The 142079-nt window shown below is 37.8% G+C and overlaps 3 protein-coding genes across 9 annotated transcripts; all 3 read right to left on the bottom strand.

The window, feature by feature from the left end:
• Nucleotides 1–335: 335 nt before the first annotated feature.
• LOC127656645 (frizzled-3-like) lies at nucleotides 336–40600 on the bottom strand. 2 transcript variants are annotated; one of them, XM_052145056.1, is made up of 7 exons: nucleotides 40340–40600; nucleotides 36949–37554; nucleotides 17057–17253; nucleotides 15726–16743; nucleotides 7482–7630; nucleotides 7130–7369; nucleotides 336–5151 (listed from the first exon to the last, which is right to left on the bottom strand). In XM_052145056.1, the coding sequence occupies exons 2-7, from the start codon at nucleotides 37201–37203 to the stop codon at nucleotides 4935–4937; spliced, it is 2076 nt and encodes a 691-aa protein (XP_052001016.1). In that variant the 5' UTR covers nucleotides 37204–37554; nucleotides 40340–40600; the 3' UTR covers nucleotides 336–4934. The 2 variants fall into 2 exon arrangements, with proteins under 2 accessions (XP_052001016.1, XP_052001017.1); XM_052145057.1 differs by having other exon boundaries at nucleotides 7130–7366.
• A 5495-nt stretch (nucleotides 40601–46095) lies between these two features.
• Nucleotides 46096–51093, bottom strand: LOC127657311 (keratinocyte-associated protein 3-like). Its single transcript, XM_052146043.1, has 6 exons — nucleotides 51037–51093; nucleotides 50431–50615; nucleotides 49754–49813; nucleotides 49417–49614; nucleotides 47341–47487; nucleotides 46096–46586 (listed from the first exon to the last, which is right to left on the bottom strand). The coding sequence occupies exons 1-6, from the start codon at nucleotides 51047–51049 to the stop codon at nucleotides 46470–46472; spliced, it is 720 nt and encodes a 239-aa protein (XP_052002003.1). The 5' UTR covers nucleotides 51050–51093; the 3' UTR covers nucleotides 46096–46469.
• Nucleotides 51094–53823: 2730 nt separating this feature from the next.
• On the bottom strand, nucleotides 53824–135280 carry LOC127656978 (C-terminal-binding protein 2-like). 6 transcript variants are annotated; one of them, XM_052145579.1, is made up of 10 exons: nucleotides 135094–135280; nucleotides 116155–116302; nucleotides 75718–75872; nucleotides 72910–73054; nucleotides 66650–66856; nucleotides 65102–65316; nucleotides 64878–65008; nucleotides 64662–64789; nucleotides 60439–60553; nucleotides 53829–56568 (listed from the first exon to the last, which is right to left on the bottom strand). In XM_052145579.1, the coding sequence occupies exons 2-10, from the start codon at nucleotides 116210–116212 to the stop codon at nucleotides 56388–56390; spliced, it is 1335 nt and encodes a 444-aa protein (XP_052001539.1). In that variant the 5' UTR covers nucleotides 116213–116302; nucleotides 135094–135280; the 3' UTR covers nucleotides 53829–56387. The 6 variants fall into 6 exon arrangements, with proteins under 6 accessions (XP_052001537.1, XP_052001538.1, XP_052001539.1 ...); XM_052145576.1 differs by lacking the exons at nucleotides 116155–116302; nucleotides 135094–135280 and adding exons at nucleotides 59586–59656; nucleotides 105021–107287 and having other exon boundaries at nucleotides 56423–56568; XM_052145577.1 differs by lacking the exons at nucleotides 116155–116302; nucleotides 135094–135280 and adding an exon at nucleotides 105021–106372 and having other exon boundaries at nucleotides 53824–56568.
• Between the last annotated feature and the right edge of the window lie 6799 nt (nucleotides 135281–142079).

The following is a 142079-nucleotide window of genomic DNA, read 5'->3' as shown; positions in this document are numbered from 1 at the left end:
TCTTAGTGTCATTTAAGCTGTAACAGGTTAGAATGAATTTGACAGGGTTATGGTATTAACATGAACAGGGAACCTGTTTGAAATGTTTCTCAGGTATGTCAGAACCAATGATTATTTTATTGAATGGAGGAATTGCAAAAAAAAAAGTAGAAGTGACATTTGAGGATATATATTTGATGTATTGATATCCAAGTCTGTTTTTTTTATCTTTACGACTGTTACATGGCAATGGATATAGATCAGTTGACTAGAGAGGGAGGTGCCTTAGTTTTTTAGGTCAGTGTAGGTAGAACTGACTAGAATGAGAGAAGACAATTGGGGGGAGATTTTGTTAAAAAGACACAGATACACGCTTGCATTTCACGTGAGGATTTTGTTTGCCTTGTTGGTGAATTGCTCTTTTATATCGTTCTGTGTCACTTGATTTTGTTATTTGTTAGACTATGTACAGATTTGCATGTCATTGGTGTAATCACTCATTTTGAAGATTTTAAGGCTGGATTTATTTTATATTTTTCAGTTGTTTTTATTGTATTTTATTGAGCTGTGTGGCGTGAGTGGTTGGAATGTAAAAAAAGGAATTACCCCATACTACAATTTAGACAATTGTTATTTTTTGTCGCACAGACATATTTAAGGTGAAATACTGTGGAGTTTATTTGTAATGTTTTGGACACCACTTCTCTCACACAGAGTGCATTACCTGACTGATGTATATCAATAAAATGGGGAGCTTTTCTGAAAATTCGAAGAATTTGTTTTATACAAAAGCTTTATTTGAATTCTTGCATAATGCTATAACTGGATTTAATGTCTTTACAGATTCAACATTCAACAGATAGCCATGGTTAAAGTGCTGTATTGTTCCTCGAAATTCTGCAATCTGTACAAAGTGGACAGAGGAATTCAGCATTATCCATTGTACTTGTGATACCAAAGGCAAAGGTACAGCAAAGCAGAAATAGCATAAAAAAAAGCTTAACAAAGTTCAGGTCCAAGTCACATATTCAGGCACTATGTACCACAAAAATATTTTCCAACAAGTAAACAAAAACACTCAGGACTTAACGTTTAAAGCTTGTACATAAGTTGCTCTTCCACGTTCAGGCTTTACTACGGTTTAACATTAAATGTGTAGCGATGCCACCACCTATTTGTATCAAAACATTTGAAAACGCGTCTTCTGTTACATATACGTATTTCTGATAAATGTGAAGGACCTCATTTATTAAACGCAAGCAGAACGAATATCTGATAAGTAGTTTGTAAAACTATTCTTAGCAAAATTTTTAGTGCCCGCCCACGTTTTCATCCATCTCGTTTACGGAAGTATTTTTCCCATAGGGATTTCGTAAAATCCCTCATGAAAGAGTATTTGAATATCTGACAAAAAGCCATTTTTTTTAAATGAGGAATTTAGGATCGTGGGTAGTGTAGTAACTTAACTAAAAATATTTTTTTTATTTACTTGAAATAATGTGGATTGATGGCTTCAACAGAAGCATGTACAATTGATTAACAACTTGTAAATCACAGTAGGTCTGTTTGTACATTTTTATAAATTATTATTAAAAATCAGTTCTCCTATGGAAAACAATCAGGGCTGGATTGGTAATCTGGCATACCGGAAATTTTCCCGGTGGGCTGACGCACTTTGGGGCCGATCAGGTGGCTGACTGGCCATCGGGAGAACTGGGCAGGCCAGCAGTGAAATGGGTCGAATGGGCCGCGATAAGCTGAAATGAGCCAGTGCGATATGCCGAAAGGGGGCAGTCCACCCCTGGGAACAATTAATATGATTTTTACTTAACCCTTGTGCATCCTTGTGGACATTTTTGGCTTTTTCAGTTTTGTTTTTTTGATAACTTTGTCTGTGTTAATGCTAACTGCATAAAATTTTCCACAGGTGTGAATTTTTATTGGAATTTTAATATTTCACCCTATTTTCTTTAAAAAAATATTTTTTGCACTAGTTACACAAAATACTCCCTCTTAGCGTCGTTTTGGACAAAAATGGCACATTGAAACCCATTAAAACTGCGATTTTTAATCCCAGTGCCATTTAACTATAAAATTATGCAATCTTGTTTAACATGCTTTCATTATGTTGGCAAGGCTTCAAAATTTACATTTTAAATATTTTTTACCAGATCGTGCCATTTTTTCAGGTTTGGCATATCATCGCTTTCTGCTGTTTTCTGCTGTTTTTGGCTTATGCATATTATAGAGCCAATTAGATACATTATGAATATATAATTGTGTGAGTGTGTTGGTATGGATTTCAGAGTGTGGTTTGTATGTGTCTGAGGCTCTAATAATAAAAATAAAAAAAATTCTGTTTAGCATTTATTAAATTGAAAATAATTATAATTATTATATTTTTTATAAAAAACAACAGTGGCATTATGTAAACAAACCGGCGTTTAAAGTGTTAAAATTCTGAAAATAAATGAATGTTTGGTAATTATGATTAGAACTGATGCTGGTTAAAATATAAGTCAGTGAAAGTAGAAAAAAATATTATTCTATAATATTTTTATGACACTTTTTTGACATGGCCATTTTTGTCCATTATGGACCTAAGTGGTAGCTTTTTTTTAAATCTGATACTGCATAAAAAATATGAAAGCATCAAAATGAATGTTGTTGTTAATCATTGACATATCCGAGGCTCTAATAATCAAAGAAAAAAAATTCTGCTTAGCATCTATTAAATTGAAAATAATTACTATTTTTCATTTTTTCCTAAAAAAACAACAGTGGCATTATGTAAACAAACCAGCGTTTAAAGGGTTAAAATTCTAAAAATGAATGAATGTTTGGTCATTATGATTAGAGCTGATGCTGGTTAAAAAAATTATGTCAGTGAAAGTGGAAAAAAATATAAATATATAATATTTTTATGACAGTTTTTGGACATGGCCATTTTTGTCCATAATGAACCTATGTGTACCTGTTTTTAATTGATGCACAAGGGTTAAGGAACCAGATTGTTGCGTTATAATGCGAACGTTTTCACGAAATTTTGTCCTCTTTCATCTGAATTGGACTTCGCTACTTTACGGTTATATTTTTTGCTGGATTTTGGTCAAATAGACATTATTGTGTGCAATGGTAATCAATCTCTTTATTATGATAAATATCTATGTGGATAATATACTTAAAAATACAGATTCTTGGCATGAAAAAAATCAATACAGTAAAGCAAGATAAAATGTTGAAATATTTTAAGTTATCTATATTATTTTCCTTCCACCCCCGATTTACACACATTCGTTCTGCACATGTTTCATGAATGAGGCCCATATTGTTGAAGCAAGTTTTATGCATTTTCATGAACTAACAGAAATAATTGTGGAGCAGCAACAGACAAAGCACCATTTAGAAAGCTTTTTGAGCAAGACTCCTGTACATATGGTAGCTAATCTATATCAATGTTCTTAAGTGTGTGTTTAGGCAAGGTGAGGAAATGCAGGCATGAGGGTTCTGATCTGATGAGTTAGGCAGCCATCCAAAGTCTTAAAGCACATCAGGTGTTGGTGAGGATTCAGAAACATCATTTCTGAGAGCCATTCCTCTATGGAACCACTCCAAAGTATGTCTGATTGTTCAACATTTGCCCAAAGTCTATGGTTTTTGACGAAACATTTAAGACACGGCGAGAGTCATGTAACCGCTAAGAATTTTAGGGTTGTAAATCAGGGTCATTCCGTGTCAACTCAACCAAAAATAGAAAGAAATTAGTACAAATAGTATACAGCTTCAGCACCTTTAGTGTTGGAACCCCTAATGGTGCATTCCAGAATTTTGCAGATATACAGATCTAAAATCCAAAAATCTGAAGAGCCACGTGTGTCGTTTATTCTTGATAATAGTGTATTTTTGGACTCTAGAAAATTGAAATTTTGACATTGTTTTTATATGAATAAGTAAAGGTACATTTCTAGTTTTACTGCATACCTTTGTTTTGTTGGATGAGAAAAGCTAGCTTGAGACCATGTGACCCACATTTGGTTTTCAACCATTAAAAATGTATAATAGTTTGCAATTTACGCATGGAGCCACATTGAGAGCCTCATATCTCAGGGATTTAACCATATAGAGTCTAAAATATGTAGATGCTAAAAAAAGCTTTTTTCTTTACTAGAATCTAAAGATATCTTTATTTCTGATTTTTACATTTGTGGACACCGTTTTTCACCTTCAGGTTTGCTCCAAAATTATAGGTGGAAATTAACATTTTGACACCCTTCTACAAAACAATGGATTACTCCGCAAGTATTGATCCATAACATTTAATATTTTGGATTTCATTGTTATCATTTATCTTTATCTTTCTTCAGGAAAAGTACTAACAAAATAAAAAATTTCAGCAGGGGAAGTTTTTGAAATTTGGTTGATTTGACATGGAAAAACACATCAGTCTTCAAGATACAACGATCCGTAACAGGTTAAACAGGGTTCTGCTAAATTGTACGATGGATGTAATGGGACAGGTCTATGATCGGCGAGTAAGACATTACGAACAGCTGTGGCCATTCCTGTTTAATCCTCCTCTTCTCCAAGACACTGTTCTGACACAGCTACCACAGGAGCAGAGGCCAAGCAGTGCTACTGTATCACTTTACATGAAGTAAACTTTACCCACCACCAGTCAGTCTGAATTCACAGTATCAAAGAAAACATATCGTGTTACTCAGGTGTTAGGTGCACCGCTAACGGGCCAAATCCTGAAGAGAGCTCTGTCAACACACATGCATCAAGTCTCTGGTTTCTCTGCTGCTGCCAAACCGCCCCTCTGTCGTGTGAGGATTTGAAAAATCTTCTGTTCAATGCCTTCTTGGGCCTCCAAGGCAGGGACTCTCCCATGCCAACAGATTAGCCTCAGTCACACAGGACAGTGACCAAGATAGAGTTCCTTGCATCTCTCATATTTACGCACTGGCACCGTCCTCCTCCACCACACGGTTCATACTGGATCCATGTGTGATGTTAGTGGGCAGGGCATTGCTCAAGTCCCGCACACTGCTGTGTCGTGATTGGCTGTCGAGTCGATGAAGGCTTCCGTGACGGGACAGCTGCTCATTGAGTCGTGGCATGCTCCCGTAAGCAGGATGTTCTTCCAAGCCTCTGTGACTAGAGGGTGTGCACCTGTGTTTGGAGGGGAAATTAGTAGGTTATTTCAGTTCAAGGCGTCTCTTAACCACGTAGTTGAACATGTCTGTACATGCAAAATTATTATGTAGTATCTTGGAATAAGCTCAACTGACATGTTTGCATTTAATGTTGGGAACCGGTTTCATTTTTTTAAACAAATACCAGAACCGAATGATTTTCAGTTGTGTGAACGGTGCTTAAAAGTGCATTCTTCCACCATACACCCAGTGTAATCTGATTCCTGAACGAATGACTCTTATGAGCCAGTTACAGTATTTTAAGAGAATCAAAAGCAAGCAGTGCACCTAATTTAATCTGATTCCCGAATGAATGACTTAAAAGAGCCGCTTCCTTTAAGTGAATCAATAAAATACAGTGGCACCTGTACAGTGTAATGTAATTGCTGATCAAACTAATCTTATGAGCCACAGCGCTAGTTCTTTTAAGTTAATCAAAAAGTGTGTCCAGTGTAATCTGATTCCTGAACAAATTACTCTTATGAGCTGGTTATTTTAACTTAGTGAGACCCCCGCGTACACGTGCGTGGACGTAGTATTGTGGCTATACGCAAAGCATAATTTAAACTTTCGACTCACGGAGTCATGTGACAAAACTACATCTGGTAAAAAAAAAAGGTTTTACATTGAAACCTGTTTGAGTCAAAAGATTAAAGTTTCTAATTTCAGTTTCGAGATGCCATTTATTGCAAAAGCCTTGCTGTTAAACAATGTACACTAATATGTACTTAGCGCATTTATCCTTAGAAATCCTATATTTACTGTGCATTATCACATTGAGAGTCAATAGGTTCATTCTTAAGATTAAAACTTTTGCTTTCAGAGTCTTTATAAGGATGAAAATAAGGTGCACTTCGAACTGTTCTGAGACCAGTGCAGTCAGACAGCACACTGAAGGTTAAGTCATTCACTAAATAGGGAGTAAGGGAGCATCCTATAGCTTTCTATGCAATTAAGTAAATGCATTCACTCCTAAAATCCGACCAAAAGTTCAATTTCAGGCTGCAGATGATGTTTGAACCTCTCAACATGTTTGGCAGACATGGTACGATGATGATCAGTACATAGATTCAGAATTTGAACATGGTTGGCATTGATTGGATAATGCTAACCATTACTTTGAATCATGATTAATTATGCTAATTTCTGATGTAATGCCTGTAACATCTCATAAACACTCCTGGAAACATACATTTAATAAAAATGTTTTACTTATTTTGACATCAATTTCTAAGAAAACTATTTGCCCTAAAAAGTCTTTTTTGTTGTTGTTGTTTTTTGCACATTTATGAGGTGCTTCTAGTTACAAATCAAAAAGGGAATTGGAAAATGCACGCAACAATCACGTTCGGTCTTAGGAGGTTAAGTGAATAAAAAACAGTGTACCTAATGTAATCTGATTACCGAATGAATGACTCTGAACCAGTTCTTTTAAGTGAATCAAAAACGTACGAATCAGTCAGAATGTTACTGATTTAATATGACTCCCTTACTGAACTGCAAATGATTAATTAATTTCATGTTCCTGTGTTGTGTGTTCTTATGGCTTGTGAGATTTAAATTATTGCAGTTAATGACTGGTTGTTCATATGAAAACGTGTAGTCAACATCGTTGTAATAAAAAAATACACTAAATAAAATATGAACAAAATATGTTACAATTCTAATGTTTAGAATGATTAATGTAGTTAGGACCAATTATTGGATTGCATTTATGCTGCCTCTTAGCCACATAAAAAATTCTGTGTAAACATCTTTAGCAAGAATTAGCATTACATCAAATTTATTTCTTATGTCCTATCTGTTGAAATCTGAAATGATCTCATCTTTTAGCTATTTATTTCCAAATATTGTTCTACAAAAGTAATAAAAGTATTGTTAATGGAACTTTTAAGGAACCGGAACCATTAAAAGGAATCGGAACATAAAATTGCTTTTTAATATGTTCAACTCACCTGCCGTCTTTCGAGCGGTGCAGGCTGCCATGATAGCTGCTCATTTTGCTGTGGACGCTGCTGGCTTTACTGCGCACGTCATCCAGCATGGCCAGGTGTGTGGATGAGGCGTGGGTAGACGTACCCTGGGTGGAGGTACCACGAGACTTCCGGATGATAGGTGTGTTGGGGTCACGCAGCAGAGACTGAGCGAAGTCTGGCTCTTGAAGTACCTGACGGCTTTCATTCACTGCACCACTGCTAGATACATCGAAGACAAGACTTGAGGACATTACAAGGAGGAAAGCACGAATATACCATCTAGCTAACTTTGAATTCAGCTGTAAACACAAAGAATAATGATGCTACTCACTCTTTACGCCTGCGACCGTGGAAGAAGCTGGCCCACTCGAAACAGGTCTTCTTACTGCCCACCCAGAACACAGATGGGATCCCAACCACAAGCACCATGAGATACTTCATCAGAAAGAGGACCAGGTCAGGCCGACTGGTTTGCTCCACCTACACACAGAAAATATGAACAAAGATTAATTAGTACTCTTGTAAGAGCATGTCTCTCTCAGAGTGCTTCTACTGCATGGATCACTGATCTCCTTCATCCCCTCCAGGCTCTCAGAACCTCTACAGTTTGGCTGCATTATTTGTTTTACCCAGTGTTAGCCAGGCTACCGAGCACTGCTTTGAATAAGGTGCGGCTGAATATGGTTGTCACTCTTTGGAGTTCATTCTGTACAAAATAATGGCCTTCTACAACCAATTTAATTCGGAAAAAATTCAAGGTAATAACTGCATTTACAGTTAATTTATGTATTAGGGATAGTGTGCATCCTATAGATCAGGGGTGCCCAATACGTCGATCGCGACCTACCAGTCGATCGCAAAGGCAATGCTGGTAGATCGCACAAAATGTAAATGTACCTTCGTTAAATTTTAATAAAAATAAATATGTCCTTCTTTTAGGTTCTGTCTGACTTGCACTTGACGAGTAAGTATTGACCAGGCAAGAATTTTGTTTATTCAGTTGCCATGACAACTAGGTTTGCGCATACGCGCCTTCCAAGGGCTTCTGAGAACAGAGCGCGAAATTGCGATGCTAGCAGTGTTTGAGACCTGCTACCAGCAGCTACTGCCCGGATTATGCTAAACTGTCTGATTCCATTCAGTTTAAGTCATCAGAATAAGGTAAAAGTAGATCATCACACAAAAAAGTGTGGGCACCCCTGTTATAAATGATGGGGCCAGATTCAAGAAAATCTTAAGGACATTAATTTATTTTTTTTAAATTGCAAAAGCTATCTTGCTAAATAACGTATAAATGTAACAAGCTTTTCAGGAATACAATACATATTCATACTTTTTTTTTCTCAAGTTAGAAAATAAGGTGAAAATAGTAGTTGAGGATGTTTCGTGAATTCATCCCCTGGTCACCATTTAAAAAAAATAAATAAATGTTTGCCTTCGCTGGTTATTTTTAAACTGTCATGTGATAGAAAGTACAAATATTCCATGTAGTCTCAATAAATATGTGGACATAAATGATGCATGCACACAGTAGACACAAACATCTTCTGTCAATGGCGATTTACTAAGCATTGTTGGCCATTTATGCATCTTCAGTTACTAATATTTGTATAATCAAATATAGCTAATACCTCTGGATTAGAAGACAGGGAAGAAATGTAATTTACGAAATAGCCTAGTTTTGTGTTCTCTCGCAGTACATTTTGTATTAGCTTTATCCATCCCTTATGAAAATTAACAATGATTTAACGGTAAACAAAGTTAAATTATGGTATGTGTAGTTATACCATAGCCACTACAAAAAGTATAATGGTTTTATTACAGTAACCATATTAATCAAGATATTGTAAAACCTTAGTAATAATAATACAGAAGAATCAGAATCATTCTGCCAAAAAATGGCATGGTTACAACAGTGCTATTGTAACGGCATGGGTAATTTGTGGTACAAGTACAATGGTTTTTAAAACAATAGTTTCCACCAAATTGCATGCACTTGCGAAATGAAACATGGTTTCAATATAGTAAAACTACAGTAACCATGATTTTAAAAACTTTGTGGTAAGAACAATGGTTTTAAAACCTGAGGTACATGTAACCCAAATTAACGATGGTGTTACTATTGTAAAATTAACTGGGATTTTTCTTCCCAGAATGATTATGATTTGTATAACCATAGGTTTGGTTTTCCTGTATTATTACGAGGGCTGGATTGGTAATCTAGCATACTGGGCATTTTCCCGCGGGCTGATGCACTTTGGGGCCGATCAGGGGCGGACTGGCCATCGGGAGAACCGAACCGGCCGGTGGGTCAGCCGCAAAACGTGCCGAATGGGCCATGATAAGCTAAAATGTCCCGCCACGTTATGCAGAACATACCACAAAACGGCACTGCGATATGCATTAAAAGGACAGCAACATTTTGACCAATTTTTGGGCCAGTTGCCATATAAATTCCCGTGCTGATTTCTCTTCACAGTCCAGCCCTGATTATTACTATGTTTTTACCAATATGGTTACTCTAGTAAAACCATGGTTAATTTTTGTAATGGCTGGATAAAGCCATTGCAAGGGAATGCAAAATTGTTATGAGACAACTGAGAACTTTTTGTGAGGTAACTCAAAACTATTCCAGAAAATAAATTCCCACACTGTCCTCCGCAAATACCAAACAATTAAAACGGTTGGCACCGATGTTTTTCGTTTATAGCTGTGAGGTGCAAAAACAATGCTATTATGACCCTCAACCATCACAATATTGTGAGTATATTTTCATACATTTCATAAATGTGGTTGTCAACACTGTGGGAGGGCGGGGCCGTGATTCCGCACACCCGGCCCCTAATTGGGCTGATTAGCCCGAGAGGGATAAGGGCCGACTGGAGACGGCAGTGCGACAAAGAGAGAGATTTACAGACAGCTCTCTGACACCTGTCTGTGTGTGTGTGTGTGTGTGTATTTGTCTTTTTGGTTCAGTTTTATATGAAACTATTATTTATATTATCAAGCCGTTTCTCACCTCCTTTCCCATGAACCCCTTTACACACACCCAAAACTTTGCAGTGTGTACATGGCCATATTAAATCTGTTCATGGTATTTTATTTTTTGTTAGTTTTACAGACTAGCTTCCAGCTTCTGTGCGTTTAAATGTGCACTAACTCAAGTGTGTATCCATTGGCTTTTTCAGACTGCACAGCTCACTGCTCGCAGACAATACCGCTTTCTCTACGGAGTACAAATGCAGCACAAGCCGTAATAATGACCTCTTCTCCATCTCTTCCTCTCTGCCAGGGGCCTGTGATAAAAGTATCTGGACACTCAACTAGTCATGCGAATGTGACACTGTCACAGCAAACGCACACAGGAAGGAACTTCTACTGGTGTAGAATCCTTAGAGGGTTTTGTAAGATTACACGGGATGAAATTGTTAGTCCTTTGGGCTTTTAGACAAATTAACATTTTAAAATTGCACTGATACATATTCAATGAAAAGTGCAAACATATTATACTGCCTCAAGTCATGTCGCAATGATCATATTTATGAGATGAGCACATGAGTTGCAGTGATGGTGGGGCATGTTAATTAAGGAAATCATGGCGTAAGCTATGGGTACACTATTGTTGACCGTAAATTGGTATTGGTCATAATTTACATTTAACTATGAATGCTGACTGTAAAATTTCATTCGTAAAGCATTTTATGTACTGTTGATGAAGAATAGCTATAACACTTGATGGAAAATACTACACACTTAGCCTGACGTCACGCATTCAAGTCGGACACTAAATACGCAAGAAGCCAAACTAAAAGAAATACTTGATGAACAATGGTAAAAGCTCTTTTTTTTTTCCTGTTGTACCAGTGAATAATTTCCTTTACATTTAATGCATGATATTTAGCAAATTATTAATTTGCATAAAACAAATCACGAGTAATTAGCTTTACATTAAAGGAATATTCCAGGTTCAATACAAGTTGAGCTCAATGGACGGCATTTGTGGTGTAATGTTGATGACACAACAAAAAAAAATATTTTGGCTCATACCTACTTTTCTTTGAGAAAAAAAAAAGCAAAAATAAATCTTATCCCTTTAAGCTCTGAAGGTGCTTTTAAAGATTTCCTGTTTCAGTGGCATACCCAAAATTAAAGGCTTATAACTCAACCCCATTTATCATAAATAAATTATGATAAATTCTGAGATTCTCAGCCTAAAAAACTGCCAAAAATTAAAATCAATAAGGTGATTCTGAAAAACTGCTTTGGTTTTGTTCCCAATTATGTCAACAGTAAATGAGAAATATTTTATGTTGATGCGACAAAGCAATCAAAAGTTATAGCATTATATATATTATAAATATAATTAATCCTAGTGTCAACGTTTACACATTGGCCCCATTTCCTGTAACCCAGTGCCCTTTTTTTATTTAAATTTTATAAAAAACAATAATAATAATTTGTGGTAATAAACATTATGCCAAATATTCTTGTGCAAATATTATTTCAATAAAGCACTGAAATGAAAATGATTGCTTTCATCATCTTTCATGTCAACATGCCCCTTTCAACAGCCAAACTCTTCTCTTCTCAGAGTTTCCCCACTTGTACATATGACATTGCTTGGTCATTCAAGTGCTTGAATCTCATAATTACGTTATTTCCGACTCCACTTATAGGTCGATATCTACCGTCACTAGATAAATAAAAGAGAAAAACAGAAAGAAATATGAAATTGCTCAGCGGATCTATTTTGTTCTGAACAGAACTGATTGCGTTGGGCAATAATGTAATTAAGACTTCCAAACTCAAGAATTTCCCAGGAGAAATTAAAGCTAGTGTTGATTCAGCCTAATGCCACATATTTTAATTACTAAATATCGTAAACAGTCACACATTTACCAGTTTGAGAGTTCATTAGCCTTTCCATTATGTGGAAAAAACGATGCAATGGAAGTGAATGGTGACTGAAGATAATATTAACCCCAACATCTCCCTTTTTGTTCCACAGAAGAAAGTCCTATGGATTTGTAACAAGAAGGTGAGTAAATGATGACAGAATTTTCATTGTTTTGGCTGAACTGTCCCTTTAAGTGCTTACCTCACTCCCCTGAAATTAGAAAGCACATACTGCAATACAGCCCTGTTTCTCATGAAGACCCAATGAAAGCTCTGATACTGCGGCAGACCAGCCACTGAGCTTTTACGACTCTGTATCTATACCTCCTTTAATCACCATCAGGAGGGGATCTCTCCATCGTAATGGGACACAGTTGAAAGCCCAGCATCAAACAGCTCTCCCTCTCGCTATTTATTGTTCTGCAAAACGCTACAAGGGCTGACCACAATACAGACAGCAAACCGTGACTTAACAAGCACGATGATGAAAGGGACCAAGAGAAGTAAATATAGAAAGAGCAGAATGACATCCTTAGTGACCACTCACTTTCAATTGTATGGAGAAAAAGACGTGTGCAATGAAAGTGAATGGTGACTGAGGCTAGCATGCTGTCTAACATCAACTTTTTGGTTGCAGAGAAGAAAGTCATATAGGTTTGGAACAACATAAGGGGGAGTAAATGATGACAGAATTTACATTTTTGGGTGAACTATCCCTTTAAATGCAGAAGATCAGTGTAAGCACACACAAAAAACAGCATGTGGAGATGAAGACAGGGAGGTGTATGCTGGAGGGGAGAGTATTACTACGTCACGTGACACTCAGATCCATTTATTATTGTGTGGAGGGAGAGGCCGAGCATCTACTGTTACACTGTAATAAAAATGCCTAATGCATCACTGTTGGATCGTAACTCACCATCCATTCACTCCCCAACACAAAAGAGCTGTTAATATTTTTAACAAATGTTGGTCTTGCAGCAGCTTGCGATTACTCAACACTCTTCTTCTTTCAAGTCAAATTAATTGTACAGTAATCACAATTTGACCTGGTGAAAAGACTTGAAATATACTGTGAAAATGATCAATCATTTGACCTACCATGAGCTTTGAGGTGGTTAATTGATGGTATATGCTTTTGTTGAAGCCTTCATTTCAATTTATTTTTAAATTATGTTTAACACTTTAAGCTCGGACTGGGCCACTGGTGGCCCCGTGAGAAAAAAGAAAAAAAAAGAAGTCAAAATATGAACTAAAGTCTACCAACACAAAATAGGTATGGGTTGAATTCTTAGAAGCTCAAGTTCTTTGAAATTTGCAGACAAATCAAAAGTGTTCCTCTTTGATAACTTGTATTAAAATAAAATTGCACTGTACATATTATTGCAATCAGTAAAAACATAAAACTGATCAAATAGCATGTGTTATATGTTGTTGGAAAGCTCGCAAAGAGTAGAATACAACCAGCCTCTCTATTAGTGTTACTCAATATGATGTATGTGCATGTGAACAGGTGTTGCTTATAACTTGACATAAAATAGCACATAGTATTACTTAGAGGTGATTATCTGTCAAAGGAGCACACATATATACACACACACACACACACACACACACACACACAGACAGAGTAATCAGATGCATAGATCATTAGATAATTGACATGAAGCACAATGTTACATATGGCCACCAGGAGATGGCGCCAAATAAATGACACATACTCAATGAAATTCAAAATTACTAAAATCATGTCTGCATGCTATGCAAATGTTTAGTCATTGTTGTGTTAGCATGTGTATTTAGATGTATTATGTCAAATCAGAAAAATAAGACTCCTTTTTTTCAGGAGTTTCTTAGGCTGAGAGTCTCAGAATTGATCATAATTTATCCCATTAAAAAAAATCGGAAATATTTTCTTTACAATAATACCAAACACGTGACCCTCCTTGCTTTTTTTTTTTTTTTGTCAAGTTAGAAGACTTTCACTTTGGGGGATGCCACTGACACAGAAATAATTAAAACACCCTCAAAGCTTAGAGGATGAATCAAGGAATTTCTGGTTAAGAACTACACTACCCATAATCCTGAAGAGAAAGATCCAAACAGAATCTCGGCCAACAAAGCGCAATCAAGTTGGTCTCCCTACACTCTCAAACAACAGTACTTGTATATATTTCCAAATATCTTGCAATAAAAATACATTGTTTCTGTACTCATAAATCAACTTTAAATCAATAATTGTTTCTAATTAGATGACGTCATTCGCAATGCTTTATGGGATTGTTAAATGCTTAATTTCCTCATTAAAGACATTCACATTACACATTCAATTTCACCTGGGAAGCTGCTACGTTTGAGTTGGCATTGGTTATAATGATGTGTCATGCATTCAAGTCGGAAACAAAAAACTCAAAAAGCCAAACTAAAGCAAACACAATATACGACAGCAAAAGCTCTTTTTTTTCTATTGTACCAGTGAATACGCAGTAGTGAATACACCTGCATCACTTTCATATGACTTAATAATTAATTTGCATAAAACTAATTGTGAAGGGTGAGTCTTTAGCTTTATATTAGTTGACTGTCATGTATATCAAATTCATATTATTGAAATGAAGTAAAAAAAATAAAAAATAAATCATTGCTTTCAAACCTCTAGAATTATGAGTTTCCCACTGGTAAATACGACTTGGTCATTCATGTGCTCGGAACTCACAATTACGATATTTCCAACTCAAGACCGTTTCGGCCTTCTATTTTTGTATGTTTTTTGTTCGATTATTTTGCTTCAAAACCAAGTTTGTAATGTTGTGATTCACCTCAGAGCTGGTTGGTTTGGTTCATGGCTTAGATCACTTTTATGAAGGACTTTATGAAATCCCATGGGAGAAAAAGTGGGTAGGCACTGTTGTGCTGATTAGTGATTTAGAAATGACAAAGTAGATATAATGGTTGTTATGCCCATTATCATTTACTCTTACCATCATGTTGCTCCAAACTTGTATGACTTTCCATTGCAGAACACAAAAGGAAGTAAATATTTTGGTCCATCTTTTCAACTCAATAAAGTGGATAGTAGGGCGTAATGTATAATGTAAAAAATTATCGAAATTACAACTGTTGCAATTAATTGTGAAAAGTGTTAATTACATCCTTCAATTTAGATCTATTCCCCTAGTGTCAAAAATGTTTTGGTCCATTGTGCGCATGAATGCAGTAGACAATTGCAGTTTAAATGAGTCTATTTGCATATAAAAAAAACCAACAACCTAGTATTCTAGTATTGTTGTGTTGCACACTTTCTGTGTATAATTTATTCAAAATGTGAAAGCACTTGTTTTTTATGCAATGAAGCAATTCAGGAACAATTCTTAGCTTGTTTTGGATGTGCCTACATAAAGAATATGGCATGCAGTTGCCCCACAAAAAGTATTTTCACACGATGTCATAATTGTGCAGCCTTACGTCAAAGCTCAAACAAGAACCCAAAAGTATCATAAAGAAGTCCACATGGCTCCCAAATGCATACATTTGTTTTTGCATTGTAAATACAACACAAGGTTGGAACAACATCAGGGTGAGTAAACTATGACAGAACTTTCATTTTTGAGTAAACTGTCCCTTTACGAAAAAGAAAGGGCTGTAACTTCAGAGAAGAGTGTTACTGTGGTCATTTTACCTTGAAAGGGCAGGGGATGTGGTACTCTCTACAGCGCTCCTGTACCCAGGTAGTTTCCCAGATTGAGCGGTAGTTCTGTTCATACAGGTAACACCCCACAACGGTGAGCAGCGGAACCAGGTACAGCACTGAGAACACTCCGATCCGGATCATAAATTTCACCAGCTTTTCTTGATTCTCCTTCTCCAACGGAATCTCCATTCGGACTCTGTTGAGGGCCACAATCCCTGCGAGAAGCAGCGACACACCGACCAGAACATCCAAACACAGCGGTGCCAACACGAACCAGCGAAGAGTGTGAACATCGTAGAGTCCCACGAAACACACACCGCTGATGTTATCACCCTCGATTTTATTCAGAGCCAGCAGGGTTACGGTAAGCATGCCAGGTATTCCCCATGCGCTGGCATGGAAGAGTAGCGCCTTCTTCTCAATAGCTTCACTGCCCCATTTGGGCACTGCAGCCAGAAACCAGGTGATGGTAAGAATGACCCACCAGACGCTACCTGCCATGGTGAAGAAGTAGAGGACCATAAAAAGCAATGTACAGGCCTTGTTATGAGAGCCTTGAGTCACCGTCGAAGTTTTGAACTGAGAGGTGTTCTCTGCATTACAAGCCACACGGTCTTCCAGCAGGAAACCTAGGAAGAAGACAAGCGACACCATCATGTAGCAGACGGCGTAGAAGATGATGGGCCGCTCTGGGTAGCGGAAGCGGGTGACGTTGATGAGGAAGGTGAGAAAGGTGAAGAGTGTGGCGGAGAGGCAAACGATGGAAACGATGCCAATGAAGTAGCGGGCGAAGGTGAGCTCCTCGCGGCGGAAGTACATGTTGGGGCAGGGAGCGGAGCAGTCGCGCACGCCCAGGAAGGTGTAGCCGAGCTCGGGTTCGACTTTGAGCTCACGGGGGCACCAGAAACCGTAGTCGCGCTGCACTGACATGGGTGACTGGTCGGTGGGGTCTTCGTTCATGAGCAGATCTTCAGCGCGAGGGTACGACTCATCGCAGTCTGGGAACCTGCAGTGGGGAGTCAAACAAAGACATTACAACTAGCAGAAATATGATAATCATAAATTTACAAAGTTCTAGGCTGGTTTTACTTGGGGTTTTTTGTATGTTTTTTTTGGCGATTAACATCTTTTGTTCTACCATTTTAGTCTGAAAGTCTTAAAAAATATCTATTAAAAACAAGCTCGACCATCATGGTGCAATTGGAATGCAAAGCAATTCTGTCGCAATTATATCTGCCACCTAGCAAAATGTACTCCTCGTAAATCTCCCAACAATTTCCATAACTTTAAAAACAATTAATTCAAGCTTGAGTCATTACTTGCTGCACTCCATCTCCTCCGGCCAGGTGACTCCAAACATATCCATAAGCTTCTGACAGTCTCTTTTGGCATGGGTACAGAGGCTCCGGCAGGGCAGTGTCACACGGCCGTATTCCATACATACAGGAGCATACAGGGCACACAGGAAGGGCCTGAGGTCTGCAGAGCACTGCAGGTTCACCATGGGGTGGAAGGGCTGTTGGAAAATGGAGATTGGAGTGTTAGTTTATGCCAAGTGCTTGGAGAGTTTATGACAGGTCTTGTAAAATCCCAGTAGCTCAGCTTTGGCAGCAGTTTAACAGAACTGACTCCAGTGGTCTGCTTGGCAAGTGTTAAGATTATGCACTTAATGGGATTTTGGTAGAAGTGTGCAATGGTGCAACAAAACTTCTCAGCTGTGACTAATGAAAGTTGTATGCTTGAAGACAGCATTCAATCCATAGACTTTCTTTAAAGGATAGTTCACCCAAAAATGGAAATTTTCATCATCTACCCATATGAATTTCTTTAGTGGAACACAAAGGGTGATATTAAGCAGAATGGTAGCCTCAGTCACCATTCACTTACGTTGTATGGAAAAAGGATGCAATGAATGTGAATGGTGACTGAGGCGGTCATTCTGATTAACATTTTCCTTTTTTGTGTTCCAAAAGTGAGACAGACATGAATGAGGGTGAGAAACAACATGAGGGTGAGTAAATGATGATAGGATTTTTTTTTTTGGGTGGACTATACCTTGAATACAGATTTCTTTAATACAAGTCTCGATGTAAAAGATGAATCTGTGCATGTTATTTTGAAAAAGTCACACCCTACATTTTTGTTGTTGTTGAATACACCGATCAACCACCTGCCAAATATTGTTTACGTCCAACTTGTACCGCCAAAACAGCACCAACCCACATCTCAGCATAGCATTCAGAGATGATAGTCTTTTCGTGTACAATTGTACAGAGCGGTTATCTGAGTTACCGTAGACTTTGTCCATTTGAACCAGTCTGGCCATTCTCTGTTGACCTCTCTAGTCAACAAGACATTTCCGTCCACAGAACTGACGCTCACTGGATGTTTTTTGTTTTTGGCACCATTCTGAGTAAATTCTAGAGACTGTTGTGCGTGAAAATCCCAGGAAATCATCAGTTACAGAAAAAATTATTCACATCAACCATCAAAATGGGGAAAAATGTGATCTCAGTGATTTGGACCGTGGCATGATTGTTGGTGCCAGACGTGTTGGTTTGAGTATTTCTGTAACTGTTGATCTTCTGGGATTTTCACGCACAACAGTCTCATGAGTTTACTCAGAATGGTGCCAAAAACAAAAGACATCCAGTGAGCAGTCAGTTCTGTGGATGGAAACTTGTTGGTGAGAGAGGTCAACAGAGAATGGCCAGACTGGTTAGAACTGACCAAGTCTAAAATAACCCAGATTAGGGATGCACCGATACCACTTTTTCTCTTCCGATTCCGATATCGGGAATCTCAGTATCGGCCAATACCGGTCCCAAGCCAATAGTGTTGTTTTTTTCCGCATAATCAGTATAGAATATCTTTACATTATTGTGTGGATCTAATTGGGACTCTTTCATATGTAAAGAAACACAAACCTCAAACTACACATTATTTCAATATAAATGTATATCTTATTAAGAAACACTTTATTATTAACTAGTATACTGAATAATGTAGCAGCAACATTAACAGGAATTCCAGTCTTCAGTAGAAAATAATTTTTCTTTCTTTTTTCCCCCCCAAAAATGTTTCAACTTACATCTGGAATTCTTTGGATCTCTTTTTTTGTTCAATTTAGTTGTAAGACATCAGTTCACGTTTCATTCACAGTTATTTTGAGGAACCCATTCGACTTAAATATTGTTATAAATTGTAAACAAATACTAATGATGATAATAATAATAAATTGTTGTTATTATTATTATTATTGACTTTTAAATCGGGCACTTTTTAAATCCTCATGCTTTTATTTTGACATTCTGAAGTCTCCAGGAAGTCCTGTAATTGTGTCTGTTTGTAGCCCAAGTTCACAGTAGTTTAATTCACTTCTTATTCAAATTATGGTAAAAATGCACCTCTGGTACTGTTCTAAATGCATATAATAAGTGAACCTAACTATTGCGCATCTACATCTGAGATGTTCGTGAGTGCATCGCCAGCCTGTGTGTGAGTTTGTGTCAACAGAGCAGCACCCTTCACTAACATGCTGGTACTGTACATCCTATATGTTTCTTATTAAACAGCCTTTTGTGATTCACAGAGCTATCGCACATCTTTTAGTGGCTCTGAATAAAACGCATGAACTGCTTTAATGGTGTTTTTATGGTTCTTTAGTGTCATTTTTGGAGCTTGACAGTAACGAACATGACTAGCACACATATCGGAGTTCTCATCTGGTAATTACAGCATCTCCAACATGATGTGAATGCAGCATTATTTCCAAGACTATGTGCTTCAAGTTCAGTTAGAAAACAGCACCATGCCTCCCAAAACCCCAAGGTGCAAAAAGACAAGCAGGAAGTTGTGTGGGTACAGTAACCTGATGCCCTTCAACAGGATAACAGGCCAGTTTGGCAGCTCCAAGTGCGCTTTTGTGCCCTGAAAGGGCCTTGCGCATAGTAGAAGAGAGACCAGCTGCAGAGACGGGTTTTTAAATTCAAATTTTTGGAGGACAGACAATGAGCCTCCACCTGGGCCAGCCAATACATATGCTCTTGCTGCTGGGGTCTGGTCCTTTGTGACTGCTGTGTTTCAGAGAAGTGGGAAATTCCTTCATGGAATGAGCTGCTTGCTAAACTTAATCCCCAAGTAGGACAATATTTACAGATAATTTGCATGAATTACATTAAAGTTTCCCACCAATAAAAAGACACTAGCTTACCTTTAGGAAAATCGAAAAGCTACAGCCAATCTCAAAGGAACAGTTCAATCAAAAATTGAAATTTGGTCATTATTTACTTCATGCAGTTATTTTGTCCATGGAACACAAAAGAAGACATTTTGAAGAATGTTCACACAGCTCCTTTACATATAACAACAGTTCACAGGGACCATAGCTAAATAAATGCTAAAATACACCGTTTCAAAAGTACAGCCACAAGACGTAAACATGTAAAAACCCTCCTAATTTGTTCCTCGTTATTAAAAAGAAGATTAAATCGAGGTTACAGTAAGGCACATACAATGCAAGTCAATGGGGCCAGTCCATAAACACTAAAATACACACTGATTAAAAAGTGTAGCCACAGGATGTTACCATGTTAACAACATACATGTTAACATGGTTTTAATGCAATAAAATCACTTCCTAAACTTATCTGTGTAAGGGGTTTCACTCTCATTGCAACAAAGTTGTAGCTTAATAATGGATGTGACTTGACAAATATTGGATTTATCTTGACACTTAATAAGGTTAATAAGTGATTTTTATCATGCTAAAATCATGTTAACTTGTATGTTGTTTACATCCTGTGGCTACACTTTTGAATCAGTGTGTATTTTAGTGTTTATGGACTGGCCCCATTGACTTGCATTGTATGTGCCTTACTGTAACCTCGATTTTATCTTCTTTTTTAATAAGGAGGGTCAGAATTTTTTTTGGTGGAAATCAACATTATGCTACAAAAGCTGTTCATTGAGCTTAACTTGTAATGAACCCGAAATATTCCTTTAAGCACCCAAAAGGGAAAAAAATAAAAAACACAATAAAAGTAGTCAGTATAACTTGCACTATATTTTAAGTCTTCTAAAGCCTTATGATAGCTTTATGTGAGGTACAGAACAAAATTTACATCACTTTTTATTTAAAAAAAATCTCAATTCAATATTTCACCTTCCATGACACTTCTAACGTTTTCAGTGAATAACGACTGAAATTTGTTGGAATACTTTAGTGATAGTTTTAAGGCATTTTTTGGAGCTTGACAAATAACTGTGAACCATCATGTTATGCAAAAGTTGTTGCGTATCGATTCCTCACAAATTCTCCTTTTGTGTTCCACAGACAAAATAAGTCGAGTAAATTGCAGAGCTATTCCATTAAAAGCTTTCAAAATAACTTCTAAATTCACAGGATGCAAATGAGGCATGAATAAAAGCTTTATCAATATTTAATAAAGGTTATGAAATATTTACTCAGTCTCTGGAGCGGGTGAATTAAAGTCACATCAAAAGAAACATGAGCAGCTTATATTGGCCTCCCGTATGGAAACCACAGACAGCTTCGGTAATGGAGCTGTATGAGCAGAATTTGAATCGTGCTGACATGTTTCCCCCATGTAGATGCCAAGCCAAAAGCTCTATTGATTTTGAGTGTCCTCTCCATCACTCTCTGCTCTACTGTTACATGTTACAGGAGGAGAGAACAGGCCCGTCTTATGGGTTCAGGGCTTTAAAGAGGAACTGAAGTACAACTGCAGTCTTCATTATTTACAGTTGGAGTCAGAAGTTTACATACACTTGTGGGGTAACCTCCTCGTGGTCCCTATAATGTGGTTAATTCTCGGTTGAGCACACAGAGTTGAGCGTGGATGCCGTGGTGGACGGCATAAATCCTCCACACCCACTAGGTCTCCACGGTAACGCGCTCAACAACCCACATGATGATGCGTGGATTGATGGTCTCAGACGCGGAGGCAACTGGGATTCATCCTCCGCCACCCGGATTGATTCACTACGTGACCACGAGGACTTAAAAATTAATCATAAAAAAAAAAAAGCAAAATAGAAGCATTTAAATAAAAAAATTAATTACAAAAAAACAAAGTTAATGCATATTTTTCATATCTATTGGCTATACTTTTAAAATAGTAATTTAACATTTACTGATTGGCCCAATTCACTTCCATTGTAAGTTTTGACTTTTTTTTTGAAGAAAGTAAATTTTTTGTGGTAATCAATCATATGACAAAAATGCTGTTGACTGAGCTCAACTTATATTGAACCTGTAATATTCCTTTCAGTTATTAAAAAATGCATAAAAAATGCAATTCACGCAAATCAATTTGCTTTAATACACCCCTAAAGTAATTTTGTTATTTTTGGGGAGGTTAAAGTCTCAGTAAAAATGTTTGCGCATGCTAAGTGACTCCAGCCATGTCTCCTAAACAACGAATTGGCCCGGTTGCTAGGGAGGGTAGAGTCACATGGGGTAACCTCCTCGTGGTCGCTATAATGTGGTTCTCGCTCTCGGTGGGGCGTGTGGTGAGTTGTGTGTGGATGCCGCGGAGAATAGCATGAAGCCTCCACATGCGCTACGTCTCCGCGGTAACACGCTCAACAAGCCACGTGATGAGATGCGTGGATTGACTGTCGCAGACGCGGAGTCAAATGAGATCCTCCGCCACTCAGATTGAGTCACTACGCCACCATGGACTTGGAGCGTGTTGGGAATTGGCCATTCCAAATTGGGGAGAAAAAATTGTGTTTGCATAAGTAGTTTGGAATAATCTTTTATGATTATTCCTTTTTTTTTTTATTAAAATAAGCAGTGAAACTATTTTGTTATAAAATAGTATTAATATCTGGAAAACGTTTGTCCTCCAAACAGAAAACCCCCTATATTGGCCCTGAAGTCTGGGTGTGAATTTATACTAATTTATTTATTTTCTATTTGTATTTTTTTCAAGATATATTCAAGATGCAAGGAAACAATTTTAATGCCATTTATTCAATAATTTTTCAAAGAACAACATGGATGCAAATATTTCGTTTCTACAAACTTGATACATTTGTTTTACATTAAGATTTCTCATCTTTATCATTCCGGACAACCTCATTTGTCAACGATCCAAAGGCATGTGAATGACAGAATTTCAGAGGTAAAATAATAGATTGTACAGTTCAGACCGTCTAAACAACACAAAACACCACAATCTCCAGAGCTGCCAGACAGATAGAGTCGCCACTACAACGGCATGAATCTTCTCCTTGTCGGAGCGTGAAATGCCATTTTGCAGCCTTACTCTGAAGACCAGACGCGAGATCACAGCCTTTTATTTCGTGAGTAAGATTTAAAGGCCCTGAAGAATGCACACTGACAAAAAAAAGTTGCATTGCCAAATTTAGACAGACGAGCTAGAGGGTGGATGCGCTCTCAAGTAAAGAATTAAAGCATTAAAAGAGCGTTACACATCCATCAAGTGAGAGACATTTGGGAGACAATGAACTACTTTAAAATGAATAGAGAGTGATCTAGATTAAATGCCACACGGCTCGGGGAGATTTTATAAAGTGAATTTTTCAGTTCAGTTTTATAATGGCAGGTGATATATTGCATATTTATTTGCAAAGATTGCTTGAAATATAAATTTAAGCAACATGAATATCGCAAAGATTTGAACCCACGGTTTATTTGGCCATTAAGTTCCCTAAATAACATTTTAATAGACTAACGTGATCCTTCCTCATGACTCGTCAGTGTGAAAGTATTAAATCATGTTTTAATGGCATCACCAATTAAACTTTAGAAGCAAAAACAGCATTAGAGTTCGATTCATTCCCGTCAATCAGTTCAAACTGACTGTTTCCATTAATTGTTTCAAAACTTATAGAAACTTAAAGTTTTGTCATTACTCAAATGTTCACAGATATTTGCACATTTTTCATGCATGTTATATTTTTGCATATACATAAAATGGATTAAATAGTATTTTAGTTAGTGAAACATGCTTGTGGTAAACATGTTTTGATTACATTAAACTAGGCCTGTCAAACCATTAAAATGTTTAATCAAATTAATTACACAATGTCCCGATTAATTAATCACGATTAATCGCATATACAAATATTTGCTGAGAAAGCCCCTCATATAAAAATGACTCAATATATAATGATTATACATATTTAAATCAATATATAATTATACATAGTTATCTTTAAATATTTAAAATTATATATATATATATATATATATATATATATATATATATATATATATATATATATATATATATATATATATATATATATTCAGATAATTAAAATGCATTACATTCCTGTAGCAGAAGAGTTCATCATTGATAAGAAAATACAAAAAGCAGCTTTAGAATACAATGTATTGTTTACTACCATATTATTGATCATAAGTCAATCATTGACACACAGTTCACAGTAATCCATTTCACAAGTGAATTTGTCAATCAGTTAGAAATGTATTATGAGGGCTTGTTTAAGGACCCGTCAATCTACACCTGCGTCAGTCATGCTTGTCGTGTCTCGGGTGCGTTGCGTCATAAACATAAAATGTTTAGGTCACTGTGTCAAGTTAAATATAGTTTAATATCTTTAAACACATCTTGAGATCACATTTGCGCTCCTTAAAGTGTTTTGAATGCAAGAACATTACGCATGTTTTTGTTGTTCTGCCTACTGAAGTGTTTCTTCACTGTGTAAACTGTGCGTTGCTCACACAGCTGAAGTTTCACTTACTGCCCTCTGGAGTAAACAGGTGGTACTACACGCTTGCATTTCTCAGGAATCTTCCTTACTATGGTCTGGTGGCATTGTGATTAATTGCGTACATTTTTTGTAAAATCAACAGCCCTACTTTAAGCTATTAATTTATGTATTTATGTTCTGATTAAAGGAAATAAAGCCTACATTTAGGACGTTTTGGATTGTGACATTATTTTCAGGACACTTAAGAACATTTTATCCCCAGTTATCATTACCGTAACTCGTCTGGAAATTTAACTTTTACTATTCCCATTGAATGATCATTTTCATTACCAAAATTTGTATTACAGTAAAAAGATGCTGTTTGACAATAAGTTTTTTCATTAAAATCAACAAAAATGAAAAGCAGTACCAAGAGAGTACTACTATCGTATATAAATAGTAGTTAACACTAATATTTTTTTTTTTGCATTGCGGTAATGAGAATGGTGGGTACAATGTGCGTAACTGTCATGAAAATATTGTCAAAATTGTAAAAAATGTACTTTCTCTAAACGTAGGCTTCATTTTCTATATGCAAAATATTATTTTGTTTGTGTTCTCATTTTGGAGTAAAACAGGAGGTTTCATGAGAATCACCCATTTATTTATTTACTATATTTTACTTCCTGTATTAATCATTTTTAATCTACGTGGCAACAATGGCTTTTTGGTTCAAATGATGCTTCCACCACTTTTAAGCCATTTCAGAGCAAAAACATGAATATCACGATTTATTGAATATTGTCAAAAGGATTAAAAATAGAGGTTCTATCCCGTTCCACCTACATAAACTTCACTGAAGCGTGCTCAGCCCCCACATTGACGTTGCTTTTAAAAGGCACGATCGCTCAATATTTCAATAGGCGTGCACATATGTACGTTAACACGCATGTGTTGTCAACACTTAGATAGTGTGTGTTTTCAAGCGAGTGCACTTAGAATCGAGGGCCAAAGCTTGCAGCGGAGGATGCCGAATGTAAACCACACCAGTGGGAAGAGCATTTGGGTCTCTCTCTATCTCTCTCTCTCCCGGAGGGTCTCGACCTCTCTGACCTCACTCTCAGAGATGATTCCTCCTATAACAGCCTCTCGTAGGTTTCCACACTACAACGATCGCAATATAAGTGCTGCAGGGCACACTTAACTAATCAGCTTCCCCTTCACTTCCATCCTATATCGCTGTCTTAAAATAGACATCACATTCTGCACAAACAGGCAAAAAAAATTCAGCTCATCAGAGTATATAACTTATTCTGCATGACAGTGTTTTGAAATATGTAAATCATGCTGCATAACTGTATTGGGTCATATTTTGCTTGTATAGATGTAGAGCACTCCATCACAACATTAATAAAAAATAAATAAATAAATAAATAAATAAATAAATAAATATATATATATATATATATATAAATATATATATATATAAAGCCTGTTTATATATATGCATGTACATGTATACACCTAACATATTTTGTCATCAGATCACTGTTTTACTTAAGTATGCTTAAACATTTTACAAAGAGCTACAAAAGCTCTTTACTGTTCTAACAATAAATCATTTCTATTGAACATGGATTGGATCTGTTGAACACAAGACAGGCCAAAATTTTAAAGAGAGCCACAGTGAACGATACATACAAGATAAAAAAAAATAAAACATTACTAAATATGATGATATGATAATTGCTATGAAAAAAGGTTATATTGTACTTCTGTTTTTTTAAAAAGCAACCTTTTAAGGTTTAGTAATCGTGCAAGGTGATGTTGCAATTTCAATCTTCATTCAATCAATCGTGCAGCATTAATGATATCATAACGATGTCTCAGAAGCTCTGCTGGTTTCAAAGCGTTTTAATGGTTTTCCTCATCATGTAGCCCATAGGCAAGTGCCGCTTTCACAACTGTCACGTCCGTTTATGGTAGTTTTTCCGCATTAACGTGAGAACAAGACAGAATAAAAATTTAATATTACATGTTATGTAATGTGTTATACAGGTGAAACTCGAAAAATCTGAATATCGTGCAAAGGTTCATTAATTTCAGTAATTCAACTTAAAAGGTGAAACTAATATATTATATAGACTCATTACAAGCAAAGTAAGATATTTCAAGCCTTTATTTGATATAATTTTGATGATTATGGCTTACAGCTTATGAAAACCCCAAATTCAGAATCTCAGAAAATTATAATGCATTATTATACATGGTCAGCATTCATTTTCATGTGTTGTTATAAAGCATTTTTTATCCCTTTTATCTCCCAATTTGGATTGCCCAATTCCCACTACTTAGTAGGTCCTAATGGTGGCGTAGTGACTCGCCTCAATCCGTGTGGCAGAGAACAAGTCTCAGTTGCATCCTCTTCTGAGACCGTCAATCCGTGCATCTTATCACGTGGCTCATTGTGCATGACACCGCGGAGACTCACAGCATGTGGAGGCTCATGCTACTCTCCGTGATCCATGCACAGCGTACCTTATGCATGAAGGCATTTCAACGGCATTAATCTGCCAGCGTTATTGACGCTCACGCGCGATAGATTAAAGCCACGCAAGGAAAAAGGAAGAACTCGCACGCATTATTGGCACTTGCGCACGAGGAAACGGGAAGATCCCACGCACGTATGACATCTCCTGTGTGCGCAATACAAGATCTTGCACGCGAGGACATGCCTGACAGCATGTGCAAGACAATTCCCTAAAGTCTCCAGCTCTATCCAATCTCATCTGCTGCTTTTGCTCGCTCAAACACTTTGATTTTTGGTAGTCGTGGGGTGGGCTTTGCTCTTTTGATTGTAAACTAAATTGTCATTGTTTACGTATCCTTTTCCAGAAGTGTTTTTTTAATTTTTTATCATTTTGTTTTATTCTTACCTGATTTACAAAGCTCACCCCACGACTGCCAAAAATAAAAGTGTTTGAGAATGGCATTAATGGCATTGAAATGTCTTAATAATATGCCCCATTTAGAGCAAGAAACCCTAATCATGACCACGAGGAGGTTACCCCATGTGACTCTAACCTCCCTAGCAACCAGTACAATTTGGTTGCTTAGGAGACCTGGCTGGAGTCCCTCAGCACACCCTGGATTCAAACGTGTGACTCCAGGGGTGGTCGCTGAGCCATTCAGGCCTCCCAAAAGCATTGCACTTCTTAAAGGTGCAAGCGTTATAATGTAATAGAACTGTAGTTAAATGCATTTCTATGAGTATTATTATTATTATTAAGTATTAAGACTGATCAATGGCTTTTTTTTTGTTTTGATTTTGGGGTGAAATATAACCTGTGCATTTCTGTTAGATTCACCCTATAATGTATTAAGAATCATAGATATGGGTCAGGAGCTTCAGTTAACGTTCACATTGACCATCATGTGATTTGGACTATGGTCTGCACTTATATAGCGCTTTTTTTTAACCTTAGAGGTTACCAAAGCGCTATTTCACCCATTCGCACACACATTCACACACCAATGGCAGCAGAGCTGCCATGCAAGGTGCTAACCAGCCATTTGGAGCAACTTGGGGTTCAGTGTCATGCCCAAGGACACTTCGGCATGTGGAGTCGTGTGGGCCGGGAATCGAACCGCCAACCCTGCAATTAGCAGCCGACCAGCTCTACCACCTGAGCCACAGCCGCCCCATGGCATGATTGTTGGTGCCAGACGGGCTGGTTTGAGTATTTCTGTAACTGCTGATCTTCTGGGATTTTCACACAACAGTCTCTAGAGTTCCTCAGAATGGTGCCAAAAACAAAAAACATCCAGTGAACGGCAGTTCTGTGGACGGAAACGCCTTGTTGATGAGAGAGGTCAACAGAGAATAGCCAGACTGGTTCAAACGGACCAAGTCTACGATAACTCAGATAACCGCTCTGCAATTAATTTTCCCATGAAGAAACTGTTAATATATTAACATTCAAAAAACAAAACATCCAAACAGCCGATAATGGAAAAAAGTCAGAATATCAGCCAATTTATCGGCCTCTGCGATATGTATGTCGACCACTATTAAGTATACGTGTTTAATGCAATATGCTGAATGTAGGCTTTAAGAAAAATCTGTATTTCATTCCAAACCTTTCCAATTCATTTGAAAGAAATACGACAAAAAATAAAGCAAGTCTAAATGAAACGAGAATAGAATTTTCTGCAAAAAGACGTTTAGTTCAGTGAGATGTGAAGGTGTCATTAATCACGGCCGCTCACACATTCTCCTGAAAGGCAAATTCATACATATTATTTAGCTTAATCTCCATGTCTAAGACTGTAATGGGTAATTAAAACATGGCGCGGTTGATGTGAATGCCATGCTGCTGTGCCAGCGATGCCAGACTGTGAAGGAGGAGCCACCCGAGGAACGGGGAGGGTTTCTGGCAGTGTTGCAAAAGAATACATTTGTCTCTCACAGTTGCCAAGTGCCACTCCTCCAACACTTCAATGGACGGATTAAGTTTCTGCCTGTTTTTCTTTTGTCGAACTCATGATTCATTTAAAGAATCGATGAATAGAGGTTACCTTTGAAAGACTGCAAGCTTTCAGAGCATGGCTGCATGCTTTTACAGCTTCCTGGGCTACCGAAGACGTTTTCGGTGAGAAAAATAACACATAAAGACGTCTACTTACTGTATGTCACTGTGGATTAGATTGAAAAGGGGGCACGATGTCTAGAAAAGGGGTTGGCACAATTTTAAGACTTGCATTAAGAAAGTGTGATTCAGAGAGGGAAAAAATGTAACGAATGTGGTGGGATAAGATGGTAATACCCTTCTATTCTGATACACCTCCATGATATTTACATGGTACTACCATGATACATGTAGTATCATGGTAGTACCCCTCCTTCCCACTGAGCAGGTGGAATCGCCTGAGCAAACAGAGCTTCTTATAGTGGAAAATTCAGTTAGCCCACTCTATAGAGTCTTAGTTTGTGGAAGAAATGCAGGATTAGCAAGTCAGAGGACTGGAGTGTTTATAATGTTAGAATTAATCACCTTTTTCCTACTAGGCCGTGTGCATGCCATGCAGTCATTTTGAATGACTGCATTATACTCAATACTCTTCCTAAAACTATCATTAGCCATTTAATTACCTCCAAGCTTACTTTACACTTACCTTCCCTTAAGCACCAAAGCCAGGTCAGATGACAGATGTTATATTCATTTAATCCGTGGTCTTAGACGATGGTATACACCATTGTGCAAAATAATTTCAGGATTTAGCAGTAGTTATTAGGGCATCAGAACTCAAGGGTTTGAGATGAAATTGGCTTTTGCACAATGTATAATTTTGTTCTAATGTTGAAATTAAGAGCAGTCAAAATTAACTTGTTAATGCATGTGATAAATTTAAAAGGTTTAGCGCATAAATTCTTCTTAAATGCGATTAACGCATTTACAGTTACGGTAAATGGCCTGCACTTATATAGCGCTTTTTTTTTTTAACCTTCGAGGTTACCAAAGCACTTTACACTGTCACCCATTCACACACACATTCATACACCAATGGCGGCAGAGTTGCCATGCAAGGCGCAAGTCTGCCATTGGGAACAACTTGGGGTTCAGTGTCTTGCCCAAGGACACTCTGGCATGTGGAGTCGTGTGGCCCGGGAATCAAACCGCCAACCCTGCAATTGGCAGCCGATTACTCTACCACCAGAGCCACAGCCGACCCAGTTAATACAGCATTGGAAGGGAGGAATCTTTGTAATGTGTCGATGTGTCCAGCACAAACAAACACAACAGCCATGTCAGTGATCAATTGATGGAGAAAGGAGCTTTTGATGCCATTTGTTGTGCAAAACTACTCCAGATAGGACTAATGATCGAAATTAAGTATTTTTGAGCCTATGTACGTAAGGCACATTTTAATTACCACAAAAGCACGCCAAGTCTTAACTATCACCAAAACGCAGAATGAGACGTTTGCTGTAGCAATGTGGATACCCAGAGTCCACCGTCTGATTAATATTGTGGAGGATGAAAGATAAAGAGATTTAATGTCCATTGCAATCAATATGCAACCTATGTGGGGACTAGTTCTTTCAATTAGTCAAACTCCCATTTTGAATTGGTGCTATTTTGGTGCATTTTTATCTTTATACCGTGAAAGGCTTTGTTTGGCAAATGTTAATAAAGCATTATATTGTTATATATTGTTTTGTTTTGTTTCCTAAGGAAATAAATGCATTTTGATTAATCTGCGATTAAGATTTTTTTTTTATCATCTGACAGCACTTGTTGAAATATAATTCGAAGTAAAAACTAATCATTTTAAGATTTACGCATTTCAATTTCATAACAAAATTACATTGAGTAAACTTTAACAAAAAAAATAAACATTTTAAAAAAATCTATTTTAATTTTGTTAAAAATTTAAAAGTTAAAATTGATGAAATTGAAATGTGTAAAAAATAAAAAATAAAGAAGGCTGAAATTACGAAAGCACAGTTTTGACATCATTTTCTCCACACTAAACAATTTTACCCCTTAATTGTTTTTTTTTTTGTTTTGTTTTTTTGCAAAATTTTGTGTACTTATTAACCAACTGTGAGGATCATGCTTGAGATGAAATATGAGACAAGTGACATTTGAAGAAAACAGAACATTCAAGGTAAATATCACCTAAATATTTGTATTGGCCGTCATTGTCAAGATGTAATTTTGAAATAAAAAGTGTAAATATATTATTTAATTGTGTGTATTTAGGATCCATAAAATTGTAGCTATGGAATTAACCATAGGAAGACAAAAGAGCCATTTTATTTAAAGAATGTAAGTTCCATCAGCATCATTTCCAGTACTGAAATCTATTCAACACAATACAGAATTTGAGATGCGCTGGAAATGACACTGATGGGAATTTTTATGAATTCCGGAGAAAACAAAAGACAAAAATCACCCAAGTTGCAAGTACATACACTGTTGGACATTATTAGTAGACAAATATTTAAAAAGTCCACAGTGCCAAATGCCTGAAGTTGACGAAAAACCAAATTGTGCACAGAAAAATACCCCTCACATTTTAGTAAACATAAAAAAATTATAATAATAAAAAAACAGATTGTAGTGTGTCAATAAAATCTTCTGAAAACCATCGTTTGCCACACATATATTGTATGATGACCCAAATGCATTCAAAATATTTTCCAGTCTGTACTTGGCTGTATTTTTTCAGGAATTATTTGCAGAAACGCTGATGGAGTGATTCTTAAGGAGGCCACTGAACAAGGAGTGAATCATCCATGTGAGTGACACGGCAACATGCTGGTCGCTCTGAACGGGGTAAATAAGATGTGGCCTGCAGGGACACACACAGAATAAAACACATCCTGTCTCCCCATAAAACAACAACTAAGATAAACTCCTTCTGCCGGCACCAATTGGCTCCAGCCTGCCCTCCATTTTCACACAGACGTGAAAGATTCAGTGGCCCTGAATGGGAAAAACTGGCCAAATGCAAAGTTATTCCCTTAATCTTGGGGGGAAAAAAAAGAAAGGACAGCGCGCTCCCACACTACTTCTTTCCTGTCATTCAACCATCCTTGAATCGAGATCAGTCACTTGTCGTCCTGGCTGCGTCTTTGCCAATATTACGTTCTTTCCCGTCGCTTTTAATGGCAGTGCCATAGTAACCCTGATGCAGAAACAGGCCCATCTAAAAAGAGGAGGGCTTTGACAACTCTTCATCCTCAGAGGTCAAAGGTCAGTGAAAAAGACTGCCTCTTGGGAACACTAAAGCTTGTCCTTTTGAGGCCATACAATTAATGTTGTTACCATGGTTACACCTCTACCCACTTAAGGAGGGCAAGACTTGGAAGAGAATTGGAGAAGGTAAAAAAAAAAAAGAGTCCATCTAAAAGAGCATTTCTGTAGGACTACACGCAATTATTCCACTTTGAATGGACTCAGAAACCTACAGAATTATACCTGCCTTTGAAATCTTTTGTCAGCATGCATCGCACTAGTGGAAAAACAATACTTATAAAAAGAGCTAGATACTTGATTTCTTTCCCAGAATCATGTTTTTCTACCTAACTGTGGAAAATGTTTCAGGCTGTGTTCAATATGCCATACTACTTGTACTATTTTTGCACTATGCAGTATGTTTAGGGATGTCCCGATACCATTTTTTTTTACCTACTTTTCCATAATTGTTGATACCAAGTGCGATGCCCTTTTTTGTTTGATTTTTTCTTAAATTCCATCATCAAAATGGTGTTTAAATAAATACATTGATAAAAATATATACATAATTTTTATTATCAAATTAAGTGCTTTTATACAGAACCTCATTGGAGTCAAAAAAGTGCTGCATAACAGAGCATCACAGATGTGAGATATTGCTTAAATATAACAAAATTAATATTGATTTATGATTATTATTATTATTAGTACTATAACAGTGAATGTCACATAACTATACAGTAGTGACATATTTCTGTTGTATTTGTTTCCCATTTAAATTGAGCTTTTATTTTGGCTGAGCTTTTATTTTTATGATTTTGTGTGTTATGACGGTAGCTTCTCAATCTGGAAAAGCGGGTCTCTACATAACTTAAAGTGATTATTAATCTGCAAAAGGCTTCCATTTAATTAAATAAATATGTAGTCTGCATGTGCCTCGCGCTACAAAGTGAATTATCGCACTGCCTGCTGTCATCTGCTACAAAAAGAGCATGCCATGTTAATGATGGTGTTTTCCGTGTATGAGTCAAGGATCTCTTAAAGGTATGGGCACTTTGTGTCATCATGTCAGCACATCATCGGCTCCGTACTTTCAAAATCACTCACATTTAAAGCACGCAGCACATGCAAACTACATATTTATCTAAATAAATCGTAGCTTTTGCGGTTAAATAATCGCATAATGTGATTTTAATTAGTGCACTCAATGTTTTCGTCATGACATTCGTATGTGAGATGGTATCGTTTTTTTGTATCCAAGCATTTTTACAAGCACGAGTACAAGCGTGGCAGTTCTACGGATGGAAACACCTTGTTGATGAAAGAGGTCAACTGATAACGGCCAGACTGGTTCGAGCTGACAGAATGGCTACAGTAACTCGGATAACCACTCTGTACAAATGTGGTGAGCAGAACAGCATCTCAAAAACATGAATGAAACTCAGAGGGAAGGCTGAAAGATACGGTACAGCTTAATAAAATGTGTCAACTCTCATCTAATCGCCCAAGCACTGCACGCACACACCAAGTGTCAATCGCACTTCCAGTCTATTCTCGCCAATCCGTATAGCCATAAAGTTACGTTTTAAAGTATTATTGCAAGTTATTGCGATAGGCATATCACAATATGCAAATCTGTGGTATTTCGATAAATGCGATATATCGTGCATTCAGGCACGATATTCAGGCTGTAGGATAAGCAATGTGGTACACTACAAAACGTTTAGCATTGTTTTTATTTAAGAAAGAAATAGCAGGCAGTATGCAGCAAGCAGTACACTAACATTCCATTCTGAAATTGGGAATAGCATACTACTCTGGAATAGTATTACTCTTACTGCAGTAGGACTGTGCATAGTATTCATATTTTCTGGTATGCAAAACAGTGAACCATATCCTTAAATATGTGCAGTATGCATTGTGCAGTGTGCTAGAACTCCGTTGTAGACAAAGCGCCAGTCTTTCATTTGAGACAAGGGCTGATGACCTGTCATTGCCGTCCAGTCAGAACACATCACAGACTGACTGCTCGCATCACACAGAGGGCGTCTAGACCCCAAAATGAACCAGACAGTCAACTCCCCATGCAATCTTTAATCAGCAGAGGGCAGAATGGTTGAGTGGTTTTGGTACAACATCAGAGAAATCCTTGCTTTAAAGTACTCCCAAAATGAACTCTCACTTTATGTTCTGGTTAATTTGTAATTACTCAGTCACTCAATGGTTGGAGTAGTTGAATGGTTGGGTTAAGAGTTAAAGGATGAAATTATTTCAGAGGTTCAAAACATTTTTAGTAACCCCTTTTAAGGTCAAATAAAGCTAATGTCAGTGTTGACTGTAAAAAGAGTAATGTTTTGATGTCAAGAGCAGAAAATAAACCGATGATGTCAAATCGTATGTTAACATGATTCTTACGTTGCCGTTTTATTAATAAGCTGATTTTGATGGTAAACGGCATATTGCTGAGCATGTTCACGGACTCACTGACTACCGATATCTGATTTGCTAATGATTTGTGCTTTTTTTTACTGATTCAAAAAGTGTTTGTAGTGATGAATATTAGAAGTTTTAAAACTGTGAAGTTGGAACAATATTGTTAATAGTATTGGAACAGGACTCGAGTGGGGCGTTGGATAACTAATTCCCAAAGTTTTATCTGAAGGCCACACAACTCAGATACGGAGGGGGACAAGGGTTGTTTTCACCATCTCAAGCTCTGGTTCACTTACAGGGAATCTGTGGGTGATGTACTACACATTCACAGGGGATACTGCACACCCCTAACAGATGGACCAGTAAGCACCTCACTGCTTCAACACTGCAGCCCGGGTCAAGTGACCCCTGGGATCTACAGCACGCATCTGACACTGGCTGCTCTGTTGTGATGGCAGAGAGTAGTAACGCTTATGCTCCTTACTGGGTTTAATCGACTGAAACAATGAGAGAGAGAGAGAGCGCATTAGTTCAGCTTCAAATCAATCCATTTATTGTGGGTCTCGGCAGAGATCATGAGACCATTAGCACTGGGTTGGCACCATTAATGCCCTCGACAAATGGAACGGACATTCCATTCTTGAGTCGGCCTAGAGTGCAGTTTGTAAGATATGTAAGGCTGTTTGACATTCCTTGGAAAGATTAAAGCGACAGATTAACTTTTACAGAAATATACGTGTGGCACATTCTCAATTAAAAAAGAATTAACAACAATATATAATCATATATACTTAACAGTTAGGTTTTTCTAGTACTGCATCAACTAATCGCTAAAATCGATAATGAAAATCATTGACAATGAACTTCATTATCGACATCACTTTACAGTAGTGAAAAATGCATTAGCATGAAAAAGGACAGCGGCAAGAATATTTATATAAGGATGAGATTTTTTATTATTTCTCATGATTTAATATAATTATTTGATTATATTAATATATAACATAAAATATCAATATTTAAAATAAAATGGGTTTGAATTCTCTATTGTTTTTGTAGATTTTTAGAGGTACAATGCATCATTTTAACTTGTATTTGACTTTTTTAAATGTTTCACAAAATTAAGTGAATAATATTAAATAAATTATGTTATTATTATGTTATTTTAATTATGTTTAATCGAATTTTAAAATGAAATACAGTAGCTTGTCTAGTTTAAATAGCAGTTTTTATACATTTATTTTTTAACAAATATCATTATTTTTCTTCTTTTTTTAATACATTTTTTCTTAGCAGCCCTCAACATGAATAATTTTGATGTTTATAATTATCTCATAATAAAATCAACCATCGTAAATAATGAATTATATAAATATTTATTTACATCAACTTTTTATTTCAATATTAATATTATATTCATAATTTTTTATAAATATTTATCAAATTGATTTTTATTCCTTCTAAAGACTTTGCCAACATACATAACTTAAATTTGTATAATTATTGTACCATTTAGCAATTCGTTTATTATTTTTTTTTTTCATAAAACTGGAGACAATATTTTACTATCCTTGTAAGCAGACATATCTTTGAAATGTTTTTCCCCAAATGATGAATAACGGATCCATTACACAAAAAACCCTGTGGGCATTTCATATGGACAGTGATTCATCAAAACGTCTATGGCAGCCATTAAAACTCTGAGAAAGTCCTGAGCAAGCACTGCCTGCATTACACAAATGTGCTTTCACGAAGGAAAAGAGATCATTAGTATATTTGGGTATTGAACGTAACTGTTATTGAATGTCTAAATTGAATGTCTAAATTATGGGAACTAAAAAAAGAAATGACAGAAATCCCATAAGCACAACTACTGCATTGAGGATATTATTATTAAGAATAAGCATATTCAGCATATCAACATACATATAAAATCTAGGGAGATCAATGGACACCACAGATGCAGATAAGATCAAGTTGTAGACACTAGGAAGGGCCGACATTATCTAGGAAAGCATCCATGTAGCATGCAACAACCCTGTGTCACAGACCATCAATACACCATAAACATACACATCACACCATGTTTCACTCATATAAACCCCAAAAATATCATCTATAATTCTGTAAATACAATAAATGATCAATAATTCTAAAAAGCTTTTTTAATCATCAACAGCCACATGCGGTCTAAATAATTCAAGCTTGTCTAAGTGGCAACCGCAAACCACAAGCTACCACGACAACAAGCTCCATGGCAACCGCGTTTCTCTTCCACATAATCCCAGCAGTATACTATAAGACATAAGGAAGGGTTTGGTTACCTCCATGGCCAGAGCGGCGGTCTGCTGGTCATAATGGTTGAGAAGGTTGGGCATGAAGGTGGTATTGTAGGACAGATCCTGGCACATTCGTAGGCCTATCGACTCACAGGTGAACGTACTGTGGCTGCTCACCGAGTCCATCTGGATGCCAAGGCTGGTGTTAAACACGGACAAGACCAGCAGCAAACCAAAGAGCCACATCCCTTGGAAGCGTACAGCTGCTCCAGGTAAAGGCAAATCCAGAGCGTGCCCCATGGTTGAATGGCAGAACACAAGAGGGGAAGATTGAGGGGTTGTACAACAAAATCAACGGTTTATTCTCTATGCAGATATCCTCCACACACCAATGTGTAAAGTATGCCGGTATGAATCGCTGGTCCCATCTCCTTCCTGTTTTTCAGATGGTCGTCATGAATACCCGTCTCTTCACCTGCGTCTTGGGTCAGTGAACGCTTTGATCAGACACCTCAACAGTCGTAGACATCGTCTCGTGGTTATACAAGACTACAGAATGAATGACAAATTGTGTTTCCTCAGGGTGGTGGTCTTCAATGGAGACTTTAAACACCGCTCTAGGAAGTGGCTCCATCAACTGATCCTGGATACCTGTGAAAACATGTCAATATCATATACATGTATATATTAAACAACATTCCTAACATCCACTTAAACTGGTTAACATCATTAGTTCTAATTCTCATTACTGCAATGCAAAAAGACATTTAGTTTGTAGAGTATTTAAACATCAAGGTAGTATTTGGGTCAATGACGTGATGCTCATTTTTTATCCCAATCTATTAAATTATTCAAAAACACATTAAAAATGCAATTCACACAAAACAAATACTTATAATGAATACACCTCTGCTATGATGAATATTTTTTCAAACACTGATTTCAAAGTCATTTTGCTACTCTTTATTTTTCTGGACATATCATCTCAAAATATCTTCCGTGCAACTGTCCATAGCAGTGGCGGAGCTGGGGGTGGCCGTGGCCACCATGCACCAAAGCCTGGCCACCCCACTTGCAATTGCTGTTTTAGTCATTTTTTTGCTAATTTTTTGGCACAATTTAGTTCTTAAGAGGTGAAATCATCTCTGTACGTAACATGTGTCAAGGTCACCAAACCTCTCCGTCCCGGGTGTCATTGCCTGCCCCCCCCCCCTGGATGATTGCTTGCCCCTGACTGGCCACCCCTTTGAAAAACTCCAGGCTCCACCCCTGGTCCATAGACGGTAAATACAATTCTTATTAAAAGCAGAACTTCTTGGGGAAAATATTCAGGTGGTGTAACCATGTAGGTAGCCATTTTGCTGTCATGAGACAAAAATAAATAAATAAAGATCTTTAGATCCTCAATCATTATTGTTTTGTCATATCATAAAATATTAATGCTTTGACATTTTTTATGAAAAGGCAGATTTTGTTCTGGTCATCTGGAATAACCCTGAGAAAACATCTTGGTCTTACTGATTTTAAGATTCATATTTGCAAAAAATATAAATATGCACCGATCAACCACAACATTAAAACCACCTGCCTAATATTGCGTAGGTCCCCCTCGTGCTGCCAAAACAGTGCCAACCCACATCTCATAATTATATTATAATTAAACAATATTATTCTTACCACAATTGTACAGAGCGGTTATCTGAGTTAATGTAGACTTTGTCAGTTCGAACCAGTCTGGCTATTCTCTGTTGACCTCTCTCACCAACAAGGCGTTTCCATTCACAGAACTGCCGTTCACTGGATGTTTTTGGCACCATTCGGAGTCAATTCTAGAGACTGTTGTGTGTGAAAATCCCAGGAGATCAGCAGTTACAGAAATACTCAAACCAGCCCATCTGACACCAACAATCATCCGGGCAATTATCTCATCAGCCAATCGTGTGGCAGCAGTGCAGTGCATAAAATCATTCAGATGCGGGTCAGGAGCTTCAGTTAATCAGAATGGGGAAAAATGTGATCTCTGTGATTTGGACCATGGCATTATTGTTGGTGCCAGACGGGCTGGTTTGAGTATTTCTGTAACTGCTGATCTTCTGGGATTTTCACACACAGTCTCTAGAATTTACTTACTTTGGTTAAATGTATAAACCCAAAGAGAAATATATTCATATTGCTCTTTTCACAATCAATATCAGTCCAAAGCAGCTATACACAGAATAGTGAAATACAACCCTTAAAATATATATATATATATATTTTATAATATAGCAAATATGATTGCAGATTTGTTTTTATTTCTTACAGTTGCCTGTCAAAAAAATTACAGTTGTCAGCAGAATAAAATAATATTGATTTGGTAATAATATCAAAACCTACACAGCCTTGTGCCCCCCGAACCCCAGTTTGAAAACCCCTGGGTCACACCACATGACAGTTTAAAAGTCAGTTGATCTATTTTTTTTTTAGAAAATGTTTATCTATAAATGTTTTTCTACAATTTGCGAAACCAGTGGACACAAAGACTTTAAAACGATTTCTCATTTTATCACCTCTGACAACCTTATTAGTTGTAGCTACTGATAAACAAACAAACAACAGAATTATTGATTTCCAGACAACACAATTTTGTCACTGATGAGAATTAGAATGTGTGTGTGTGTGTGTGTGTGTGTGTGTGTGTGTGTGTGTGTGTGTGTGTGTGTGTGTGTGTATTTATCACTTTGTGGGGACCAAATGTCCCCATAAGGATAGTAAAACCTGACATTTTTGATCTTGTGGGGACATTTTGTCGGTCCCCATGAGGAAAACAGCTTATAAATCACACTAAATTATGTTTTCTGAAAATGTAAAAATGCAGAATGTTTTCTGTGAGGGTTAGGTTTAGAGGTAGGGTTAGGTTTAAGGGATAGAATATAAAGTTTGTACAGTACAAAAACCATTATGTCTATGGAAAGTCCCCATAAAACATGGAAACACAACGTGTGTGTGTGTGTGTGTGTGTGTGTGTGTGTGTGTGTGTGCAATTGTAATTAACTGGAGCCAGTGTTAACACACACCCCTACACCATAACAACACATTTGTGTTGAGTCTAAATATACAACCTGCCCCAATCTAGGTAACACATTAACAGGCCACCAAAAATCTCAATAAAGTATAATTTCAGTAACATCAAAACATAACTCAGATCACTGTTTAATCATTCTAATGCATCTCCTCCACCAGACATGTCAAATGCATCCATATTCAGATTATTTCATTATAGGAGTAAGCAGATCTGTATTTTTATACTCATGTCTGAATATTAACCAATATGCATCCCCAGACAGAAACATTAACATTTTTGTTCATATAAAATATATAATCTAATCAAACCATAACTGTGTGCGGGCTAACACCCCTGAGTAGTGCATGCAAAATAATGCATATAAAACTTTACCTTTTCCTGGCACAGAGCCTCTGGTTTTTCTCCAAATGACACAATACAGCGTGTCTCTCGCTCTATCTCCCCGCGTAGATGGATCACGCAGCAGCAGTTTGATTTCAGCAGCGAGAATCATAAAACACACTGAAGTCCCTCCTTCAGTTATGTTAAAACACTCGCTCCGGCGGGTTTGAGGATCGAGACGCTGATGCATACAAATAATCGTAAACTACTCGAAACGTGCACATGTAGAGAGCGTCACGGACGGCTGGTGGCTTTGCATATTCACAGCGAAACTCACTCCCCCCCTCCCCAATACAGCAGCGTCTCGATTCGCCCCACCTTCAGCGGTTTTTGATGAGACGTTACAGCGTCTTCCGCCAGGGGGCGCTTGGAGGCTCAAAATCCGAATCTTCCATAGAGCCGCATTCAAATCTCATAACGTGTTTGTCTTATATGTTTTAATGTTCAAACATCTTCAATAATTATTTAATTATATTACTTTCAAGAATTTGGCTAATTAAGACATTATGCTTAAGGCATTTCTATAAAATAGCTTTAAAATGCCTTAGGGGCAGTGTTGGGTAAGTTACTCTAAAAAAGTAATTAATTACTAACTAATAATTAAATTTTCTACAGGGTAATTAGATTACTGTACTAATTACTCTTTCTGAAAAGTAACTGCATTACTTATTACTAATGACTTTTTAAACCCCTGATCAACCTCGACCAGATGAAAAATATAAGGATAGACATGAAACTGTTTTTCTTTCAAATAAATCCTAAAAATCAAATAATGTACATTTATGCATTTGGCAGACGCTTTTATCCAAAGCGACTTAAAGTGCAATTATTACAGGGACAATCCCCCCGGAGCAACCTGGAGTTAAGTGCCTTGCTCAAGGACACAATGGTGGTGGCTGTGGGGATTGAACCAGCAACCTTCTGATTGCCAGTTTATACCATAAATTATTAATGAACTGGCCAAAGAATTTTAGGGGGCTGCATTAATTTAGAAAACATACATTTTAACAATAGGCGTTACATTTTGATTTTAAATTCAAGAGTAATCCCTTACTTGAATTTTTTAATTGAAAAGGTATTTTAATTACAGTCATTAATTACTTTGTAATGCATTACACCCAGCGCTGCTTAGGGGTCGTTCAGACCGAAGACGTAGCGCAACAAAAATGATACTGAGAAACTTTAATAGGCATTTAAAAGTAAGAGTCAACATATGAGAATAATTATAGAGACTCATCATAACTGACCAATCAGAGACAACGCTCGGGCCACCAAATGCTGCCAAATGTGAGATCATGGTTCCTGTTAATTACATTCTACCCTCTACTATTTCTACTGTATGCCCAAGGGACTGTTCATGCCCAGGGGACCTTTACTGAACCCTAAAACGCAGAACAAGTCTGCATGTTTACTGAGTCAGTGTCAGAGGACTTATAAACAATATAGAAATGTCCTTGAAAATATATAACATTTCTAAATATGGTTGTGTATTTATATTATTATAAAGCTAATAGCTTATTATAAAACATACAGATTATTATATAGGCTTACAATGTTTTCTTATATAGCTTTTTTAATTGATTTATGTTGAAAAGAAACAGCCTCTTATATAATCTTTGTGAATGCAGTTGCTTCTATTGAGCATAAAAGCATCATTTAACAAAGGTACATTTCTCTCTGACCACCAATAAAATGGCTTGACGAATCCAGGTCATGGCAAAAAGTAATAAAACTTAATGTTTTTATATTATGGGGTCCCTGTGTTGGCTGGGTGACTGGGTGGAGATATCTCCACCTTAAAGGGATAGTTCACCCAAAAATGAAAATTCTCTCATCAATTTCTTCTGCTTGAGATTTTTAGAAGAATATCTCAGCTCTGTGGTTCCATACAATGCAAGTGAATGCTGGCCAGAACTTTGAAGGTCCAAAAAGCACATAAAGGCAGCATGAAAGTAATCCATACGACTCAAGTGCTTAAATCAATGTCTTCAAAAGCGATGTGAAAGCTGTGGGTGAGAAACAGGTCAATATTCAAGTACTGTTTTACAACAAATTTTTCTCCCTGCCTAGTGGGTGGCGATAGGCATAAAGAATGTGAATCACCAAAAAGACATGGATTAAACCACTGGAGTCGTATGGATTATTTTATGCTTTCTTTATATGCTTTTTTTGAGCTTCAAAAGGTCTGATATATTCTTCTAAAAATCTTAGTTTGTGTTCAGCAGAAGACAAAGTTATACACATCTGAAATGGCATGGGGGTGAGTAAATTACTTTTGGGTGAACTGTTGCTTTAAGGAACTGATCTTATGTCCATATCTTGATAAAATGATTATGCATTAGCAATAACCATATAGCTATGAGTTTGATAATCTAGGCTGTGGCTATCTAGGGTTTTATCATTGACGAATGCATTTAGTGAACAGCAGATGTAGCATCCAGCAATCCAACAGGTGCAGTGAAGTAAATCAGGTCATCTTTACAATAACACTGAGAACAGCATCTGCATACTGGGGCCTCAAGCAAACACACCATGACCTTACATATTAAACAGGGTCAGTGAGGAAACAATGGTACTCCACATATACTGTAGGGAACAACATAGCCTTGAAACTCATAAAACTCTTATAAACACATAAAACAAAAGGTCAGTGACAAGAGGTGCTTAACCTTCAGACAACGTTATTCGTCCAGATCAGGAGGTCAAACTACCTCTAATTTATGAGATTTGCCCATTTGGCATCAACATTTTGGACATGTCTGAATACTTTTTAAAACTCTGGTTTGACAGATTATGTTACTTCTAGCAATAAACATTAAAAGGAATATTCCGGATTCGACAGCATTGTGACTCATTCACCCATTCATTCATACACCAATGAGTACAGAGCGGCCATGCAAGGCGCTAGTCTGCCATTGGGAGCAACTTGGGGTTCAGTGTCTTGCCCAAGGACACTTCGGCATGTGGAGTCATGTGGGCCAGGATTCAAACCACCAACCCTACGATTAGTGGCCGACCCGCTCTACCACCTGAGCCACAGTGAGTAGCCACCGCCCATTTAGGCTTTTCTTTATATAAAAAAGAAAGAAATCTGGGTCACAGTGAGACACTTACAATGGAAGTGAATGGAGCAATACGGAAATGTTAAAATAGTCCCCGTGTCAGCCACAATATGTATGTTAACTTGATTTTAGGGTGATAAAATCGCATGCTAACCTTAAGAGTAAAAATGTCCAGTCTTACAACTTCGTTGCCATGGCGATGTAACGGCACAAACCCCGTAATCCCACAAAAATTATAGAAATTTTGCAACCCACCAAAAATTGGCCCCATTCATTTCCACTGTAACCTCAATTTTTGTCGAAAATGTATTTTTTGTGATGGTCAACATTATGCCACAAATGCTGTTGATTGATCTTTAACTTGTTAAACAATGTCTCACGACAGAGTGCTTCCAGGGTGGAGTATACATTTAAGGTGCTCTATAGTCAAGGGTTCATAATAGTCTGTATAACCATGGTGGCACTCTTATTAATTTAATAGCATTTATTATCACATGGCTTAATGCAAAAGGTAAATCAGGCTGTTTTATCTTTTGTATTAAACCATGTGACAATAAAGGCTTTTTAATTCATACGAGTGCCATTGTTAACTTGGAAAACTCCTTTCAGAAAATAAAAGTAGATCAGATTATTGTAATAAAAAGTATTTATTCAAATTAATTGCACATTGAGAACAATAACACAATCATAAAAATAGCATTAAAAAAGTAATACAATGAAATATAGACAGCAAAGATTCACTATTCAGCATTAAAAGGATGAAACAAAAAGACATCTCTCTATAAACAAACACACAGAGCATTGAAATTAAATATAATGTAATGATGAAATGCAATGAGAGAGAAATCCCACATTGTTTTGACAGTGTCAGTCACATCTCTCTGTCAATATTTATTTAAAACCTTTCATCACCCTGGATTATCTCCGAGTGTGAGCTTTACTCTGCATCGTTCATTCCAACCCAGATTAAATTCTCACTCGTCGCGCTCTGGCCTGCATACTGACACGCTGGAATTTTGATGGCTACAACTAGCTAAAGAGAATTTACTTCGGCACATATTAGGTAGTTCAAACAGTGCAAGCATTCCTTACAACAAAAACACATTCAATTTAGTGTTGTTTACATTTAGAGTCGCATACTATATTCAAAAAAGGATTTGAATGGTTGCTTTTGAAAAGTTGGCTCACTGGCTCACACAAGTTGTGAGCCAGTGGTTTAAAGTTATGATGTAAACAAGAGCTGCATATAGGAAACAACACAATCAGTATAGACTAGGATGATTTTTGGGTTGTTGTTCCAATGATTAGGGGTGCAAGTTCAAATATGCAGATTTAAATATATCAATACAAATGTCAAATTCCTGGAGTGCTTCAAATCATCTCCAAGCAAAGACTACTAATATCACCATCAGTTAATACAGCAAGTTTACAAATGATACACATTATTGAAAACTATCTGTATGATTACTTAGAACAAACTTGAATGCAATAGTGTCCAAAAAAACGTGTAAATGTTAATTTCATATATAAAATAAATATCAATAACACTGGCAGAATGGTGTCCAATGAGATGTTGGCCTTGTGTTGTTTCCTGTTGATGCCAATGCCACCTCTTCCAGCTGTTATGAAATAAAATGGCAATTTTAAAGAAATTTAAGTGGCGTAATTTCAAAAGTCATTTGACAAAATGCTGTCTTAAAGTCAAAACTCTCATTTGGGTGTTCTCACATCCATACTCCAAATGTTATTTTTAAGTTTTGTTTTGCCTTATATGGTAGCAAGTTCCATCGTTACAAACATCGTGCAATGTTTCCCGTAACCATCGCAAATAGCAATGCAAAGTCGTGTGGTTTGAACTACAGCTCTCCACCTGTGAACTAGATGCATAGTTTCTTGTTAGTTTGCGGTGTCTGCATCATTTGACATCTCTGATACCTCTTTACCGAATTATGTGTCAATGTAAATGTACAAGCGGTGTTCTTATAGGTTTTCGAAGAGAGCGCATGTGTGCTCATTTGCTCGGTGTATTACTCAAGAGGGAAACCACCACTGTTAAATACACAGTGCATGTAAACGTGAGCGGCAATACCGTGTCTTAAGTAGCTATCTTGCAATAAATGTATATTTAATGTCAAACGATAGCAGATTTTGCTGATACCGATAACTAAGCTGGTGAAAAGGGCCAATAACCAAATTATCAGCAGATAGTTTTAAAAATCGATTTATAGAATTATTACCTTACTATGACAGTCACAGACATAGTTAATGAACAAAATCCCAGATGCAGTTTAGTGTGCAAGCAAAATACCAATAATAACCACAATTATTATTTTGCATAACTATAAACACGCCCAGCATACACACTTCCTTATTTCAGAACTCTAATTTTGAAATGACAGAGACTATTACAATGCTCTATATTTACCGCATTAATCTTTTTTATGGCCTTTATGTACCAAATTAAGGATATATATATATATATATATAAACAGGGACATAGATTCCAGGGGGAGGTAACCCCCACAATAATCAACACAAGCTAGTACAAACCCCCCCATTTATACCATGATCAATGGAAACATGTAAATGCTTATCGCTGCAATTTTCAAGTCAAATCTACACCCTTGTGTGTGTGTGTATATATATATATATATATATATATATATATTTATATAACGACCCAAAACATTATGACCACTCATAGGTGAAGCGAATAACATTGATTATCTCCTAACAAGGCCACATGTTAAGGTCTGGGTTGATTAGATGCAAGTGAACGTCCAGTGTTGAATGCAGGAGAAATGGGCAGGAGTAGAGACCTGAGCAGCTTTGACAAGGGCCAGTTAGTTATGGCCAGTCGCCTTGGTCAGAGAATCTCTGAAACGGCAAGTGTGTCAGCAGTGGTGAGTACCTACCGACAGTGGTCCGATGAGGGACGCACCAGCGACAGGGTGTTGGGTGCCCAAAGCTCTTCGATGCACGAGGGCAATAAGGATATCCTGTCTGGTCCAAACTGACAGAAGGTCAACTGATTTAATGATGATTACAGGAGGAATGGGTCACAACACACAGTGCACCACATCCTGATGAGTATGGGGCTGCGTAGCCGCAGACCAGTCGGAGTGCCCAAGACGTCCCCTGTCCCCCATCGAAAGCAGCTTCATCTCTAGATGCCACTGTAAAGAACAAAAAGTTGTCCTAACTCATTGGTTCTCAAACGGCTCCTGGAGCCCTCCCCAACAGCACTGCACATTTTGCATGTTGCCCATTTCTGACACACCCAATTTAAGTCTTGGAGTCCCTACTAATGAGCTGATGAGTTGAATCAGGTGTGTTTGATAGGGGAGACATCCAAAATTTGTACTGTTGAGGGGCCTCCAGCACAGGTTTGAGAACTACCGTAAAAATCCTTCAGAGCCCACCACAGAGGAACAAAGAGGAATAAAAAAAAAAACGATTGCCAACCATCCCAAAAGGCAACTATCGGCACAGATGTATCAGTAAAACCAATATAGCTGTCTACCTCTAATCTATATAAATGAGCTATTAGAATTTGATATCTATTCATTCTCCGCAGAAGGGTGGTTGCTGCTAGACAGTTACTGTGGTGTTTTAGGGGGTTTGCAAGGAGTTAATAAACAGTTGCTAAGGTGTTCTAGGTAGTTGCTAGACATTACTAGGCAGTTGATAAGGTGTTCTGGGTGGTTGGTAGGCGGTTACTAGACAGTCAGAAAAATAAATAAAGATTTTGGGGACAGGCTGAAAGCCCGAATTCATTTTTGAAATAATTTTGCAATCTAAAAATCTAGTGTGACTCCCCATTTAGAGAGATTTGAGCTCAGAATTGTTTCCATAACCTGTTAGATCCACAGGAAAATCCTTGGCTATATGATTCAATAGGATCCTTTGCATGAATATTTAGCGTTTTACCTGATGTTTTACCTGCTCTCTGATGCAAGTATGCGCATAGGGTCCGATTCCTCTTAAAGCAAGACCCACAATAAAACACCACACAGACAGTGTGGCCTCTACGGCAGTAAACCCAGCACAGAAGAACCATAGCTCCAGAGTTGTGTCCTGAAGACAAAAAAAGGCAGTTCAGTTCATACTTTTTCATTTCACTGTACATTTTAAGTGCCAGTTCACAAACATATCATAAACACTCATCATATAATCAACGACTCATCATAAACAGTGGCAATAAAAAGTATGTGAACCCTTTGGAATTAGCTGGTTTTCTGCTTTTATTGGTCATAAAAATGTGATCTCATCTTTATCAGTCGCAAGTACAAACACAATGTGCTTAAGCTAACAACACACAAACAATTATAATCTTTCATTTATTTATTGAACACATACCATTAAACATTCATTGTGCATTGGAAAAGTAAGTGAACCCTTGGATTGAATAACTGGTTGATCCTCCTGGGCAGCAATAACCTCAACTAAGCCTTTAATGTAGCTGTGGATTAGACCTGCACAGTGTTCAGAAGGAATTTTGGACCATTCTTCCATACAGAACTGCTTCAGCTCAGCCATTTTCTTAGGCTGTCTGAGGTGAATGGCTCTCTTGAGGTCATTCCACATAATTTCTATTGGGTTAACGTCTAGTCTCTGAATTCCACTCCAAAAGGTGGATTTTCTTTTTTTTGAAGCCATTCTTTAGTGGATTTACTTTAATGTTTAGGGTCATTGTCCTGCTGCATCACCCAACTTCCACCGAGCTTCAGCTGGCGCACAGCCACCCTGATATTAGCCTGTAGGAAAGCTTCATTTTTCCCTCGATGATGGCAAGCAATCCAGACCCCAAATCAGCCCCAAATCATGATGCTCCCTCCATCGTTGAGATTACGTTTTCATGTTGTATGCGGTGCCCTTTTTATGCCATACTTTGTGCTGTGTATTCTTCCCAAACAATTCATCCTAAGTTGCATCAATCCACAAAACATTTTACCAGTAGCGTTGTGGTGTCAAGGTGGTCTTTGGCAAACGTAGCGCAAACATAGTGCGTAGCAATGCTTTTGTTGGAAAGCAACAGCTTTGTGGTGCCCTGGCATGAACAACATGTCTGTTTAATGTTTTCCGTATAGCAGACTCATAAACAGAGATGTTAACCAGTTCCAATGATTCCTTCAAGTCTTTAGCTGTCACTAAAGGGTTCTTACCTCATTGAGTATTCTGTGGTGTGCCCTTTGAATAGTCTCTGGTGGATGGCCACTTCTGGGGCGGCTGTGGCTCAAGTGGTAGAGCAGGGTTGGTGGTTCAATTCCTGGCCCACATGACTCCACATGCCGAAGTGTCCTTGGGCAAGACACTGCACCCCAAGTTGCTCCCAATGGCAGGCTAGCACCATTGGGACAGCTCTGCCATCATTGGTGTGTGAATGGGTGAATGAGTCACAGTGTAAAGCGCTTTGAATACATTACGGTTAAAAAGGTGCTATATAAGCGCAGACCATTTACCATTCTAGGGAAAGTAGCCACAGTCCTAAATCATCTCCATTTATAGACAAGTTATCTAACTGTGGACAGATGAATATCTAAGTTCTTCGAGATAACTTTGTAACCCTTTCCAGCTTTATGAAAAGCACCAATTCTTGATCGTAGGTCTTCTGAGATCTCTTTTTTGTGAGGCATGGACCAAGTCATGAGATGCTTATTGTGAATAGCAAACTCAAATGTTTGATTGCTTTTTATAAGTCAAAGTAGCTCTAACCCACACTTTCGTTTCATTAATTGGATGCCAGGTAAAAAAATTAAAAAAATTAAAAATATTGGATGCCAGGTTTGCCAACTCCTGACTCTAATTAGCTTTTGTTGATGTTATTAGCCCAGGGGTTCACATACTTTTTCCCAACCTACTCTGTGAATGTTTGAATGATGTATTTAATATGTACAAGAACAATACAATATTTTGTGTAATTAGTTAAAACAGATTGTGTTTGTTCATTATTGCAACTTAGACGAAGATCAAACCAGATTTTAAGACAAATACATTGAAACTCACATAGATGCGGGTGGCATCGAAAGGGCAGTCGACGATGATCGGAGAACGTGCATTCACGGGCATGTTAGTGGAATTGCATCCTTTCATGAGCATGGACCCGTTGTTTGAAATGGTGAGGCTGATTGCCAAAAGCAGCCCCACAAAACACGCTGACGAGAGCAGGGCATTCAGGCACGAGCTCACCAACAGACCAATGTGCTACAGGAAACAGAAGAACAGTGCTGTATTAAACACTACAGGAAAACAATACTGTATTTATTATAATCTTGAATCAGTTTAAGATAAGGCCTGAGTTATGATACTCAATCATAATACGCTAACAGAAACGGTTACTTACTAGCTTCAGGTTGGTAATATTCCTGGACACCAATATGGCGACAATTCCACTCGCGATGCTCTAAGAAAAAGATATTACATTTACATTTATTACATTTATGCATTTGGCAAGACGCTTTTATCCAAAGCGACTTACAGTGCACTTATTACAGGGACAATCCCCCCGGAGCAACCTGGAGTTAAGTGCCTTGCTCAAGGACACAATGGTGGTGACTGTGGGGCTCGAACCAGCGACCTTCTGATTACCAGATTACCAGTTATGTGCTTTAGCCCACTACACCACCACCACTCCCGAAGATATGTTTAATTTGGGGAGAAACACCATTTTAAATCATTTATAAGTTATCATTTATTCCTTAACGTGATAGTTCACAAAAAAATATTCTGTCCTCTTTTCCTCAACTGATGTTGTTCCAAACCTGCAAAACAAAAAAGAGACGTTATGCAGAATGTTGTACTCAGTCACCATTCACTTCCATCTCTTTTTCCATACAATGAAAGTGAGTGGTGACTGAGACTGCACATTCTACCCAACATCTCCTTTTGGTAACACATAAAGAAAGTCATATGGGTTTGAAACGACATGAGGCTGAGTAAATAATGACAGAACTTTCATTTATGGGAGAACTATCCCTTTAATGAAATGTAACACAATAAAAATTAAGCGCAATCACTCACCAGTAGTTCTGAGGTGACAGAGATGATGTTTGATATAGTGTACTCAGTTGTGATCTCATTGTTGGGTTTGGAAATGTGTCGTAACACACTGCCATGAACAATAGCACTCAGGATGAAATTAACATGACCAACTACAATGAGGGAGAGTCCTTTCTTCATCAGCCTACCAGGACCCTTCTGTTTGTCTGGAAAAAGGAAGATAAATGCCACATATTGATATATAAAAATAAGCAACTTTCATATATAATATATAGCCTACAGTGGTAATAAAAATATTTGGATACTTAAGACACTCTTAAAAAATGTATGAATGCTATTGCATTAAATAACAAAATATCAAGCCAAGTGGCATCATGGTGTAGTTCACCACATTAACTACTATGGATATGTTCCACTCTCTCTTGACAACCAGAAAGTGTAACAACATTTTTTGTCTTAATTTTTAACATTGTTCCTAGAAGTCTACACAGCTGCTTAACTACTGTTATACTGTATAGTTGTGCAGTGTCTGGACTGAAAAATATGTAAATATAACACACAACTATAAATGAACGGTAATTCTCATACCTGCAATAAAAAGAGGCAAATAATTAATTACATGCTTACCGAAGCCGCACATATTTGTAACCGTAATCACAGCTTTGAAGGAGAACTTGTATATCAAACGCACTACGCTGCCTTCATGCTCTATGACGTCACGCAGGGCTCACCTGTGCAGGAAGTGGGAGGGGCTAGCAAACAAACTCCATTCAATGCAAATGAAGAGGGACTACAATCTCGCATTTTTTTATTTAAGTGTGAAAAATAAAAAAAAGAGACAATGTGATTGAACAAATGTAATTCAATGCAGAAGTTAATAAAACTATGTGAAGCGGAAAAATAAAGAAAAGGAAAGTTTACAATATTTATCTATTATATTAAGCTTACATTGTTTAACAGACTGTTTCTCATTGCATTGTGTAGTAGTCTTTGTATTGCTTGCGACAAATTTGACTTTTTGCACTATTTATAGTTAAACTTATACCATTGTGTGTGTGTGTGTGTATATATATATATATATGGGGACTTACACAATATTAAGCAGGTGGTTTTAATGTTGTGACTGATCGGTGTATGTATATAAACTCAGCAAAAACGTCCTCTCACTTTCAACTTCTTTTATTTTCAGCAAACTTAACATGTGTAAATATTTGTATGAACATAAAACTAAGACATAAACTGAACAAGTTTCACAGACATGTGACTAACAGAAATGGAGGGGGGTCAAAATCAAAAGTAACATTCAGTATCTGGTGTGGCCACCAGCTGCATAAGTACTGCAGTGCATCTCCTCCTCATGGACGGCACCAGATTTGCCAGTTCTTGCTGTGAGATGTTACCCCACTCTTCCACCAAAGCACTTGCAAGTTCCCGGACATTTCTGGGGGGAATGGCCCTAGCCCTCACCCTCCGATCCAACAGGACCCAGACGTGCTGAATGGGATTGAGATCTGGGCTCTTCACTGGCCATGGCAGAACACTAACATTTCTGTCTTACAGGAAATCACACACAGAACGAGCAGTATGGCTGGTGGCATTGTAATGCTGTAGGATCATGTCAGGATGAGCCTGCAGGAAGGGTACCACATGAGGGAGGAGGACGTCTTCCCTGTAACGCACAGCATTGAGATTACCTGCAATGACAACAAGCTCAGTCTGACGATGCTGTGACCCACGACCCTCCATCTCCAAATCGATCCTGCTCCAGAGTACAGGCCTCGGTGTAACGCTCATTCTTTCGACAATAAACGCGAGCCTGACCATCACCCCTGGGGTGAGAAAACCACACAACTCGTCAGCGAAGAGTACTTTTTGCCAGTCTGGTCTTGGTCTTGTCCAACGAAGGTGGATTTGTGCCAATAGTCGACATTGGTGCCGGTGATGTCTGGTATGGACCTGCCTTACAACAGGCCAACAATCCCTCAGTCCAGGCTCTCTCAGCCTATTGCGGACAGTCTGAGCACTGATGGAGGGATTGTGCATTCCTGGTGTAACTCGGGCAGTTGTTGCCATCCTGTACCCGTCCCGCAGGTGTGATATTTGGATGTACCAATCCTGTGCAGATGTTGTTACACGTGGTCTGCCACTGCGAGGACGATCAGCTGTCCTTCCTGTCTCCCAGTAGAGCTGTCCAAGGCGTCTCACAGTACAGACACTGCAATGTATTGCCCTGGTCACATCTGCAGTCCTCATGCCTCCATACAGCATGCACAAGGCACGTTCACACAGATGAGCAGAGACCCAGGCCATCTTTCTTTTGGTGTATTTCAGAGTCAGTAGAAAGGTCTCTTTAGTGTCCAAAGTTTTTATAACTGTGACCTCAATTGCCTACCATCTGTAAGCTGTTAGTGTCTTAACAACTGTTCCACAGGAGCGTGTTCATTAATTGTATATGGGTCACTGAATGAGCATGGCAAACATTGTTTAAACCCTTTACAATAAAGATTTGTAAAGTTATTTGGATTTTTAAAAAATTATCTTTAAAATACAGTGTCCTGAAAAAGGGACATACATACATATATATATATATATATATATATATATATATATATATATATATATATATATATATATATACTGGTTGTGCATCCCCAATGCACTGCACTGTATTATTCCCTAATGCAAGAATATATATTTAGTTTCATGATGCCAACTATAGGGTTTAAACACTGTGTGGCATCCGTCTGTCCATGCTAACGATTCAAACAATGGCAGAGGTCTTGGTCAGAGCTAATCTACTGACACGCTTAAACAATGCCAGTGTCCAAAGTCCTATCTGTTTAAATGGCACACCTTCAATTTAAGAGCAAAGATTAGAATAAATAGCATGTAAGGATACAGCCAAAGTATATCAGCATATCAAGATAGTTAAAGATAAATCATAACTGAATATTGGAAAATTAGTTACTAGGCAAATGTTTTACAACGCATGCAAAACATAATGGGTTCAGTTACCATTTTTTAAGCCTTTGTTTTAAATTAAGTCAAAAGTAGATCAAACGACATTTACTTGGAAATAGGTTACTAAATTATACTTTGCTATGTTATACTTTATACTATATCATATTATAATGGAGCATGTTCAGCCAATTAAAAGCTGTAGCAATGAACAGTCTGTTCTAGATAGAAACAATGGATATTAAACTATAGTTTGAGGTTATAGAATATACGCTGACCCCAAACATATGTCTGAATGCCACTGCAACAGATAATAAAATATCAAACCAAGTGGCATTCATTTTAAAGATAGCTCAAGCTGTCAAGTCATTGCAAGAATGGCTCCTGAGAAAAGGCCTAGCATCGTCAAAATATGTGATGACAGAAAATATAATATCAAATATGCCTTTTTTATTTTAAGAAAGACCTGATCACTTTAAGTATTTCTGTACCAAAAACAAGCTTTCAAACAATAGCAAACCAGGTACATCCAATACAAACTCTTGGCCACAGCGACACCTGGTGGCCTCCAGAAACATCACGTGCAGATGTTGAAAATTCATTCATAAATATGTGTAAAATGCATTTAAATGAAAACAAAAACACATCCACAGTATAGTAAATCAGAATGGTATTTTTTTTATTTTATTTGAACTGTACTGTATGCTAAATGTTCACCTTGGTACAATAAACAAATACAAATACTCACACTAAAAACCAAACCTACAGTTCTGGAACCAACCTGACTGGAGTTCGCCGAGGACCTCAGAATACTGTATATAAACAACACAATGAGCTCCTAACTGTGCGTTCCACATAAAGAACCCAAAAATAGGGGAACGGGGAGAAGAACAGGAGAATATGGTTACAAAAACATTAAACAATACAATACAAATCTAATATAATTGCCATACATTCAACAGCAAAAAAACGCACTGGATGTCAGATCTATAAAAATACCTCAGGAGTGGACAGGCTGATGGAGAGGAGTGAATATATAGACTGGGTTGTCACTGTTTTGCTTGGTTCTAGACTCAAGTGGAGTAACCTGTGAATGTTCTTCCTGAGACGGGCGGTTTTCACTCCAGTCCCTTTTCTGCATGAGCTGCCATCTATCTTTGAGCTTTACAGCACTCATTTCAACATATACAAAATCAAAATAATGTTCTATGCGGAAAATTGATGATGGTTATTCAAATCCAAATTCCTGTTTTTTGGAAACTATCTCTTTATTTTAAACTAACAGAGAATTGTTCGTAAATTAAGTTGTTTACAAAAGAAAACTTATTTCTATATCAGTAAAATAGTGTGCTCTTGTGTCTTAAATAGGAGTGATTTTCCGAGCTGGTGGTTGTTCAATTTGTGCAATTCTGTAAACAAGAGGTCTGCTAGTCAGAACACTGGAAAAAAGAGCTTAGGGGTGAATCTCACGAAAACACATTTCACCACAAAATCAAAAGACATTTTCAAAAACATAATCAAGATTTTTTCATGGTAAAAATTGTTATTTTCATGCCAATTAAGCACATTTTTCTCCCAAATTCTCATTACCGTAATGCGTCCAGATGCTTTATGGGTTTTATTTGTAATTATTATACTGAATTGTGATTTCCGTTACTGTAATTATATAATTTGTTTATATAAAAATCACCAAAAATAAAAGTACAACAAATGCTACTATGATCCATAAATACTTTTTTTTTTTTTGCATTTTGGTAATGAAAATTGTGTGTGTGGTTGGTGTTTTATTGACTTCTTAATGGTCACAAAAATAGGCTTGTGTAAAATATAATTTCTTCTTTCTTTCTATTGATTTTAAAGTGAAATTTGACATGTTCTTTAAAGAGATTCACCCTAATAATTAATCTTCATTGGGTAAATCTCGTAAAAAAATATCCACATATTTCACTCCAAAAAAATTTAATAAACAGAATATTATATTTTACACAATTAAAATGCCCCCTCCCCTTTTTTAAACTTATTTTCATTTTTAAATGACCATCGAGAACATTTTCCTCCCAAATTCGCATCGCTTTTGAGTTATTACTTGTCTGAATGGTGATTATCATTACTGTAATAAATTATAATTTTTTATTTAAATCAACATATATTAAAAGGAGTATAACAAATAAAAAAAACTATGATGCATAAATACTTTTCAATTCAAATAATGTCTTTTATTTACTGTAATACAAATTTTGTGTTTTTGTGGTTTATCTTCATAAAAATAATCCCAATGCAAAAAAACGTAACGGTCCTAAAATTAGGCTTATGTATCTTATGATTTTGGGGTGAAATATGACCCGGACATGTTTGTGACAGGTTTTGTATGATTCACCCAAATAATTACACTACCATATTCATTTTTAATGAAAACAGGCATTACCTCACTGTTCTCTTAATAGATACACTGTATATATATTCTAATACATTTTTTCCATCAAACACTTTTAACACTGAAACAAAGGACAAGCACTAAATTTGTTGATGTAAAGAAAGAAACAATGTTGATAACGTATTAACATATAACTAACTAACTGCTAAGATGAAGTGAATTCTGTTACATGCCCATATAAGGCAAGAAGGAAGAAATGCATGACATGTCAACATTCCGAGCTCTGTGATTGGTGCGTGGGAAAAGAGGAGTGGCCATCCCATCTCGCCAGTCCTCCCAACAAGAAAGCACCATCCACCTGAATTAGAACAGGTAGAAATTATGTCCTCCCCCAAAATGAAAACAAAAACAAACAAAACAGAACCACCAAACATCCTGGGTTAAAAAAATAAAAGAACAATAGAACGGAAAAACACTTTAACTGATTTAGAAAACGAGATGTCCGTGAATCATGTCTCCGGCGCAGCTAGCGGTAGCTGATTGCTTGTTTACCCGTTCACTGTCTCTTAGTCTCTGATTTGCAGGTTAATTACTGAACGCTTCTGTCTATTGGTCAGTTTGTATTCTGCCCTTGGGGTCACCGTGGTTACGATTTGGCTAGGTGTTCTCTATGGTCGTTGTGTTTGAGAAGCTGGGTGGGGGAAGGTGCGAGGCTGGGCTGGGTGCCCCGCAGCAGAGGATAGGCACTGGGCACCCCGCCAGGCATCATGCCTTCTATTGGACCACCCATGCCACCCGGAGACACACCCACCACACCAGGAGGAAACCTAGAGCCAAGAAAAAAAATCAAATGGTCACAAGGAGGTCATAACATTTACATTCCACCCTTTTACAACTTAGTTTAATGTTTTGTATAGGGTCAGAATATAGCAACAAAATATGATTCACTAACACCTAACCAAATTTACACTGACAACATACAATTTACAAATGCAAATCAAGATTCAGAAATAGTATAGGACGGGGCAGTCATTTGTATAAAATGTATAAAAATGGAAACAATATTTTTTTTTATTAATGAATCTAACAGAAGGTTGATATGGTTAAATTTCATTAAAAATTCAGGGTCGTAAAGATGCTGACTACCACCCCTGGAGTCGTATCCAGGGTGTGCTGAGTGACTCCAGCAAGGTCTCGTAAACAACCAAATTTGCCCGGTTGCTAGGAAGGGTAGAGTCACATGGGGTAACTGCCTCGTGGTCGCCATAATGTGGTTCTCGCTCTCGGTGGGGCGTGTGGTGACTTGTGCGTGGATGCAGCGCAGAACAGCGTGAAGCCTCCACACGCACCATGTCTCCACGGTAACACGCTCAACAAGCCACGTGATAAGATGCGTGGATTGACGGTCTCAGACAAGGAGGCAACTGAGATTCGTTCTCCACCACCCAGATTGAGGAGAGTCACTACACCACCATGAGGACTTAGTGTGCATTGAGAATTAATTGGGCATTCCATATTGGGGAGAAAAGGAATATTCAGGGCCAACTGTTATAGGGCAAAATTTGTGAACTTATGCAAATACTTTTGAGACAGAAAGATGCTTTTTTTGAGAAACAAATTAAGATACATAACCACTTCAGAAAAGTATAAGTCAATGTGAACCCACTTTGAATATTCTTCATACCAATAATCTATTCCCCGTTTACACAAAAACACGTTTTTTTTTAACCCCTGCAACAAGGGGGCTTTTAACCCCAAATACTTTCACTTACTGGACTGTTATTAAAAAACTTTTGATTAAATCACATAGAACAAAATGTAAAATTATAAATAGGTATTTTGTCTCAAATTAAATACAATTTCAGGGATTTTCATTAGCTAAATCAATTTGTACAATTTTAAAAGTGATAAACTGTCAGATCAAATGATCTCAATATCAACCTTTAGACATTCCAAGCGATGACCTCATGGATCAGGACAATTTTGCTGTGTATATTGACAAGCAGGTGTTTAGGAAAGGTACTGGGGTAGATCTAGTTGCCATTTAGTGTTTTGGGAGAAAATTGAATCAAAAGTGCCTATCAGCGGCCTTTAGGCCCTTTGTACTCTATGAAAGTGTTCACAAATTATATGTTGAATCTGCATAATGGCCGTGTCTCGTTTGGAAGGCTGCGTCCTCCGGAGGTCGCATTTGTCGGCCACATACGTCATCGAGGCGGTCTCGTTTAATTTATTTTTAATACATTTTTTTTTATTGGGAATGCAAAAAAGGTTAACAATTGTATATATGCAAGTGCATATAAATAAAAGGTATTGACAATAGATACAAAAATAAGAAAAAGAAAGACCAAAAATGCGACCTTGGAGGACGCAACCTTCCAAACGAGACACTGCTATTGTTTTGAGACTTTTCTGACAGGTTTTGACTCCAATGCCAAACATTGAAAAAGTATGTTGTCTTTTGAGAATATTCTGTCCCCTTAATTTCAAATTTTGCTAATACAGCAAATGCACACACACACTCAAAATATTTTAGCCTATTTTTAAGATTTATGCATTTCAATTTCAAACAAAACTCCATCAAATTGAAATGTATAATGTTAACAAAATTGTATTAATAAAACTTATATTTAGTTTTGTATTTTATTTTATTAAAAATTATTCAATAAAATGTTATGGAATTCTGTTATGAAATTAAAATGCATAAATCCAAAAAAATGTTTTTACGTGGAAAAACACTATAAAAAAAGCATTTATATACTACAAATAACTATAAAAGTACAATTTTAATTAATTTAACATGACTGATCTCAATTCAGGAGACTCTGTGCTGTCAGTAAAGGGTTACATTTTCGATGAGTCATGTGACCAAATAACATGGTGCCAACCACAGCAGAGTTTGTCTTTGGGAGAAATGCCAACAAAACTACATCTGGTCAAAACCTAATTACATTTTTACATTGAAACCTGTTCAAAATATTTGAGTCACTAGTTTCATCCGACATGCCATTTTTAAAATCTGAGCGATTTATCACGAAACACCAGGCTGATAAACACAATGTACACTAATGTGTACTTCAGCACATATAAAAATCCTATATTTACTGTGCACTATCACACTGAGAATCAATGGGTTCATCCAAAATTAAGAGGCTTTATATGGAGGATGGATATAAGGTGCATTTCGAACTGTTCTAAGACCAGTGCAGACAGACAGCACACTGGAGGTTAAGTCTCTTTATGCATCCTGAAACTGAATGTTTGGACCACTCAACATGTTTGGCAGTCATGGGACAGTGATAATCAGTACATAGATTCAGAAGTAATAATGTATAATTTTATTTTAATGTGGTTGGCAGTGATTGGATGATGCTGACCGTTACTTTGAATCAGAATGAATTATGCTAATTTCTGATGATGATGTGTATGTCTGTAACGTCTTAATAACCAACACTCCTGGAATCATAACAAACAATTTGATTTAAAAAGATCAGACTTTCTTTAGTTTGGTATTAATTACAATTTCACAACTTAATCCCGCTGTCCACATATGTTGCCATCAATTTTTAGGAAACCGATTTGCTTGTTGTTTTTTTGAGCATGTTTATGAGGTGCTAATAGTTACAAGTCAAAAAGGGAAATGGAAAAAGCACACAACAGTCACGCTCAGGTCTCAGGAGGTTAACACTTAAATGTGACAGTTGCATGCTCTGTTGCACATGAGAATGACAAATGTGAAGTGATCTAAAAGCATGAGGTGACAATAAAGTGTGAGAGACTTGGTTTTCAGACATATCTGGACATTGTCTTTGTCTGGGGAATGCTGTATTCTCCGAGTATTTACCTGCCATTGTTTAGGTATACATTTTGTCGTGCAGGCCGCTGGGGGAAATGGCTGGTAGCGGTTGGGCCACTCTGCTGAGCGAGAGAAGCAATCAGACTGAGCAACACAATCAGTACCGGAGAGTGTGTTTACATGTGTGCATGTGTTCATATGTGTGGGTGGGAAAGTTGAAGGCACAGTACACCCAAAAGTGAAAATTCAGTGATTATTTATTCACCCTCATGTTATTCCAAAGTTTATTTTCTATGTAGAACACAGATGTGAATAAGGTTTCATAGCTTCGGCGGAGGTAAAGATTATCAGTGAACAACTACTGGAATATACTTTTTTCATGGCATGCTTATGTGTTTTTTGGAGCTTGACAGCCATTCTTCAAACACTCCCTTTTTTGTTCCACAGAATAAAATATAATTGCATGCCAGATTAGAATGATAAAGGAGAGCAAACAATGACAGAATTTTCATTTTGAGGTGATCTATTCTTTTTAATGTATAAAAATGAGATGGTAGTTCAGGGAAACATTCATAAGGGTTATACGGGTTTGTGTGTGTGTGTGTGTGTGTGTGTGGGGGGTAACATTTGTGTCTATTCCAGCTGTCTCTATTTGCATATTACACTCTGAAGAGATACTATTACACAGACATGCTCTAATGAAGCTTGTTTGCACAGAGCTGTACTGGTTGACTGTTCATACAGTGGAATTAATGAATTTGTCTCAAAGCAAAGGAAGGGGTGATATTGATGCTGGGGAAAAGTGAGTGATGATAAATTCAAGGATGAATGGCTGGATTAAGGGTTAGTTGGTGGCAAATGATTTGATAGCTCTGTGTGTGTTTAGAATGCCTTTTCTCACCTGTAGGCTCCGCCATTGAGTTCTGGATGTACCTGCTGCTCCATCACCCCCCACGGCGCCGTGTTAACAAAAAACTCTTTGTTTACACAGTTTCTGAGACTGTCTGGAATGCGACCTGAAAACCAGAACAAAGTATGAGATACAAGGAGATGTGTGTAATAGCAAAACACCAGAGAGAGTGATAAAAAGCAAGCCTGGCATTCCCTGAAGGTAATACTAGTGTATAGTTGCAAAGTAGTAAAATCACAAGGAGTGACGTTAATTTTCAACATGCGAATATTGCAATGATATCCCTGCTGGCACATTTTGAATGTCAAACTTTGTCTAATTTCTTAAAGGTATAATGTTAAAATACAAATTGTCGTCGACAAAGGGTTTTTTTAATTTGTCAATGGTAAGGAAGATGAGACGAAAAAGACGCATCATAACGAGAATTAAACACTAGTAGCAACAGTTCATCAAAACATTTAATTTCTCTCATCATTTATTCACTCTCATGCCATCCCAGATGTGCATGACTTTTGTCTCCAGAACACAAACTAATATTTGTAAAGGAATATCTCAGCTCTGTAGGTCTATACGATGCAAGTGAATGGTGGACAAAACTTTGAAGCTCCAAAAAGCACATAAAAGCAGCATAGAAGTAATCCATATCTGACTCCAGTGGTTTAATCCATGTCTCCTGAAGAAATCTAATCAATTTTATGAGAACAGACGAAAATATAACTCTTTTTCACTTTAAATCTTGACATCAGCAGAATACTTAGAGATTATGATTTCAAGCTCGATTACACTTCCTAATCTAGCGCTCTGTGCATTCGTCAAGCACTAGAAAGTGTAATTGATCTTAAAGCCATGACATGACAAGAGACTAAAATGGCAAGATGTACAGTGAAAAATTGCTATATTTTGGTCTGTTCTCACCCAAAATCTATTGGATCGCTTCAGAAGACAAGAATTAAACCACTGGAGTCATAAGGATTATTTATGTGCTTTTTGGAGCTTCAAGTGTTGGAACCCATTCAATTGCATTGTGTGGACCTACAGAGCTGAGATATTCCTTTACAAATATTAGTTTGTGTTCTGGAGAAAAAAGTCATACACATCTGAGATGGCATGAGAGTGAATAAATGATGAGAAATTAAATTTTTGGATGAACTGTTGCTACTATCGTTATGATGCGTCTTTTTTGTCTCATCTTCCTTCCCATTGACAAATTACTACAATCAGAATCTAGAGCTCATCACTTTACAAACAGAATCCAGAGCTGATCACTTTACAATCAGAATCCAGAGCTGATCACTTTACAAACAGAATCCAGAGCTCATCACTTTACAATCAGAATCCAGAGCTGATCACTTTACAAACAGAATCCAGAGCTGATCACTTTACAATCAGAATCCAGAGCTGATCACTTTACAAACAGAATCCAGAGCTCATCACTTTACAATCAGAATCCAGAGCTGATCACTTTACAAACAGAATCCAGAGCTCATCACTTTACAATCAGAATCCAGAGCTCATCACTTTACAATCAGAATCCAGAGCTGATCACTTTACAAACAGAATCCAGAGCTCATCACTTTACAATCAGAATCCAGAGCTGATCACTTTACAAACAGAATCCAGAGCTCATCACTTTACAATCAGAATCCAGAGCTGATCACTTTACAAACAGAATCCAGAGCTCATCACTTTACAATCAGAATCCAGAGCTGATCACTTTACAAACAGAATCCAGAGCTGATCACTTTACAATCAGAATCCAGAGCTCATCACTTTACAAACAGAATCCAGAGCTCATCACTTTACAATCAGAATCCAGAGCTCATCACTTTACAAACAGAATCCAGAGCTCATCACTTTACAAACAGAATCCAGAGCTCATCACTTTACAAACAGAATCCAGAGCTGATCACTTTACAAACAGAATCCAGAGCTCATCACTTTACAATCAGAATCCAGAGCTCATCACTTTACAAACAGAATCCAGAGCTGATCACTTTACAAACAGAATCCAGAGCTCATCACTTTACAATCAGAATCCAGAGCTCATCACTTTACAAACAGAATCCAGAGCTCATCACTTTACAATCAGAATCCAGAGCTCATCACTTTACAAACAGAATCCAGAGCTCATCACTTTACAAACAGAATCCAGAGCTCATCACTTTACAAACAGAATCCAGAGCTCATCACTTTACAAACAGAATCCAGAGCTCATCACTTTACAAACAGAATCCAGAGCTGAACACTTTACAAACAGAATCCAGAGCTGAACACTTTACAAACAGAATCCAGAGCTCATCACTTTACAAACAGAATCCAGAGCTCATCACTTTACAATCAGAATCCAGAGCTCATCACTTTACAATCAGAATCCAGAGCTCATCACTTTACAATCAGAATCCAGAGCTCATCACTTTACAAACAGAATCCAGAGCTCATCACTTTACAAACAGAATCAAGAGCTCATCACTTTACAAACAGAATCCAGAGCTCATCACTTTACAATCAGAATCCAGAGCTCATCACTTTACAAACAGAATCAAGAGCTCATCACTTTACAAACAGAATCAAGAGCTCATCACTTTACAAACAGAATCAAGAGCTCATCACTTTACAAACAGAATCCAGAGCTCATCACTTTACAAACAGAATCAAGAGCTCATCACTTTACAATCAGAATCCAGAGCTCATCACTTTACAATCAGAATCCAGAGCTGATCACTTTACAAACAGAATCCAGAGCTCATCACTTTACAATCAGAATCCAGAGCTCATCACTTTACAAACAGAATCCAGAGCTCATCACTTTACAATCAGAATCCAGAGCTCATCACTTTACAATCAGAATCCAGAGCTCATCACTTTACAATCAGAATCCAGAGCTCATCACTTTACAAACAGAATCCAGAGCTCATCACTTTACAATCAGAATCCAGAGCTCATCACTTTACAAACAGAATCCAGAGCTGATCACTTTACAATCAGAATCCAGAGCTGATCACTTTACAAACAGAATCCAGAGCTGTTCACTTTACAATCAGAATCCAGAGCTGATCACTTTACAATCAGAATCCAGAGCTGTTCACTTTACAAACAGAATCCAGAGCTGATCACTTTACAATCAGAATCTAGAGCTGTTCACTTTACAATCAGAATCCAGAGCTGATCACTTTACAATCAGAATCCAGAGCTGATCACTTTACAAACAGAATCTAGAGCTGATCACTTTACAAACAGAATCTAGAGCTGATCACTTTACAATCAGAATCCAGAGCTGATCACTTTACAATCAGAATCCAGAGCTCATCACTTTACAATCAGAATCTAGAGCTCATCACTTTACAAACAGAATCCAGAGCTGATCACTTTACAATCAGAATCCAGAGCTGTTCACTATACAAACAGAATCCAGAGCTGATCACTTTACAATCAGAATCTAGAGCTCATCACTTTACAAACAGAATCCAGAGCTGATCACTTTACAATCAGAATCCAGAGCTCATCACTTTACAAACAGAATCCAGAGCTGTTCACTATACAAACAGAATCCAGAGCTCATCACTTTACAATCAGAATCTAGAACTCATCACTTTACAAACCGAATCTAGAGCTGATCACTTTACAAACGGGTTAATTACCCCATTCAAATGCATTCTATTTATACATGAGATGAATCACTATATCCAAAACATATATTTATTACAACTTATCTGCACAGGCGATAAAGCGATTGAACAGGTGAACTTGAAATAAGTGACATGCAATGCAATATCCAAAACTGGCTAAAGAAATAAAAAATTTATATCAGTCTCTAAAGCATGAATAAATCAAAATACAGTCACTTTAAAAGTGGCTTATACTTAAGTATAACAATTTTTATGCTATCATTTTAGGAGATCAGATTTTCACAACAAGGACAGCTGTATTTTATATGTTTGATCCATTTGTTTTCTAAACGTTTGAATATATGATTCATGTTTGTTCTGTCACAATGTGTCATTTTGCACATTATCATAAACTAAAATGTTATTTTTGTTGACTAAAATTACACCCCATTTTAGTCAGAGCAAAACTGACTAAAATTAATTAATATGACATGATGGAATTTAACAAAAAACTGTAAAAATGAACACCGGCTGAATGCAGTTGGAGCTGAATAGTAGAAAAGTGTGAAGAGCAGTAAAAAGAGGTAGAAACTGAAAATAAGGTCATACCGGTAATGGCCCTTCGGATTTCAGTGGCGGCTGCCTCCCTCATCTCGAGCGATGCCTGTTCACTGTACCATGCTGTGTGTGGGGTGCAGATCAAATTGGGCGCGTCCTTCAGAGGACCCTGAGTAAAACTAGGAGAAAAACACAGTATAAGACAGAGAGAGAGAGAATGAGACTAAGGCTGCTTTCAAATTTGCATACTTCTACCACGCACATTACCTAAAGGGTTCAGACTCATGCACGTCCAAGGCGGCACCCCGTATCCTCCCCTCTTTGAGAGCCTGAGCCAGGGCTTTCTCATCAACCAGACCCCCTCGGGCTGTGTTCACTAGAAACGCTCCCTGACGCATCTACAAAACAGATATTCTGAGTGCAGTTTACACCATAGCCACTAGATGGCACTCATGGTAACAGAATGACAAAGAATTAAGTGCATATTTCACCTGTTTGATGGTAAAGTCATTAATGAGGTGGTGATTGTGTTCGTTCAGGTTACAGTGGAGAGACACACAGTCACTCTGGTAAAGAAGGTCCTGTAAGGTATAAACTCTCTGGACGCCAAGCGATCGCTCTAAACCGTCTTGCAGGTACGGGTCATAAAAGATCACGTTAAAGCCAAACACTTTCGCTCTCACAGTCACTGCCTGACCTGATCGACCTATAACAAACAAGAACATAAACATATACTGTATGACTTAAAACTGAACTCACAGTGTGATTCAAATGTAAAGTTGTTTTGTATATGCACATAAGAAAATGGGGTAACCCTTCATAATAACATTGTTTACAAAGTCATTAAAGGAACAGTTTCCCCAAAAATGAAAATACTTTCATCATTTACGCGCCTTCATGCCATCCTAGGTGTGTACATTTTGTTGTTCTTCTGCAGAGCACAAATTATGATTTTTCAAAGAATATCTCAGCTCTGTCATCCTTATGATGCAAGTGAATGGTGACCAAAACTTTGAAGTTCCAAAAAACACATAAAGGCAGCATAAAAGTAATCCATATGACTCCAGTGGTTTAATCCATATCTTCAGAAGTGATATGGTAGGTGTGGGTGAGAAACAGATTTATTTTTAAGTCCTATTTTTTACTATAAATCTCCACTTTCAAACAGCCCTCCTATGCACCCTTCTCTCCTTAGAGTTCTTTTGTTTTTGCCGATTCCCTTTACTCATGCATATCGCCAACTACTAGGCAGGGAGGTAAAGGTTTAAAGGACTAAAATATTGATCTGTTTCTCATGCACACCTATCATATCACTTCTGAAGACTTGGATTAAACCACTTGAGTTGTGTTAATTACTTTTATGCTGTATTTATGTGCTTTTTTGAGCTTTACATTTTTGGACCCTGTTGACTTGCATTGTATGGATGTACGGAGATATTCTTCTAAAAATCTTCATTTATGTTCTGGAGAAGAAAGTAAGTCATACATCTGAGATGGCATGAGGCTGAGTAAATAGTGAGAACATTTTACTTTTTGGGTGAACTATTGCTTCAACAAGCATTATTATGCATCACTTTGAAATACTTGATTCTGATTGGTCAATCACTGAATTCTACTAAAGAAAAAATATTTTAGTATAATGAACACTAAACTGTATATACAATCTGATTTGTCTACATAGCTGCTTTAGTTTCATGTCTCTCTTTCACTAAGTGGTCTCTTTCTTCTCCTATAATAAGATGATTTCAACTCCAAAATCAATATTTCATGTCCATTTATTAATTTATCTGGTAAGCATCTATGTAATGAGTGGGATAATGTACAGTCAGCTACTCATTATAGCAAAATAAACCCACAAGGCAGATACAAGTCCATGATGAGGTTTCTTTTTTGACTGTGCATTATCTCTGTTAAATAATATATATTAACTAATGATCTGTTCAGCATTATATAATATAATCATTTTTGTTAACATCATTAATAAGTCATAATAAATTGTTCTCGAAAATGGAAATGAATGGAAACGGTCTCTCTCTCACCAAAGCCAATCAGCCCCAGTGTTTCTCCTCTGATGCGGGCGGCCCCTGACGCCACTTCTCTGATCTGCTCCACGCTCTGCACCCGTGTGCCCTCACGCATGGCCTGATACAGCCATGTGTTCCTCCTGTACAAGTTCAGGATGTGGCAAAGCGTCGAATCTGCCGTCTCCTCCACTGCAGCTGACGGAATATTACACACTGCAATACCTCCACAAACACACAAAATGTGATTTTTATTTTGGTGAATTGTAGACTAAATTTTCACTATAGATGAGACAAGCGAACATAATCAGACCACACAGGCAAGGGTCAACTATATTACACAAGCACATTATTTACTGAAAGGCTTAAGGGCATTCACGTGTTTTAAATGTCATAAATGTATACAATTAATTAATGACAATATTAGTTGGTCAAAACAATGCTTTGATATTTTTGAATGCTACCTTTTCCATTTTTGTTGTTTCATGAATCGTTTTGTGCTTCATAATTGTATTACTCTTTAAATTTAGCTGAAAGTCCATAACAGCTTTAATGAAGGTATAGATTTAAAGAGGTTTAGATTTTGTTTTAATGGTTGTGATATTGGGGACACAATTCTCATGATAATGGCCTGGTCATATTTAGGCCAATATCAATACAAAAACAAAAAAATATGAAATTAGATTTTGCATAACGTAAATGAAGCCTACATCTACGACCATTAAGATTTTTTTTAATTGTGACATTATTTTCAGAACACGTTTGACACTTTTTGCTTTTTTTGCATTGCAGTATTGAGATTTGGGGGGGTAAAATGTGCACATCTGTCATTCAAATATTGTCAATAATATGTTTTGTGAGAATTACCCCATTACAAAAACTAAAAAAAAAAAAATTGGCATTTCGATTTGAGAAAGAAAAAAAAAATATTAAGAATCATTTCGAATACTTCTTAATAAATTGATAGCTTTGGCAAATTTAGCAATGCTGAAACTCTTCTCAAAATAATGTTATAATAATACATTTGAAGTGATAAGAAAAAAAGAGCTAATATGACTTTCATATTTAAAAAATGTGGGTTTATTATTTTAAGACATATGCAATATGATGCTGGTATGTAAATGTACTGCATAGTAGGGCGTGACCCAGATGCATTTACATTGATCCTCTAACCCCACAACCCCTCATTACAAAACAGACCAGAATAACCCATCATTTTTAAATGTATTAGAAATCTATAATTGCATATGTCTGGGCTGATGGAAGATGCGCTACCATGGGTGAAGATGAAAAATATCAATGCCGAGCACATACACCTATATTTACCAGCGATCCAGTACTTGAAGGAGAAATCGTGTTATTGATGAGAATTTGTCTCCTTGTGTCATATTGCAAACCAAGCGTGTTCCTACAATGCCGTGCAAGTCAGTTAGTCAATCTGTATCCCAGCAAAACAATTATCCCTTCTCTACCTCCTGCTGTCTCGTAGTGTTTTCTGTGCTGTTAAGCTTTCTGACTCGTCAAACTTTCAAATGTATTTTCCTCACAACATTCAGAGCACTTTGCTTTTCTGAACAAAGACTGAACCTAGCTTCTGAGCTGAATAGTATTTGATGTCAGTAATGTGTACTCTGTGAGGAGAGCATCTTGATGTGAATATCACATTGCATGAGCTCTCAAGAGCAAAACACACATTTCAACATCTTACTTGTTTTCCCCTACATATTTCAAGTCAAGTGTTCCTGAAAAGTTCACAATCATTTCTGTAGATTTATTTCAGTATTAATGGCTTGATAAGCAGTTTTTTAATTTTTTGCTGTATTGTTGCATTTTCTACTAAACATAAGTTTGGGTGTGACACATTGAAGGGCCTTTATTTATGTCACAGCCCTAAACTATGATTTTATTGGTTTAATTTACCAAAAAATTGGTATACTCCCCTGAGAGCAAGATCATATATATATATATATATATATATATATATATATATATATATATATATATATATTTTAGGGTTGTCAATCAATACAAAGTTTTAATAGAATTCATTACGGCATGCCAATTAATTAATAGAATTAATCATTTACATTTATGCATTTGGCAGACGCTTTTATCCAAAGTGACTTACAGAGCCCTTATTACAGGGACAATCCTCCTTGAGCAACCTGGAGTTAAGGGCCTTGCTCAAGGACACAATGGTGGTGGCTGTGGGGATCTAACCAGCAACCTTCTGATTACAAGTTTTGTGCTTTAGCCCAATACGCCACCACCACTCCTGTGGCTTAAAAAGCCCCTCAAATAACAATAATTCAATATGTAAATATGAAATAATTATAAATAGTTATATTAAAATTATAAAATAAAATTATATATATATATATATATGACAAAAAGTGGCTTTAGATTGCAATATATTGTTTATTTCCATATTACTGAACATAAGCCAATCATTGGCCAACAGTTCACAGCAATCCATTTTGAGATTTATTATAAGGGCTTGTTTAAGGACTCGTCAGTGTACACCTGCGTCAGACAGATGCTTTTGGAGCATCTCGGTTGTGTTGCATCTGTTATCAGTAAATGTGGTTTATTCTCTGTGTAAGCTCTGTGTTGCCTGTACAGCTGGAGTTTTGCTTACTGCCCCCTGGAGAAAACAGGTGGTGCTCAATGCTTGAATTGCTCATATAGAAGGAATATTCCTTATTACAGTCCAGGGACATGATTAAATGTGATACTTTTTTTTATAATTAATTGCAATGAATTAACGAAATCGACAGCCCTTATATACACAGATTAGCTCACTGGATGCTTTTTGTTTCTGGCACCATTCTGAGTAAACTCTAGAGACTGTTTTGCATGAAAGAAAATTGCAAGAAATCAGAAATACTCAAACCAGCCCGTCTGGCACCAACAATCATGGCACGGTCTAAATCACTGAGATCACATTTTCCCCCCGTTCTGATGGTTGATGTGAACATTAACTGAAGCTCCTGACACGTATCTGCATGATTTTATGCACTGCACTGCTGCCACATGATTGGCTGATTAGATAATCACACAGATGATTTTTGGTGCCAGATGGGCTGGTTTGAGTATTTCTGTAACTGTTGATCTCCTGGAATTTTCACAACAGTCTCTAGAATTTACTCCGAATGGTGAAAGAAACAAAAAACATCCAGTGAGCGTCAGTTCTGTGGACGGAAATGTCTTGTTGATGAGATAGGTCAACAGTGAATGGTCATACTGGTTTAAGCTGACAATGTCTACAGTAACTCGGATAACCGCTCTGTACAATTGTGGTGAGAAAATGTAATCTGAGAATGCTATTCTGAGATGCGGGTTGGCACTGTTTTGGCAGCACGAGGAGAACCTACACAATATTATACAGGTGGTTTTAAAGTGTATTTTTATTGTAGTTAACTTTGGCTGTTACGTTCTTTGGATATCGTTTCACATTGTGAAACTTCTCAATACAAACATTTACACACAAAACACAAATGTATATTTCAAGGAATTATTAAAAAAGCTTCATAATTAGATTAAGCATGTAGAATAGCAGTTAGCATGAAACAGGTGTATTAAAAAGAGTTGGAGTTTGCAGGCCCAGAAGTCTCTATTAGTCAGATGTGATGGATTTAAATAATAATTCTACTTTATTTATTTATTTATTTTTGTGCGTGGATTTTCACCCCTTTTCTCGCCAATATGGAATGCCCAATTCCCAATGCACTCTAGGTCCTCGTGGTGCCGTAGTGACTCACCCCAATCTGGGTGGAGGAGGACGAATCTTAGTTGCCACCGCGTCTGAGCTGTCAATCCGCGCATCTTATTACGTGGCTTGTTGAGCGTTTTACCGCAGAGACGTAGAGCATGTGGAGGCTCACGCTATTCTCCACAGCATTCACGCAGAATACACAACGTGTCCCACAAGAGCGAGAACCCCATTATAGAAACCACGAGGAGGTTAACCCAAAGTGACTCTCCCCACCATAGCAACCGGGCCAATTCGTTGCTTAGGAGACCTGACTGGAGTCACTCAGCACTCCCTGAATTCAAACTTGCGACTCCAGGTGTGGTAGTCATCGTCTTTACTTGCTGAGCTACCCAGGCCCCATAATTCTACTATTTCGCTTTTTCCAACTGAGTATTTAAGAAGGGACCGTCAGCGTCCTGCAAGACTACTACAAGGAACGTCCACTACAAGTTACACCCCTTCAAATAACCAGTGAAATCCTGAAGTCTTTCAACAGTTAGATGTCACATTCATACATAGTGTTTGTTGTCTTTATTTTGAGTCGCAGCAACCTTGCACCCCTAAACCTAATCCTAACCACAAAGATTAAAAAATGTAATGTTTGTAATATTATTAAATATACCGCAATGTAAAGGTTCAATTGAATACAATCATACCACCGTATCACTAGGTGGCGACAATGAGGAGAAACGTAATGAAAATGAAGAGAAGAATATAAGCTAATAGGCTAACCGGTTAGCTTGTAAGCAAACTGGGGAAAAAAGAACAGAGAAATGTTTAATTTCACCATATATATCTTTGGTTTAATAATACGATGTGACAATTTAAAAGTTATTCTTTGTCATATTTACACTGTCGGCCAACATTTTGGAATAATGTACAGATTTTGCTGTTTTGGAAGGAAATTGATTCTTTAATTCACCAAAGTGGCTTTCAACTGATCACAAAGTATAGTCAGGACAATACTGATGTAAAATCAGCACATCACTTTTTGAAAAAAGTCATTTTTTATCAAATCTAGATAGCAGCATCACTCCAACACCTTATCCTTGAGAAATCATGCAACATTGCTAATATGGCACTAGAAAAATCACTTGCCATTATATCAAACACAGTTGAAAGCTATTTGGTTTGTTAAATGAAGCTTAACATTGTCTTTGTGTTTGTTTTTGAGTTGCCACAGTATGTAATAGACTGGCAAGTCTTAAGGTCAACATTAGGTCAAAAATGGCAAAAAAGAAAGTTTTCTCTAGAAACTCATCAGTCAATCATTGTTTTGAGGAATGAAGGCGATACAATGCTTGAAATAGCCAAATTTTCATACAAATGTGTAACTACAGTCTTCAAAAGACAGAGCACGACTGGCTCCAACAACGACAGAAAGAGATGTGAAAGACCAGATGTACAACTAAACAAGAGGATAAGTACATCAGAGTCTCTAGTTTGAGAAATAGACGCCCTCACATGTCCTCCGCTGACAGCTTCATTGAATTCTACCCGCTCAACACCAGTTTCATGTACAACAGTAAAGAGAAGACTCTTGCAGGCTTATGGGAAGAATTGCAAAGAAAAAGACACTTTTGAAACAGAACAGAAAAATGAAAACGTTTGAGTGGGAAAAGAAACACAGACATTGGACATCAGATAATTGGAAAAGAGTGTTATGGATCTTAACCCCATTGAGCTTTTGTGGGATCAGCTAGACTGTAAGGTGCTTGAGATGTGTCCGACAAGACAGCCACATCTATGGCAAGTGAAACAGGAGGTGTGGGGTGAAATGTCACCGGAGTATCTGGACAAACTGACAGCTGGAACGTCAAGGATCTGCAAAGCTGTCATTGCTTCATGTGGAGTATTTTTGGATGAGAACTCTTTGAAGTAGTTTTAGAAGTTCTGAAATTTCTTTCAAATTGTAATAGTAATTTTTCACATTGCTAATGTCCTGACTTTACATTGTGATCAGTTGAATGCCACTTTGGTGAATAAAAGTACCAATTTCTTTCCATAAGCACAAAATCTGTACATTATTCTAAACTTTTGGCTGCCAGTGTACATAAATAAGACGACGTGTATCATACAACGATTCCACAGGATTTTAAAAGTTCTTTCAGTCAATAGAATAACTTTGTGATCCAAGGGGGGCGTTACTTGGAGTGGGAGTGTCGTGTACTGGGTGTTCCTTGTCATCTTGTGGGACGCAAACAGATACACTTGGAGAATTTAACAAATAAAGTTGGTCAGTGTCATTATTCAGGTGTAAATTATTGTCCAGCCCACTGCTGGAGTCGTAAACAGATGGCATTGTCACGTGGTACCCTTGTCTCAGCACTGGTCAGGATGGACCAATCACAGTTGCTTTCGATTACAAGATTTTAAAAATAGAATATTTTACATAAAAATCTTTCTTGATTTAAAAGATTTTAATTTTATCTTTTCAACCCAAAAATGTCCTTGCATTTAATTAGATCATTTTGTATCTCACCTGAAATAATTGTTAGCTAGCATTGCCGGCCAATGGTCTTACCCATATCTCCAGCTGCTTTGATGTCGATGTTGTCATACCCACTGCCAATGCGGATTATGATTCTGAGTGCTTTGAATTTCTCCAGATCTTCTCTGGTCAGAGTGATGGTGTGGTACATCATTGCCCCCACCGCCTCATTCAACACCTGCCCACATACACACACACACACACACACACACACACACACACACACACACACACACACACACACACACACACTTATATCACACTATACACATCAGCACATAAAACTGTGAAATATTTATTAAGGGACACATAAATCATTATTTTGTGCCATTGCAGGATGAGAATGTGGGTGTAATGCATTTTCTTATAATGTGTCCGTGTTTTATTGTGTTCTCATTACATTTCACAACATTCTCAGCATATATGCCATTTAAAGCATTTCTTATTATGGCCATAATTAATCTATAAATATTACACATAGCAAACACACAATCTGAGCAAACAGTAATATAAAATATGCTCTACACTGTGGATATCAAAGGCTGGTTTAGGGTTGAGTGCATCAGACAGATTCTTATAAATATACGGAGGCTAAATGCAGCCCTTTAAACGTGCACTCAGTATTTTTTTTCCTCATTAATAAAAAAGTTAAACTCTTAAAAGACATGAATTGTAATTTTGCAATATAAGTAGGAAATCATGAGCACTCACATTGAAATGAAGACTCCAGTCATATCAGTAACCTTATAAGAGCTATTTTATTCTACATGGAGGGTCCGCACATGGGGGCTGCCATGTTATAATCACATGACCATCTGAATACTTCTCGCTTAATCTCATTAATCTTGACACTTTCACTCATTGATTAAAGAAACCTGACGTGGAAGTGGCTGACAGCTACATTTCTACAATGGCATCTGAAACTGAAAACTATTTATTTTAAATTAAGCTACATCCAAGCCACTAGGTGTCAGTGTAAGTCCAAGATGACACAAAATTGACTGAGATCACCTTTAATAGTGTAATGGACAAATATTCAACAAATAAATAGGCTCCTTTATTGATAATTATAATCCTTTATTGCACAAAACTATCTTAATCCTTAAAAAAAAACGTATATATATATATATATATATATACATACACATACAGTATACATCAAACAGCCACAACATTAAAAGCACCTGCCTAATATTGCGTAGGTCCTCATCGTGCCGCCAATAGAGCGGCGATAATTCTCACCACAATTGTACAGAGCGGTTATCTGAGTTACCGTAGACTTTGTCAGTTCAATCCAGTCTGACCATTCACTGTTGACCTCTCTCATCAACAAGGTGTTTCCATCTACAGAACTGCCGTTCACTGGATGTTTTTTTAGTTTTTGGCACCATTCTGAGTAAATTCTACAGATTGATATGGTGAAAATCCCAGAAATACTCAAACAAGCCCACCTGGCACCAACAATCATCCGTGTGATTATCTAATCAGCCAATCATGTGGCAGCAGTGCAGTGCATAAAATCATGCAGATACGGGTCAGGAGCTTCTGCTTATGTTCACATCAACCATCAGAATTTGGAAAAATGTGATCTCAGTGATTTGGACCGTGGCATAATAGTTGGTTTGATTGATCTGATAAACATCTTAAAAAGATCAGATTTACAAACATTCTAAACGTCTCAAAGACATCTGCTGAATGTCTTACTGACATCTGAGAGGAAACACCTTACGTCTTCCAGATGTAAAAACACATTAAATAGATGTAAAACATTTTTATAATAATTCATATCCTCATGTCGGTCCAAATTTGTGATGTAGTTATTCTTTATGTTACACACAAATGTAGGTCTTTCTGCATGCGAGTTAAATGCAAAAACTTCAGTGGAGGGCAAGTTTATCGCTGAATAACAACCTAAATTTCAGTCTGCTCCTCACACAAAACTATTGAATGGCTTCAGAAGACTTGGAATGTAGTGCATCAGTCGTATGGACTAAAACATTTTTGTCCGTATTGGAAATTGATAGACATGTCTCTATGAACTCTTGTTCTGACAAGGCTCGCTTGAAAATTTTCAAAAACTTGCAACATATGGGTTTGGCATGGCATGAGGGAAAGTAAATAATGACAGAATTTGTATTTTTGGATGAACTACTCTTTTAAAAATGTCAACCTGGTCTCAGAGAATCATGTTACTATGCTTACATTTTTGCAAAGTTATTTTTACGTGGCTCGCTCCATGTATCACGGCAGTTTCTTAGTGAATTAAACACTAGAACGTCTGATACATCGCTACAGCTTTTATTCACTTTCACAGAAATCATGAGAAAAACTCAAAAGATTATCAGTTTATAAACACATACTTTTTGGCCTGTTCCTCACACAATGCTATCTTATGACATCAAAACAATTTGACTGTAGCACTTGACTTATGTAATGCATTTTAATGTTTGCAATACATAACCAAATACATTTCCAAGTTTATTCAAGTGTGATCAAATTTTGCGGTGGCTCAACTGATAGAGCATTGCACTTGCGATGTAAAGGATTGGGGTTACGAGTCATGAAGAGCACGTGAGCTGAAAGTGTCATTTAGAGAATATTTAACTCACTTTTAGCGCCACTCAGTGGACAATTCAACTCAGAACTTCTGCGACATGTGTAATGAACCACGTAATGTAATTTATTAATACATTTTCATAAGGTTAGGCAGAAAAATCTTAATAAACTCTCCAATCGATCATACTTTTCACAGTGCAAAATGATTTCACAAACAACATAAATATGCAGTGTTCAACAAATTGAATCACAACAGCTTGTGTGTGTGTATGTGTGCGAACAGACCTTCTCATGGATTTCTTGTGTAGACTGTGCATCACAGAAAGCCACAGTGGCCAAATCCTTCAGAATGGGCATCTCAACGGTGCAGTCCCTCCCATCCAATAGAGCGACCAGTGGCCGAGGATGCATCGGGCCATTCATGATCTGCGGCCTTATACCTGCAGTAAAAAGAGAGAGAGAGAAAAACATGAACTTCCTGTTCACACTCCTGCCATGTGTCTTGTTGTCATGGTGATAACAGCATTTAGGTAAATTTATGAATACATTTAATGCTGAAGTGCTTGCAAACGGAATTACAAAAATAATGAAAAATAATAATTGGATAAAACTGATAGTAACGCATGCTGTTGGTTGAGCCAACTTTGTTGTGTCAGGCTGGTCGGAATGCTCAAACAAAAAGAGCAATGTTTTGATAGCACCACAAACTGTTTACACTTTAGGGGGAAAATCAAACTGCAAATAACTTACTTATAGTTTACTGTGCATATTAAGATGAGATAGATGCATTTTAAAGAAATAGATCAACACAAAAATAAAATTCTGTCATTATTTACTCGCCCTCATGTCGTTCCAAACCCTTAGCAACTTAAATTACAGTCTTACACAAATCATATGGCTTCATGGAACTTGACTTTGTATACAGCACATTAGTCATACTAAATAATTGTATAATACTTTTGTAGTGATTTGTGAACTACATGAGGGTGAGTATATGATAACTGTCAAATATTCCTTTTACATCGACAAAATAACACACTTTGGCTTTAATGACATTTGGGAGAAATATCTTCTCTCATGTTACTCTCCCTTTTTTACAATCTATTTTAAAAGGACATCAAATGAGAATTATTTACCATGGTATTATTAAAAAATAAATAAGTGGGAGATATTAAGGCAGCGTTCGGTTTCTCCCAGGAAAACTAAATTGGTTTTGTGAGATCAGGGGTGGGCACATCAAACAGAAACACAAATGAAATGGAGGAGCGATTGCTACATTCGAGTGGGAGAAATCAGAGGGGAAGGACAGAGGATTGTGCACTCAGAGGACCCACTTTTACACAGACACACATTGTGTAAGGCGCTTTGTGTAGGTATTCAACCAATCAATGTTCAAACAACTGTGGAGACTGTTCATTTTCCAATTGATAAACAATTTCAGAGCTCAGACAGTCTGCACTAAAAGCTTTTTTGGACAAGAACAGCAAAGACAAACTTGAATTCAGTGATGTTTAAACAGACAGAGCCAGAGGGCTGTGGGGTACATGAGTATTATCCAATCAGAGAGCAGCAAGGGAAATCTCACCCCATCCTTTGGTGAATCAGTCACAAAAAAACAGCACAAAATGTGCCTCACACAACAAGACGGTTTGATGTCAGACATGTGAGGGTCTTTATTCTTTCTATTCCACTTTTTAACCGTAAGGCATAGCTTTCCCCAAAATGAAAATTCTGTCATCATTTATTCACACTCATGACGTTCCAAACCCATTTATCTTTGCTGTGGAACACAAAAGAAGTGGAGATTGTGAAGAATGTTTACACTGCTCTTTTCCAAACAAGGGAACCATACAGTGACCAAATAGTTTTTATTGAACTTCGGGCAAGTTCCTGTCCCAAGGGTTGACTTTTCCTTTTGTTATATGAAGGTGTCATTAAAACTGACTTGGGAACATTTTATCAGGCCTTCATTATTTATTTCTGGCACTTTTCAAATGCATTTTATTTATAGATTTTATATATTTATAGATATTTATTGCGTGAAAGGTTTTACAAAATTATGACTGTCCCACAGTTGTGACGCCCTTTACACTTCAAGCAATTTGGCCCAAAATGTTTTTCCAAAATTTTGTGTACTTGTTAACCAAGTCGACAAAAGTGTCAATGAAGAGCATGCTTGAGATTAAATATGACAAGTGATGTTTAAAGAAAACAAAGAAAATTCAAGGTAAACATCACTTGTGAGCAGAATATTTTTGTTGGGTGTCATTACCAATCAAGCTGTAATTTTGCCAAGTTACACAAAAAGTGTGAAAATACTATTGACTTGTGTGTATTTATGATATATACAATGTTAGCTATAAAATTTACCTTAGCAAGACAAATTTCAAAAATGTTAAAAATGTAAATTTCCATCAGCATAATTTCCACCACAGAATTCCTTTTAACACGATACAGAATTTAAGACGAGGACACACCGTGACTTTCAGAAACAAATGACAAAAATCTCCTGGGATGCATGTACATACACTGTTGTGTAAAAAATTTGGGTAAAAATCTTTTAAAGCAACTTTACTTTTAGAAGTCCGCAATGTTAAAAGAACCCGAAGTTGAAGAAACACCCAAAAAATGAAAATGAACAAAACCAAAAAACACCATAAACATAGTTCATACAACTCCATATTCATTGTCTTCCGAAGCCATTCAAGAGCTAAAATATGCTTTATGAAGACAGTTGTGACAGGTTTACTGTCGATGATGCAGAAACACCATTGCTTCTTGCATGACATGTGAACGATCGCGATGAGGCGAGTTTAAATATGTGTATGTGCAAATTAGATTTTCAGCAAATATTGACCTCGATTTCATTCTGGTCTATATTTATTGAAATATAGCACACAAATCATATGTACTACTTTTATTGTGTTTTTTTTTTTTTTTTTTGGAGCTTGAAAGCTTTGTGGTCACTGATCCCATTTACATCTCTTTAAAAAATACAGTTTATTTCAGGATTTTGCAGAATGCGACTTTCTGAAACGCCATGTAAACCTGAACACCATTTTCCTTACATCATTTAAGGGATTAAGAGAAAGTGGTTTACCACACATGGGTTTCTCCCAGAGAATGTGGCTTATGTGGCTATGTAAACACATAAGCTGCATTTTACAGGTTTTTGAAGAGTGTGTACATGCGTTAAACAGACCAGATAACTAAAGTTATACGATGGAGCCCTACATCACATCAACACAGTGGAAAGAATTTAACATTTCTGGGAGCACAGTGGGAAAATGGAAAAATCACTCACACACACACACACACACACACACACACACACACACACACACACACACACACACACACACACACACACACACACACACACACAAATATATAATATCAACCACTGTCCATCATGTCTGCTTATATGTGCTGAAGTACACTGGGGGAATCCCAGAGTTTGTCATAAGAAGGAAAACTCACTATTGCAGTGCAATTTCGCTGCAGGTCGTGATTGAACAACAACTCTCGAATATCTGGGAATGAAGCGAAGGAAAAGAGTATAAAATAAATTGTATTGTCTTTCTCAAATGCCATGTTTGTTATTTAGTCCAGCATTGTGGGGAAATGACATTGCTGTGGAGAAAGTGGTTTACGAATGGGGTCACATGAATACAAGAGTAAAGAGAAAGCCGCTAACAGAGTGCATGTAAACGCATACAAACTATTGAGTCTTAAGCAGCTTTCTTGCTAAATAAGACTTTCTGGTGTCCATGTAAATGAGCTCACTGTATGCTTTCGCTGTATGGAAAATAGCAGCATGAACATTCTTTAAAATAAATTATTTTGTGTTCCACAGAAGAAAGTCATACAGGTTTGGAATAACATGAAGGTGAGTAAATGATGACAGAATTTTCATTTTTGGGTGAACTACCCCAACTAGGAAAAAATGAAGACAAAGAGAGAGTGAGAGTAATGCAATACTCCCTTTGAAATTCCATGAACAATAAAAGTCTGTAAAAACAAAAGGAAATGAGAAGATTTTTCCATGAAGCTGGGTTGACGTGGATCTGTGTGTAATATGGCAGTGTGTGCATTACACCGTATGTGTGAGTTTCCCCACCTCTTGCTAAGGTGCACCGCTGTGATTTTAATAACTGTGTGTGTGTGTGTGTCTAAGAGAGACACAGGCAATCTTGGATATAAAAAGCTGGCAGCAAAGTGCCTCACCTCACTGTCAACTGCTGCTTGTGGTTACCAAGCAACCTAATCTCTCACCGTCAGACAGACAGACAGACACACACACACACACACACACACACACACACACACACACACACACAATCTTTCTGAAATGGAAAACACACATTTTTGCTTGAAAGCCAACAGACACTTGCAAAACAGACTTAAAACCATTCCTGACACATCACTGAGTGACCTCTCCAGGACCTGAAAGAAACCAGGTGTGTGTCTCATAAGAGCCCTTTTGTGCTGCGTCACTTTTTCTTCTCTCTTCACCCCTCCTAATCTATTTGCCAGGGGTTTAACTGCCAAACAAACACACACACACAATAATGATAATGACTCATAAAAGACGATAATGCACTGTGTATGTGAGTGTGTGCATGTGCCTATCAACATGCCAAACTAGTTTTCAGATGTGTCACAAAAATCTGCCAACAATTGCGCTTGTAACAAACCACACACGCACACAGGCATACACATAAACTCTTTTTTTGGACAATTTTGGAAACATGCGTCTTGCCTGTAAATTGCTGCCTCCACATTCCTCCCATGAAGAGCAGCCCAAAAAGAAAATAGGAAAAAAATGGAGGGAGGTGACGGGAAAAAAGGCGCTCTCCTGTGATTGTGTCCTGAGGGTCTCTCTCTCTCTCTCTCTCTTTAGCTCACTCCCTCATATGTGAATAAGTGGAGATATCTGTTCAGATCATAAGCGTTTGGAGACACACAGAAGAGCCTCTTGTTTTCCCTTCTCTTGTTCTACCCACTAACAATCTGTTTGTCCATTTCGTTTGCCGTTTTCATCCCCCCTCTCCTCTCCATTTTAAAACAAACCTCTCAAGGTGAAAAGGAGCGGGATAATTATGCAGAGTCGAGTAGAGTTGCGGAAAACAGCACAGGGTCAAAAATTCCCACACGAGTGCCAGTGCAAACGAGTTGTGCAGTTCCTCTCTGCACGCTTCCAATCATTCGCCCCTTCTGTTGCTCTTTTTTTCCAATCCACTCCTTTTTTTTCATCTGCACTCCCTCACTCTTAAATTTATGATTTGGAGACCACAGTGGTTAAAGACTGCCAGCCTCTCCCTTTGCCTCACATCTCTCCTCCTGTCTCTCTTTTATTTTCTCCTCTCTTTTATTCACCCTCCCTTTATGCTCTAAAATTACCATTACTTCTGTCTTTTAAAATGGTATTTATTCAGCTTATGTAATGTGAACACCATCTGTGTTTGTCCTTTGTGAGAAACAAAAAAGGTCAAAGAAAAATTTGTTTGTTTGTTTGTTGATTTGTTCAAACAAATGAATGAACAAACAAACAAATTAACTTCACACAAATAATAAAAAAACAACAGAACAAATAAAACAAACCAAAAAAACAAACAAATGAATGACCAAAGAACAAAAGCAAAAAACGAATTAAACAAATGAAAACAAAAAAATGAACAGAGACAAAAAGAACAACAAAGCAAACAATCATAACAAATGAATGAACAAACAAAAAATTAACATCACACAGATGAATGAACAAACAAACAAAAGAGCAAAAATAAGCAAACAAATGAGTAAAAATAGAACGAACAAGCAAACAAACAAACAAACAAACATTTACAATAAAAGAACAAACAGACAATCAAATGAACAAAAAACAAGCAAACACCAAATGAACATCACACAAATAATAAAGAAACAAAATAAAAATGAACAAACAAGCAAAACAAAAACAAGCAAACAAATGAATAAAACAAAAGAATAAATGAACAAGAAGCAAAAAAAACATTCAAAATAAAACAAACTGAAATAAACAAAACACAAAAAAACTAAAGAAAGAACAGGCAAACAAACAAACATTAAACAAACAAATGAACAAACAAACAACTGGAGGAATGAATAAAAGAACAAAACAAATAATGAACAATAATAAGCAAACAAAATGAATAAACAAACATTAAACTTATTAAATTAAACAAATGAATAAAAGAAAAATGTATGATAAATGAAGTTAATTTAAAAAACGAATGAATGAATGAATACCATAACTGAATGAATACAAGTGGATGAAGCTGAAAACAAAAGTAAACTAACACAATGAAGATGTGTATTTGCTTATGTTGTGAAAAGTTTAGTTGAGTGAGTGATTTTAAGCTACCTAACACCAGACCAATATGCTGGCACATACACCCCGTCCCAAATCACTTGACAGGATTTCCAGTGAAAGACATTTTCAAGACATTTGCTGTACTTTACAGAGAAAATACACACACAGAAAGGAATTTAAGGCTGTTGATCACAGTTACCACAATCGTGGTGGTCGCTTAACGTACAGCTGGTCAACACAGAGGAAGCAGATAAACAGAATTAGTCAGAGATAGCACAATTTCAACTCTAAAGGGGACATACCACAGAAAACAGGATCTGAAGTAAAAGAGTTATATGCACAATGCAGACATATTCATTATTTCAAAAGTGTAAAGCCAGAGCATTTAAAGAAACTAAAAGTTAAATATGTACAGTTGAAGTCAGAAGTTTACATATACTTTGGTTAAAGTCATTAAAACTCCACTCCACAGAATTAATATTAGCAAACTACAGTTCTGGCAAGTCGTTTAGGACATCTACTTTGTGCATGACACGAGTCATTTTTCCAACAATTGTTTACAGACAGATTGTTTCACTTTTAATAGACTATATCACAATTCCAGAGGGTCAGAAGTTTACATACAATAGGTTAACTGTGCCTTTAAGCAGCTTAGAAAATTCCAGAAAATTATGTCAAGTCTTTAGACAATTAGCTTCTGATAGGTGTACTGAATTGGAGGTGTACTTGTGGATGTATTTTAAGGCCTACCTTCAAACTCCGTGCCTCTTGAAAAAACTATTGTGGACCTCCTAAAGTCTGGTTCATCCTTGGGAGTACATTCATCTGTACAAACAATAGTACGCAAATATAAACACCATGGGACCATGCAGCCATCATACTACTCAGGAAGGAGGCGCATTTTGCATAGAGAAAACATAGTTTAGTGCGAAAAGTGCAAATCAATCCCAGAACAACAGCAGAGGACCATGCGAAGATGCTGGAGGAAACAGGTAGACAAGTATCTATATCCACAGTAAAACGAGTCCTATATCGACATAACCTGAAAGGCAGCTCAGCAAGAAAGAAGCCACTGCTCCAAAACCACCAAACAAAAGCCAGACTATAGTTTGCAAGTGCACATGGGGACAAAGATCTTACTTTTTGGAGAAATGTCCTCTTGTCTGATGAAACAAAAATTGAACTGTTTGGCCATAATGACCATTGTTATGTTTGGAGGGAAAAGGGTGAGACTTGTAAGCCGAAGAACACCAACCCAACCGTGAAGCATGGGGGTGGCAGCATCATGTTGTGGGGGTGCTTTGCTGCAGAAGGGACTGGTGCACTTCTCAAAATAGATGGCATCATGATGAAGGAAAATTATGTGGATATATTGAAGCAACATCTCAAAACATCAGCCAGGAAGTTAAAGTTCAGACGCAAATGGGTCTTCCAAATAGACAATGACCCCAAGCATCCCTCCAAAGTTGTAGCAAAATGGCTTAAGCACAACCAAGTCAAGGTATTGGAGTGGCCATCACAAAGTCCTGACCTCAATCTGATTGAAAATTTGTGGGCAGAACTGAAAAAGGGTGTGCGAGCAAGGAGGCCTACAAACCTGACTCAGTTACAGCAGTTCTGTCAGAAGGGCCAAAATTCAAGCAACATGTTGTGAGAAGCTTGTGGAAGGCTACCCAAAATGTTTGACCCAAGTTAACCAAGATAGGGAATGTTTTATACGATTAAATGTCAGGAATTGTGAAAACTGAGCTTAAATGTATTTGGCTAAGATGTATGTAAACTTCTGACTTCAACTGTATATGGCCTGTTTAAATTCGTAACCGTTATTTAAAGGTGAAGTGTGTAATATTGCATCACTAGCAATACCAAACTAAATTGCAAAAATAATAAAAACACTCTTCCCTTCTTCCTATGTTCGGACAAACATACAGTCCTGTCCCAAACTCACACAATTGGTTGATAAGTCTTGTTCAGTGTCATATAGGTAAACCTTGAAACTGTAATCCAAATGACCAAACAAGAGAAAACAAACAACACATTAACACAGATAATGAACACAACATTCAGTCTTAATGCTCTTCTCAAAGACTATAATGCAAAAACACACACATCAGATGTGGACACTCGCATTCCGTTTCTGTTCCCCAGTATACTTTTTTCCCTCTATTCATTAGTTTCACATTCTCTTGCGCTTTCCTTCTGTTAGCCCTCTATATGACAGAAGCCATCTGGCCTTCCAGAGAGAGAGAGAGAGAGAGAGAGAGAGAGAGAGAGAGAGAGAGAGAGAGAGAGAGAGAGAGAGAGAGAGAGAGAGAGAGAACCAGGGAATGGGCTTTACAATGCACAAACACACACACACGCACACACACACACACACAGCTGTGTTTTGTTACACTAAAGACAGGCTCTTAATGAGGTGATAGTGCATAACATTAGAGATAAAGTTACAGCAATAACACACACAATTATACACACATGCACAAACACAATCATATGGTTACTGAGAAAAAATAAAACAACATAAGAGGAAACTCTGCGTGATGGAAAAAAAAATATTTAAGGATTATTTTACCTTCTGTTTTAGTGCTTAGTTGGTTCTCTTTTTCTTTGTATCTTAAAAAGCTGAAAAATCATTAATAAAAAGTAATAATGTTTAAAGTCAACATGAAATAAATGCTGAGTGCATTTACATGCACATTCTTATATTCTGGGTTCAATACAAGTTAAGCTCAATCGACAGCATTTGTGGCATAATGTTGATTACCATTAAAGTTACATTTGTCTCATCCCTCCTTTTCTTTAAAAAAAAAAAAAAAAAAAAAAAGCAAAAATTTGGGTTACAGTGAGACACTTACAATGGAAGTGAATTGGGCCAATCTGTAAATGTTAAAATACTCACTGTTTCATAAGAATAGCCACAAAACAAAAACAATATGTTTGTTAACATGATTTTAGTGTGATTAAATCGCTTACTAACCTTTTCTGTGTGAAGTTATAGCCAAATTACAACTTCGTTGCCATGACAATTTATCAAACCTTAAATGACTGTAAAAATTACGATTTAAACAACTTTACAGTTTTAACAGGAGAATTAATGTAAGTGCTTATAAAACTATAAGCTTCACATTTCTGTTTTTAAACCCTCCAAAATTAGGCCCCATTCACTTCCATTGTAAGTGCCTCACTGTAATTTTATATTTTTTTTAAAGGAGAGACGAGTCGAAATACATTTTTGTGTTTATCAACATTATGCAAAAAAACGTTATTGAGCTTAGCTTGCATTAAACCCAGAATATTATTTTAATAAGCCGAAAATGTGTGTGGTCATTCAAAGGCATTAAACGGCTTTAATTTATCGGTGTACGGTCATAAACGGCTTGTAATAGACCTTTCGAAAGAGGTCGATTTTTGCCCATGTTGCATGTATACACCTTAACTGGCATTCTTACCAACTTCCAATGTACACAAGTACTTTGTGGGGTGCGAGTGTTATCTTGTTTGTTATATTGTTATATGGGGGGGAGGGGCACATGGGGGGCCAGGCTTCTGTCCTCCCTCTAGAACCGCCCCTGCTTATAGTGAACAATCAATCTATGCATGCTAGAAAAAAAAAATAAAGATGTTTGACTTTGCAATCTTAATCAAAATGTTATAACCTGAGTTTGCTCTTAAACAGCTTTCCTTTCTTCAGATGATGTCACCGATCCCTCTTATTTTGCAATCCTCATCTCTCAATCCACCTGGTTCCATTCTGGTATGGAACTCCCACTTTTCACAATCCACTGCATTTCAGATGTATTTCAATTCCCATCCTACATTTTTTCCATTGAGTTTTCTGTTTCACTCAGAAATATGTCAAATGCGTTGTGAAAGCCGTTTTATATTCACTTTAACAAGTGCTTGAGTTCATTTTAGCAGATATCTCTGTTTTTGTCTGTAAATGGGGTTGACCGCATATTAATGTCACAGTTTAAAATTCAACTACACAAATACAGTACCAAAGACGGTCCTTGCAAATATAGAAATTCATTTAGCATACCTGTACACAGCCTGGCCTTTTTCCATCGCTCCACAGTCCAGTCTTTATGCTCTATAGCAAATTGAAGTCGTTTTTTCCGATTAGCCGCACTAACAAGTGGCTTCCATGTGGCCACACAGCTGTTTCGTCCCAATCTTGTAAGTTCTCGCTGCATTGTGCATGTAGAAATGCTCTTGCTTTCACTATTAAACATAGCCGTGAGTTCTACTGTCGATTTTTTACGATGTGACTTCATCAAACGTTTTTGTGATCTCCGATCATGATCATTCAAGATGTTTTCCGACCACATTTCTTCTGCAAAGCTGATGGTTCACCACTATACTTACAGGTTTAAATAATGTGGTGGACAGTTCTTAAACCAATTCCAGCGATTTCAGCAATCTCCTCAGTTGTTTTCTTTGCTTGATGCTGGCCAATAATTTGCCCTTTCTGAAACTAAGTTACAAATTTTTACGACTACGGGATATGTCTTCCAACATGGTTGTTTAAGAAATGAGAAGCTACTCACTGCATCAGTTAAGGTTAAAAGAATTGTTGCCAGCTGAAACATATTAATCACTACAATAATGATCCAATCATAGGCTCTTAAGTATCTGCTAATTTAAACCCAAACGGCAAATTATTTTTGGCTAAGCAGTGTACAAAGTATTGATTGAACGATTCCTTCGTGTCTTTTTTTTTATCTCTATTGTATGCATAGAATCAAAGCATCTGTGTCTGCTCACACTATCCATGTTCATATAGAGATCTGCCTCTCCATCTTCGAATGAAACTCAATCTCTGTGACCTTTTCATTTTCTCACAATGAATAATTCACTAGGACTTGTTTGCTCTCTCTTTCAATTGCACACACACACACACACACACACACACACACACACACACACACACACACACAAAGAAATATTCTGCAAGAGTCAACACTTGTATACTCTTAATTTTTACAAATTTTCGAACTAATTTACAAGATTTTTGGTAATCAAATCACAATCTGATGGACCAAACAGAGGACCACATTAAAAGCCAGGTGCAAAACACACTGTGACTGGACTACTGAAACCACATTCAGATGGACAGATTCTGACCTCATTCGAAAAATATGTGTGAAAATGCATTTTCATTATCCGCATACAACTGCATAGGTAATATACAGTTGAAGTCAGAAGATTACATACACTTAGGTTGAAGTCATCAAAACTAATTTTTTAACCAATCTACAGATTTCATAATAGCAAACTATAGTTTTGGCAAGTCATTTAGGACATCTACTTTGTGTATGACAAGTAATTTTTCCAATAATTTTTTACAGACTGATAGTTTCACATTGAATTGACTATATCACCATTCTAGTGGGTCAGAAGTTTACATCAAGATAACTGTGCCTTTAAGCAGCTTGGAAAATTCCAGAAAAAGATGTCAAGCCTTTAGGCAATTAGCCAATTTGCTTCTGATAGGCTAATTGGAGTCAGTTGGAGGTGTACCTTGTAACACTCCTTCAGGTTCAGTATGGAATAGGAGACAGGGAGCAGTGACACACTTCAGGTAGGCTTTTATTTTTCTGCCTTCCACACTCTATGTGTGCGTTCGTCACAGTGCATTTCTATTTTCAAACAGTTCAGTGTAACAAAACTCTCAGTCAGCATAAACTTCTTGAAATATTTAGCTTCACAATACTTCGGCATAAACTATTAAAATTCTCAGTTACACAACACTAAAAACATTAGAACACTCAAAAAAGAAGTGCTGCAGACTCGTGTCCTTCTCTCTCTGCTCTCTGGAATGTTTTGGCTGCTTTTAAGGCCTTTCCCCGCTATTACTGTAACAAGAAACAGCTGATAGAGATCATGTCAACCAGCTTGAGGAGCCACACCACTCCCTCTCTCCCGTAAACAGACACACGACCACGCCCCCATCACCACATGCCCCCACCGCCCGACTCCAGCCTGCCAACTCACCCCCCCATTTCTGGAGAGAAAGCCAGCCTCAGCCATCTGCCCCCGGTCTGTGGATCACCTCAAATTTGAACGGCTGAAGTGCCAGGTACCAACGGGTGATCTGCACATTAGTATCCTTCATGCGGTGGAGCCACTGGAGTGGGGCATGATCTGAACAGAGGGTGAAGGCCCGCCCCAGCAGGTAGTAGCGAAGGGTGAGGACAGCCCACTTGATTGTCAAACACTCCTTTTCAACGGTGCGGTACTTAGATTCCCTCAGCAAGTTTATGACCAATGTACAGCACTGGTTGCTCCTCCCCCTCCACCTCCTGCAAGAGCACTGACCCCAGCCCTCTGTCAGATGCATCCATCTGCAAAATAAAGGGGAGAGAGGAGTCTGGAGCATGTAAGAGCAGTCCACCACAAAGTGCAGATTTCACTTTTAGAAAAGCCTGTTGGAATGACTCCATCCACTGGACCGCATCAGGAGCCCCCTTTCTAGTGAGATCAGTCAGCGGTCTGGTGACACAGAAATTAGGGACAAACCTTCGGTAGTAGCCAGCCAGCCCCAGAAACTGTCTCACCTCCTTTTTGGTTTTGGGTGCAGGGTAGGCCACGATCGATGTGGTTTTCTAAATTTGGGGACGCACCTGCCCATGGCCCAAATGGAACCCCAGATACCAAACTTCCATCCACCCAATTGCGCACTGCTTCGGGTTTGCCGCATGCACTGCCCATTGTAGCGACCTCAGGACAGATCTCAGATGTTGCATGTGCCGCCACCAATCATTACTATAAATGATAATATCATCTAGATAAGAAGCGGCATATGCCATATGTGGCCTGAGAATTTTGTCCATGAGACTTTGAAATGTGGCGGGCCCCGAACAAACGGGTGACGAATTAGTGTAAACCAAAAGGTGTTGAAAATGCAGTCTTTTCTCGGGAGATTGGAGTTAAGGGGATCTGCCAATAACCCTTTGTTAAATCCAGTGTCGAATAAAATTTGACATCCGACATCGACATCATCAATCCAGCGCATTGGTACGTGTCAAATTTAGACACCGCGTTCACTTTTCGAAAGTCCACACAGAATCGGATCATCCAGTCGCTCTTAGGTACCAGAACCATGGGGCTGGCCTAATCGCTGTGTGACTCTTCTATTACACCCATCTCGAGCATTGCCTCTAATTCTTCTTGAACTACCTTTTTTGTGTTCAGTAAGGCAATAGGGGCAGCTACGATCCACCACATCCATGGTGCTCTGTGTGACCGAGGACAGGCAAGAACATGTCTGCAAATTCCACTTGCAACTTGGCTACCTCTGTGAGCTGCGATGGTGAGAGTTGGTCTCCACATGGGACTGGGGTGAATGAATTTGGTTTGAGAGTCACCTCCAGCCTGAGCTCCACCCTCTCAGGGACTACTGATGCTAAGGCCACAGGGACCACCTCCCTCCACGATTTTAGGAGATTGAGAAGGTAAGCTTGACATGCTGAAACCCCTATCCATTCGCTTAACCTCATAGTTAAGAGCTTGATGTGGGCAGTAATACAAGCAATTTATCTCCCAGTGCGAATTCCTGTAGTCGAGTGCCCCTGTCATAGTCACTTTGACTTTCCTGTGCTTGGAGAAATTCCCCTGTGTTAGTTGACCCAAAGTGTGGAGATTTGCTCTAAGATCAAGAACATACTGAATTTCATTTATACTGTTTGAAGGTCCCTCCTCCCAAGCTTCCCATATGACGTCGAGCACGCTGCGCGGCCGATGCCCATACAGCAGCTTGAATGGGGAAAACCCTGTGGAGGCTTGTGGGACCTTTCGCACTGCAAATAACAGGGACTCGAGCCACTTATTCCAATTTCTAGCACCCTCATGTACAAACTTACGAATCAAAATTTTCAGGGTTTTATTAAATCGTTCCACCAACCCATCCGTTTGTGGGTGGTAAATACTGGTGAAAATTGATTTAATACCTAATATTTGTACAGTTTGTGTATTGTTCGTGACATAAATGTAGTGCCTTGATCAGTGAGGATTTATTTTGGAATCCCCACTCGGGAGATTAATCTTAAGAGTGCCTCCACAAACCCTACGTGCTGAGTTGTTGCCCAAACGTTGGTGGATGGAGGTTTGAGAACAGCCAGAATCTACCAAAGCTTGACATGTATCCCCCTGGGTACTCACCGGTATCCAATACACCCCAGCTTGATCGGGGGCGGGCTGTGGAGCATCGGGAATACAGACCAGTGTACCCACCTCCACTATGGGGCAATGGTCCTGGAAATGCCCTGGATCCCCACAGCTCCAACAGGCTGGCCCAGACCCCCCCTCCTAGACCCATGGGAATGGACTCAACAACCTGGGAGGGATAGCAGAGAGAGGCAAAAGAGAGAGGGATGAGAAGACCCCCCTTAAGTGGGAAGGAAACCTGGCCAGTCTCCTGGGGGGTAGGAACGGGATGGGAATAGGAAGGGCGGAAGGGATTGGGGTAGAGAGAGAGAGGGAAGAGGACAGAGAGAGAGAGAGATTCTGGATCACTGCTTTTCGGAAACGCCAAGTGGTCCTTGGCTAGCTGGATCACTTCCTCCAGCGAAGTCGGACGGTGGCACTAGACTCACTCGGCCATCCCACAGGGCAGCTGGGAGATGAACTGCTCCAGTACTACCTTATCCATAATGTCCTGGGTGCCGTGGGATTCCCGTGCCAGCAACCATTTGCTGCCACCAGTGTAACACTCCTTCAGGTTTGGGTATGTAAAAGGAGATGGGGAGCAGTGACACGCTTCAGGTAGGATTTTGTATTTCTGCCTTCCACACTCTCAGTGTGCATTCTTTACAGTGTGTTTCTTATATCAAACAGTTCAGTGTAACAAAACTCTCAGTCAGCATAAACTTCTTGAAATCATGTCAATCAGCTTGATGAACCACTCCTGCTCTCCTGCAAACAGACACAGGATCACACCCGCATCACCACATACACATTGATGTATTTTAAGGCCTCCCATAAAACTCAGTGCCTCTTTGCTTGACATCATGGGAAAATCAAAAGAAATCATCAGAAAAATGTGGACCTCCACAAGTCTGGTTCATCCTTAAGAGCAATTTCCGAACACCTGGAGGTACCACGTTCAGCTGTACAAACAATAGTATGCAAGTATAAACACCAAGGGACAATGCAGCCATCATACAACTCAGGAAGGAGATGTATTCTGTCTCCTAGAGACAAACCTAGTTTGGTGTGAAAAGTGCAAATTAATCGCAGAACAACAGCAAAGGACCTTGTGAATATGCTGGAGGAAACAGGTAGACAAGTACACTGACTGCCATAAGTTTGGAATAATGTACAGATTTTTGTCAGAAGGAAATTGGTACTTTAATTCACCAAAGTGGCACTCAACTGATCACAAAGTATTGTCAGTACATTACTAATGTAAAAAAACAGCACCATCAGTATTTGAAAAAAGTAATTTTTGATCAAATCTAGACAGACCCCAATTACAGCAGCCATCACCCCAACACCTTATCCTTGAGTAATCATGCTAAATTGCTAATTTGGTACTAGAAAATCACTTTACATTATATCAAACACAGTTGAAAGCTATTTGGTTCATTAAATGAAGCTTAACATTGTCTTTGTGTTTGTTTTTGAGTTGCCACGTTATGCAATAGACTGGCATGTCTTCAGGTCATTGATGAGAAACTCCGGGCTCTGGGCTTAAACAGCTCGCTTTGCAGCTGGATCCTGGATTTCCTGTCAGGCAGACGTCAGGTGGTTAGAATGGGCAGCAGCATCTCCTCATCACTGACCCTCAACACTGGAGCCATGCAGGGCTGTGTTCTCAGCCCACTCCTGTATTCACTGTACACACATGACTGTGTGGCAACACATAGCTCCAATGCCATCATTAAGTTTGCTGACGATACGACGGTGGTAGGTCTGATCACTGACAATGATGAAAGAGCCTACAGAGAGGAGGTGCACACTCTGACACGCTGGTGTCAGGAGCACAACCTCTCCCTCAACGTCAGTAAAACCAAGGAGCTTGTAGTGGACTTCAGGAAGAAAGACGGAGAACACAGCCCCATCACCATTAATGGAGCACCGGTAGAGAGAGTCAGCACTTTCAAGTTCCTCGGTGTCCACATTACTGAGGAACTCACATGGTCCGTCCACACGGAGGCCGTTGTGAAGAAGGCTCACCAGCGCCTCTTCTTCCTGAGACGGCTGAGGAAGTTTGAAATGAACCACCACATCCTCACACGGTTCTACACCAGTACACCAGCATCCTGACTGGCCGCATCACCGCCTGGTATGGCAATAGCACCGCCCACGACTGCAAAGCCCTGCAAAGGGTGGTGCGAACTGCCAGAAACATCATCGGAGGTGAGCTTCCCTCCCTCCAGGATATATATACAAGGCGGTGTGTAAAAAAATCTCGGAGGATCATCAGAGTCTCCAGCCAACCGAGTCATGGTCTGTTCTCACTGCTACCAACAGGCAGACGGTATCGCAGCATCAGGACCCATACCAGCGTCTACATGACAGCTTCTTCCCCCAAGCAGTCAGACTGTTGAACAATTGATCTATCAGGGTCACCAATTTTTAAAGCAGGAGATCCCCAGATTATCAGTAACTATAGACCTATCAGTATTTTGCCTGTTGTATCTAAGGTGATGGAGAAGTGGGTTTCAGAGAAAATAGTCTTTTATTTGAACAACAGTGACTTTAGCCTGCATCCTATGCAATTTGGTTTTAGAGCTCACCATTCAACAGAGACTGCTACCCTTTTCCTTCTGGAAAACATTAAATCCATGATGGATACGGGTGGTATTGTGGGGGCAATTTTCCTGGACCTTAAAAAGGCCTTCGACACTGTGAATCATGGAATACTTATTAACAAATTAGCTTCTTTTAATTTTTCCAAGGATACCATTAAGTGGATTGATTCATATCTAAAGGGAAGAACAAATTATGTAAAGGTCCAAAATCATAAATCCACTGTTTATACAAATAATACTGGTGTTCCGCAAGGATCTATACTTGGGCCATTGTTGTTCAGTCTTTATGTTAATGATTTGCCTTTAGTTTGTTCAGATATAGAAATCCTATTATATGCTGATGATGCTGTTATTTATGTACATAGCAGCACAAAACAGCAAGCTGCTTCAAAACTAACCAGTGCAATGAACTATATCACAACATGGCTTGACAGATCATGTCTAACTTTAAATGTTTGTAAAACGGTTAGCATGTTCTTTTCAAAGCGACCATGTAGCATTCCAGACCCTGACATAATGATATCAGGTCAAAATTTGCAAGTTGTGACTGAATACAAGTATCTGGGTGTTTGGATTGATTCGAATATCTGTTTTAGAACTCATGTAAAAAGTATGTGTAAACGAGTTAGATTTAATTTAAGTAATTTTAGATTTGTAAGGGAATCTTTCAGCTTTGAAACTGCTATGATATACATGAATGCCATGATTATCCCTCATTTTACATACTGTTTGACAAGCTGGGCACAAGCTAACAAGTCTACAATGAAGTCACTTGAAAGTCTTTATAAACATACTCTTAAAGTTTTAGTTCAGAAACCTAATAGTTTTCACACCTGTCAAATTTTAAATACCCATTAGACTTCTGAGTTGGGAAAACTTGATCACTTACAGTAATCTTTGTCTAGTTTATAAGATATTGCATAGCACGGCCCCACCTCCACTGAAGAGATTTGTTATGCAGAGAGCAGGCACTCATGTCACCAGAGGTATCACAAGAGTGGACTGTATCATTCCCACTCGAAAAAGTGCCTTTAGTCAGTCAGATTTCTCTGTAACAGCACCTAAACAGTGGAATCTATTGCCAAGGCTGATAAGAGAAACAAACACTTATCGTTCTTTTACTGGTCAGCTTAAGAACTGGCTAATTGATAATCAGATATGTGCACATTAGACTACTGACTGCCTACTGAGAATTGTGGCATGCTAGCAGATTGTCTTGTGTAAGACTTTGAAATCTCTCAGTATGTTTTAGCCTATGTTTGTGTGCTGATGTTGCTTGTTACTTATTGTTGTGTGTTGTATCTGTCTTATCACTATTTTCTATGTTGTTATTATTTGTGGACTGTAAAAGTCATTTTATGTTTTTTTATATCTTGATTTTAGGTTGCCTTCATAACAACTGGCCAGGGACAACAGATGAAAATTAGCCTGTTGAGCTAACTCTGGCTCATTTACAGTTATTTTACTGTTAATTAATGAGCACTGTCCCTGTAAAATAATCAAATAAATAAAAAAAAATAATAATAATAATTAGCACTGCACTTTATTAATATACAATCTCACACTGGACTGTCAACATATTCTCCTCAATACTTACTTATATATACTACTTATATATATCTCATATCCTCTTTACTTATTGTATATTGTGTATTCTATATTGTGTGTATTGTTTACTGTACATTGCATATAATTATTGTGTTGTGTAAGTATGTGTACATTTCATATGTAAATTGTGTCGTGTAAGTATGTTGTTTACTGTAATTGGTATATGTCTCGTCACTGTCATGACTGCTATGTTGCTCGGACCTGCACACAAGAATTTCACCTACTGTTGCACTTGTGTACATGGTAGTGTGACAATAAAGTGATTTGATTTGGATTTGATTTGATATTAGGTCAAAAATGAAAAAAAGGAACATCTTTTCTAGAAACTCATCAGTCAAATTGTTTTGAGGAATGAAGGCTATGCAATGCTTGAAATTGCCAAAAATATAATGTCATACAAAAGGTGTACACTACAGTCTTCAAAGACAGAGGACAACTGTCTCTAACAACGACAGAAAGAGATATGGAAGGCCAGATATACAACTAAACGAGGATAAGTACATCAGAGCCTCACATGTCCTCCGCTGACAGCTTCATTGAATTCTACCCGCTCAACACCAGTTTCATGTACAACAGTAAAGAGAAGACACAGGGGTGCAGCCTTATGGGAAGAATTGCAAAGAAAAAGCCATTTTTGAAACATAAAACAAAAAGAAAAGGTTAGAGTGGGCAAAGAAACAGATAATTGGAACAGAGGGTTATGGATCTTAACCCCATTGAGCTTTTGTGGGATCAGCTAGACTGTAAGGTGCTTGAGAAGTGCTCGACAAGACAGACACATCTATGATAAGTGCTACAGGAAGTGTGGGGTGAAAGGTCACCGGAGTATCTGGACAAACTGACAGCTAGAATGTCAAGGATCTGCAAAGCTGTCATTGCTGTATGTGGAGGATTTTTTGATGAGAACTCTTTGTAGTAGTTTAAGAAGTTCTAAAAAAATGTTTTAAATTGTAATAGTAATTTTTCATGTTATTAATGTCTTGACTATACATTGTGATCACTTGAATGCCACTTTGATGAATAAAAGAACCAATTTCTTTCCATAAGAGCAAAATCTGAACATTATTCAAAATTTTTGGCCACAAGTGTATCTTTATCCACAGTAAAAAAAAGTCCTATAATCGACATTACCTGAAAGGCTGCTCAACAATGAAGAACCCACAACTCCAAAACCACCATAAAAAGCCAGACTACAGTTTGCAAGTGCAAGGTGAGGCTTGTAATCCGAAGAACACCATCCCAACCGTGAAGCATGGGGGTGGCAGCATCATGTTGTGGGGGTGCTTTGCTGCAGGAGGGACTGGTGCACTTCTCAAAATAGATGGAATCATGAGGGAGGAAAATGATGTGGATATATTGAAGCAAGATCTCAAGACATCAGCCAGGAATTTAAAGTTTGGACACAAATGGGTCTTCTAAAAGGACAGTGACCCCAAGAATACCTCCAAAATTGTGGCAAAATGGCTTAAGGACAACAAAGTCAAGGTATTGGAGTGCCATCACAAAGCCCTGACCTCAATTTCTCAGAACTGAAAAAGGGTGTGCGAGCAAGGAGGCCTACAAACCTGACCCAGTTACACCAGTTCTGTCTGGATGAATATGCAAAAATTCCAGCAACTTATTGTGAGAAGCTTGTGGAAGGCTACCCAAAATGCTTGACTAAGTTAAACAATTTAAAGGCAATTATACCAAATACTAACACATTTGATGTAAACTTCTGACCCACTGGGAATGAGATAAAATAAATAAATGCTGAAATAAATGATTCTCTCTACTATTATTCTGACATTTCACATTCTTATAATAGTGACCCTAATTGACCTAAGACAGGGAATGTTTTCTACGATTAAATTTCAGGGAACTGTGAAAAACGGAATTTAAATGTATTTGGCTAAGGTGTATGGAAGCTTCTGACTTCAACTGTACATTATGCAAGTGGTGTTTTCCATTTTGCATGGGTAAGTGAGACCAGAAGTGGAGACGCATTGTAAAGCAAGGTGTAAAAATGCAATCCCAATAAAAAAAAAAACTATCCGTATATGAAATGCAAATAAAATGCCAGATGTAAAATGGTTCAAAGGCAATCATCTCAACTGGAACTACATGTGTATATTACTCTTTGGTAATATAACGGTATATAACGCTCATTGATTCATTCAGCATGACTTTATGCCGTCAAGTCGATAATCCCCCTAGGTTAACATAATTCTACTCTCCTAAATTCACACATTAAGTATGCACACACATTGACAGAGACACATAGACAAGTGTAACAGATTACATGCACATTCAACACAATGTGATATCCAATAAAATGTACATGTATTCATTTAGAAGATGCTGTTATCCAAAGTGACTTACAAATGAGAATTCTATAGCATTAAATTGCTTGCAAATTTTACGAACTTCAAAATAACATATGCTAGTTTGTTTAAATTCATATCTAGTGTACATGCTGCACCAGAGCAAAATTAGCATTTCAAACAAACTAATGTCACACTAATTTCTTCCAATTTAAAGTGATAGTTCACCCAAAAATGAAAATGTTCCCATCATTTACTCATCCTCATGCCATTCCAGATGTATATGACTTTCTTCTGGAGAACACAAGATTTTAGAGAGAATATCTCAGTTCTGTAGGTCCATACAATGCAAGTCAAAAGAGTCCAAAACTTTGAAACTCAAAAAAGCACATAAAGGGAGCAAAAGAAGAATCCGTAAGACTCCAGTGTTTAAATCCATGTATTCAGAAGTGATATGATAGGTGTGGGTGAGAACCAGATCAATATCAAGTCCTTTAGTAGTATAAAATCTCCTCCCTACCCAGTAGGTGTCGATATGCACAAAGAATGCACATCGCCAAAAACAAAAGAATACTATGGAAGTGAAATTGGACATTTATAGTAAAAACATTTTATATTGATCTGTTTCTCACCCAGACCTATCATATATCTTCAGAAAACATGGATTTAACCACTGGAGTCTTTTTGATTACATATATGCTGCCTTTGTGCTTATTGAACCTTCTGGCAACCATCCACTTGCATTGTATGGACCTACAGAGCTGAAATATTTTTCTGAAAATCTTTGTTTTTGTTCTGCAGCAGAGAGACACACACCTGGGAAGGGAAGAGTTAATGATGACAATTTTCATTTTTGGTGAACTATCCATTTAATGCTTAAATAAACTATGTGGAACAGTGTTTTTTACATCAGAGATAGGTCAGATGAGTTGTGCTACTGCAGTCAGGGATTACAGTACATGCATTCATTCATTTCTGCAGGATTATGTTCTGATGGAGACCGCAAAACCGAACCCCACCATCCCCCCTTCCTTTCCCACCGGGCTCGGCCCTGCACAGATGGCTAGTGGATTTTACCTCTCTAATCTCTTTTCTTTCATTCTCTCTCTTTTCTCCCTCTTATTTCATTTGTAAAACCTCAGTAAATGAATATGCTGAGCTGGAGAAATTGGACAAAACTGCATCTGGTTTTGAGTATCCTCAAAATGTTTTACCTACTCTATGCTAATTTTCTTCTCTTCGCTCTTAAGGAGAGACTTACCATCCTTTTATATAGCTTCAATCAAACAACATCTATTCATTTGTTAAGCCGTTCTGAGACTAGATAAATCCGAAAATTCAAGTAACCAGTAAATAACCTTGTTCAATGCCAGTATAACTGGTCAAGGTTATGAAATTTATAGTATATCATTTATACTATAATATAATTTATAGCACCATAACATGCATCAAAAGCATTCATGACAGAGATAAAGACAAAAGTACACAAATATTAGTCAAGGCTAATGGTCAATCAAATGCAGACTAAGCTACTGAAAACAAAGCAGCAGTGTGGCCAATATAATGCAGATATTTGTGTGCTATAAGATGACATTTAATTCAATAAAATCAGATGTATGCATATAGCAATGGCAAATATTTTACAAGGTGGACCGCCTTAAATTGCATGTGAAAGAAAAGCATTTTTTAGAAAAATATATTATAATATAATAATATTGCTATACTGTAAAGTTCAAAAGTTTGGAGTTACTATTTTGGAATATATGGTTTTGAAAGAAGATTAACATTTTATTCACCAAGGATGCTTTAAATTGATCAAGAATTACAGTAAAGGTGATTATAATGTTAGCCTGTTAGAAAAAAACAATTTTATTCAAATAAATACTGTATTCTTTAAACCTTAGACATTCTAGCAGTCAGTTTAATAAATCTTTCAAAAAAAGAATAATAATTTGCAATATTACTAATGTTTTTGGCAAAATATAATTTTTTACAAATTTAATGCATCTTAAGTGAACAGAAGCAACTATTTCTTTCACTAACAAAAATGCATTTGTGATTCCAAACTTTTGAACGGTAGCGTACATGGTACTTTAATTGAATCGTTTAACATAGACTCAATTCAAACTTTGCTTTGTAGACAATTTCAGCCTCAGGTGTGCCATTTATTTGTAATTTTCTAAACATAATAATTTTTAAGAAAATTAAGACCATGCATTTTGCTACATTTACATCTCTCATCCACACTAGAACAATGTTTTCCTCCACATATAATGAACACAAACTGATCTTCTTTCATCTATTTGCATACTGTATTGGGACTGGCCTTTTTCATCAATCACATAGCCACCATTACAATGCAAAAAAAAAAAAATGGCGTTAATTATCAAAACTAGATGCAAACTGATTGTTACGACAATGGCATGCAGCATTTCATTTACAAAGAATCAAAGCATACAACATTAGCACTATTCTTTTGTTGCCTTGCAAGCTCTCGTTTTTTCTCCAACTTTAACAGACACTTATGACTATACAGAAACATCATGGCCAAGAACTAAATAGGCTGACCAGAGTAAAGCATACTATTGTAAGTTCTTTCTTAACATGTTCTTAACGCTACTGATCCATGACCCGGGTGACTTATCCCCAAGTACAGCCAGATCGTTCTAAACACCTCAGCTGTCTTTCCATTAGCTTCAAAAAGCATCAAAATCAATAGAAAATACCAATCAGAACAGTCAATCTGATACATTAAAACCGACAAACATAAACAACCAGACACACACACATAAAACACCTGACCTGGGACACTTTCATGTGGTCTGACAGAGACATCCATCGCCATGGCTACGTAATCCCTTCTTACTGGAAAGGAAGGACTTCTGCCAGGGTTGGCCCTACATGCCCATATATGGACGCAATTAGTCTTGGGAGCTTTCCGGAATAACCATATATTGTCAAAGAAGAAGAAAGCTATTTTAAGTCATGCACATATTTAATTAGTTCATTGAAATTGCATTAGACCGTAAAGAAATATACACCTTGAGGAACATTACTGGCTCCGTTTCAAAACCTAGTAAGCTGCTCCGCTGTCTACTGCCTACATAGGGAGTTGTCTTCTAAGAAAGGACACTAACTGAGATGGAACCTCTTAAGTGACTAATTTGGAACGTTCTATATAGGCAGCAATGCATGCCACACAAATAGCGCTCTATGTAGGAAAATCAGTTTACAGTTGTTTCAAATAGAGACTGACGTTCATATGTTTGCTAAGCTTAGAGTGCAATACTATTTTAATAGCATTAGTTTTAGGTTAGCATTTTGAAAGCATAAAAATACATAGCCCATGCAAATATTGAGAAAAACACTATATGACAGTCTTTCTTCTTTGGGACACAAAAGGAGATGTAGTGATAAATGTTAGCTTCAGTCACCATTCACTTTCATTGTATGGAGAAAAATAAAGATGCAATAAAAGTGAATGGTGACTGAGGCTCTCATTATACAGCACCTTACGTTCTACAGAATTCTGCCTACAGATTTTGCGTAGGAAGCTCACTAGCTTTTTGGTACAGAGCGATTATGTTCTGAATTCTATTGATGAAAAAAAAACCTGAGCAGTCATTGCTACCAAAAACAGGTCACCTAGCAACGCACAATTAAGGAATATCCTGCATGCCCAGCGTCCACAGCCTGTCCATTAGCAGACAAAATTACCGGCAAAACAAACAGCCATCACCCACATGCAAATGACTTTGTTGTGCATACCAGAATCCCTCACATTCTGTAGATGATTGCTTGGCTTCTGTGGCTTCACAGATTTCCAGAACATGAGCAATCTACTCTGACACTATCCAACCTGAAACATCTGGAGTCAGATAGGATTGCGATTTCATTACATGGAACGAAAACCAGCTAAACCTGTTAACTCAAGAGAGACAGAGAGGTGTAACAGAGGCAAATTGGAAATGAAAAATAAAGAGATAAGAGACAAAAGGGAAATGGAAGCCTTTAAAAGAAAAATGGAAAGAAAGAAAGAAAGAGTGAGATAGTGAGGAAGAGTGTGTCGTAAAACGAGAGGTTAAAAGATTGTGATGTTTTCTGTCAGTATTACAACAGCTACTATATAGTAGATCAACCACAATCATTGTATTTCACTTGAGTTATAAAAAAAAGACACAAAACAGCAAAACAAAGACTGGATAGGTCTAACATTTTCCACCAAAAAAAAAAAAAAAAAAGAGTTGTGCTTGCCATGGTAAAACTCCTCACCACACTGTCCCATCAAGGGCCTCAGTACACTGCCCCAAGTCAAAAGAGAAGTTCTAGTGCAGAGATATGGGTGTTGCTCTATGGTTGCAAGGGTGCTCTGCGCTAGGAAGTTGCCAGGGTCATTCTAAAGAGGCTGCTCGCTAGCCAAAGTCAAAAGAGCCCACCCCCATGTCTCAACAATGTTCTGGTGCAGAGATATGGATGTTTCTTTATGTTTGCTAGGGTGCACTGGATGGTTGCTAGGCAGTGGCCCAGATGATATTTAAAAGGCTGCTTGACAGCTTGAGTCAAAGTGCTCACTCCCATGTCTCTACGATGTTCTGGTGCCCATATTTGGTTGAAATATTGTGGTTGCTAGGGTGTTCTGGATGGTTGCTAGGCAGATGCCAGGGTGATAATTAATTGTGCAATACTAGCCTAGTCAAGGAGCCCTCCACCATTTCTCTACAATGATCTGGTGCTGAAAAATGGGCAGTTACCAGGCTGCATGCTAGCCTGCATCAAAAGAGCCCACCCTCAAGTCTGTTTGACATTCTGATCACTTCCCAATGTTAAATCAATGGGATTTATCACCTGCCGGAAGAACATTGTACTCTAATAAAAGTCAAACACTAAACCTAACTCACTAAACAGCCTTTAATAATGTTTATCATCGCTTATTTCTCTCCCATCTCCAGTTTTCCTACATATTTTCCAATTATAAATTCCATACTTTTTCAGACTCAAATTTCCAGACTTCTAGGTAGATTTTTCAGACCCATTTAACATCTGATAAATGGTTTTAAAATCTAACTGTCAGCATGTATGTTAAATTTTGATTATGTATGCTATATGTTGCCAAATAATTGTCTGAAGAATGTACTGTAGCTCATACAAATCAATTAATACCAAACCCAGACAAGTTCAATGTGCAGCACTTAAAAAATAACTGCAATGCTTAAACAGTGCAATGTTCTTCAGTTTTTGTCATGTAATTTAAATAACTGTAAACCTTCAACTCCTATAGCAACAGAAGTGGTGTTCATGTACAATTCACCAGGGAACTAGAAAAGAGAACTAAAGTCCATTGACTTTGCTTCATTGGCTGTTAGATAAAGCATAAAACTTACTTGTAAACACTGTCTAAAAAACTAACTATAAATTAAATGATAATTAGTAATCCTACATTAAAAGAATGCCTTTTGAGACCTTAACATACATAAGAACAAAATCATCAGTCACAAAAGTTCCATTGACTTGTTTTTATCCTCAAAAGTGCACTACAAAGTGCTGTATGAACCACTGTGGGACTGTGAAGAGGAACGAACACACACACACACACACACACACACACACACACACACACACACATGTTGTGTTTCCATGTTTTATGGGGACTTTCCATAGACATAATGGTTTTTATACTGTACAAACTTTATATTCTATTCCCTAAACCTAACCCTACCCCTAAACCTAACCCTCACAGAAAACTTTCTGCATTTTTACATTTTCAAAAAACATAATTTAGTATGATTTATAAGCTGTTTTCCTCATGGGGACCGACAAAATGTCCCCACAAGGTCAAAAATTTCGGGTTTTACTATCCTTATGGGGACATTTGGTCCCCACAAAGTGATAAATACACGCTCACACACACACACACACACACACACACACACACACACACACACACACACACACACACACACACACACACACACACAGGTGTGACCTGTACTGCCATGGCAGTACAAGAAAGTATTTTCTTTCATTTCAATGTCTTTGTCATATTTCATTAGCTTTTGCTCTTTATCTTTTGCAGCTTTCCTAAGGGCATTTGATGTTGCAAGCACAGAGATCTTGTCAGTGGCTTCTGCTTCAACGTTCATGTACAGATGTCAGAAGTGCATTTATGTTAGTCTGAAGCTTTCTTCTCTTCATCTCGAGTTGGTCCACCTCATCCTGTAATACCTTCAGTTTCTGTGTTTGTTGTGTGTGCTGCCTCTTTTTTTTGCCACATTAATTTATACATGGTATCTCTGTCTTGCACAGCTAGCAGACTGTAGTAGTTCTTTGGTCATCCCTACATTAGCTACCCCACCCACATGATGATTTTGCCCTTGCATATGGCTTACAATTGCTACCTTTAATAACGTTAACAACCAATCACAGCAGACCACCCTCCCGCAAATCCAGTCTAGCACCGACCTTTTGGCTGCCTGCTCCAAACGCCATGAAAAACGCTCTGCTTGTATGATACACTTACTTTTGGAAATTCTCAATTTTATATTTTAGAAAACAGAATTGGGGTAATAACCTGGAAATGCAGATATTTTTCCATACTCTGTTTTCATTTTTCCATACTTATCCAGACCTGGAAATTACTCAAATCAAATTCCATACTTTTCCATACTGCATAGGAACCCTCCATCTCTCAACCAAGAGACAGTCCTATCATATCCATACACTTTGATTACTATCACCACAATCTGATTAGCAAGACTATGGTAATGTATTGTTTAATTTCCTGCCTGGGGTTTGACATTGCATCTCCATTAAAGTTCAGAGTAAAACACCCCTAATGCCCCTCTCGCAGTGCAGTCATTGGTTGATGGTCAGATACACCCACTGCAGGATGGAAACGGTCTCTTGCACCAGCTGCATCACCAGTTGAGATCATACAATCCTGAAATATGACACTGTAACACTTTCCTGTCTGCATAACATGCATAAAGAGCTACATTAGAATACTACAACCTTGGTGAATCAAAAGAAAATGTATTTTACATTAAGAAAATGAAGGCTATTTTAGGACCATTAAGATTTTTTGCATTGTGCCAAATGACAATTAAGCATATTCCATTAGATTCTCATTATTGTAATAAAGTACTTCTTTATAACTAGTGGGGAAAAAACAGTCCTAAAATAGGGGTCTTTTTTTTTTATCCAAATATAATTTCTTTCTTTGACACGGCCTTAACCCTTAGCCAAACGAGATGCTCAATTATGTCTCACAATGGGAATTTCCTGTTAGTAGAGGGTTTTATTTTTCATAATCTAAACTGTCCATTGAAGTTCACGTTTGTTCTCTTTCTACCTGTGCGGACTCATTCCATCATTCAGATTTTTCTCATATACAGCTTAAAGTGACAGGTCACACCATACATGTATTAAGGGGCTCTACCGCTAACGAACAGGCTACACTTAAATTAGAGTGTATCTTATTCAAATAGATCAGCCGCGACAGACAGGTAGTGACAGAGGTTCAAACTAGTATAGACAAGCGATAAAAAATAAAATAAGACATGCCACCCCAAATCCATTTAGATTTGTCTAATACCAAACATGTATAGTAAAGCAATCTAATGCAGATTGTCAAAAAAAAAAGTGAGTGACTAATAGCATAAAAGGCAAATGAACAGCAAGTCAACAGAATTAAAAAACACACTTGCACAATTTTCTATGCCCCTCATTGAGGTGGTATGCCATTTTGCAATAAAAAGAAATAGCAAATAGAGACAATCCTCCTAGTAACCAGCATACCATTCAAAGTCATACTGCAAATTTTCAGTATTCACAAAGCGGCCAGTTAAAATATTTAAATACAAAAAAGCTTTACTTAAAGGGATAGTTTGACCAAAAAGGAAAATTCTGTCATCATTTAATCATCCTTTTGTTTTTCCAATCCCATTTGACTTACTTTCTTCCATGGAACACAGAAAGAAATGTTATGCACAACAGCCTCAGGAACAATTCACTTTCACTGTATGGAATAAAATATGCAATGAAACTGAATGGTGACTTTTTTTGGTGTTCCACAGAAGAAGAAAAAAATTAAAAAGGGTTTGGAACAAAATAATGCTAACAGAATTTTTCATTTTTGTGTGAAATATCCTTTAAGTACAACCTGAGGGCTGTACCTCAGCTGCCACAAAACAAAGCTAAACTACAGTTTAATAATGTGAGCTTTCAACACATCTGAAAAAATAACGCATAATAAAGTAAATACGTTGAAATTTGCAACGCTCAACATTAGACAAGGAAGGTACAGTGATGATAGCTCAGTACTACGTGGACAAGTCTAGAACATCATTAGCAACTCAATTCATTACTTTTGAACAACAAAATAGCATTGTTTATTCTTCAAAGGAGATGGTTTCTCGAAGTAGTACCTCTACAAGTGAAGTTCAAAGGGAATAATGTTTTCTGAATCAGTTAAAAGTACAATTATTTGATTCACACACATGCTCAAAGACAGACACTTAAAAGCTGAAGCACCAGAGAGGGGTGGAGCAGGGGAAGAAAGGAGAACATGAAGAAGGTAAAGGGGCTTTGATTTACTTGTGTCTGGTGAAGCCATAGTGGAGACAATGACCGGAGGTCCTGTACGACGGCTGTGCTTCTGATTAGCCAGACTCAGGTTTGAGCCTGGAATGGCACCCCCCACAGGTACTAGGGCACCATCTGAGGACACAAAACCACCCTTTCTCATTACTTGAGGGCTTAAGTGGGGACTAGGCATGGGCGACATTGTGGCCAAGCTCCGATCCCTCTTCATCAGCTCCATTGGTACGGTGTAGTTGGTGGTGTATGCCTTTGGAGCCTGCTGGGGTGCCAAAGCAGGCATGGTCATTGGTTGGGGAGCTGCAGGTAGTGCTGGCAAATGTTGTGGCATATGTGGCGGTATTCCTGATAGATGTAATGGAATGGCTACTTGTTGGGACACTGCAGCCATAGGTGGCATAGGTAAGCCAGCATGTGGAGTGTAGGCTGACAATGGGCGTGTTTGGACTGGAACTATAGCCCCACTGTAAGCTCCTGCAGACCTGGCTCCAGGATACACGCTGGTCTCAAGAAGCTGCTGGGAGGGAGCACTGCTGGGCCTACGACTGTAGCTCTCACCCATCCTTGGAGAGATAGTCTGCATGAGGGTAGAGGGTGGCTGCATGTACTGGGAGTCCAAGCCCGGAGTCATGGGTGGTGGCTGGTGCACATAAATGTCACTGCGATGACTAAAGCTGTTGGATCTGCCCCGAAACGGAGCACTGGGATGCTGGGGAGTAGCAGGAGGGATTTCAGGTGGTCTTTTGCAAGTAAGAACAACACGAGACAGAACTCGTGCTTGTCCCAAGTTGGGGGCCACTGAACGCACATCATTGTCTTCCATAACGGCCAACATCGCAGTAGAGTCAAAGCCTTGCTGCAGCAGGGAAGAGATTGTGCTCTCAGAGAGGCCTTCTTTTTTCAGCAATGCCAGAAACTCAGGGTCCGCATTCTTTCTGGGATCAACAGGAGCTACTTGTGTTTGAGGGGCAGTGGGAGGAGGAACAGGGGGCTGAGCAGGAAATTGAGGTGGCAGCAGAGCAGGAATAGTGGCTGCAACTGGAGTGGTTACTAGGGAAGGGGCTGTAGGGGGAGCTGGGGTGTAGATTTGGGGTTGAACATTTGGAACTTGCTGTACTTGCTGAACTTGTGGTACTTGATAAACTGGCTGCATTTGCTGTCCTTGCTGATCCTGCTGCATTTGCTGCCCTGCGTGAACTTGCTGCCCTGGCTGAACTTGCTGTACTTGCTGAACTTGCTGCATTTGTTGCACTGGCTGTATTTGCTGCAGCTGTATTTGTTGTTGCAACTGTTGCTGTGCTTGTTGCTGCACTTGCTGTTGAGCCTGTTGTTGGGCTTGCTGTTGCTGCTGTATGGTGTATGGTGAGGGGTTTTCCGGATGCATGACCATACCTCGGGCAGTTCCATACATTTCTTGAGCAGCTGGATCAACCACCAGACATGTTGCTGTAGGCTGGTGAGGATCAATCGGTCTTCCATTGACATTGCTGTACACCAGATGGCTAGGTGACTCAGAAACATAACGAGGAGAATTTGGTTCCGTTACATAACGAGCTGGAGATGGTGCTCGGCTTGGAATGTGCTGACCATCCTGCATCATTTTGGCACCAGGAGTAACAGCTGGAGGCCCAGGTAGGGATGGTTCCCTGTAAATATGACCCATATCATGAGACGTCAGAGGTGGGGGAGGAGGAGGAATGAAAGGAGTTGGGGCAGCAGAACCTGGCCTACCCCCTGAGCTCAGTTCCCAAAGTTGCCGAGGACCTGCCATCATTCCATAATGTGAAGATGATCTATTGAGGGGATGAGGCTGCTCTCCACGATAGTAGCCTTCTGATGGCCTGGGTGGCATGCCTGGGTCTTGCTGATAATAGTCGTGGCGTGGCAGGGAACCACGGTGAGCTATATGCGGCCGGTCATAATGGCTGTTCAACTCCGGAACAGAGTTTTTTCTTATGTTACGAGGGTCTGGACGATCCAAATAGCTTTGATTGTAAAGAGGTTCCTGATAGGACTCTGGCTCCCGTTTTAAATCCAGGTCAGGAGGACGAACTCCAGTAGTATGCTCGTACCATCCCCTACCTGCATCCCCTCCATAGCTCAGGGAGTTCCGTCGACCAGCCATCCGGGCCTGCTGCTCGTAAACATTTTCACTACGTTCCCAATTACCCTCATTTCCACCCAGCGTGTCCCAGCTCTGGGAGCGACCAATTGGCAACTGCTTACTGGAGATCAACATGAGGAACAAATACACCTTACTCAGAGGGGAAAAAGCAAGAGTTTTTTCTTTAGGTTTCTAGTTGCAGGCTGATGTCAAGTGGTTAGAGGAAGGAGAGTGAAAAAAAAAAGATTAAACAGAAGATATCAGTTTTCACCTGAGGTTCAGCTGTAATTTTTGCCTCCCGTCTCTTTCACAGTAGCAAGGTCTGCTATCAAATGGCTGCTCTTGCTTGGCAAGTGGTGAATAATTAATGTGGGGAACACTGCTGGTGGTGATGGAGGTAGGAAAGAGGACACCAAATGCTCTCACAAATAACATCGGTAGGTGAAGCTTGTCTGACTACTCCATTGTAGCAATGCAAAGTGACAACCGTGAACAGACAGAGGGAAATAAAAAGAGAGAAAACAGACAGGAAGGGATTTTTTTTCACAAGGGGAGGGTTGGTGCAGGGACGCGGGGGCTTGTGATAATCCAGAGAAGCTGATCCGCTCCAACTCTGAACATTTTACTCGCTCAGATTGCTATGAGGGATTACAGAGCAAATAAAGCCATATTAAATCCTATGTCCCCTCTTGTGACGTCACATGCAAATAGACACCAAGTGAATCCATGTTGATAATAAAAAACAATTAAATCCCTTAGGACAGGAACACATGCTGCCACGGACTCGCTTACCTGGTTCCAATGCTTAAGGTGGTCTGTGCTTCTTTCAAAAGTCTGGCCAGGTGGCATTGAGCAGGACATCTTTGCGGGACCCCAAGAGGCGTGCCAGAGAGGCAGGCCAGTGAAACTAATACAGATCTAATGCAGCAGTACAAAATCATGCTATACTGTCAGAATAAGTCAAATCCTGATTGAACAATAATCCCATGATGGGCCAGCAATGCCCACAGAGCCACGCAACTGCTGATCTACCATCACCACTTATGACCTGACACCCACACAAACACAGCTATTTGAACCACTAACTCATCTAAATACCCTCAACAACAGTGAGGTCACAAAACCTCAGGAAGCATATGGTTCACAAAAACAATAAATACTACCAACTACATAACTAACACAACCAATCCAGTGCAAACAAACTAAATACCTCTTTCAGTAAAAATTACAACTTGTATCAATAAACCTCCTTGTGTATCTTTATTTTAAACAATGGCTCAGCCGTCCAATAAGACTTAAGACATTAATTCTACATAAAGAATTCACCAAACCATGTTTTGCTGTTCCCCACTGAGAAACCATGGAAATGCGTTTAAGTTTACATTATAAAACCCCCAGGGGGTGAAAGGAGAAATATGGGACATCTAATAAATAATACATCTGATGAAAAGCACTTTTATATTTGGGTGAACTATCCCTTTAACGGTTGAATATTGGGTTTTCGGTTTGGGAAAAGCTTTTTGTTGCGAACAGATTTTTCCCACCTGCCACTGAAGCACTCCACCCAAATCCTTTCTGATCCCCACAAACACCAAAGAGAAAGATGAAGAGGGAGGGAGGGAGAGAGAGGTCTTAAAATAAAATTAATAGGGCATTCGTTGACTACTATACATTGTCACTGTATGCATGCAGCATTTTATACATGCTGTATTTTGATACAGCTTAGTGTAGTGTCAAAGTGAAGTCCTAGCACTGTGCCCTGGTTATTCCTTTCACTTTTATAAAACACTCGTTGATGCCTGTAATACAGATATGGCCTAAATTTCACATTGGCTTGAATCTTGTTCTTCAAAGTACCCTTTCTTATCTATGCCTATACATGTCAGAATGTCTGGATTGCAAATGAGCGCCAGTATGGTTGCCTTGTCTGCCAGACTAACACTGCCAAAGTTTTTCCCTCGTTGCTCATTAATTAACAGAGTTCATATGTGTAGTTTGGGTGTAGAGGAGAACTTAAGTTAGCAATTAACCACATCCTTAAAAATGACATAAAATATAGGCTCTGTTTCCAAACCTAGTGAGCTGCCTCTCTGTCTACTGCTTACATAGGAAGCTATCTTCTAAAGGAATGAAATCAAATGTCAATGACTGTACTGGACACTCTAAATAGGCAGCCGCTACATTGCAAAATTTAGTTTGACTTTTTAGCATCAACTGAAATATATTTATAATCAAATGTACACATTGGTAGTGTGTCTATTTTGCCTTAAAAGACTTACTAAGTATTGAAACAGAACGTTAAAGAAGGGTGGATACAGCCAAATGAAATCAGATCTCTATCTTTATCTTTCTAACTTTCTCTCTAACACACACAAAAAGGGAGGATTACATTGCATTTAATAAATATTACACAATAAGAAAAAAGCATCCACCAGGACTGTTGCATCACAATGGAAAATCAAGGAATGCAGTGACATGACAAATGTCTCTTTAGTTTTCCTTTAGCAGAACTTTCAGGAACAAAAGAAAGAGAGACAGAAAAAGAAACAAAGGAAGAGAGAGAGTTTTATAAATCCTTTGTGCCCGAGAGACTGCGACTAATCTAATACGAAACCCTCTGGGACGTTTGGCTTCGGCAAGCTTCTTCCTCCCTATCTGGGAATACATGTGTTAGCAATTTTATACATGACTACTAAAATGAGAGTTCTTTAAGGGAATACAAATTCATAAAAAGGGGATATGATGTAATTAAAACAGAACGCGTTGGAATAAAACATTGCCTTATCTCATTTTTCCCCTCTCTTGCTCAACTGGGAGTTCTTAATTTTGTATTTGAAGCTGTGAATATATATTTAACTTTTAAACCAACAGAGTTGCATATAGGTTGTGGCAGACAATTTATCCAACTATTCGCATTTTGTCCCAATTGGAAAATACAACTAAAACCAGCTTTTGATGGTATTAATAATTACCACTACAAAAAAGTGGTCAAGACTATAATCTTGCATTATCACTACAAACATCAACACAGCTTTCTTATCTCTGTTCTTCTCTGTAGCAAACCAACCTATTGTGGATACACACACATAGACAACACAATCATTCTGCAAAACTTTGAAGTGCAATTGTAAAACCACTTCAGTGAGCTGTTTGTTCTACTATTGAACTGTTACTATCAAGGGTGTCACAACCTCAGATTCCTATGCAAACATCTCACTCTAACACATTCACAACTTACACTCCTCGTATTAGTTATTTTTCTTCTCTTGATTTCTCACTTCTAGTAGCAGAATTTCTGGTAGAAGCCCATCACTATCACTGTAATAAGGCTCTTTTCAAGAGAGAGAAGACTTGACATGTCTTAATTATAGAGGCATAGACATGACAGAACTCTATTCTAATGCTGAAAAAAAAAGTCAAGAAAATAACGAGCCAGTGGCTTCAGATGTGATGACTGTGGTCATATCAGACTACAGTGTTGTAGTAATGTGTGGCATAATGTCAGTTACCACAGAAAATAATTTCAACACATCCATCAATTTAAAAAGAGTTGTGGTTACAGTGGCATATACAGTGGGCAGGGTTTTAAGGGTTACTTTTAAAATGTATTCCACAACATATTACAGAACATGCTGTAAAATGTCATTTATAACACATTCTTTTAGATTATTTAAGGTCGTTAACAAAATCTGAATACTTTGGATTACTTCAGCCCTTTTTTTTTTTTTTACTTGTTTTGGCTAAATAAATATCTGCCAGTACAGTAAGACAAAATACACATGTTAAATAACATGTATCTTATGCAGTGTTGCTTCTAAAAAACAAAAACAAAAGATAAAGCAAATTGATCTTGTTTTAAGGATTTATTTTATATTTTTTGCAGAAAAACAATAAACGAATTCTCCTCAAGAATACAATTTTGGCCTTAATATCAAAGGTCTTACTAGAGAAATTTTTTTTTGTATCTAATGTGGATTGTCTTGCTAAAAAATATGATCGTTTCTGGTAACAGGTGCATGTAAAATGGCTAGAAATAGCATGTTAGCTTAGCACAAAGCTAAATGTTCACATAATTTACACAAGGTTTAGTTCTATTTCTGATATCTTAAGGAAGCGTTTCACCGCTGTTCAAACACTCTTTGGATCACATAATTTATATGTATGATAAATGACAGTAAAATGTAAAGTAATCTCTTCAGTAATCAAAATACTTTTTGAATGTAACTGAATTCGGATTACCAATGATTTAAATTGTAACTGTAGTGGAATACAGTTACAAATTTCTTATATGTAATATACAAATATTGTTACATATTCCGTTACACTCCAACCCTGACAATGGGCAAGAAAATAAACTTTAAGGGGGCTTTCACACTGGCAGTTTAGTATGAAACAGATCACGGTTCGCATGAAAAGTTGGTAATGTGAAAGCGGTTTTGCGGACCAGGGAGCGGACCAGTACTGAACCCGAGACTACCTGTAGGCGGTGGTCTGAGTTCGGTTGCACTGGAACTGTGGAGCGGTCCGCATGAGTTAGAAAGCAACCTGTAATCGGGTCCGCACTTGTTCAGGAAGTGAAATGACTTGCGCATGCGTTTATGCTGATTTAAGCATGATGACATCATCATTTGCACAAAAACAAGGTTGAGGAGGGCATGGGCCCGTATGGGTGCGTAGCTGGCACCGAGTCACTTAATCAGCCGGGAGGGGGATAAAGACGAGCCGGGGGCACCAGTTCGCGAGAGACTGTGTGTGTGTGTTTTCCAGTTATTTTAAGTTAATATAATCGCCCATCTTTACCCGTTGCGATTGGGATTTTGGTAAATGTTTTTCATTATTCACACATTTCATATACAAAACTGCATTTCAGGTTTCAAAAACACATATCAGTAGGACATTTTTTTTGTTGTTGCATAAATAAAAATTTCAGTGTATGAAAAGAAAAGATTTAATTTTAGGATAAAATGAAAGCGTTGTTTATTACCATGTGACTTTTTTTATTCACTTTCACGATCTTTTTTGTGCACTGCGTTCTAATTGACAAGATCTCCACAGTGTGCAAAAGATGTGCACCAATCAGAAGAGCAGTTAAACAGAATTCGGAGTAAAAACAAATACATTTGCAGTTTGTGTCAATTTAGAAATTGATCATGCTCATGCCATGTCACGATTTTATTGCGAAAATTTTTGCAGCCCGTGGAAAGGAAAAAACAGGGTTCAAAAATGTCAATAAAAAATTTTGCCATTTCAGTTTAGTTGAAATGTTTCTTTTCTGGTTTATACATTTAACATTATTTAAATGTTAGGGCGAAAAATATATGCTGTCAACAATACAAAGTTTATTAAATATTTTCCAGATAATATTTTATATCCAGCCAATTATTAAAATCATCCTTATAATATCATACTGTTTTCCTCACACAGTTTAAATGAATCTTTATACATGAAAATATATACCGACCTTTCTATATTTTAGGAGGGGGGAAATTTGCATATTTGCATATCATATTTGGGGTCTTTAGGATTAAAAGGTTTTAAAAAAAAAACTTGCAATAAAGACTTACATGTTACTTGTTAACACAAGACTACTGTGATAAAATCACCTCCTGACCTTGACTGTGTAAAAGCTTTTAAATCCTGTAACTTCTGCATGATACGCACAAAAATAAAAACACACAGTAAAATCCAAATGCAAGAATTACAGAGACAAATAATTAGAATCTAATTCACTTAAAACAGTACCGACATTGCTAAAAATTAAACACATTTTTAGAGGAAAAATATATTTAAGTACTTTATCACCTTTCTGTCTGAAACCCTCAAACTAAACCTTGTTTAGTTGCCAAAACATTTTACTCTCCAATTTCTTAAAACTGAGGAACAAGTCTAATTTATTTTCTGTGGTAATCAACTGTGACAGGGAGGAGGGCGGGGCCAGGTCGTGATTATACACACCCGGTCCCTTATCAGGCTAATTAAGCCTCCGAGAGGGATAAAGGCCGATTGCGGATGGTGGTGCAAGGAGAGAGATCGTTTACGGACATGTCCGTTGTGTGTGTGTGTTTGTCTTTTGTTTAAGTTAATCATTCAAATATTGATTATATCGCCAGGCTGATTCTCACCTCCTCCTTTCCTCTAAATCCCTTAACACTGGTGCCGAAATCCGGGAAGGAGGAGGGATACACGCTACCATCCACCCCCAACGGAGCAGCCACGGCCGGCTGCAGGGGGACGAAGGAGCCCGGCCGCCTGGAAGCAGAGGAATGGCCGCCGACCGCGAGGGGAGAAGGGGCTCCTAACCGACCGCCTGGAGCGGTCACCGCTGAAACGCGGCGGGGTCCGAGACTGCCAACCGCGAGCGGGGAGGGGCTCGCTGCCGACCGCCTGGAGTGGGAGAATCCCAATTTTTTATCTATCTCTCCTCTCTCACTCTAACTGCCGATCAGCGTTGGCCTTTTCCCTCTCGTTTAAATTTCTTTTGGGGGGGGTACTACTCTGTTACAGAAAGTACCCCCCCTCCCCATTTTTTATATTTCTGTTTCCCTCCCCTTGTCCCCTCCCTCAACCAGGTAGATGGGGATGACCTGCCGGCAGATGGGGCTTAGGGCACGCCCTCTCCCAGGGAAAGGGGGGGTGTACATCATGCCGGGGACTCCCCTGCCTGAGAGAACGGGGAGGAATTTGACAGGGCGGAGGATGTGACGGGGTGGAGGGCGGTGCCGGGTCGTGATTATACACACCCGGTCCCTTATCAGGCTAATTAAGCCTCCGAGAGGGATAAAGGCCGACTGCGGATGGTGGTGCGATGAGAGAGAGATCGTTTACGGACATGTCCGTCATGTGTGTGTTTGTGTCTTTTGTTTAAGATAATCATTAAAATATTGTTTTTATCGCCAGGCCGGTTCTCGCCTCCTCCTTTCCATTGAACTGCTTTATATAGTGCTTAACTTGTATTGAACCTGGAATATTCCTTTTAGACATTACCCTCTCAAATCAAACTGCAAAACTAATATTACAAAAGGAATGTAACATGAAGCAATCATAACACATTAAAAGCTACATGCAGTGCATGTATTGTGCATGAAGACAGACAATAGTCAAACTTAAGGCCCAGATATACTTCATACAACATCGAAGAATGGGTGTGACGTCATTTACAACAAAATCTGGCCAAAAAGAAGTTGTTTTTGCGTTCGCTTCGGTTGTTCGAAACAGCTCGCCTGGGCGAACTTTTAAGCAAAATTCTTACCGGCTACTTAACCTTCACTTTCTTACAGCCATTGGTCAATGTAATCAGTAGGTGTGACCTGAAGCTCAACCAACCACTTTTAAATTTTTCAGTCAGTATTCAACACAAACACACTGGCGTGCAAGACCATGTCATGTGGTCTACAAATAAAAAAGTAAAAAAAAAGAAAAAAAAGAAAGAGGAATCAAATCTAATCAAATACTCTCAAGTGCCCATTCACTCATGTGCCATCTGCAGCAAAGGCCATTCACACATCTGCCCAAAGGAAGATATGCCTCTATTACCATTCTTTAGTCTGTATTCTGAACATTAACACTCTTTTAACATCCATCTTTGCAGTGTCATCATAAATTACAACAACAGAGTGTAATCGGTGCATATTATGGCCGCATATAGCATGCTAGCACATTAGCATCATGAATTCAAAATGTAAACAATACACATTAAGCATTTTCTACTGCATATATATTACTTTAAACCATCATCGAGTGGTTAAAACAGCTTCTTTTACTGACCATATGTGAATTCTACTAATAGAACGAGGCATAAATAACACATTCATTGATAACACATTTTTAAGGTTTTACATGTAGCGTCCTCATATTAAAATGGTGTGGTGGTTATCTGAATGTTCGCAAGCAGTATACCGTTGCTCAGCTGTTTAGAACGTCTTTTTAAACCCCTTAACAAGCAACGAAAAAGAACTTCTCCAGAAATATATCTGGGCCTCTAGTCCCTATCAGCTCTATTCTTCTGATAGATGCACAATATTTCCAGCATCTATAGGCCATTTCTCACATTTTACAAAACAACGCCCTGTCAGACCTACAACCTAATGACTCTCTGGCCTTCCCTCTTTGTACACAGTGTAGTTTACAACATCCCTGGAGGCACATTTCCCCTCCTCGGTTTCCTAATTGTGGGCTTAATTGATGAGCAAGAAGAAAACGCAAGGCTGCCAGATCAGACCACATTCAGAAGCCCCAGCGAGGGAGTTCTCGAGCCAAATGCAAACTTTTATATGCTTATTATATCAGGAAGCCTAGAGATGCCAAACCATGGTCTTTCCGAGGAATGGATGGAAAACTTTCCCAGCATTTGGGGATTACAAATGATTGCATGTGTGTGTCGGTGTGTATGTGCTTGTGCATATTGGATTTTAAACAGTAATTTCAGTAAGTTCTCGCTCCATTAGAGGAATATTGCATCATGATGACTGATGTCAGCTTCAGTGGATGTTTAGGTTGTGTTTCAGAGTAAATGTGCATTAGCTTCACCAGTTACTCTTTTGGCATGTAATCTGCCTCTGATGACTTTCAAATGGGACCAATGAGAACATTTGGGAAGCTGGAAAAACTTTCCCAGGAAACCCCAGATGACATAATCTATCACACATGCACACACACAAATACACACATATATTTAGCCCAACAAAATTTAATGAGGAACAGCACTCCATAGTGCTTAGAAAGAAAGAGTAACATAAAAATACCAAAAAGTAACATGGTATCACAATGGGTTTGCGACTACAGTACAGAAGTAGTATGTTATTATCATGGTTTGTGGAAATGTACTATGTTAATTCCATATTCTGTGTTGTTTTTTGGACATGTATATGGACATGGATATATCTGTATACAAAAATAATATTAAGCATCTATGCATTATCAAAAGATTAAACTGGTAACGTTGCACCATGGTATTACAATATAGCACAGTCATGGTAGCATGGTATGGCCACAGTACTTTTTGGTAAGGGACATTTCGAGTTTTCTTACCCTCACAAATTCTGTCGAGTCTTTGACGTTTGACCTTGTGTTTGTCAATCAAAGCCATTTCAGCTTTCTTCTCCTTGTGTGCTGTTCACTGTGCAAGAGGAAACTACAGCCCCCACAATCCTCCACTGGGCATAACGCCCCCTTGAACCTGCACAGAGAGAGACAGAGCTCACTTACAAGCCATTGGTCAACTGACATCATGATGTCAACCACTAGAGGGGGATATTTTAATATTGAATGATGCTCTTATCAGCTTGATGCTTCTGGGTATTGAAGGGATAGCACTTTAATGACACAGAATTACAAGCAGCTTAAACCACACATACAGGTGGTAAAACATAAATGGATAACCATATTGCTGTTTCTTTTGATAAAATGTTATGACATTAAATACATTCGATTTACCACCTCAAATCATGTGGCTTGTTGAGGAAAGGCATGTTATTACTTTAAGCGATTTTCACCCATTGGCAAAATGGCAAAAAGTTAAACAAAAACGTAAGCCAAACAAGACTCAGAACACCTCAGCAACTGTACTACAATGCCTTGGCAAACTTCCACAATACTCTGGTATTATATGGAGTATGCAGATGCGAGCGCTTGGCCACCGCATTGCCAATGCGCGGCCTAGTTGAACATGCTTAACATGCATTCTTGCGTTACCATGGCAGGAACTAACCTTAGTACTCAAGGGGGCGACAGAGTTACCTTCAAACGTCTGAGCCATTAAACTGGATGTGTTATTATTCAGGTAAGGTGCTATAAATATATTGACTATAACTGACTTACTAAGCAATATTCCCTTCCAACTGTTGCTCCGCCATGATAGTAGTTGACTAGAAAGACTAAATTCACCATAGAAGTGGAAAGTTCATACTAATCTCACAATTTCTCTCCTTAGGGCAATGCCAAGAATGCAAAGCGTTGTGCTACGAATTGTGCTCGGAAACATTTCAGAATGCAACAACGCGTGAAATCGAGCTTGCGTTGCAAGATTCGTCTACATTCACGTACTTGCTTAGAGTTTTGGCCTTAACTGCCATCTTCCATCTGACTTTTTTGCATTAATTCACATGCGTTTATCTTTTCCTGTGGTGCTACAGGTTCTGGTTCCGTGGAAACCAGGAAGTAGTCGCGCTCAAATAATCACTGATGTAAAAACTGATGGTTAGGTTTAGGTCATATAATAAAATATGCAGTCACATGTGCCCATATTTTCAACAAAACTTCCAGCATTGGCGACTGGAAGCAGTGCTTAGAATTTCGGTAATCACAGACCGATTTCAGCGGGGGAACTTTCAAACTACTGTCGCCGAATTCATAGTGAGATCAATCTGACGTATCAGTTAATACTTATTTATACTGTGTTTTGTCCTTTTGGGTTTTAAAAAGTCAGAATTTGAAAGAGTGTACTCTAAGCAGGGCTGATAGTCTTTCTCAATCACAGCCGTGGCAGATTTCGAGTCAAGAAAGAGACACAAACAGACTTCCAGCCCCACGCTGAGACACACTCCCCGAGACGCATCTCGCTCCAGTGATTTAAGAACCGGTGCCTCCTCACTCAACCTGAAACTGATCACAGCACACGCCACACACACACACACACACACACACACACGAGTCTACTCAACCATTCAACAAAAACATGACTCAATTTCAACCATCCTGCTGAAGGACAAATATCGACCCTTTAGACAGAAGAGGCCCCGAGGGAGATGCATGATGGGTCTTTCTATAAAGAGTCTTTCATTTTCAATTGAAAAAATGAACATCTGCATTTGTGAATCCTCATCCTTTGACTACTTCCCATTCTATCTTCTCATCTCTCGATCAATGAACGCTGTAAATGAGCAAGGCTCTCGATGGCATTCATTGCATTACCTTGCCTGTCTGTTATTACTGCACACAAATAAAATCCTAAACACATTCAATTTACCCAGGATTTGATTGTACACTCTCTGTATCTCATTGGGCATTCCGGAGAGGAAATTATAACTAGATGTTTTAGTTTTTTCTGAAGAAAATTTGTTGTGAATGGTGCTTGACCTTGCAAAACCCACTGGTTTGATGCTAGGGTGTTATGGTTGCCCATTTTTATAAATCTGGCAAGCAAAATCGGAAGTCTAATGACTTAAGATGGGGTCACACTAGACTTTGCACTCTTCAAACGTATATAAAACACGGGAAACAAAAATTACGCTGCAAAAGAAAGTTTGGTGAATGACGATGCATGTTTATATATTAGAGGTCAACCGATAGTGGATTTGCCGATATTGCTTACTAATGTTCTGGATAACCAAATAATCGGCTGATAGTTTTTAAAATCGATTTATACGATGTCAAAAAAAAATCGTATTCTTTCTTTACTATGGCGGCAAAGATAAAAGTATTTGTTTTAAGTATAAACAAGCCAGAAACACTCTTATTTTGAAATGATGAGCCTATCTGCAACTATATACAAATATTTTTGCCAGTAAACCTAGTTCCAAAAAGCTCTGTAAGCTCTGTTACTACTTTTACACTGAAATGCACAATCAATTTTAAATCATGATATGTCCTTGTGTGATTATTAAAATGTGAAATGCTGCAATATTCGTATGTATGAGCTGCATGAGCTTTAAATGAATGTGTGTTCTCCACTGACATTGAGAATCATTGCACTAATCCACTATGAAGCACATGTAATATTTATATAATTAAACCACAGAATTTGCGCTTTTACATCCGGGACACGTAGCGAAATGTTTATCCGTCAAGATAAGAAAGTGAAGCTTCCGTCAAACCACACGTCAAAATAAAAACACGATTCAAAATAAAAGCTAGATGCCTAAAATTGAAGAAATTGAAACAGAAATATATTACAACTGTATAGTAAAATGTAATATTCATTATATTAATATTAATAAATAATAATGATAATAATAATAATAATAAAATGAATCACTAACAACATTGCGGTTGTACTGAATCAAAAGTTGTTAAAATGCAATTGTTCTATTTTTTACAAGTTTAAAGAATTTGATTAGACACCATTTGGATGAGGAACTTAAATGAAATTTTAAAACATGGAATTCTAGAAAAAAGGAAAAAAAGGATTTGGGAAAATATAAAACAGATTGAAATCTGTAGGGCCCACTTAAAAACACTTAAGCAATGCATACTCAATTGAGAAAGGCTTGAAGAAAACATGCATTACTTTTAATGTAATATTTATATTGAAATTTAACTTTAAGCTACATGAGTGTGTTTAATAGCAGATTACCATATTAGTATATTTTTGCTGTGGTTGAACTTGGTATTGAGAACCGTGAAATTTCAATGGTATCAGTACTACTGACATTTTGGTATCATGACAACACTATTCCAGACAAAAAGAGATATGTACTCTGTTAATTAACCAAGGTCATCCTTCGTCACCTAGGCAACCCTCACTTCCTGTGGCCTGCACTCTTTTGTTTGAGGCCAGACACACACATAACCTGTCACAAAAACACAGAGCCTGGATAGAAATCCTGAAGGCTCTTGAAAGATAAACAGCTTGAAGTATACTCTCAAATAAAAGCAAACACTTAGATCATTAATGATTTAGAAAGAAATCAAGATGAAGGAAAAAATGAATGTATTATATATAAATGTAATAAAATTAACTATGCAACAAGAAACATCGAAAAGTGTTGCACACAGGTCATAATAAGTTTACAGTTTGAGATGTAAACGCTGATGCTGTTCGGAGAGAAAACACCTTTCAGAATGGCAGCCGACACAAAGACATCAGCTGTATCCACTTCAATTCACAAACCTGCTGCTTTGATTCAGCTGCACCTGTACGCTGCGTGTGTGTGTGTGTGTGTGTGTGTGTGTGTGTGTGTCTATGACAGCCGCGGCACTCTGTGTGATTGAAGTTTGCACGTTCATTTCCTCATGTTTACCTTTACAATAGCCACATTTCCACTGACCTCACTTCATTTCAATATTCAGTGAGTGTTATGCTAAAGCGAGTTGTTCTGGGAATGTTTGCAATAAACACTGCTTTAAAACAGCACTCTTTCTGCATCAAACTCTTTTGCTTACTTTCATATTAGGGAAAATCTTCCGAAAGTAGTGATGTGTGAGATATATTTCATCTCACATTCCAAAGAAAAACAAACAAAATTGTTTTATTAATTATTCATTTGAATACAGTTTGGCAGACATCTCGGCCTGGATGAAGGAACACCACCTGCCACTTAACCCAGCCAAGACTGAACCCCTTGTCTTTCCAGCCAACTCTGCTGTTGAACACAACATCACCGTGCAGCTGGGTTCAACTGCAGTAATGCCTTCCAAAACGGCAACCATCGATAACCAACTAAATTGCACAGACCACATCACAAAGACAGCACGATCATGAAGATTTACAATCTACACTGTCAGGAAGATAAGACCCTTATCACACCACACCTCTTATAACAGATAAGACACACCATCATGTTCAATCACTTGTCATAATTAGACTGGACTACTGTAACGCTCTCATTGCAGGCCTCCCTGCAAGTGCAATTTAGGGTTGCAGTGGTATACCGGTTTCATGGTATGAAAATGTATGGTTATCATACCACGTACATTTGCTTATCAACGGTACTGAGAAAAAAATGCAACAGGAAGGAGAATCTCACCTGCGCGTGCGCATCACCACTCCTCCTGGACTGCCTGTCAGACTCGTCAACTTGCGTCACAAACACACATGCAGCCGAGAAAATGTCAGAGAGAATCGAGGCGAGGGGGTCTGACATAAGTGAGTGTGTGTGTGTGTGTGTGTGTGTGAGAGAGAGATAAAGCAGTGTTTCTCAACTGGTGTGTCACAGGTCTATTCGGACTGGGTCGGAGACAGCAGGGAAAGAACAATGCCATGGTTTTCCCATTGAAGATATTTCGGCAGCCGCCCAAGCGAGAGCCTATTTAGGACTGCCGAGGCAAATTTGATGATAATTTCGCAATCAGCTAAAGGCTTCTCAACTGCACTTTCACAAGTGTAACGGAACCAGCTCACAATCACGATCTGCTCTTCTCTCTGACGCGTGCGTGCGTGCAACAACCAGGCTTCCCTCGATATTGCGGAGCGCAGACCTCAAAACCGATGTGACCAATTTCAATTCTAGTGAGACTAAGTAAATTTGCTCTCCAATTGTTAAAAGGGGGATAAACATCCTGTAGATTTTGTTGTTGACGTCAACAACAAAAATGTCACTTGATTCATGTCCTTGTACTTGAAAACCACAAACAAAACTATGCAACATAAAAGGAAATGTGACCCAGGATACATTGAATACAGGTAACGTTTTTACTATGGAGCAAAACCAGCTGAGAACCACTGAGTTAAAGGTACAGACAGGAGCAGTCTGGCTGAGCTGATGCACACCTACAGTATATGTTAATTATTAATAATCATAGGACATTACTTTAAAAGCTCACACAGCTGATTTTATTTTTCATTTAGTAGTAATTTAACATGCTATGCTAACATGTAAAGTAACATGATTTAGTTAAATAACATGTTATATTTACGTGCAATTTTTTCTATCATGTTTATAATTCTGTTTATTATTATAATTCTGTTAGCTTTCTTATTTATTCTATTTATTTAATTTCTTAACCATTACTTAATTAACAAAACAAACAAGGACTGGTGGTGGCGTAGTGGGCTAAAGCACTAAACTGTTAAGCAGAAGGTTGCCGATTCGATCCCCACAGCCTCCACCGTTGTGTCCTTGAGCAAGGCAGGTTGCTCTGGGAGGTTGCTCTGGGAGGATTGTCCCTGTAATAAGTGCTCTGTAAGTCGCTTTGGATAAAAGTGTCTGCCAAATGCACACAAGTAAAAATGTAAATGTAAACAAAAAAACTTCTGTTTTCACCCCTTTGAGGGTCATTGTAACTGATAATATTAAAATTGTTTAGTAGCGTATACCGTGAAACCGTGATATTTTCTAAGATGGTTAACGTACCGTTTAAATCTCATACCGTTGCAACCCTAGTGCATTTAGACCCCTGTAAATGATCCAGAATGCAGCAGCACGTCTGGTCTTTAATGACCCAAAGAGAGCGCATGTTACACCACTCCTTGGATCTCTTCAGTGGCTGCTGGTTGATGCACGTATCAAATTCAAGGCTCTGATGCTGGCATACAGAACAGTCACTGGGTCTGCTCCAGCATACCTTAAATCATTTCTGCAGAGCTACAAGCCCACCAGAAACCTGCGGTCAGCTAATGAATGGTCCCTTATTGTACCAACACAAAGAGGCACCAAAACACTTTCCCGAATTTCGGTATCATCCAACTACATTGGTGGAATGACCTTTCAAACTCCATCCGTGAAGCTGACTCACTTTCTGTCTTTAATAAAATGGCTAAAAACACATCTTTTCCATGAGCTCTTAACCAGTCACTAAAAATAAATAAATATTCTGATGCTAGTGAAACTTTGTTATATGGCACTTTTCGTACCACTGTCTCCTTAAGATGATTAGCTTATAATGTATTCCTCTTTTGTAAGTCGCTTTGGATAAAAGCGTCTGCCAAATGAATAAATGTAAATGAATGAAAATGAACCCTATTTTTCAACATGATCTCATAGAATCACATTACTATACATAAAGTTTTACAAAATGATTTTAACGTGGCGTGTTGTACGTATCGCGGCAGTTTCCTTGTGAAATGAACACTAGAAGCGCTACGACAACAATTAATTTTAATCCCTTTCAGACAAATCACGAGAAAAAAGCAGATTATCAGTTCATAAACACTTACTTTTAGCCCTGTTCCTCACACAATGCTATCTCGTGACATCTAAACACTTTTACTATAGCGCATGACTTTTAAGTTTGCATGTCATAACCAACTACATTTACAAGCCTGTTCCGATCCAATTAAAGTGAGTCACAGAAGCACCACAAAATGACGTGGTTGCTTCGGCAGTTGTGTTCTTCATCTCATATTTGCTTTTTATGACACTATCGGTTAGGTTTAGGGTAGGGAGGTACACTGTAAAAAAAATCTGTAACGGTAAAAGAATGTAAAAATTAGGGCTGTCAATCGATTTAAATTTTTTAGCGAATTAATTGCATGGTGTCCTGATTAATTTTATATATATATATATATATATATATATATATATACATTCAGATAATTAAAATGCATTACATTCTTGTGGCAGAAGAGTTAATAATTGATAAGACGATACAAAAAGCAGCTTTAGAATACAATGTATTGTTTACTACCATATTATTGATCATAAGTCAATCATTGGCACACAGTTCACAGCAATCCATTACACAAGTGAATTTGTCAATCAGTTTATTTAATCATTTATTATGAGTGCTTGTTTAAGGACCCGTCAATGTACACCTGCTTCAGACATGCTTGTGTAGCGTCTCGGGTGCATTGCGTCATAAACATATATTTTTAGGTCACTGTATCAAGTTAAATATAGTTTAATACTTAGAGCACATCTTGAGATCTCTTAGTTCAGATTTACGCTCCAAGTTTTGAATGCAAGAACGCAACGCGTGTTTGTGTTCTTCTGTCTGCTGAAGTGTTGTTTTGTTCACTGTATAAACTGCGGATTGCCACACAGCTGAAATTTCAGTTACTGCCCTCTGGAGTAAACAGGTGGTACTACAAGCTTGCATTTCTCAGGAATCTTCCTTATTCGGTCCGGGGGCATTGCGATTAATTGCATAAATTTTTTTAACGTGTTATTTAAAAAAATAAATAAATAATAATAAAAAAAATAAAAATAAAAAAATATATATATATATATATATATATATATATATATATAATAAATTTATTTAAAAAATCGATAGAGCCTTTACCTTAAAAACCTCATCTGTTTGGGAGAAATGTTAACTCTACACCAACTATTTACTATTTACACCAAACTGGACATTACACCTCGAAACTGCAGCAATACATGTAAGTAACCATAAACTATCAATTTGCTAAATCGCACCACAGTGACATAATTTTAATAACAGCTGCTATTTTTGGTACCATTCAGATAATTTTTTTTACATTGTGACATTACAATGACAAATAACGCTACAGTTTGTTTATTTCTGCACCACTCGTATCATCAAACAGAACTGCTAAAATACAATTGTTTCCAAACAGTGTTCCCGAACACTCGCCCCAACTGCCACTGTTCAAAAAACAGGTAGTCCTGCATTAAACTCCATTAAATGCCATTGGTTGAGCCAGGGTTGCTTTTTTGGGGCTGGACAGGCAGCCTAAACAAACAGAGGAATGTTTTGATACCACAGAGCCACAATTTTACACTTTACTGGGAAACCAACCAACAGATGACATACTTAAAGTTATCTCCATATTAAGATAGCAGAAACCATTTTTACATGGAAAATAATCATCTTTATGCACATTTATTTGAGATATTCATTCATTTATTCCTTCACCACTACAACCAAAAATCCACTTTCAAACTATTTTGCAGTCGCTCTCAAGATTTTATTTCTTTACCAGTACAGACCATTTTGATGCGGTGGCATTTTAAATATGCAGATACTTTCCTCTGTGAGAGCAGTCACCTGTTGTGGCAATGAATAATTTCAAGCAATCACAAATAGATTATTTTTTTACCAGAGACCTTTAGAAATGCCAGAGCTCATCAAAGCTACGGTGCTGTCTCACTTCCACTAACACACATAGATAGAGAAGACTTCAGTACAGTGCCAAAACACACTAGAAGGTTATCTTAGGTCTTAGGAGAGACTCAAAACAACAGAATGTGTCACTGTTCAAGTGTGATGAAAGATAAACCTACAAATTCTTAATTAAACATAGTTTTGCAAATGTCACAGGGTTTTAAAACTATGTCAGGAAAGCTTGTCCTCACACCCACACAAGCTGGTCCATATCTCCAAACATACACTGTCTGTGTCATATCTCGCTCTTTAGATCTTTTCAATAGCTACATTTTTTCCCCTGCTTTTTTTAATGCACTGTCCTGTTCTCCTTGCCGATGCGCTTATCGATGCAGCTGTGTCCGTTTTGATATTACGCAGCACATTGAAAGTTTGAGTGTAGTCTATCATGCCATGCGACACATTTCGATTGATATCCAAATACTGCAATATTAAAGTAGGCCTACTGTTTTACACAACAAACCTAACACTACATATGTCAAGATAAAACTGGTGATATGAGCTTTTCTTTACTCTCAATCAGGGTATGAAATTAAGCAAAAGGCAGGTACCTTTTGAACAGTGGTAGGTCATTTTATTCATCTTCCTGCCAACCTGTACTTTTTTACCTTTGAGATCTTTCTGTGCGTTTTTGAGGGAAGCTTTTAATATGTTCTGCATTCCAAATGAAATGCTAAAATAATCTAGAGCTGAAAAAATCAATGGAGAAGGAATTCATGCAAATGTTCACAGCTGCTCAAACACTAAAAACACCGCATTGAGCATCACACACAATCTGTGTGTGACGTATAACAGAGAGCAGAGCGCAGTGCATGCAGACTGAATATTATTTAATCAAAAGAAATCCTTCTGCTGTTAATAACACTTGGCTATATTGTGATTTGAATTTTATTAATTGTCAAATTGTCATTGATTTCATCTAAAAAATGTCACATCCCCATAAATGTATGCTAATAGCACTACACTGGAGTATGTTAACGAGATTAGCAACACGATCATATCGTACCATTTTAAAAAGATTTGTGTTACCGGTATACCGCACAACCCAACTGCTAGTTCAGGAGTTCTTCCTCCCGTTACTTCAGCATGGTCAAAACAACTTTTTGGCTTCAGCGTCACCAGCTGCCTTTGTTTTTGTGCAAACTGCAGCAACTCCCAATCCAAAGCTCTTATTTTATTGGTCAGGGCATTTTATCAACAGGATAAAAACATACTCTCACTGTAAAAAACTTGTTTTGTTGGCACGTGAATGTTCGTTCGAGGTGTGAATGGCTTCAGAGGAATCCATTGTTTCTATTCAAAATGTTAATCATGGCGAAAATTCACATTTGCTGTGCAAAGACCTTAAGTGTTTATGAACTCATAATCTGCTGATTTACTCATGAATTGTGTGAAAGTGAATTAAACTTGTTGTTGCGCCGCTAGTGTTTATTTCACAAGGAAACTGCTGTGACACTTAAATACAATTTAGCAACAATGTGGGTATAGTAACATGGTTCTATGAGACCAGGTAGACATTTCACTTCAGTAAAATATTTAACAGCTGTAAAGGATTGTCTATTATTGCCACTAGTTTGCCATAACTGATTTTTGCCAAAGATTCGTCAAAGACCTGTTTGCTATTGTTTGTTCATCAATGCTAGTGAAGAGCTGCCACTTCTGGCAACATGGTTTACTGCAAATATGCCACAAATTATCGACAGGTTACCTCAAATAAACAGTTTTTGCAAGGGCAGAGATTTTAATATAAGCTCAGAAATGCCTCATCAAATTATTCCAAGATCAAATGATTTGAGATATGCTATCCACATTCATTTCATAGTGCTATACTCTTACGTTGTCAACAATTGTTCATTTGTGTCTATAATTATTTCAAAGGAATTTTAGAAGAAACACAGGGTTCCCACTCTTTTCAATGCACATTTTTCCAGGACATTTTATGTGCCACACGGTTGCAATATTTAAACAAAGACACACAAGAGGTCATTAAAATTGTGGTTATTAGAGAGTTGTTTTAACAAAATTCCATATTCGACAGTTTCATTCAATTTCATCCACAAAATGGTGTCTAATCAAATTTAAATAAAACTATAATCAAATGAAAATACAATTATTTTAATAACTAATACAATTTTTTAAAATTTTACTTTTATCAAATTAATTTATTTTCTACAAAATCCTCACAGCATAATCCGAAACAACACTGAAGATATTTATATCAAATAAAGTGCAGCACAACAGAACATCACAGATGTGAGATATTGCCTTAATACATGTTTATTATTAATATTTAATAACATTAAACATCCCCATTTCATGTGTTCATTTAAAACGAGCAGTTATTTTGGTGTTTCTGTGCGTTGGCTACATGACTAAGTGTGATTATTAAACACCAAAAAGCTTTGATTTCATTACAATAAACGTGTGAGTCTGTATGTGCTGCACGCTTCAGAGCGCTCTGCTACAAACACACGCACACACACACAGCACATGTGACGCTCATGATGAGGGGATTTCAGTGTATGAGCAGCCGCTTCACACATTCATTTTGAAGCATGCAGCACATGCAGATTATATATTTATTTAATTAAATCGCAGCCTTTGTGGTTTAATAATCACACCTGGACATATCGAGATTAACATTTCTTTATTTAATCATGCATTCAAAAATTAACTTTTGTCACAAATATGTCATATTCATTGACATTTCACATTTTATAGCTAATGCAACTTTTGAATTCAGCAATCCGTGTTTTCCACATTGCGGAATCGTAGGGCCCTACATGTAAGCGGACTCTTAATCTACACACTGAGGTGTAAAGGCCGCATCATCCCTACGCTGCTACCACCTCGGGTGCAAATTCATTATCAAAAAATTTGTAATCTGTGTCTGACCGCCATCATTATCTAAAGTTTACAACTCAAATGTGTTTGTTGTTAACCCTCAGCAGTGTTGGAAGGAAAACATTCTGCACTATATCAGTACTTGAAAATGTTACAAAAACCTTGTCAGAATCAGTTTTATTATACTAAAATATTTTCCAGGACAAATCATTATTTTCCAGGACATTTAGGTATTTTTCTCATTTTCCATGACTTTTCCATGACTGGAAAACTGCATTGCAAAATTCCAGGTTTTCCAGGATTTCCAGGACGTGTGGGAACCCTGAAACATCTGAGACAAATTGACACTTAAAATGGAACGTAAGCAATGAAAGAGCAACCTGCACAATATGTCACAGACACATTTGACCTAGCTCCCACACATCTATACACATTACTTTCTGTTTGAGTCATTTCTCTTACTTCTCATTTCCCCTGTCTAGGGAAAAACATCCTCCTACAATGTCACCACACAAAAACGACTACATTGCATTACAACAATGCAGAATCCGTTGTAATAGGACTACAAAAACAGCATGTGAACACCCCTCTAATACTTGTATTGATTTGTGATGGTCCCAGCTGTAACGAGCTAAGCAATTTGCCCGACCCCTCACAATCGGAGCACAAAAACGAGGCCCCTTCCCTCGCTGACCCCTTCATAGCACACTGAACTCTGTGACCCCGCTTTGACTCTCGCTATTGGAGCCAAACTCTAATAACCCAGAGTAAACACAGCTCACATCGCCTCCTACTGCGCAGAGTAACTGTTCTTTCCATGTCAGCCCAGGGAAATCAGGGATTATACCACAAATTCATCTGCAGTTTATTACCTTTGCCAATTTTCCTCAGGGACATCTGCTCTAGAGACCTGAGGGGCCATTTTGCCCTTATCTGTCAGAGATAGCCTGTGGCCCCACCACACAATGAAATTTCACAAGATCTGCGAAGCTGTGAGAACAATTTAGCAGAACTGTCAGGTTGTGATTCAAACTAGGCATGCACAATATCTATAGATCTGATTTGGTCAATACTGGAAGCAGATATTTTTTATTTCTTATCAATTCAAGCAGTATAATATTTTTTCTATGGCAAGTTAAAATGTTTGGGACCACCCTGCCAAGTTTAAAATCTCCAAAAACGTAATATTAGTATTGCACTGAAGAGCCACACGTGTTAATCATTCTTCAAAATAGTGTATTTTTGGACTCTAGAAAAATCTGGATCTTTTTTTTTTATTTTTTATTTTTGGGGATAAATAAAAGCCGCATTTCTAGTTCAAACATTATTTGTACTTCACACATTTGTTTTGTTGGACAAGAAAAAATAGCTTCATATCATGTGACCCATATTTGGTTTGCGACCATTGAAAATGTGTAAAGCCATATTGAGATCCCAATTTCACTGGGATTGAACCATATAGGGCCTAAAATATGAATATACCAAAATAAGTTTGTTCTGATATAGAGACTACATTTACATTTACATTTACGCATTTGGCAGATGCTTTTATCCAAAGCGACTTACAGAGCACTTATTACAGGGACAATCCCCCCGGAGCAACCTGGAGTTAAGTGCCTTGCTCAAGGACACAATGGTGGTGGCTGTGGGGATCAAACCAGCGACCTTCTGATTAACAGGTATGTGCTTTAGCCCACTATGCCACCACTACTACTAAAAAGGATATTAAGATATCTTTAATAATTCTGGAGTTACAGGCATTCAAACTTAAAACTTTTTTGTTTCCATTTTTGGACTGACACTATTGGCATATAATGTCACAAGGGGGGCTGAAGTCAACTGATTTTAGTAATAGACCTTCCTGTCTCTATGTACAAATAAAACAATAACACAGTCACCTTTCTAAGGTTATTTTTGGCCTGTTGTTTGCTCCAAATAAAGGCTAAAAAAAAAATCATTTTGACTCCCCTCTACAAAACATTGGATTACACAGAAAATATGAATTGCATTTAACATTTTGGCTTTATGTTTATTTTTCTGAATATTCAGAGTAAGAAAGTAAAATACTAACAAAAGAAAACAAATTCAACTCGGAAAGTTTTTGAAATTTGATTGATTTGATGGAATAATCCATCATTCAAACAGATTCATCAGCCCTTTCTCGAATTCATCAGACAAATCAAATGTTAATAACCACCCAAATTAAGCGACTGCTTTGTGGGGGTTAATCTAATTCTGCAGGGGTACATTTGATACATGCAAAGATGAAAAACCCCCATAGACTTCTATTGAAGAAGACATATGTTGAGACAAGAATATCATACAGACAGAGGGTGGGTTTATGTTGAATTGGACCAATAAGTAACAACTAATAACCTCTCAGAACACCCTAGCAACCACCCAGAACACCCTAGTAACCACATAGCAATGCACTAACAACCACACAGAACACTTCATCAATTGCATATTAGCGGCAGAGAGATTTGCACAGGGAAAATCGAGTTTCTACAGTTATTGTCACAACCGTAAAGTCATAATAATAGATACTTATGGGAAAATGCTAGAAGCTTTCAGAATATTTGCCACTGTGTTTAATTTAGTTTTTTTGTAACAGTGCAGTCTGATAAGTCATCACTTTTTAGTAACAATAACGGTGGCATTTATGGTATTATGGCATTTTATTTTAACTCAAAAGTATTTTCTACCCCTAAAAGTCCCTTCATAAATGCACTCTTTAATTAAGTAAAATAAAGTGAAATGTACTGAATTGGATAAATCTTTTCTTTTAGCCATTTCAACCTGAATCTCATCACATTGTGATTGACAGCCAGACACAACTTGAGTCTTCAATGAGCAGTGACTCAAATAAAAATTTAATTTGCTCTCTGTGCAGATGCCATGTTCCAATTTCATACCAATTACCATCCTATCAGGCACCGTTACACATCCTCTCAGTCTTTCTAACTCCTACAGCAGAGAATCTACAGGAATTCTACACTAGAATACATGCAGAAGAAGCTATATTAATGTGTTAAACAAGGTATTAAACTGAGGATGAATCATTAATATTCATCATCCTCGCTGTGCCGCTCAAGTACCAGTCTTTAAAATTCACACGACACTCATCCAGCCGCTCAAACACATTTTACTTTCGTGCTGCGTGTACTGAGGAATGTCAACACACTCGCAGTCTGTAGTTGAACAATAAAATTAATGCTCAAATACAACAGACAAATACTATGTGGCTATGTTAAGAAAGTAATGCTAACTTACAACTTGCTAAATACTGCACAGTTTACACTATATACTGCCAACTTTAAAGCTAAAGTGTAACATTTCTACAGCACTACCGCCACCAAACGGAATTGCAAAAATAAACTTTTGGAGAATTCCAATCGAAAATGATCATCCCAACGCCCTACTCACGGCGAAGGACAGAGCTCTTGATCTGGGCACTCTGAAGGGACCATGGCATGGCATTACTGTATGGAGGATTTCTTATGGAAGGCATCTTCTTTAAAAAAACTGAAAAACAATTTTTACTTTCCTTTGGAAAGACACTTCAAGTGGCATCCCATTCCCACAATGCCCTTTACAGTTGAAGCCAGAGGTTTACATACACCTTAGCCAAATAGATTTAAACTCAGTTTCTGACATTTAATAGTACAAAACATTCCCTGTCTTAGGTCAGTTTGGATCACTACTTTATTTTAAGAATGTGAAATGTCAGAATAATAGTAGAGAGAATTATTTATTTCAGCTTTTATTTCTTTCATCACATTCCCAGTGGGTCAGAAGTTTACATACACTTTGTTAGTATTTGGCATCATTGCCATTAAATTGTTTAACTTGGGTCAAATGTTTTGGGTGGCCAACCACAAACTTCTCACAATAAGTTGCTGGAATTTTGGCCCATTCCTCCAGGCAGAACTGGTGTAACTGGGTCAGGATTGTAGGCCTCCTTACTCACACATGCTTTTTCAGTTGTGCCCACAAATTTGAGGTCAGGACTTTGTGATGGTCACTCCAATACCTTGACTTTGTTGTCCTTAAGCCATTTTGCCACAACTTTGGAGGTATGCTTGGGGTCACTGTCCATTTGGAAGACCCATTTGTGGCGAAGCTTCAACTTCTTGGCTGATGTCTTGAGATGTTGCTTTAATATATCCACATCATTTTCCTTCCTCATGATGCCATCTATTTTGTGAAGTGCACCAGTCCCTCCTGAAGCAAAGCACCCCCATAAGTGGATAAATTGGAAAACGCATTTTTCGCATTGTAGTGTGGATGGGGAATATGGACATATCTGAAAACGATGATGTATTTGTTGTCATGTGACGCAGTCATGTGATCCATTCAACTAAAACAATCAAGATGGCGGCATGTGTTAATTCAACACTGTTGTGCCTGATAATCACTTTGAAAGCATTGATCAAAATAAATGTTACTTTGCATTCCTTTAAAGGTGACGGTAAGTTTACTCTGAATTGGTGTCCGGCAACAGAACACGAGCCCAATTGTGTTTCAGACCATACATTAAACGGTGATTTTTCTCAAGTGAGGTTTAAGCATTTTCATGCGTTTCATTGTGGATGAGGAACTTTTAAAAAACGCTTGAAAACGGCAGAGTGGACGGAGAGGGTTTAGCATACCAAAATGCCATTTTCAAATTTATCCGGATTAATGTAGACCTAGCCTATAGGTGGGATAGGAGAAAATATCTGAACATCAAAAGAATTGCACCATCAAATCAGCTTTAAAATATATATATATATATATATATATATATATATATATATATATATATATATATGTAAAACAAAAGGCATGTGCAACAATAAACATTTCAAACAGTAGGTCTATGCTACATTGTTGTCACATGACTTTTAACACATTAATTGTGAATGATGTCTAGTCATTTTTTACTAGTTATTTATTTTGAATTGCTTTTTAACTTTTGGCAGTCTGATCCAAAAAGGAGTCAAAACAGAGATGTTAAAAATCACAGCTGATATCATTTCTGGCTCATTCGTCACACTGGAATGTATTGCAGTGCAGTTCGGCAAATTTAGCAGGTCATCCTGGTATTCCACGCAAACATTCACAAACTGTGCACACACAGTATACATACTGCAGAAAAATGTCATGTAGTATACTAGAACTCTATTCCACCAATGAGTGTACCCCATATGGAAAAGATCTATAAAATTAATAAACAAGTGAAGTGTATGTGTTGTTAAATGTACATTCAAAATTCATAGAGAATTTGACATTTCTGACTATGCCAACAGAAATGTTGTATGACTGTGTTTGTTTAATATAAACATACAAAAAAAAAAAAAAAAAAGCAAAAACTGTCCCTTCTTATTATTTTTCGATATGACTCTGAATTGCTTACCAGTTTCATCCCACGAAACAGGCCACTTTCATAGAAAAGTAAGCATCAAAAGAAAATGTGAGAAATGGTAGAACATATCCATCGAAAAAACTATCCATATTATTTATATAATTTTTTATAACTTTTCAATATTATTTGATGCATCCAGAAGTCAGACATTTATATTCTAAATGATTGTCTGTTCATCTCAAAGGTAAATTACATAACTGACAATGACTGTAAAACAACCTTAAAATGTAAAATAATCAGTCAACTAATCTGGATTTCACAGGGAATATATTTTAAGCACCGCTGAAAATAAATGTACCAGAATAAATGCAGAGTTCTGGTGAGATTCACTCTTTTCTTTTATCTGTTTATACTTTTATATCCTCTCTGTGCCTACTAGAGCACATCTGCGGTCTGCTGGTCTCAGCAACATATAAATGAATTCTCTCTCTCATGCATTCGCTCTCCACACCTGAAAAACAGGATACCATAAATATTAAAGAAGCCCTTTGCATTTCCCTGTCCTCCTCTAATAAATGTCTTTCTGCTTCATATGCTGCCATGTACACTCTGATTCAGTATCTGATGTGTGAGTGCTCGAGGCGAGAGAAAGATAGAGAGAATTCTCAAAGGGAACGTAATGGACGTGCTAGAAATCAAAGTCGGTAGTTGCCTAACATAAACATGCAACCTACTGAGAATACATAACTGCTTATGTGTAACACCGTGCATTATTTACACATGCATTGCATCCTATTAACAAGCAAAAGTCCTCATTTTAATATCAACTAGACAGTTTGGTGAGTTAAAGGTATGGATCACCCAAAAATGTAATGTTAATCTTTTATGGAACACCAAATGTAGAATGACAGCCTCAGCCAGCGTTCGCTTGCATTGCATGGAAAAAGACACAATGGAAGTGAATGGTGACTGAGACCAACATGCTGCCTAACATATACTTTTGTGTTTGGAACAACATGAGGTTGAGATGAACTACCCCGTAGGCTTGCAAAGTAACATACTGTATGTTTTTTCCCCTTTCTTTCGGGCCCTGGAGCTAACTTGAAAAGGGGCCTTGACAAAGCCCTTAGAAACAGCAGATGTCCGGGAAGAGAACATCTGTACACACCCCCTCTCCTCCGGCTATTGCACCATGCACAGACAAAGGGGCATCTCCCTCAATAAAGACCAGCATACCCCTTGCATATATACACTACTCTCTACCTCCACTTCTCAATATGTTTTCATGCTGTGATGTTTAAAAAAAAAATAATAGTACCACAAATATTTAAAACATGTTTATGCATTAAGTTGTGTGGCAAGACTAAACTTTTAAACTACTTTGAAATATGCATTGCTGACTTAGCCAAAACCTATAAATTAAAAACACACCATGTTCAGGTACCTGATCACAGTCACCAAAACAATCACCTACAATATTGACTTAATATGTATATTTCTTTACATACTGCTATGGCATAAAAGACATGCAACGTTTAAAAAACAGGCTGATGTAATCAACTTAGATAAGAAATATCAAGACAGTGAGTTCTAATCAAGCTGTTACACATGGTCACCTACGCGCAACATTGTTGCAACAACATTTGATACATTGTACACACTTAAGCTAATAGATACAATGTAACCAAACCCCAGAAGAATCAGTGGACACAATGTAACCAAAGATCAAAGACAAAATGTAGCAACCAAAGGCGTTCCATTTCGAACTATTTTCGCCCAGTGGCTAAAGATGTCCTCGGATGTTAGAAACACAGAGAAGAGAAAAGCCCACCCATCCCCTCCATGTCGCAGGCGAATAAACACACACATGGACGGACACACCGAGCAACACGACCCGCTGTTCCTTAAACTAACAACCGGGCGAATGTATCTTTTATCTTACATGCATCCAAACCTATATATATATATATAAAGACTTCACATTAATATAGCCAATAAGAATCAATCCGATGCCCAAAAGCACGTAGAAGCGATCATGATTAATGACTCACCTTAAAAACGCTACCTCAAAAAAAAAAAACTTAATCCAGCGTGTTGCCAATTCTGAATATCTGATATGATTTTTTTGTTGTTGTTGTTGGCTTGTGGTGGTTTTAAAGAAGTTAAAGATGTGCTTCTGTTTGGTTCAGAGCGAATAAAGGTGGTTGAGTGTTTTTTTTTTTTTTTGTTTTGTTTTGTTTTTTTAAGCTGAGGTGATTCGGAGACTATGGTGCACTACGTTTAATCTTTTCCCCAGTTGCAAGGTTTGAGAAGGCTCTGTTTTCCTTTGATTTTTCTTTTTTTCGCTATGTTTTTTTTTAAGAGGCGGGGCTTTGAACTGAGCGGACCAATGACGGGGCGGTTAGAGCGCGGTCACGCCCCCATTATCTGCCTGCATTGCATGGTACTTGATTTTGCAGTCTAGATTTTGGAGTAGTCTGTTTAAAGGAATATTCCGGGTTCAATACAAGTTAAACTCAATCTACAGCATTTGTGCCATAATATTGATTACCACAAAAATGTATTGGGACTTGCCCCTACTTTTCTTTAAAATAAGCAAAAATATGTGTTACTGTGAGCCACTTATAATGGATTTGAATGTGCCAATCTGTAAATGTTAAAACACAGTTTCTAAAGTATAGCCATAAGATATAATGCAATATGCGTATTAACATTATTTCAAATTGCTTACTAACCTAAATGACAGCTAATTTTACAACTTCCTTGCCATGACGATGTAATGTCAACAAACCCTAAAACCCTAAAATGACTGTAAATATTAGGATTTAAACAACTTTACAGCTCAAATAAGTTTTAACAGAAGAATTTATGTAAGGGATTTATAAAATTATAAGATTCACATTTCTGCCTTTAAACCGTCCAAAAATGGGCCCCATTCACATCCATTATAAGTGCCTCGATTTTTGCTGTTTTTCAAGAAAAGGAGGGGCATGTCAAAATTATTTTTTATGATAATCAACATTGTGCCACACAAATGCTGATTGAGTTTAACTTGCATTGAACCTAATACCTAAAGCAGGTATTTTATGCTTTAAGTTGGTATCCAGGGAAATCATTTCATAAAAAAAATGGCAATCTTAGAAATTAGAGAAATTAAGTTGCTTCCAATCAAATTATTTACATTTCAATTATTTGTATTTACATTTCAACTCATTTTAATATTTTATGGCATAATATTTGTAACAAGGCCTAGAATATTTTAATATGAGGCCTATGTTTAATCATTTTTACTGCTTTTATTTTAGTTAAATTATAATTACAAATAATATTATCAGCATAACAATTAATACAATTGATTTTAATAAAACAAAATAATTTCATTGTACATAAATACAGATTTGGTAGAGGTATTATTGAGATTTAATATGTAGTAGTTTTCATTGATTGGAAGGCAACGAATGCTTCAAATTCAATGTGTGGTAGAAGAAACTATTTACAGCGGCCATAGTGCTGAACAGATAACAGATTTTCACAAGACAGCCACTTTGACATCGTGCTAAGTACGCAATAAATAAAAAACACTTTCACAAATTAACAATAAATACTGCCAATAAATCATATATATATATATATAGATTGTGTGCAGATGATGTGTATGTGTGATGAAATGTTACATTGAGATATGAGTACAAAATGTAGAAATTAATGCAGATTTTTGAATGAAAAAATATGGAAAATGCAGCATAAAAGAGCAGCAGAAAAAACTGATATGGCATTAAAATATGTAATTCGTATAATTTGACTTATGAAGGTGATAAGACATGCTCGTGCCAGACAAGTCAGGATTATTTGTTTTGTATCTACATTATCTCTCATTATGAGCATGAAAATGTTCAAGTGGAAATCATTTTCAAACCCTCCTATGGCCCTGAACACAAATTTTGCCCTAATTCAGCACTTTTACATTTTGCCTTTCTGGGCACAAATCTCTGGAGCTTATTTCCGATTCAATACTCTCTTAAGGTCTGTCTTTGGCTTTTTTGATTTACAGTACCAGTGTTTGGTGGTAACACTTTTTGCATTAAACTCTTTGCATTGACGGAATTGACGTTGCATTGATGTGTTTTTGTTTTATCAATCATGCAAAATATGCAAATGTGAAACCACGTCATCACATATGAAACATCGGGAGCACATACTGTACTTTATGAAATGCTCCAAAACCACACAAAAATCACGTGTCAAATTATTAACAATTTTCTGCCATTTCCTGATTAATATGTTATCATGTAATCCATCTAAAAGTAACAGTAATCTGATTTTGAGTATTTTAAAATTATTTACAAGTATTTTTGGAATCTGATCACATAAGTGACCCAGCACTGCAAAATATGCATGTGAAATTTAGATACACAGAGATTCTACATTTTATAGCTTTATGTCAATTGAGTATCACACTTAGCACATACTGTACATAAAATTACATAATAAATAATTTCTTAAAGGTGCATTTCCTCATTAAAATTTTTTTACTCCTAAAGAAATGAATAGTAATTTTAAAAATATATGTATAAAAGCATGAACACTTACAGTAAGATGAAGTCTCCAGTCATATCAGTAACCTTATGAAAGATGTTTTATTGTACATGAACAGGGTCTCCTCATGGGGTTTGTCATGTTAGGAACACACGATCAGCCAAATACTACTCGCATAATCTCAGTAACTGTCCTGTTATAGGACACTTTCACTCATGGATTAAATTAACCATGGCTCACTGTGAATAGTGAATTTCTACTATTGCATCAGTAACTAAAAACTATTGCATTTGATTCATGCTGCATCCTCGTCCCTTAGGTGTCACTGTAAGTCCAAGATGACATATTAAAAAAAATGAGTGAGCGCTAATGCCTATTGTATAAAGGTGCCTCAGTTTGTTCCTGGGAGGCAGCAGATGCCCTAACCCCACCCCCACCCTAATCCTAACAATATGGAGCATGTAAGGTACCCTGCCAGGAACAAACTGAGGAACATTTCTCCCATCATCAAAGCAAACAGTAAAACATAATCAGCTATATAGACTTACCTATAACACAATTTTATTTAGTAGAGTTCCACAATTTGAGAAACTCATTGATTGTACAATGCAAGGCACACTTAGTAACTGCTGCCTGAGTGAATTGGAGCAGCACTGAGAACTGACTTTTGATATATACTGCATACTGAGTTTTTCTGTGTTGTGACATCCTCTGTTCACATTAATGCACTAAACGCCTCTACGGATGTGAGCAATCTTTAACAATGACTTATTGTAATGCAGCAGCCCTCTACACCTAATTTAAATGAATATTTCATCACAATGAAAGCTTATTCTGCGATGTGCTGGGTCTCCCGCAGCCATTTCTCAAGGTTAGACAGAGATTTTGCAGGGCCAAGCTGCAAAACAGTAGGTACAGCTGAGAGGCAACTGTGAGTGATATCTCACAATAACAGCATCAAGAAAAAGATGGTGTTGTTGACTGGGATAAAACACAACTGAATTATGCATTATATATTCTAATGTTTGGGAAATCAAAGGTTGGGTTTAAGACAACAGATTTCACACATAACTACAGATTTAATTAATTTCGGCATTACAAAGGCACGTTTGTTTTTACACTTGTCTGGTTAAAGGCTAATTAGAGTGTAAAGATGCACTAATTCTATAATCAGTGGAGAATGTATGGGCTAAATTATTTGCCTTGACCTCTCATGTAAAACATGCCAGACTACTTCATTAATTCATAATCTGGCAATGTTAATTATAATGAGGCAAGTGAAATTAAGTGATTAGGAATGGCCTTAAATGAAGGCTCTAATTTAGAAATGATTTATGCTGATTAAGCTCTCCCATTAACTCATAATGCATTCGAATGTTCCAGTGTACCTTGACATCTGACTATCCTTTAATAAATCCTTGTCAAAAAAACATCAGTTGCTATGGCAACATGACAGGTTTGTTTTAAAGACATCGTAACCACCTGTTTAAAACATGTTTAGGAGGGATTTTTCAATGAAATCTGAAACACTGACATAGATAACCATAGACTTTGGAGAACTAAAATGCTTATTAGTGTGCACAGATCCCTTTTTCTATCTAAATGAGATGGAATGCCTGTCTTTGATCTAAAAATGGTTATTCTGCATTTAATTTAGCAAATACAATTTGCTAAATTAATCACTATGTCTATAATGACATGTATAATATAATCCGAACAAAGAGAAACATAATAAAGTACATTTAGTTAAGCTCAACATGGAAAAACAACAACAGCAAAAAACTTTTAAGATCAGTTGTTAGCATTTGAAAAAACCAAGAGATAGGAGAGAGAAAGAAAGACAGACTCAGCACAAGAGTAAGTCAGAACAGACAACGTTAAGAGAACCCTCTGTGCCATCACCATGGCAACAAGTTTTATCAGGCTTGTCTTTCATGAATAGGTTATGTAAAAAAATGTACATTGAAAACTTAATTACCACAGGAGAAATAAATACTTAATTACAAGATGTCTATTTCTTGGATTGCATTTCAGAATACTGGAGAAGAAAACAGAGCTTCCCTCAGTATCTCTCCCTCTGTTCCTGTTATCTGGACATGATGTTAAAGGAAAACTGTAAGGCACAGAGGATTCTCTCTGTTACTCTTTTCCAGGTGCACACACAGACAGTGATACAGCTGCCGTTTCAAATGCAACACCTGCTAGAAAAAGATGGCAATCTCAGAGTATCTCATTGAACCTGAGATAATGTAACGCCACTCACTGTTTAATCTCTTTCAAAGGTAGATTGCTTTAGCCCAAACATAATAATTTTTTGCCCTCTATATCTCCGCAAATTCCTCTATTTCCCTCATTGAATCACATCAGTGAGTAAAACATCTAATTGGCACCTTAAAGGTGTACTCAGTAATTCTTTCCTCTTTAAAAAGGCTGTACTCCTTAAGAAACAGGGGCAGTGGAAACGGGGGGTCTGGGGGGGTTAACTGAACTTCAGCTGACATAACTTCTGGCATGCATTAAATATAGCATAGCATGGGAATTGACTGAATAGGAATGACTAATAGCTTCTTTGAATCATTGCTTTCCTGTTCTTGATAGACAACTAAGATCAAACTGATGTATTGCTAAGACAAACTAAATGTGTTGAATCTTATGCTTTACACTAGTAAATCATTTTGAGATGGTGTAGAGTGGAGGAGGGCGGGCTGGAACAACGCACGCCCGGTTCCCAATCAGCCTAATGGGGGCGCATGAGGGATAAAGGTGGCCGGTTACGACAGTTCGAGAGAGAGAGAGAGAGAGAGAGAGAGAATGAGAGAATGACAGGCAGCTGCTCTGTGTGTTTATGTTTGTGTGTTTTTGGTTCAGTTTATTATTAAACTATTATTTATATTGCCAAGCCGGTTCTCGCCTCCTCCTTTCCCTTAACCCCCTTTACACTGGTGCCGAAACCCGGGAAGGAGGAGGGATGCCCGTTGTGGAGTCCTATGGGACTGACACCCGCCAGGGGACAGAGTAGCCCGAAAGCGGAGAACGACCACCGTCAGCGAGGCGAGTGGGAACTGGTCTCCCTGAGCGCCTGGAGTGAAGGAGCCGCTGCCAGGGGCGGAGGAGTGCCCTGCCGTCCCCCAGAAATCTGGAGGGTTCGAGAAAACCGCCGTACGTGAGGGGAGGAGGGAAGCGAGTCCCCGGCCGCCTGTATTATTTGAGCTGTAAAGTGGTTTAAATCGTCATCATTTTTATAGTCATTTTGACAGTCATGTTAGGGTTTTAGGGTATGTTGATTTTGCATCATCGTGGCAATTAATTTGTAAAATTGGCAACAACTTCACACAGAAAAAGTTAGCAAGCATAAACACACATATTGTTTATGTCTTGTGTCTATACTTTTGAAACAGTGAGTGTTTTAATGTTTACAGATTGACCCCATTCACTTCCATTGTAGTTGCCTATTATTCAAAGTTCACTTTTACATGGTGTTTAACATTTACCCAGTCCTTTTTTTTTTTTTAAATCCCCATTAATCATAAGCACTGTCACAGAACAAGCCATAAAGTGACTTCACTTTGACACCAAAGATTTAAATTACATCTTGTGAAATGGGGAATAAGAGGTGCCCTTTAAAGAATCAATATTAAGCCACAAATGCTGTTGATTGAGCTTAACTTTCTTCTTCTTATTATTAAAACAATGTGTTTCATGGGGGTCTTTAGCCCCTGCCACAAGGGGACTTTTTACACCAAATACTATCCTTTTACTTATTGGACAATAATGGAATATTTCTTTATTTAATCCCCTTGATCAAAACTAAAAATCACAAATAAGCATATTTTCTAAAAAATATATGTGATACTTTCATGGATTCTCATCAGCTACATACATTTGCAACACTTTAAAAATGTATAGATCAAATTACCTCAAAATCAACCGTTAGACATTGCACATGATGATCTCATGGATATATTTTACAGTGTATAGTGACAAACAGGTGTTTTGGAAAGTGCTGTTGTAGTCTTTGTTGCTATTTAGTGTTATTGGAGAAATTTAAGTCCCGTTTACCCCAAGGAGGCTTTTAGCCCTGGTGTGCCATATTGTACTACAGAGAGAGATTTATATTTGTTTACTGATGGTTATTTGCTCTATAGAATCGAACAAATCAACCCCAAACTGTTATAAGTGGTTAACCCTATCTTTTCAAAGCTATAAAACAAAGTTTTCACTTTTGGAAATATATTTAGGATATTTAGAAACATGTAGATTTTAACTTGTATTTTTAAAGAAATCTACAATAGCATTATTTCTATAATAGAGCCCAAGGGATGCACATACCTTGACTTAAAACAAAATGTGGCATTGCTGAGAACATGTTTATGGAGTTATATTTGTGCCACAAATGTGTTGCACGTGCAAGAGGATATTTTGAGTGTGTATGTGGAGTGGCATGGCCAGTTATAACATGGAGTTCGCCCTCTGCTGGTGGTGACAAACAGTTATTGACACT

Source organism: Xyrauchen texanus, chromosome 16 (genome assembly GCF_025860055.1).
Source record: "Xyrauchen texanus isolate HMW12.3.18 chromosome 16, RBS_HiC_50CHRs, whole genome shotgun sequence".
NCBI classification, from domain to species: Eukaryota; Metazoa; Chordata; class Actinopteri; order Cypriniformes; family Catostomidae; genus Xyrauchen; species Xyrauchen texanus.
Note: the sequence above shows the minus strand (reverse complement) of the source record. Positions and strands in the feature narration are given on the sequence as shown.

Bases quoted from the DNA above. Each gene is read 5' to 3' on its own strand.
- LOC127656645 (XM_052145056.1), bottom strand. From the start codon at position 37,203: ATGGGGCACGCTCTGGATTTGCCTTTACCTGGAGCAGCTGTACGCTTC. The intron at 16,744-17,056 runs GTAATGACTCAA...TCCCCACTGCAG, and splicing joins GAGGAGATGGAGTGCAGCAA to GTTCCCAGACTGCGATGAGT. The intron at 7,631-15,725 runs GTAAAATGACCA...TTCTGTGTGTAG, and splicing joins ACATCCCCTGCCCTTTCAAG to GTGGAGCAAACCAGTCGGCC.
- LOC127657311 (XM_052146043.1), bottom strand. The intron at 49,615-49,753 runs GTAAGTAACCGT...TGTTTCCTGTAG, and splicing joins ATATTACCAACCTGAAGCTA to CACATTGGTCTGTTGGTGAG. The intron at 47,488-49,416 runs GTGAGTTTCAAT...TTTTGTCTTCAG, and splicing joins TCGATGCCACCCGCATCTAT to GACACAACTCTGGAGCTATG.
- LOC127656978 (XM_052145576.1), bottom strand. From the start codon at position 107,262: ATGTTGATCTCCAGTAAGCAGTTGCCAATTGGTCGCTCCCAGAGCTGG. The intron at 60,554-64,661 runs GTATGACCTTAT...TCTGGTTTTCAG, and splicing joins AATCCGAAGGGCCATTACCG to GTCGCATTCCAGACAGTCTC. The intron at 59,657-60,438 runs GTGAGAAAAGGC...CTCGCTCAGCAG, and splicing joins CTCAATGGCGGAGCCTACAG to AGTGGCCCAACCGCTACCAG.